The 101483-nt window shown below is 38.3% G+C and overlaps 10 protein-coding genes across 19 annotated transcripts; 6 read left to right on the forward strand and 4 right to left on the reverse strand.

Moving 5' to 3' along the window:
* Window positions 1–1349: 1349 nt before the first annotated feature.
* LOC118273501 (uncharacterized) lies at window positions 1350–4670 on the forward strand. Its single transcript, XM_050701718.1, has 5 exons — window positions 1350–1606; window positions 1693–1969; window positions 2306–3417; window positions 3492–3678; window positions 3897–4670. The coding sequence occupies exons 1-5, from the start codon at window positions 1512–1514 to the stop codon at window positions 4272–4274; spliced, it is 2049 nt and encodes a 682-aa protein (XP_050557675.1). The 5' UTR covers window positions 1350–1511; the 3' UTR covers window positions 4275–4670.
* Window positions 4671–6502: 1832 nt separating this feature from the next.
* Window positions 6503–8330, reverse strand: LOC118273504 (dTTP/UTP pyrophosphatase). Its single transcript, XM_035590497.2, has 4 exons — window positions 8086–8330; window positions 7701–7942; window positions 7414–7560; window positions 6503–6994 (listed from the first exon to the last, which is right to left on the reverse strand). Exons 1-4 carry the CDS (start codon window positions 8173–8175, stop codon window positions 6853–6855), a joined length of 621 nt encoding a protein of 206 aa, XP_035446390.2. The 5' UTR covers window positions 8176–8330; the 3' UTR covers window positions 6503–6852.
* A 378-nt stretch (window positions 8331–8708) lies between these two features.
* On the forward strand, window positions 8709–13762 carry LOC118273648 (sentrin-specific protease 1). Of its 2 annotated transcripts, none has more exons than XM_035590729.2 (7): window positions 8709–8912; window positions 9116–9213; window positions 9417–9661; window positions 9760–10877; window positions 11116–11302; window positions 11387–11611; window positions 11735–13762. In XM_035590729.2, the coding sequence occupies exons 1-7, from the start codon at window positions 8827–8829 to the stop codon at window positions 11894–11896; spliced, it is 2121 nt and encodes a 706-aa protein (XP_035446622.2). In that variant the 5' UTR covers window positions 8709–8826; the 3' UTR covers window positions 11897–13762. The 2 variants fall into 2 exon arrangements, with proteins under 2 accessions (XP_035446622.2, XP_035446624.2); XM_035590731.2 differs by lacking the exon at window positions 8709–8912 and adding an exon at window positions 8935–9043.
* On the reverse strand, window positions 13754–20804 carry LOC118273645 (uncharacterized). 4 transcript variants are annotated; one of them, XM_035590727.2, is made up of 17 exons: window positions 20676–20804; window positions 19591–19755; window positions 19374–19511; window positions 19038–19170; window positions 18550–18676; window positions 18142–18267; window positions 17275–17406; window positions 17062–17196; window positions 16827–16891; window positions 16613–16756; window positions 16013–16149; window positions 15618–15795; window positions 15185–15422; window positions 14783–14885; window positions 14553–14692; window positions 14256–14433; window positions 13754–13998 (listed from the first exon to the last, which is right to left on the reverse strand). In XM_035590727.2, exons 3-17 carry the CDS (start codon window positions 19506–19508, stop codon window positions 13873–13875), a joined length of 2097 nt encoding a protein of 698 aa, XP_035446620.1. In that variant the 5' UTR covers window positions 19509–19511; window positions 19591–19755; window positions 20676–20804; the 3' UTR covers window positions 13754–13872. The 4 variants fall into 4 exon arrangements, with proteins under 4 accessions (XP_035446620.1, XP_035446619.1, XP_035446617.2 ...); XM_035590726.2 differs by having other exon boundaries at window positions 19591–19737; window positions 20676–20796; XM_035590724.2 differs by lacking the exon at window positions 20676–20804 and adding an exon at window positions 19912–20086 and having other exon boundaries at window positions 19591–19737.
* Window positions 20805–21146: 342 nt separating this feature from the next.
* On the forward strand, window positions 21147–62833 carry LOC118273647 (long-chain-fatty-acid--CoA ligase 4). Of its 4 annotated transcripts, none has more exons than XM_050701512.1 (13): window positions 21147–21275; window positions 41119–41157; window positions 55189–55324; window positions 56419–56634; window positions 57481–57658; window positions 57954–58205; window positions 58465–58683; window positions 59620–59735; window positions 59941–60084; window positions 60288–60566; window positions 60727–60880; window positions 61007–61282; window positions 61392–62833. In XM_050701512.1, the coding sequence occupies exons 2-13, from the start codon at window positions 41135–41137 to the stop codon at window positions 61544–61546; spliced, it is 2148 nt and encodes a 715-aa protein (XP_050557469.1). In that variant the 5' UTR covers window positions 21147–21275; window positions 41119–41134; the 3' UTR covers window positions 61547–62833. The 4 variants fall into 4 exon arrangements, with proteins under 4 accessions (XP_050557469.1, XP_050557518.1, XP_035446621.2 ...); XM_050701561.1 differs by lacking the exon at window positions 21147–21275 and adding an exon at window positions 29870–30037; XM_035590728.2 differs by lacking the exon at window positions 21147–21275 and adding an exon at window positions 37306–37398.
* Window positions 62834–63460: 627 nt separating this feature from the next.
* Window positions 63461–68082, reverse strand: LOC118273716 (transcription elongation factor SPT5). The gene is made up of 6 exons (XM_035590816.2): window positions 67739–68082; window positions 67139–67217; window positions 66830–66961; window positions 64241–66742; window positions 63986–64156; window positions 63461–63863 (listed from the first exon to the last, which is right to left on the reverse strand). Exons 1-6 carry the CDS (start codon window positions 67942–67944, stop codon window positions 63729–63731), a joined length of 3225 nt encoding a protein of 1074 aa, XP_035446709.1. The 5' UTR covers window positions 67945–68082; the 3' UTR covers window positions 63461–63728.
* A 183-nt stretch (window positions 68083–68265) lies between these two features.
* Window positions 68266–82356, forward strand: LOC118273717 (cytoplasmic protein NCK1). Of its 3 annotated transcripts, none has more exons than XM_035590817.2 (7): window positions 68266–68775; window positions 72956–73149; window positions 76797–77048; window positions 77583–77670; window positions 77848–78050; window positions 78233–78398; window positions 78471–82356. In XM_035590817.2, exons 1-7 carry the CDS (start codon window positions 68671–68673, stop codon window positions 78681–78683), a joined length of 1221 nt encoding a protein of 406 aa, XP_035446710.1. In that variant the 5' UTR covers window positions 68266–68670; the 3' UTR covers window positions 78684–82356. The 3 variants fall into 3 exon arrangements, with proteins under 3 accessions (XP_035446710.1, XP_035446711.1, XP_035446712.1); XM_035590818.2 differs by having other exon boundaries at window positions 68268–68775; window positions 77860–78050; XM_035590819.2 differs by lacking the exons at window positions 68266–68775; window positions 72956–73149 and adding an exon at window positions 76091–76720.
* A 309-nt stretch (window positions 82357–82665) lies between these two features.
* On the forward strand, window positions 82666–83749 carry LOC126912243 (uncharacterized). Its single transcript, XM_050703563.1, has 4 exons — window positions 82666–82888; window positions 83010–83206; window positions 83424–83553; window positions 83631–83749. Exons 1-4 carry the CDS (start codon window positions 82817–82819, stop codon window positions 83694–83696), a joined length of 465 nt encoding a protein of 154 aa, XP_050559520.1. The 5' UTR covers window positions 82666–82816; the 3' UTR covers window positions 83697–83749.
* Window positions 83732–87634, reverse strand: LOC126912176 (importin subunit alpha-4). Its single transcript, XM_050703063.1, has 6 exons — window positions 87337–87634; window positions 86542–87240; window positions 85500–85742; window positions 84695–84967; window positions 84400–84576; window positions 83732–84309 (listed from the first exon to the last, which is right to left on the reverse strand). Exons 1-6 carry the CDS (start codon window positions 87397–87399, stop codon window positions 84217–84219), a joined length of 1548 nt encoding a protein of 515 aa, XP_050559020.1. The 5' UTR covers window positions 87400–87634; the 3' UTR covers window positions 83732–84216.
* Window positions 87635–87807: 173 nt separating this feature from the next.
* Window positions 87808–93589, forward strand: LOC126912209 (uncharacterized). Its single transcript, XM_050703303.1, has 6 exons — window positions 87808–88006; window positions 88808–89002; window positions 90448–90519; window positions 91276–91432; window positions 92003–92227; window positions 92483–93589. The coding sequence occupies exons 1-6, from the start codon at window positions 87815–87817 to the stop codon at window positions 92611–92613; spliced, it is 972 nt and encodes a 323-aa protein (XP_050559260.1). The 5' UTR covers window positions 87808–87814; the 3' UTR covers window positions 92614–93589.
* Window positions 93590–101483: the final 7894 nt, after the last annotated feature.

Below are 101483 nucleotides of genomic sequence, written 5' to 3' on the forward strand. Positions count from 1 at the left end.
TTCATTCGTACCAGACCAGCTAATCAGAGGGCCGAAAGCCCTCTGAACCTTTTTATGTAAAATTGTATTGAAATATAACAAATAAATACATAAAAAGACCAGACCTGAGCGTTCGGCAAGTTGCTTTTACGTGCGCCTTAAAGACCCATCAAACCATGACAGATGGGACCCAGTAGCATTGATGTCCGATACGGAGCTATGAAAGATCTAACAGGATCCCGGATCTCCGGCCCAAAGAGTTTGCAAGAGTCTGACACTCCCTCTTATCATCCTCCTCATCTCAGTCTGGAGAATAGTCATTGGATGATTTTCCCCTCAAAAAATAAAGTAGGCAGATTGGTCTTGTCTAGGTATAATGTGTTTGAATGTACAAATCTTACAGTACCTACTTACATAAATAAATGACGTCCTGCTCTCTTTCTTACCTAATCAGGATGAGCAATCGCTGTCTGAGTAGACAACACATTGTTGTTGATTACTTTGTTCGCATTTTGTAACAACATCAACGATCGAGTGACGCGAAGGTGACACCTTCGATGATCGATCAGACAAACAATCGGTAATCATTGCTGAATGATTCATTGCTTACGCGTCATTAACTCGTAATAGGTAAATCGATACTCCCATTGTTTAGTATCGGATGCAATGATCATGATCAGCCATTAATGTCAGTCTAAGGGCCCCATAAATAAATGCCATAAATTCATGCCCTTGATATGAAAACCACAAAACTAATTAGTTGTTTAATTTTTTACGAACTTTCGTTTCTTCATCGTCTAAAACTTTCTAAGTTAAGGTATGATTAGTTTTCAGGACTCACTTATGTAGGTAAAAGCTTTCTGGTTCAGGTGGCAGATTTTGAGCATTTTAAAACGAATATTTAAATAATTTACACATGTAAATTGAAAAGAACATTATGTATATAGAAAACGCATAAATATTTTGTATAAAGTACTTGGCGCAGTTGTTGGGTGACTGGCTGCTGTGCAAGATGCAACATCTTGCAAGGGTTCGATTCCCAGGCCGGACAAAAACTAATATTGGCTTTTTCTGAGTAAATGGTAATTATTAGCTTGGAGTCAGGATCAAAGAATGAAGGAACAGAAATCTTGTGTTTACGCACCCACTTGAGCACTATACCTAATATCTCCTCGAAATCGATCGGGCGATTTCTTGCGTTTTCCACATTTCGAGTTTGCAACGCCATCTATCTGTTGCATGAGTAAATGTCAAAATTATGTCAATTTTTGGTGGCAGCACTGGAACATTGAATTCCGATTGCCATTCAAGAAAAAACCAATGAATTTGACATTTTGTTTTCAATAATGACATTGACAATGACAAATTAAACAAATTTTGACAAATTACAATACAAAAAAAAACAGATGTGATGTAAAGTTTATTATTAAAATAATATTGTGTTTTGCGAGATTAACTTGTTGTTATTTTACGTGTTTTGTTTATACCTGTAATAAATGTTACGGAATGAATAATTGCTTTGTATGTAAAGAATGAAATCACTTGGGGATATTAAAGGATTTGTTTGCAATCTTATGCGAATATCAGATGATACAGAACCACTAAGAAAACGTTTCAAATGCAACAGGTTTGATAAAAACACAACTATAGCATGCATGCTTCTAAGAAGTAAAGAATAACATCCAAATATATCTATAATATACCCTTTTTCAGGGTATATGATGATTTCTCATCTGATGATGAAATGCCGACTCTTAGATCCAAGTGGACCCTGAGATCTAGAACAATTAAACATCATTTATTAAACAAGGAAAAGAGGAAACCAATAAAAAGTTCCAACATGAAAGCATCAAATGTTCTTCAGATGTTGTCAGAAAACAAAGAATTGTCAGTTACGAGAACCCCTATAGCAGTGCAACCTGTGCTTGATGAGGAGATGGCAGGCTGTAGCCAAAGTTATAACTTAAATATAAGTATTAAACCAGCAGAAGTAAGTTCAAACCTTTTTCTGATCGACTTGTTATTAGGATTTCTTTCAAAAATAGATAATCTGCTTATCTTGCTTGGCGATTGCAATTATCACTCTGTTCTATTAACACCATTTACTGTGTCCTTCATTTTCATTGAAACAGTTCAATCTATTATATTGATGGAACAAATATTGTTAGTGCTCCTCCTAAAGATTGTTTGTGCAACTCATCATTCAACTTTCCCCACACTCCCATATAATTATTATCTGCTTGTTGTCATAGGCAAGTTCATCATTGTAGAATTAAAATAACTGCTGTGTGTATTGATGAGTTATTATTTTCACATAATATTTCAGACAGTTTCAAAGAAATCAATCGAAACATATGAAATTAATTCAGATGATGAAATTGATTCAAAAGTAAATAAGACAGAAAATATAAGTGATACAAAGATGGTATACGAGTCATCAATAAATCTAGAAGAAAGAGAAGAAAATGATAATCACTGTGTAGAAACTGAGAGTTTTGAAGAGTGGCTGAAGAAGTTGAAAGCCAAACACGAAGCCTTCATGGAAAGCTCACGAAAATCTATCAATGATATAATTCGGAAGTACTCTGTACCAAACATGTGTGCAGATGACAAAACTCCTGGCCATAGATCCAGTATCTATGAAAACTTGCGTTCAAAATCTGATCCCAAATATGATAGAACCGACTCAACCTCTAGTAATATGTCAATTGAACCAAATCCAACAATTGAAGATAATTCAAATCCTCTAAGTGAATCACCTGAAGAGTTAAATTCAGATAACACTGAACAAAATCAGGCTGGATCTTTCAAGACTGAAACTTTTGATGAATGGAAATCGAGATTAAACACCAAATTGAAATTAATATATAATATTAATTCGAAAATATCAGAAAGCACAGTGAGCGACACAATGAATAAGAATAATGAAGAAAATGTACTACAATCTCAAACACAATCCCAAACAAAACATAAACCAATGTCTGAAAAGTCTGAAATAAATGAGTCTAATGAAAATATTGTATTGCAAGAAAATAATGAACATAATCAAAATAGCTTAAACCAACCAAGCTGTTCAACAAACCAGTTGAAATTAGACTCTCAGTGCAAAAAAACTGTGCAAATGTCTACCATTGCATCCAAAGAGAAAGAGAATGATGAAGGAAATGAGGTGTGTTCATCTGCACCTGGCCTTATCTTACGGTCAAGCAAAAGATTAGAGACAGACCTAAGAATATTACAAAATTCTAAAGATACATTAATTGGTTCCAAATCGAAGAATGACCTGACTAAAACAATTCTTTCCTTGAATGCTGAAGAAAATCAGAAATCTTTGAACCTCCCAGATTTAACTTTAGAACAAAAGGAATTAATAAACACAGCTCTTAATTCACCACCAGACAAAGTACTTATAGAGAAATTCAAATTGAAGATTTACAAGTAGGTAAAGTCTGTTAGAAAAAATACTTAAAACCAGCATAAAAAAGTAATATTAATGCTCTTTTCTATTTCAGGGAAGATTTGGAAACTCTTTCAGAACGGAACTGGTTGAATGACAAAGTAATTGATTTCTACATGAACCTGATAATGGAGAGGAGTGAGGAACGGAACAACTTGCCGAAGGTGTACGCTATGAACACATCATTCTATCCTAAACTCATGATGAGTGGGCATGATGGACTTAAAAGGTGGACAAGAAAGGTGCTAAAATTTATCTGTAAAATATATATTTGCTATATTAAACGGTTTTATTTAGCTTGACCTATTTGTTTGTTTGGGTCTTTAGTTATTGGAATTTCTCCCCCTTCCTGACAACAGATCAATCTGAGTTTTGATACACACTCTTATTCTTGATATTTTTTATGTACTTAATTATTACTTGTTTCAGTATGATATGAAACAGCTATTGTATTTTACAGGTGGATATATTTGCGTACGACCTCCTCGTGATTCCAGTACATTTGACGAACCACTGGTGCGTCAGCTTCATAAACTTCCGAACGCGGAAAATTGAGTACCTGGACAGTCGCGGGAGAAACAAAGAGAACTGTTTGATTGCGCTGTTGCAGTATCTGAAGGATGAACATCAAGATAAAAAGGGGGAGCCTTTTAATGATAGTGGCTGGGAGAGAGAGTGCCTCAAAGTAAGTTTACAGTTGGGATTACAAACATCAGCGGTCAATACTAATGCATATCCAATGCCGCCGCAACGGTCGTCGCTTCTCAGTCCATTTTCCGTCATTATTTTTCGTTGTCTTATTTACAAGCAAATAAGGTTGAATTTAAATTGTCCCTGATTTTATCTCTTGGCTCTAAAGCCATTTATTCACATAGGATAGTAGGCAGAAATGCACATAATTATTAAAAATCTAACACCAACTGTTGGGGTGTGCCGTGGCTGGTTCAACGAAGAAGGCAGTAAAACTCGAGTGGACTGTATTTATAACTGTATTACGAATAAAAAGGGCTGTAGCAAAGGTATTACTGGTACAAAGGTGTCGCGTCTACGGAACGAAATAATAAGAAAAAGGGTTTAGGATGCGCGAGCGCGGATGATCGTCTGGGCAGTTAACAGCTGACTGGCGGGTGGCGGGCGCGCGGTGAGCCGGGCGGGCGGCCGTCGCCCCTTTCCCCGCTCCTCTCGTTCACTCCCGCCAGCGCGCGGCGATGTTGAAGACGGTGGTCTCAACATACTCCCCCCGTTGAAGGATCTTCAACTGCAGTGACTGGAAGAGGGCAGATGGTATTAAAGGCTCGCCGAATGACACCCTTACGTGTGCGGATGTCGGCGACTCTAGTGATTCCATCCCTGCCAGGTAGGACGTGGACGATTCGACCTAGTAACCACAGCAGAGGAGGTGACCCCTTATCCTTGATTACGACAAGTGTCCCTTCCTTAAGTTCCCCGGAAGAACGGCGCCACTTGGTTTTCTCTTGAAGCCACAAAACGTATTCGTGGGAAAACCGGTGCCAAAAGTGCTGCTTCAGGTATTCAATGCGACGGAACCGCTGCAAATTGGTGATGTTCTCGTTCTGGATCTGTGGATGTGGCAACATAATGAGTGATCGTCCAATGAGGAAGTGGGCCGGAGTAAGAGGGACGAGGTCTGTTGGATCGTTGGACAAGGGAGTTAAGGGTCTCGAGTTTAGGATGGCTTCAACTTGTATCAGGCATGTGGCCATCTCTTCGAAGGTTAAATTTGTTAAACCCAAGATACGTCTAAGGTGATGCTTGGTGGATTTGACTGCCGATTCCCACAACCCACCTATATGCGGTGTGTATGCAGGTATAAAGGAAAAGTTGATACCTGGGTCGATATCATTGAAATCTAGGTTTTGCGATAGAAGATTAGCCAGTTCATTGAATGCGCCAACGAATGTAGTGCCATTATCTGAAAAAACGTTACGAGGTTTCCCCCTGCGAGCAATAAACCGATTCATAGCAGCCAAGAAAGCGTCTTTCGTGAGGTCAGACACCAGCTCGAGGTGAACAGCTCTTGTTGCTAAACACACAAACACACATATAAAACACTTAATGAGTCTGCAGCCCCTACCCTTGCGATCAGCTATCATGATAGGACCGGCATAGTCCACCCCTGTATCTAAGAAAGGGAACTCTAAATGCACACGCTGCTCTGGAAGGTTACCCATGATAGGTTGAACAGTCATAGCCTTGATCCTACAGCATTTTACACATTGCTGTGAAACCTTTTGGCTAGGTTTCTACCGCCTATAGGATAGTATCGGTGGCGAATCGTGGCAAGTAGAAGTTGCGGTCCAGCATGCAAAAGGCGCAGGTGATACATGTTAAATATTAAAATGCAAATTATATGTGAACTTGATAAAAGAATTGGATGTTTTACGTTAAAATCATAGAATGAATTAGCCAATCGCCCCCCTACTCGAATCAAACCATTTGATTTATCTAGGAATGGAGACAATGACAATAATTTATTTTTAGAAGGTAGTTGTTTATCGGAAATTAATAACTTGTATTCCTCAGGAAAGGAATCCTGTTGACTATGTCTAAGTAAGAAATGTAATGACATAGTCAACTCAGTGTTAGAAAGTGAGCCACACCTTGTAGAGTTTTTTCTACATTTATTTATGAAGCGCATGAGATATGCAATGATAAATGAAGGAATAATTTGGAACGATCTCACGATTTTTGTTGCAAACCACTGATGATGATTGTGACGTGGAGTTTTTCAAGTATCCTCAAGACACGACGACAATTTATAGTTGTATGCTTGATATCGATGAAGATCTTCCTGTCCCGCAGTCCTGAGAGTTCTTCTCCTGGATCAGTCTTCGAATCTGGGCACCAATCAACAAGGACGGTACTTTGTTCCCGTGTGATTGGAGACGTCCCTAACGACGAAAGCTTCAAGAAATCCAAGCAAGCAGATAATCTCAGGTGAAGACGACTTGAACCCACTGTACAGCTCCTTTGTTCTTCGATCTTGTTTCTTCGTAAGACGGTAGAAGGACCATATGTTGGGGAATGTGGTGGTTAAAAATGAAATTAATAAATCAAACATTTAATAGAGAACAATAATTGATCTGTACATAAGTAATAATTAATCAACAGAAAATGAATTAACTTACAAAATGTAATCTAATTTGTCATTGATTAACATTATACCACAAAGCTTTTAGATATAAGCATTATTTAAAAAGTATTTATCAAATAAATACAAATATTCGTTTAAAAAAAATACAATCTCTTTGGTTGTTTTATTTTTCCCATTTTAACTTACAATATAATTTCACTTCACATATTGTACTATTTGTCTCATTTATCACTTAAAAAAACATGGAATTGATAACTATCTTCAAACTAAACTAAATTGCACTAATATTTACAATGCAACATCATAGTTGATGTTTAAACATGTCATAGAGAACGGAGCAAAGCCTATAGAGTGGTAGACCGACCACAGTGAAGTAATCACCTTCCACCCGCTCCACAAATGTGCCTCCAACACCTTGGATGCCATAGCCTCCTGCCTTGTCCCTAGAAGGATAACCACAGATTATGTGCTTAGTGCCGATTTCACTCCAAAATCTCTAGACTAAGAATGATTCTTGACATTAGTTCTATAAAGCTTCTGTCAAAAATTAAAATTGATCTAAAGAGTGGAACTTCACTAGGGCACTTGAAGCAATATAAATTAATATTTCACCTACCATCGCTTTTAAGATGCCAATTGAAAAGATTTGGATGGTGTAAATTCAGAGGTAGTCTATAAAAGCTTCTGTAGAATATAAAATTGATCTAAAGAGTGGAACTTCACTAGGACACTCAAAGCAATATAAATTAATATTTCACCTTATTTTTAAGGAATTGAAAATATTTGGATGGTGGAAATTCAGAGATAGTCTATAATAATGTAGAATCTACACTATCTACTGTAGATACTAAACAAAACTTACATGGGTTCTCCAGTTGCTATGTAACCTCTGATTTGCTGCTCGTCCAGTTTACCAAAGAAAACATCAGTTTTCTCAGTGAACTTCACAATTTTATCTGAAGCTTTGATCACAACTCCTGTGTACACAGTGTGGCCTCTGCCTGATAAACTGAAAATTAAATACATTTTAGATTAGTTTCATTCAAATGGACATCGTCTTTTCTGCTTCTAGAGGTTCCTATATTATAATGATTCTTATTCTAATTAATTCTAACTGAAGATCTAAATAGAAAAAATAGTTTTAATTACCGAGATAACATCTCGAATGCTTCTGTCTCTGAAGTAGGTTTGCCAAACATTTCAGCCCCCAAAGTGACCATAGTATCAGCCCCTATGACTACATCCGGTTTGTTACCCTCTGCGGTTAACCTTGTCTCAACTTCTAAAACTTTCTGCAATGCTGTTTCTTCAACAAATTCACCAAAACTTTTAAATGCTTTTGGGTCAAGATTTTCTTCGAACAATGATGGGCACAAACCAACTTTGAGGCCCTGAAAATGTTAAGAGTTATTACCTTTTTATGGTTTTTCTAATAATGTTCGGCTCTAATGAAAGTGCTGTCTCTTTCATTATGAAAATATTTATATTTATTATAATTCAATATACATTAATTCTTTGCCTCTTCTTTACTTACAATATTTTCGACAAGTTCTTTTCGTCTAGGGGAACCACTCGCTAATATTATATTTTTTTGTTTCAAAATATGCATTATTGGTTGCAACATTTTTATTTATTAAACACGTTTAGTTGTAGAAAATATAAAGTATAGTCCAATTCAGTGTCATAAAATAATAACAAATTAGATTTTTAATAAAAATATGTAAAGGTAAACAAATACACGTTTTCTTGGCATACCAAACGTACCAAAACTTTGACTTTGAAGTTTAACTGTCAAAGTGACTAGTAGTAGTGCTGTATGAGTCATCAATAGTGCGTAGTTTTTTGTATCAGTATATCAGTATCAGACTTGCCGGCCAGTGTGCAGTACATGTCACAGCTCAGTTGAGACGTTAATTTTATTTCAATTAGTATTATCTATTAGTATTGCACCAAATCACGGGATTAAATCATCTATAACTCGCAGTAGTCGCATAAATTGTGTAATTTCATAAATATTCACAATTATTTGATATTTTTGAAAAAAGATGCAAATGTGACGTTTTGAAAAAAATACCACGTCGATTGACAATCGACTAAAATTACCACAAACAACATACTAGCTCTTTGCAACTGGTGGGTTACCCTATTGTTGTAATAGAAAAAGTTTTTGTCTATGGTGTTGCACAGTTGTCTTGTATTGAGGTTGTGTAGCGTTTTTTGGCATTTTAGTTAGAAAGGCGACGAAAATAGGTGATGGAAACATAATTTATTGAAAATGAAGTCCGTAGTGGCTTATGTTCGTAGTCTTCTGGGTTGGTGTGATGAAAATCCACCGATAAGAACAAGCTTCAAACGAGACAGGTATGACATGACATTACATGTTTACAACATTCGTTATGGCGGTAAAGTCGATGTAAAATAATTCCCATTACTGTGAAGAAATACTGCAAAATGTTTAGAGTATCGCTAAAAGCGGCATCTAAGTTTTGGAAGTGGGTCATTACGTTTTTGAATGTACGAATAACTATGCGAATCCAAAGTTAACACGTTTTGTTGGTTTACAGGGCCGATGATGAATTGTCGTCGGACGATGAGCTACCGGCCCTCAAGAGACTCAAGCAACTGAATAGAACCAATTTCCCAGACATCATGGCTTCGAATGGTATTTATTTACACTTGTTACAATTAAAGACATGTTTGGTAAATAGAAGACTAACCTAATAAGCATTTCCCACAAACACATACACTGTGTTTTGTTGCACTAACAAAAACAGGACTGTATTATGATACTGTGCTTATCAGATATTTGTATCATAAAGTTTTCACCTACAAATGAGTTCTAATATCCTATAACCACTTTTTTAGATGATTGGGAGAAGCAGGAAAACCAAAATAAAAATGTTAGGTATGTACCAATACAGATAGATGGCCACCCTAGTACATCCACACCCAATGAGTCACTCAATAAGAACAGAGTGAGAACTGTGCCTATCCAGTTGGTGGGCTTGTCAGAGAATGGGCCGGCCACTCCGTCGAGAAAACCTAGGAAACATACACCTGTAAGGCCTGTGATACATGCATTAATAGATGACGAAAATGATGATACAGATGTAAGTATAATATTATTGTTTATAAAGGAAACATTTATTTTTCCTGGCTATTTTCTTTTGTAATATTTTAATTTATCTATAATTTCTTTGCATTTTAGGTGACTTGGGTAGAATCAAAAGCAGAGAACCCTCCCAAAAAGCCTACAAAAGTGTACATTGACTTAGATGACGAGGATGATCATCATGACAATAATCAGCAAGAGGATGATGTTATCTTTGTTAAGAAAGTGTCAACCCCGCCACCATCTAGACCGTACAAATACTTCCTCAGTAAAAGTGGCCTTGATACTACTGATGGATCTGTAGAGGATCCAGTGTTTTACAAGTTAAGTCGAAAACCAACAGAACGGAGCATGATGAATATGTCACCAAAAACATTTACAAAATTCAAAGCACCTCCTGGCATTACTAAGTCTTACAAAAAGGCTCCAACTCCCCTACCAAGGTGGATGCTACCTTCAAAACCAACTACATCGAATCTCTCATCATTTTCTAGAAATAGATTTTTAGGTCTCAATGGTAACTCTAGGTCAACAATTTCAGAAGTATTCAATCTAAATGAAAAGAAAAATTATCAAGAACTTATTAGGAGAGTTGCAGCATCAATGAAACCAATGGCAACAGGAAAACCAATTGATATTGTGAATCTAGCTGATGAAGCTGCTTCCTTCAGGCTAACACAGAAATCACAAAGAAATGCTCTCAATGAAATTAAATTGGTAGAAAAAGGATTAGCTGCTGAAAGAGACAATGATGCATCAAAGGAATATGATCCCATCACAGTGGCGTCCATAAACTCATCCGATTCAGAAGTAGAAGTAGTTCCATCAGAGTCATCCACTACATCCTCTCAGAGGATTGAACCCATCAACACATTAAAAGACTCATATAGAGACAAGGCCATTACTGGAGGAGATTGGCTTTTAAAATTAGAATCAAAATATAAGAAAAAGAGACAAGAGACACAGGCAAAGCTAAAAGATGCAACTCGGGAGTCTGATATCATATCAAAAGTAAATAGTGAACAAAGTATTGCTCACCTGGAGCATAAACTGAAGTATGAGCTGAGTATACCTGAGAGTCTGTTTGAGGAGCCACAGCCCACTGTAGAGCTGCCTGCTCTGACTCCAGAACAAGAAAAATTAGTGAACAGAGCACTGGGACCAGGACCTCCTGGACAGATGCTTGTAGAGAAATTCAATTTGAGAATACACAGGTAAGAAGTCTATCAATTACAAAAAAATAATGAAATTGATTTGGCAAATTCTCATCTCATTCTGGTATTATATGTCTTTATTAATATAAGAATTGAGTTTTGGAACAAGCACCTAGCTTCACTGACGGACACACTAACAGTATTTCTTTATTTTTTTCTTATATGGTTTAATTGGAATAGTTGTGGATTATTCTGCATTAATTTTACACCTTTTATAAATTAATTACAACCATTTCAGGCGGGACCTGCAAACTCTAACGGGTCTTAACTGGCTGAATGATGAAGTTATAAACTTCTACATGAACCTGCTAATGCAGAGAAGCGAGGAAAGGAAAGACTTGCCGAAGGTCTATGCTACCAACACATTCTTCTATCCTAAGCTCATGCAGAGTGGACAGGCTGGTCTTAGGAGGTGGACGAGAAAGGTAAGCAGCACATTTTATTATTTAACCATTTGTTTATTATGCCTTACCATGACTGTAAATAACTCCTAAATGACAATGTTTTAGGTGGATATATTTGCGCATGACCTCATAGTGGTTCCCGTGCACTTGGGCGTGCATTGGTGCCTCAGTATCGTAGACTTCCGCGCGAAGAAAATCAACTACCTTGACAGTATGGGCGGCCGCAACCAGGCCTGCCTGGACGCACTGTTGCAGTATCTCAGAGATGAACATCAAGACAAGAAAGGAGCGCCGTTCGATGACAGTGGCTGGAAAACAGAATGCCTCAAAGTAAATCTAAAATTCCCTTTTCTTACTATTAGAATATTTTTTATTGACATTGTAGCATGGCGATGGTACAATTTGTATTTGACTCCTGATAAATTGACTTATGGATTCCCACTTTTTTCACAGGACATTCCACAGCAGATGAATGGCAGCGACTGCGGCATGTTCGCGTGCACTTTCGCGGAGTTCTCGTCCCGCAACGCGCCGTACACGTTCACGCAGGCACACATGCCCTACCTGCGCCGCAAGGCCGCGCTCGAGATACTCACCGGGAAACTACTGCTCTAGACCAGTGTCCTCAGTGTATCTCCTTGTTAGTGATCTATTTATTTTATTCGCGAATTGTGTGATTCCTATATTTTACGTAACTGTACTGTACTTACTGTTCTTAGTGCTTTAACAGTGTTTCCTTGTGAAAAGTGTTATATTAAGTTGAATGTATGGTGATCTCTAGAAGAAACCATTGTGACTGCACTGTATATAATTCATTTTGTTTATGATGTTTTGCAATTGTATTCCTCCTTGCGAATGTTCTTAAGTGTTTTGGCAAAATAATCTAAAACATTATTAATTTGTAAATAGTTTTATTCAATTTTGATGTTCCACAATGAATATTAAAGAATGTTGAACAAATGTAAATAAAAAACATTTATGAATATTTTACTATGTGGACTATGTATTGATATAATAACCCCATTACATAATGGGGTTCTTATCGTTAACCATAACTCATTCTGAAGCAATGAAGAGTTACGGGAGTATAGTCTGTAATAAGTAGAGAATACACATTAACGATATTTTCAAGACATCGCCAATTTAAATTAATGGATTTTTTATAATACCTAAGAAAGTACGAGAAGATTATTAGAAATTAAATGTAAAATAAATAAATCACTAACAAAAATAAATTTTAACTAAAACAAATGGACATATTGTCAGTTTTAAGTCTGAGATGATTGTTTATAATATATTAAGTAAGTTAAATGCTGGTTATATTTAAAATCTGAATTTATTTGTATAATTTCATCAGTAGAATCTTCAAGTTTTTGTGGGTAATGTGTGTTGGTTATCAAATTCATTACTTGTCGGGTAACCCATTACAAAAGCAATGTGTTTGACCAAGTCTTCAAGTCAAGGCAATGTATGGGCGATGTTAATGTCTTTAAGAATACTTTTGCGGACCTTATAAAGATTCGAAAAACTAAGTAAAGTAACTCTTTATGTACATATAAATATCTTCCATTCCCTTGTAAGTATAAGAATCAAAAATATTAATTACTTAAGTCTTTTAAAACTGACTTAGTAAGATCGTCATTGCAACTTTGTTCAATATAAAACATGCACTTATTTTTGGGTACTGTTGAAAATAGGATCAGGATTGGTTTTGCGCAATTGCGCTGGGTTCAATTTAGAACATTGAATATATTGAACTTGGTTTTATTATTACCCTAAAACAGTATCTAAAAATCAGTTAACTGAGTTCTCTCACCAGTCATGAGACTACAATGTTCTCATTGCTCCTTATGTTAATTTACAAGTTCCCATGACAGACAGACTGGCACAAAGGGTAATCTTATTAATGCTTTGTGATATAAAAGTATATTTTCTATGTATGTGATGAGTACATGCACATTATGTGGATTGTAGATATAATTAAGGTATGTGTGTATTGCAAGTATGGACGGAATTATTAATTTAAATGTATTTTGTATTTAAAGAACGATGCTAATGACTGTCTGGGATTGTATTTGTAATTAATTAGACACTGCAGTAGACCTCGGCTCCGTATGACGTCATTCTAAAGAGATATGACGCCACAGTTATATGAAACCCATATAAATAGTTATAGTTTATGACAAATAAATCGTCATTCCTATTTACTTATCTTTCTAGAAGAAATAAATCGCATGTTTTCTTTACTAATTTCTAAGTCCCAAATAATTTATGTGTAAGTATAATTGAAAGGATGTTTGTCTGTTTGTCATGGTAACAATTTAGTCTTAGCGTTAAGTATCTGTCTGTATTATAAAAGTATAGTTAAGTTAAACTAACTTAATTCATAATAATTATAAATTAGACATTTTGTTTCGCCTGCAAAAGGCTCTCGGAAGTTTTCTAAGTGATGGAATAATAAATAAAAGAAAATTGAAATCATTTTGTATTTTAATTGAATTTTACAAACTGGACGAAACTATACTGGCACAATTTTGTCTTTGAACGGAATGAAAGTAAACTTACTCGTGTGATGTAGTCCCTGGTGTAGTTCAGTCAGTGTTGACTCGCATGAGCCTCAGTTTCCCGCCTTCGAGCAAGGCCACGCCAGAGTCGTTGGTACCACCGCAGTAGTGGAATGATGAGAACACTGACACCAGGCGACCGCGAAGCTGACACTGGAAAAATAAATGAGTTCTAATTGGAATGGAAAAGAAATGAGGGCCGAATTTAAATGTGAATGGACGGAAAGTTATTGAACGACCAATGATACGATGGAAAGCTTGTGTGAGGTATGATAAAAACAAGATTGTGATGAGGAGTCTTATAAAGGGAGAAAATAAAGGAAAGAGAAGATATAGGCCAAGTAACTTAGGTTTAAGAGCAGGTTAAAGGAGAAGACCATTAGATAGACTTCAGTACTTTGAAGAGTTACCATAAACCCATTCTGATGCAGCTCGTGAGCCCGCACGACGTGTGAGAGCTGGTTGGCGACGAGGAACCGATCCAGCGCGGTCTGGTCGAACACGTGGCCTGTACCACGCTTCGTGTTGGCGGCGAACCCTTCGTTCGAAGACAACTCCAGTTGCAGGGTCGCTGTTATTTTGTTTGGCCTGGACATATCAAACATTTACTTCAAACAAACCAAAGGAACTTTGGTCCAAATAGAAAATTAAGTTCCTATGGGAGAGTATGAAGAAATAAACTATGGTTTTTCTAGTTGCATACTCACTTAATAGGATCGTTCCACAGTAACTCCCAAGCAATAGAGCTCTGCTCAGCAGGTTTCGTTAGAGGCACTGGTACCTTGTCGATTGCAGTTATGAGAGGACACACCCATGGAGGAGGGATGCCTCCGTGACAGCAAAACACCTGCCCAGATACAATATGGTTAGTTGTAGGTAACCTAAGCTATTGCAAAGTTAATCTTAACGATATTGTTAAGCTCTGTGAATGGATTACTTTGTCGTCAATAACAGCTGCCAGCGGTAGCACGTCGAATACGTTGTTTATAGCATTCCATACTTTCAGCCCTTCGTTTTCGCCATACTTGACCAGGCACTCACTGCAACAGTGGAAGAGAAATGAGTACCTGACCTACAGAATACTTATAACTAGAGAAAAATGCAGGCAATAGACATGTTATCTATTAGTAATTAGTAATATTATAAAGCTGAAGAGTTTGTTTGTTTGTTTGTTTGAACGCACTAATCTCCGGAACTACTGGTCCGATTTGAATAATTCTTTTTGTGTTGAATAGTGCATTTATCGAGGAAGGCTATAGGCTATAAAACATCACGCTATGACCAAAAGGAGTCAAGCAGAGCGGGTGAAACCGCGCGGAAGTAGCTAGTTAATAATAACTTGTAGAAGGTGAACATCTTCTGTATGTCGCGTGTCTCGTGGTTCCCGCGCACCATGAGCACGGCGTCGGGGCGCTGCAGCTTGGCGGCCAGCAGGTAGGCCATGAGCTCGGTGCCGTGCGAGCCGCGGTCCACGTAGTCGCCCAGGAACAGCAGCCGCGCCGCCGCCAGCGCCGGGCCCGACGGCCACAGCGCCGCCTCCATCGTCAGCAGCGCGCTCAGGTTGCCGTGCAGGTCTCCTGCATCGCAAGTAACAATATTTAGGTACTATGCTTTAGTCCAAAGATGATGAAAGGCCCCTCTCCCCAAACCTACAATCCCTAAAAAATCGACAACACACTTTTATAGGTGTCCATGGGCGGCGATTGCTTACCATCAGGCGACTCGTCTGTTCTTTTATCCTCCTATCCCATAAAAAAACAAGAAAAAGTCACCGACTGCATAGACAGGCGAGGACAGACGCAGTAGCCTCGGCTCGTTAGCACAAATAGGTTTAACAGCTTCAGCCAGGCGCAGCAGGAGTGAGCCGAGCGCCGCCTCCTCTGCCGGCGTGGTCCACGCCCACGCCGGCTTCACCATGTTCACGGAACTGCCGCCGGATGGCCGCCGATTCTGGAAAATGCTTCCCATCTATTTTACACTGGTTTTAGTACTTTGGTAGCAACTACATACTACTGTTATCTGACATCACTGAATTACTCAATGTGATCTTTGTAACATAATACTATAGACTAATAAGAGAAACTTCAGGAAGCCCGTTCTTACGTTTTTTTAGCTTTAATCACATTCATTTATCTGATATGGTATGGTACATTGTTAGTATACTAACATGCGGCCTTTCAACATTAGTAGCGAAGTAGTGGACAGCGGCCAGGGCCTCCACAGGCGCACAACTGGGCCCGAGCACGTCGAACGAGTGCACCGCGTTCACCATCAGGTGCGCGGTCGACGGGCTCACTGCATCCTCTGTGTTCCAGGAGGAAATGTGCACTTTACACCTTACACCACCACATACTTAAACTTGATAATGTAAGGTACCTAATATTATTACCTAACTAGGAAATAATTACGTTCGTGAATTACAACACCAACTTTTTTTTAAATAAACCTTGCTCCACTTTGGCTTTTCTCCTGTGTCGTGGGGGAGTTCACAAACATAGGTACAAATTCACATACACATAGACACAAAACAACATCGGGGATTGAATACAGTTAAGCCAGTAAGTTTGCTACGCATATGGAACTCCTCTGATGTGTGGAGTGTCCACGAGCGGCGTTAACGCTTACCATCAGGGGTTGGTGATTCGTTCGCTCCACAGAAATATTAATACAAACTTCACTCGTTTGCAAGGGTCATAAAACATCAGGATAGCTTAGGTAGAGATGGGTATGATGAAGTGACGATGATTATGACCATTTCGTGACTTGCCGTCAAAGTTATTGAGCTCCAGCAGTTCGTTGGGCGGGCGGCGGCGCATGCGCACGGTGTACACGGCCACGCTGTAGTCGGGGCGCGCGGCGCGGCGCGCGGACCCCGCGCCGGCCGAGCACGAGCCCTGCTGGGCCAGCGCAGCTACACACAACACATACCATCAGACACTGACGTACAAGAGTCGAGGAACGGGTCTACTCAACTTTTTTACCTGTTCCCGGTTGAAACTTCATTGTAGTCGAGGTTGAAGGTTGTGACGCTTCATGTTCACGTTCTCTGAAAAGTTACACACTGATATTGTTGTGTTCAGCTATTACCTATGCCATCTTATTGGAATTACCATAACCTAGAACTAACTCAACAAAGATAACAATGTGTAGGTAGGTATCTACATAAGTAAAATTATCATATATCTATCTAGTGTGTGTGGCATAGAATTTACTAACTGCAAGTCCACAATGTAAGCGGAGATACTCCTGGGTGCCCGCAGCAGTGAACTGGTTCCTCTCAGGCGGAGCTCACCAACTCCTCTAAGAAACTCGGCTAGAGGTAGCTGGGAGTTTGGCTGCATTCCCAGTTGTCTGGCGATCATGAAATATATCCAGTCATTGGCTTTGAACTGTACTTACAAAAGAGACATACTTCAATTTCGATCAAACCTTAGACAGACATCAGCATCTCTCGCGACGCTGAGAGCATCGATGGGTAGTTGTCTCGCTGCGCGGGCGGCAGCCACCAGCTCCTTGAACTCCACATACTCCAGCTTTAGGTCACGGTTACTATCGAAGAACCTAAATGGAAAATACATTAATTATTATTATACATACATTTCGGAGAGTGTGCGGGGGAATTGCACAACTTGATTTCCTCTAGTCCCTTCCATCATCGAACCACAAGACAATCGGCGAGGCACCGCTTCATGGTAGATATTCCACCCACTCGCACGAAGCGCTTCGCTTCAAGCTTCCTTGTGCGAACTGCTAGGGAGTGGAACTCCTTGCCGGAGTCTGTGTTTCCTGATGGGTATAACCTGGGTGTCTTCAAAGCCCGAGTGAATAGGTTGCTTATGAGCAGACGTGCTCCACCGTAGGCCGCATCATCACTTACCATCAGGTGAGATAGCGGCCAAACGTCGACCCATTAAATGTAAAAAAAAAAACTTATGTGATGAGAGAAAGGAAGATCATAAATAGGTTACTTAAATAGTACTTAGGAATAGATTCATATCCATATTCATTTATTTGCTTTCCACAATGTATGTACAGAGATGTTCTTAAATGTAAAAGTAACAATTATGGACCCAGTTTGGGCACAGCAATTTTAAAGATATAAAATTCAGGCTTAATAATTATTATATAATTTTATATTATTATAGTTTATCTTAGTTTAAAAATGCTTAAATAATTATAATTATTGAGATCTTAAAATTATACTTTGTAGGTGATTACTTATGAGTGTGTGTGTGTGTGTGTGTGTGTGGTATTTGTGTGGGCGTAGATATAGGGTTACTCGCCACGCCACGTTACCTGAATATGTATCTGCACCTTATTTCAGCTGGTATGCCTGTGTGCTGAGTGGCTGGCTCCAAGGCAGCTGCCCACAGCATCAGCTCTAAAAATGATAGTCCTCCACGCCCAGTCACATCTGCCGCTCTAGTAACATTGAAACTTATAACCAGATTTAAAGAGATCATGAATTTTGTGAACTGCTCGAGTAAGTAGCTCAATGTGAAAAACGGACGTAGCCTTGTAGGCTATTGCTCTACCATTGTCTCATTTAGCCATAAAATACACTTCCTCACATCAATCCGCCAAAATAAAAAAATAAAATAAAAAAATACGGTCGAATTGAGAACCTCCTCCTTTTTTTGAAGTCGGTTAATAACGATGAATAAAGGAAAGTAATTTGATTGAAATGAACAGAAGAAACTGTACCTGAACAGATTTTGACACTGAGTCCTCTGCCAACCAAGATCGATCATAAACTGGCTGAAGATGTTAACGCTCATGTAGATAGCTGGGTACACCATCAGCACGAACTCGCGGTACATTCTAATTTGATCTATAAACGTGTAAGTTATGAAGTACCTACATACAAATCGACGTAAAGGGAAAGGGAGAAGATGTAAGAAACATTTAATAATAAGTTTCTGAAACAGATAACCAGGTTTTTCGTCTTATGTAGTATGTACCTATCCGAAACTCTGAATATGTTGCTTTACCTGAAGTCGAAGGGGGCTTTTTTATGTCGCGAGCGCGATTCACAACACTCAGATAAGCGGGAGTAACTTTGTGATTCACACAAATACCTAGTTGTTGCGTGGAAACTGAACATTGAACCCGTCACACGATGTGTAGCAGTTAATGCAGTCAATATTGATTCTGTATATTAATAGTCCTACATAAAATATGAAATAATTAACCTTCTCGGGTGTAGCCGGCAGTTTGTAGCAGCTGCAGGTTAGGGGAGGCCATGGCCACTGCGCCACCAGCCACGTCTTGTCCAATCACTATATTCTCCTCACATATTTCAATCAATGAGCCAGATTCTACCTCCTGTAATAAGTAGCTGAATAATCACATTGTAATTTGTAAACAGAAACTTAAAAAAGGAGGTGTAAGTACGTAATGTCCTCTCCTGGCCGTTTGTATTAGAAGTTCAGTAGGAATCACAAGTCCAAACTCTGTACTGAGACCCTTAACAACTTGCTGCTATAAATATCTACACCATACAAATAAGAAAAGTAGTTAATTTGTACCGAATCTTTATCAGAATCTTTCAGCTCGCCGTTAGTCATGAGAGCGAAGGCAATAACTTCTGGACTGCGAAGGTTGGAGTGGGCCTTCTGGCGCTCCAGCTCTGACATGTTGAGCCATTGCAGCCGATTCCGCATGCCCTGGATTAATGATACTAGTCAAATTATCTCCTCAGCACGTGAGTATCAAGCTTTTTATCTCTCCCTGATATGTACTCACAGCTTTATATTTAAGCCTCTTCTTCACGTCTGCTTTGATGGCCACTTTGTAGACCGCATGGTACACGCAGTTGAGTGAATGGTTCGGCAGCCAGATCTTGTAAACCCGCAGAGGATGGCAGTTGGTACCAGCGTCTATGCCGAATAACTATGGCAGAAGTTTCTACTGTAAATTATTGGGCAAAATCAGAATATTTTAGTAATATTTGGAACAGTAAGTCTAGTAGTATAGCTTCCGAGACTTAACCACACTGGAGAATGAGCGATGGATGCGGACAGTGATTCAAACCAGAAGAATCAAAGTGGCCTACTTCGTTGGTACCTCAAAATTAATCTTATGAGCGGTCATCTTCCAGCAGTTCTTCTCGCATTTGCTGGAGGGCAGCCATGTTTCACCGCTCGACTCCTTCGTGAACAAATAACATCGCTCGCTGGGACAATACACAAGAAGGGACACCACATCACACAGATCTTTGTAATTCTTGAACATTTTTGGTAGGTAAACAATTTATTTTTATCACCAAAAATGACAATGGACCAAAGAGTATAATAAGGAAGAGGCAGAATATAGGCAGCGGACTGTGGTTGTAGCATTCCAACCTCTATGATCCCAACTCTCCAACCCCTACCTACAAAGATAAAATAGGGATTTGATCCTGTGGCCTTAATCATTTGGTCACTGTTTACAAACTGTATACAATCTGTTACATGTAGGTAGGTATAGGTAATTCAATCTAATTTAAAAAAAGCCCGCCAAGTAAGGTGATTGATGTATACCTTCACTTCATAGAAATGTAAAAATATGAACCAACAATTAACCAACATCGGTAACGTAGTTACAGCGAACAAGTGCATTAATTTACAAGTAAATAAACATCTCAATACTCGTTAACAGTCTCCGCTAAACATATGTTCTGCATGATCATGTGGTGTATAAAGTCAAGAGATGTCACTAGCGTCGCAAATGAGCAACATTGAAGTGCGAAAAGATTTTTCCTATCTAGACACCTATGCTACATTATCCTACTTTGTATGTTTATAAAAAGACGTAAGGTTAATATTTTACTAGTATTACAATTTTAGTACCTCGTTACAACGGTATTAAACAGTATATTCATCTATATCTTTCATTGTCAAGTTTTATTGATTAGTTTCTGCCCCGGTTCAGTACTAGACAGTACTATAGATCTCTATGGCGGTATATAATGGTGACGTAGTGATCACGCCACCTTCTTCATGCCTATTCTAGCTCTATGATTGGTCGCAATGTGTAATCCCCCACCCCAAACAAAAATACGACACATTCAACACGTTTAGTGCTTCCAACCATTATCGATACAAAACTCGATGTCTAAATCGATTGAACATTGGCTCATTTATTTATTTAAAAACCTTTTTAGTACATATAATCCCGAAATTAATTATCTCACATAATCTATATCACATAAAATCTAATCCTACGTGATATTATGTCACTAAATCACTTTGAAAGATCCTTTCTTTAATGTTTAATCATTTCAAATCGATTGTATCGAACTAATGTCAAACTGTGAAAAGAAGGACAGCACTAACTAGTTCGGATTTGCTGGACGTTAGGAATCCCGCTAGTGTTTACCTCGAATTTATTTGAATATTTGGTGATAATTTACAAGTGTATTTTACACAGTGGACCTGTGAGGACGCTAGGTAAGTGTTTTACTTCAGTATTTAGTAATGAATGACTTACATATTTCACAGGCCAACTGTAAAAATATAACCTAAAATAAAATTCTGTGCGAGAGTTCTTCTCTGAATTTCTCTGATTTAATGAACCCGAAGTGAAAAAGAAATCAGCAGATATCTGAATACATGTATTTTAAATTATATTGTGATGTGGTGTTGATATTTCGCCCTAGTTTTGTCATAAAAATACCCACGTATGTTGAATTAAGGTGGAGGGTTTCTACATCACGTTACTTTCGTAATTATAATGTAACAGTCGACGTCCGACAGAGACACGTAAATTAATAAAAAACGTGTATAATTACAACCCTTCCATATGGGCTTTAAGAATAATTGTTTTGATTTAGAAATCTTCTAAAATATATGTAACAAAATCTTGTGACTGCATTTAGTGTTATTATTTATTTATAATTTTATCGAGACCAAACAATAGATAAGATTAGTACCAGGTGATTTTTATACTGTAGTAACTGATAATAGTTATTTAGAATTGTGGGTAATATTGATGAAGTTGTTCTAATAAAGCTGTAGGATTACTTTGGATTATAGAGACCATAATCAATGAAGTTACAGATTTTAATTGTACCTACTTTAAAATATAATGATGGATAATAGGATAATATCATTCAATTAATATTGACTACAGTAATGCAGTTTTATGAGTATAACAAAAGTATTCATATGGTTGGAGCATTTATTTACCTGAAACACAGGACTACCTAGTTTAGGCAAATTACCCCTGTAATATGTGTGTTTATTTTAAGGAAGATGCTATATTTAAGTACATTGTGACTAAGTTTTTGGAAATAAACTATTTATTTATTTACCTACTGCGCTATTGCCACTGCTGCAGTACTGGCACAGTCGGAAGCACATATTCTTGCTAGTCCGCAGACTACTTCCAATGCATGCAGATGCTACTACAGTCCTTCCTTTCCCACACTATTGTTAAATATTCAAATAGGTAACTATATTACCAGTCATTAATTTTCTTTGTTTAATTATTTATTTAAATGACCGTGTAAGACACATAATTTTACATAGATTAACCTGATAATCTTTGATAAGTAGTAGTAGTAAATTAATATAATTATACATTACTCACTAGGAAAAAATTTATTGAATTTATGTCATCATAATTTTATTTTATCGAGTGTTGTAATCAGTATTATGTACTTTACTAGGATATAATTTAAATATATTTTTGCCTATCTCACTGTCACAGTGAACAAGCAAATATTTCGAAGTGCTTAGTGATATTGACCATGATTTGTCATAAAGGTTTCACTTTTTTATATCTGAGATATCTTATCAGTTTGGACTGATTTCCTTCAATATTTACCTAAATGTTTGTTTAAGGATTGGCTGGGTTATTTGGTTATAGATTATACTGTGCTGGTCATTGCATTTCAGGTATTTTTAGATAGGTACATTTTTATCTCTGTTGTAGTTATTGTCTTAATATAATTTGGTAACACTACATACCAATTAAGTAAAGGATCCATATTATGGTGCAGTAGCTTTCAATATTTGCTTAAGAAAGATTTAATTGGAGTGTCGGGCTATCTGATTACAAACCCTTGTACGTAATTAGGTACAGCCTTGGTGTGTATTTATATGTCGCAATTTTTTTCGCATTAAAGATACAAACATACAATTAACATTTATAATAACTAGGTACCTATAAATGATAATACGCATAATTTTCGATAACGAGTTGTTACTTCAGGCCACATAATGTAAAGTTGCGTGTTCGCACGGCGGGGTCACGCAAGGCCGTGGACTTCGCGCTTCCCTCTCAAGTCCCCCAAATTGAGAACATGGGTCGTCACACGCGCACGTGTCGCCTGCCGCGATCGCCTGATCGCACCTGGGCCCGTGTAGGGGAAATATACGCACTATTATGCGTGTTTATTTATGGTTTATCCTGACTAGACTATGGATTGAAATTTTCTTCGTGTCTCAAATTGAGAGTAGCTTCTATTCTTAGCGTTCTTTTCAGCATTGTAACTTATTGAAAGACTTCTGAAATAGAGCAATAAGTAAGTAGGTTTCTAGTTCAAATACCTACATTCATAATTTAGTTCTTTAGTTTTCACACTTAAATTAATCGCAAACCACTCGCTTTGTCGTACATAAAGATTGCTTTTGGCAACTGGTCTTCGAAAACAAAAAACTAGTCGAAGTTAGACTTTGATTTTGTTTTGTAGCAATCAGCAGAAAAAACTGTTTATAATAATTACTGGCATTAACATCCTTCAAGGATATTTAGGTGCAATATTTATAAAGAAACTTCCTTGCAATAATGTGAACTTCTCAATTTATTATTACGTTAAAGAGTGTCCGTCTTGTTTTTCTTCTTCGGAAACTGTCATAGTACTTACTACACCTTATAATGGATGGTATTGGTCCGATATTTAAAATCAATTTCTCAATACGAGCAAAGTGAAAGACCCATAATTTAGTGAAAGCATTTTAATCTAAATCAAGTCGCGAAAACTTCATCTATCTTCCAAGTGCATAGTACCAAAATTATGTTTTAAAAGCGTATCGAAATAGTTTAAGTCCAATTTCATCCAAGATACGTCTTAAAGGCGAGTATAACAGTGTTCTACAATCCTACGGTTGACTGAAGAAGACAGTGTCCCTGTTCATATTGTTTGTGGTGCAGTAACTTGGACTCGAGTAAATACCAACCCGTTCGTTCCGCTTGACAAGCCAACTAAATCACCGCAGTAACCAGACGAAAGTGAATATACTCCGTGTAACAAGTTTTATAAGGCCAAGCATTTACAATATTAAGTTTTGTACAAGAATTCCTTTGTCAGTTTGCTCACTTATTTGTGCAAAATGTTTAAATTTTGATAACCTTTCGTTGTCTGCCAATGACAAATAACTGCAAATATTGTTTTACATTTTAAATGCATCGACCTCCCGCAACTTTCACAAACAGCTCTAGTTTTCTTTCGATGAGAATAAGGTATACTAATCCACCATATTACGTGTGTGTTCTGCCCATCCTAACCTATGGCGCTCAAACTTGGTCTTTGACACAACATCAGAAGTCTAAACTCAGGAGTTGCCAGCGGGCCATGGAGCGCAGTATATTAGGAGTTCGATGGTCGGATAGACTAAGAAACACCACGCTGCGCTCCATGACTAAAATCATCGATGTTGGTCATAAAGCCGCCAGCTTGAAGTGGAATTGGGCTGGTCACGTCTGCCGCATGTCGGACGAGCGGTGGGCAAAACTCACTACTGAGTGGAGCCCGCTCAACGTCCACAGACGTCGCGGCAGGCCCAGAAGGAGATGGCGGGACGAACTTAACAGCTATGACAAGGATTGGCCGCAAAAAGCTTTAAACAGAGAGGAGTGGAAAGAAGGTAGGGAGGCCTTTGCCCTGCAGTGGGACGATCATGGCTGAAATCTAAATCTAAATCTAATCCACCATAGCCGTGGACTGATTGAACAAATTATTCTAAATGGAATGCTTTATGGACCTGTCACTTCGCTTCGGTGCATGTTTGTTACATTTTTCTGATTGATAACTCTCATTATACACATTTGCACTTGTCTGTAGATAAATGTATCTTGAAATTTTTACAAACAGCAGTCAAGCAGTCCTTCGATAATGTCCCAAGGTCGGTAACTCATCGGACGAGATGTTTTTGTCCTAAGACCCTTCCACGATCTATACAAAACACGCTTGCGATCCGCATTATCTTTGACCCACTTGTCTTTAGATATACGCCCGCAGACATGTCTGTAGGTAAAACCACTTTACCTATACAGTTTTGTGTCATGTGCGTGTCGATTCTCATTGTATGATGTGACAACACCTGGACAAACGTTTCGATTCTGTGACAGGCGTGATTGAGTCGTAAAATTATGGTTTCAAACAGTTTTTGACGGTTTAACACCCCAATTATTATTTCACAAAAAATACACTGGATCCTCTTCCCGATCCCATTCACACAATTTATCTATGGGTCCTGCCCCCAATGATAACACCCATTTCCAAAGTCCAGAGTTCCAGACATCTCATCATGGTTATCAGCAACTTGTCACCACTTATCTCCTGTCTCCTCTACCGGCAGCTCTTCCAATGATCACACTGATGTCTTCCGCATTTGACCTTCAATGGTTATCTCACACAGTCTAAAGTTCGTTATTATAGACATAATTATCAGATTATTTATTACAAGGAAATAACAGTAAAGTGTGATTTTTATGGGTTTGACGTTTTCTGTTGCTTGACAATATTGCTTACGGATTCATAGTCAAGTTATACTTAATTACCTACATACTACATAAATGTGTAGAATGGCTATTTACATTGACTGATAATAATACTTATATTCACAATATTAATCCTAAAGCAAGCGAGAAATGTAAACCAGTTGTTGCAGTTAATAAATAACACGATTCGTGCAGACTGCAGACGACTCCACCTCAAAAGGCATAAATTCATGATAAAGCACGTCTGATGTCTAGAAGATAATATGAGATTACAAGATTATTCATTTGGACCTATTTTGTTCTCTTTACTATCAGATGAATCAGACTTTGTTCTCAATTCTTCCATTGATCTATTATTTGATTTCATACAAATTGGACCTGTATCAAGTTACAAAAACTTATTATTTATTCAGTTATCACCCTACCTAGGAGTCGCCTTCTCGGCCTTCAATTTTCTCCGTGATTCTGAGAACTGCGCCGTGTCCTTTGTCAGATCTCTATTACTATTTTATTCACACTAAGTCGGATAAATACTACCTAGACGATTAAGACAGCTACTCAATTAACGCAACCAGTAATTAAGATTATATCTCGTAATTACGTTTGCTTCAGACAAATCTATTTGCCAGAAGAGTTGTAAAGTTACTGACACTTTGTTCTAATCAGTCATTTTTCACAGCTTTTTGTTATTTGATACTGGCATTCTGGCATTGATAGTTTCTGTTTATTTAGTAATTCCATCATAATTGTATAGTTGAAACAGCAGACGGCTGTTAAGGAAAAAACTGCACCTGAGACGACAAGCGCATGTCTAGAATACAGCTATATCCTTTTAGTTAGGTGTTTCAGCGCGCGTCGTGCCACAAGCCTCAAAGTGTGTCAAGGGTTGAAAGTTCATAGGGACACGCGTGAATAACGAACCACACTTTGGACTGGGCACTGACTGAATGCTACATGACCGTTGACACCTCGCCGTATCCGTCCATGTTTACTGACACACATAGATTATAATATCGAGGTAACAATCCTTGGAGTTTGTACTGTGGAACTGCATTATCAAATGCCATATTGTTTTTGTTGATCAGAGTAGATGTTATCTCGAGTGATTGATTTGTTTTCAGATGGTGGATATTTATGATAAAAGGTATATATTTGAACTGATACGTTTAGTCGTTACATTTATAGATCGCCATAGACGCAATGCGTACATCACCACACACTACGAAATACTGTTACTATGCCAAACGATAAACGATAGGGCAATATCCTGTCCCCTAACTTTTCAACCCCAATTATGGCGTATTACTTCGGCCTTCAAAACTTTAACTATCAGCCGGATGCCTACATGGAGTGTCCGTCACAAATATTATCTTATGAGGGATGTAAACGAGAGAACAATCCTCCCATATTTGATTGCATTGGAAGTAACGCCCGTCCCGTCTATTCTCGTCCGGGAATATGGACTTCGCCCCCAGAATCGAGCCCGATCATTATCCCATCGTCCCGTCTGCGCGAGAGTTGCTTTCCGGCGAGTACCATCCGTTTGTAGGGCGACCACATGAAGGGTTCGTACTGAGATAATAACACAAAGATGCAGAGCAATGGGGGAGCTTAACAAATAATATCTGGTAACCTTCAATATCAGATAATCTGAGAATAACAGAAGCAAAGGTATTTAATACATTTATAGAAGATGTTGTTGTCATAATTAATTAACCCAACGCACAGTTCAGCGCGCACGTACCGAACTTTGACCGCGGGCTTGTTATGTAATTGACATTCCTAAACCACAACCATTCATACTGTATTTTATGATTGTTTCCTCGTATCGTGTATTTTCCGAACCAACAACTCTTGCATTGTCGGTTTTTAATTGTAATGCTACGCGATTGCCCGAGAAGAGCTACTCGTGTCATGATATTGTTTTAAATCATGTGGTTTAATTAGTGTTTCGTATGTATTATGTAGGTTTCCATAAGTTTTGGCTTTAGATGCTTAGTCTACAAGCTATATAGTATACATATTTCTACATATTGTCTTGACTTGTATATAAAAAAATAACTACTTTGTCAGCTACTTCGATAAACTACAAAGATCACACCTTTGTTGTCTCCAGCCGCAGTTCAATAAACGTTAAATCTTTATTCTTTATCTGACACGTTTTATTTTAAAACATATTTTTTCTTGTTGTTTATGCATTATCATTGGCTGTCATCTGAACTGTGCGAATCGTTCACCCGAAATGAATGATTCAATTTGGTCTCTGGATAATTATGGTGGTTTCTCTTCGAATGCTGTAAAAGAACCTACTTATAGGTAACGTGGAAGCGATTCCTAGATGGACTTGCGTCATTCATTCATTAATCGGGAATTGCACTTCCTTGTTTTAGACCTTTGTATTGTACAGTCATTCATTATACAGTGATTTATTATTAATAGGTTACGACTAGGTCGAACTTTAATCACTAGTTAAACCTACCTACTGTAAATTTTCTTTACGATGCCTAAATGAAATACTTTACAATTTAACAAAGACTCTGTTCCTTCATATAAAAGACGTATTTGCGACACGTTTCCGAATGAGATACCACACAAATAATATGTTACAAGAATGCGTCACAAAAAAAAACAGTAGGTTCACGGTAATCAGTGAGAGCAAAGTCCGCAATAATCTAGAAGCAACAAAGAACCATGGTCACAGCACTCGGAGCGTGCTTAGGTCATTCCGCCGCACGTTTTGCCCATTGTCTCACGTGTGTAGGAGTCTTTATAACACAACAAATAACTTGTCATCTTATATCCTCTCCACCATTACCTCAGCTCTTATATCATCGAGTTAAAGTCCATTTTGGTTTGACACCTTCCGCAGGATGTCCCGATTTGTTGTTAAGGCATTCTATTCGTAGTTACACAGTAATGACAAACAATCGGTTTCTATTAAGCTCATTATCATAATTTGTTGCTCTGTTTAATTATTGAGATATTAAAGTAATTCTTTTGGTACCAAACAGAAATCTGTTAATATTTTATATTTATAAATATAAAAGCTTTTCCCAAAACTGCTTCGTAATTTCATCCAATATTGGTCGTATTCAGTAAACACTGAAATCCAATAACGATACATTTAATTTCTATTAATATAGCATCCATCTTGTGCCTGGGGCTGTTCCACGAATACTTACACCCTCACACTGACGTCATCAAGTGAATACTTGATATCTGCGTTATCGAGATACTCTTATTGGGCCTGACTCATACCAGAATTAGTCGTCTACGGTTATTTTGGGCTGACGAAGTCTATAGAGATCAATCACCAGCTGACTTGGCAATATTTAAATATTCATTTTCTTCAAGAGGCACTACATCTACGGCACACCACTCACGATTACTAGTCGGATGGTAATGAAGTTAAACAGCATCTAAATTCTAATTTCTGTCTCAAAAAAGATGAATTTTTATCCTATCTTGGTACGGCGACGACTAGCGACCTTCCCCAACACCCTACATCAACAATCGGAGTTTGATTAATAGGAGCGAGTTTGACGGCCGGCCGAGTGCAGGTGCACCGAGCTATGGAGATATTTGTTTTCACGTCTCTGGCGGGCCGCGGGCGGGACTACCAGGATTTTTTGCGATATCGAAACGCTGTCGACTTGTTTATGAGTGCGGTGGAAACTGCACAACTCAATGGTCGCCAGTGTTTACTTAATGTAGCCAAATATGTAACTTTTATTGACAATTTGTTTTGTAAAGCTATCCATTACCATCTTCAAGGATTTGTCAAATTGTGTTGCCTCATCTAAACACATGATGATGTGAAGTCTCATGCCACAATTTACTCTGTAATGGAGCTACTTGCTACATAATTCTTAACTTGTAATCACGAGAAAATATCAGCCCATCATTATGTGAAGTAAATTACGAATAATGAGACTGTGCGTTGTTTCCTAATGCGACTTATTGTTTTCGCTTAAAATGATGTGTTGAAGCAGTTCAAGGCGATGCAAATCAGCATAAATGACAGGTTCTTAAACCTATTTTAAAACACGCAATATTTGTATGCGTAAAAGAAATCGAGTGAATTAGGAAGCTAGGATGATGCGTCATCAATCAGAGACACGTGAGAATCGGCCGATCACGCCACTGCGTCTACCACACTCTTTTATTTCGTTTGTGAGTTTTGTGACACATGCACAAGTCGGATCTGACTGGTCGTTTCTTTCACAGTAAATTCGTAGTTTACGTTTGTGTGAGACACAAGATGAGTTCGCCACACGTGGTACAGGCCCTTCACCGGTTCCACGTCACTGCTGCTTTTCGAGTTTCGACTCAGTTTCCGAACGCGCACCGCGCCGGCCGGACACACCGTGCGTTTGCCTAACGTTGCTAAAAAAAGTTATTTAAAAATCTCCTTTTGTATCGTGTGGCTGTGATAGTAATAGTGAATATTGTATAAGTTTTAAGTAACCTGCTACTAGTTAAACCGGTAAGTTAGTTTTTTGAAAGCATTTATTACAAGATTTACCACGTGAAGTACAAAGTTTAACCGCGTTATAGACAGTTATAATTACCCCGTGTTAGGGGTTCTTAGAAGTAACATAAGCACTGCCTTAGAATAAGTAAACAATATCATACATTATCGTGTGTTTACAAGTCTATATTTATAATTGTGGACGTGCTACGTGTTTGTAGATAGCGATCTTTTCGCACTGACTTTTATTTGCAATTGAATAAGAGTTGACAAAGAACTGGCGATTGGTTTTACTTTTCCTCGTAAGCCTTCGTGAAGTACTTTCACATTTTGAAGTGTATTTGCTTATACAATCATATTTGCTATTTGAGGGTAGATGAATAAAAACATAATTGTTTTAGTAGTGAAAGGTAGCTTTCAACGAGTAGCGAATTGAAGAAACCGGGCAAATTAGTTCATAGAAACCGATAATGTCTGCTTCATTTTCATAATCTTAGTATTATTATATTTTCGTATTTGCTGTTTTCTAGTTTTACTTATAATATTTTGCAGTCGTAGCAATGACCGTGTCCGTATCAGAGTCAATGATTACATCAACATCATCGACTGGTGTTTATTTAGACAAAGGCGGTAACGCTTCCGAGGTCGATAGCTTGCTAAAATTAGACGAGACAGTCATATGGGGTTCAGTTTACGATAAATAACAGCAACCATGGTTTTCTAATAATAAACTTCACCTGCTCGGTATTCTTATCATGGAGTAAATATTTTGTATTTTGTTACGTCATGGTATTGTTATGGGGAGGTCCATTAATATGCAGTACTGTATGCGCAAATCTGTTAGTAAATATACATATTTTTTGCCATTTTTTGTTAGTATTGTCAATGTGTTTATCAAATAAAATTCGGTCTACCTCGATGTTAGGCATTATTTTTTTCCTGTTCCTTCGGGATTTTCCTATAAGACCAATTTGTATCCAAAGATTCCCAGTATGATAAATACATTAGTCAATTTCTTTGAAAGCAGATTGACGCTAAGTGAATGTGGTTTTCCAATATCTTGAATTGTGATGCTGTGTCTTGCAGTTTTTCCAGATGATTAAAATTTTGCGTCTGCTTAAGTAAAAAAAAGTCTAGATAGGTACTATTTTGCGGCTTATAGAGTAATGATAACCCGTGGTCTTTAAACCTAAACGTTATTATCCAATAAAAAAGTTAAAAATAACTTTAATTTCGGAAGTCGGTGTTTCTCGGTATTATTTGTTTGTTACACCGACTTCCGAAATTAAAGTTATTTTTAACTTTTTTAGTGAAGTCGGTTTATTTTTTTGTAAAAAGTATTTTATTTCACACTTTTTAGTTGCGATAAAATTCTCTATCTCAATAACTACTTTATTTATTTGTATTGTCACAGTCACTTAATTAACTTTATTGTGATTTCTACATAGAAATCACATGAAGAAATGGCCAATGGAACTTCATACTATGTGAGTATGAAGTTCCATTGGCCATTTCTGGTCTTCTTCAACAGTTCCACCTCTTCAAAGGTTACTTTTTGACAGTAAATGCTTCAATTCTAGATGAATATACCAAAATCACTATATAGTTCCCTATAATATTTGAGGAGTTCCCTCGATTTCTCTAAGATCCCATCATCAGATCCTAACTTGGTGACAATGGGACCACCTCAGAACTATCTTCTTTCGAACAAAAAAGAATTTTGAAAATCCGTCGACAATTGACGGAGTATTCGATGAACAAACATACAAAAAAAAAAAAAAACATACAAACAGTCGAACATAGTACCTCCTCCTTTTTGTGAAGTCGGTAAAAATAGATTATTGTGTAACTTTCAATGTAAAATAGTTTCCATACACATGAAAAACGGTTACTGTAACAGTAAACCTACAAATTCGAACTTGACCAAGTTTTAATTAAACTGTCACAATGCCACTATTGTTTGGTGTTTCTGTGATGTACGTACCGTACGTGAATATTATGTATTGTTTAAAAACGTTCGAGTCAATGACCATTACGTATTTAATTCACATAATATAGTTAATATGAATTGTAAATATCTGTTTACTCACAGAATTAGAAGGCACCTTTTTGTTTTCTCATTCATCTCCTTATTATGTCTTCGAATTTTCAAGGTTATCAAACGCTTGTAAATTTCCCCTAACATAAACAGTTTGAGGGATCGAAGGCAATAAGTGTTGATTTCGCTTGAAATTTCACCCTCTCCCCTTCAATGAGGGGAACCTTGACATTGAATGCATGGCCTTGGGTGGGTACCAACGTAACTTAGTATCCCCTTACAACATTCAGCCGGGAGGTACAAATACCAGTCTAAGAGCAATATTGTGATTGTATACCTAAGTATCTAAGTACTCGTGTACTTGTGTACTTGTCCTACTTTCCTCGAAGCGAGTCCTTTGCAGATTCGTACAAACATTCGCTAACTAATGAGCCTCGCCTCGTGTCCTCCCTTCTTTGTGATCATTGATAGTATTAATGTTTACCATCATTTTCCCCTATTTGAGTGATGACATACTTCATAGAAATAATTCTTGGAAATGAAATAATATTGATATAATGAATCCTGTATCAGTAGTATTCATTTATTCATATTTATCTTAAGTTATCGTATATTTTGATTTTTGATGTGGACCAAGGTTAAAATGTCTAACATCATCTAATCTAATGTACTTATTATACCTACCTGTAATATAATGTTATCTGTCTCTTTGTGTAAGCATTGCATGCTGCACGGTGGCTCGTAATGCTACCTAATTACAGTTCATGACGATTGTAGAAGACAATTCATGCGTGACAATCTGATGAACAACGAAGCTGCCATATTTTCTAAGATTAAATTAAAATGGTCATGCTAAACAATGCACAGTCGATTAATCTCAGTGATGAGGGAATTGATAAGATATCGCGAAAAATATAATAATTGTTACATTTCCATTTCTCCCATTATTGTAACTGCCACCTGCTTCGGTTTATCTGCGTCGGTTTTAAAGTTTGTTCGGAAATGGGAACCTTTTCAAAAGCTTACGTCTCGAATTCTGAACGGTTTTGCATACGAAAACCCTCTCACGTCTTTGGCAGAGCGTTTTAATATCGAAAGGGATGTTTCTGTGGGCCCTTATGTTAGGGTACCTTCGTTCGTATTGCCTACGTAGGGAGGTGACATGCTGTATGTATGAAGGTACATAGTTATTACTTACCATGTGGTTTGATCTGTCTGTTATGAAACAAATACGTGACTGTAACAAAGTGGTGTGATTGTGTGTGACGTCACACTTTATTAAAAAGAGTATCCAGTTATTTTTTATTTGTTAATTATGAAGATTTTTTACAATCATACTAAACAAGTTTTTGCACGTATTGTTCCGTTGTTTTTCAACAGTCGAGCGCTACTCATGTTCAACATGACGGGATTGATGATTTAATTTAATTGCATGCAGTATTGATAAACCGTGTTGAGTAGTATTCATAAAAATGTCAATGAGATAACTAGACTGAAATGTGAGATGGTAATTATGACATTAGTATGATCGAAACAGTTTAAAACAAACATCTAGGTACCTACTGATAAAGATACGGTATGTTATAACAAGCAAGTTTAGGTACCAGGCGATAAGGAATCACGAGGTGGTAAAACAGGCAGACATTCTGACAACTAACCGAATATGTAAAATTGCTAAAGGCAGAAATCTCATAAAATTTGATGTTACCTGTACTCGTATTGACATTTCTAGTAATGCCGCCGTCTATATGTTCTTTCTCTGTCTACACCTGTGTTTTATGCGGAAACACAGCTGTGGTGTTGTCATCACTGAGCAGTGAACACGCCATTTCGCTAACGAATGCGTAGAGTTCGTTGATCCTATCTTGCTTTGTCTTCGAGCCACAAGGCTTCATATTCTCGGCTACATTTTTGTTATTAAGTTGTAACTAGTAAGAAAAATATACAGGTGTATAGTAGTCTTATGAGAATATAGTCACGCGGCAATCGGCACACATGTGGCCGAGAAACCCTAACACGTTATCTAACTATTGCGTGTATGATCTGTAGACAGCGTATGTATGTAACTATGTACCACGTTTTCTCTTTACTTACCCATTTTCCTTATAAAACGATTAGAAATTATACCACACTGGTTAAAATGTTAACCATAAATTCACTTTGTTTGTTCATGACAGCTTACATCTAAATAAACGTTGAACAGTCCAAAAAGACCACTTACATCTTCATTATGGTCGTATTCTCGCAGATGGTCGGACGCTTGTACAAATAAAACAAAGTAAAATATTCCTTATACTGAATATTAACAAAGATCGTTTTATTTTATCCCCGGCTACTGTTCCTGGTAATATTTGTGTGATACTTAGAACTAACGGTGGCGCTGCCATCGCTAACGGCGTCCATTGTGTCTGTTTTATTTGACTGCCTTAGATCTTTGTGACAAGGTTACAAGGAAATACTTTACCTTCTCAGATCACTAAACAAAGACCTAATATACTTAGTTTCGCGTATTTTCCTTGTAAATGTAGCCAATTACCTTGAATTAGCAAAACATAAATTATTTAAGTAGTCTTCATGATATTTATTTGTTGTGCTTGCAGTGTTAAGTTCATCTCCAAAGTTACGTTTCAACTCTGGCCCATGTCTGCGGCTTCTATGCAGCACTTCTACAATGTCATGATATCTAAAAATAACTTGCCGAAGTCCATGTTCTTCGCTGTGGAATAATAAAGTAACCTTTCGAGCTATTGAACTCTCCAATAAGGTTATCGGTTCGTCCGTTTGTAGGTGTAGAGAGACGGTATCGAGTTGTTAACCCAGTGATAACCTGATAACCCACGAATCAAGATACAGGCGCCGTAAGGACATTCGGACGCAGCACCGTGGCACCCTGGTCGCCTAGCGGATGCCGATAGCGATACATCGATTAATAAACATGTTTTGTACACTTTACTGCATAATGTTATCAGTAAGTACTGATTATGTTAGTCTGAAGGAAACGCCGTCTGTTGGCTCTTATCGAAAAATAGTTATTAATATTGTGTACCAGTTTTTATCTTTATTGAAGTTTTTAACTTTTCATCATTTGCAGCACGTTTACCATATTATTTTTCTCTTTTATTGCCATACGATACAGTAGACATCACGTTTGGAATAAAATCTATCAACATAAGATAAAGAATACAGTAAGTAAATTACTGAAAATAGTTGTGTTAGCGCCATTTTTGCGCACCGCTGACCGTAGCACCGCGCACAACATGGCAGCTCAACTGCTCAACGCAGCGAAGAAGTTATGAATTTCTATGCAGCAACAGTAAGTTGGGTAACACGGTCAGTTGCACTCGCTCGGCCCCGATGTTAAACCTCGGCTACTTATTGCGAATTCTATTTCAATTCGTATTGATAACCAGGGCGGGCTTTGGATTTATTCGTGGAACTATAATTATATTCGCAATATTTCCTCCATCAATTGGTTCGACTTTACTGTCTATTAATGGATTTTCTTACTACTCTACTAATCACTGGCCAGTTGTTCTATTACTTCTATAAAGCTAAATAATTATTTTTGTACACTAGTGATTAATATTATCAGCAAATTCTAGAGCATTTCTTTTCTATTAACGACACGTGGTGTGGTGACTGTGGTGTACCGTGACGCGACAGTTGTTGGTAAACATAATTTCGGAAATAACTATCAGGATTTTTACTGCGCCATGAATACTTTTATGTTGGCCAGTAAACTAATAAATCGTATTTAATTGCTAACAATATGGTCTAAAGGTTACTTGTTCGACCTTGACAATGACGCCGAGTGATCCAATCATTGTGTTTGGTACTGTAGGTGTACGCAAAAAATGCAATCATGGCCATACAAATATTTTATGTACTACAAACAAGTTTTAAATGTTAGACGAAGATTTTGATCAAAATTATTGGCAATGAAATGATTATTTATTTATAAGAATGCGTCGTACACTTTTAAAAAAGAAATAGAAAAATGTTAGAAGTTTCCACGGCATTTGTTCAACTAGATACAGAGCTATTAAAATCTGTGCTGATATGATAACGGCACTCCTCGTGTTTATCTTATCAGCATTCAACCAAAATCTTCCAAACGACATTTAAAGTCCAATAAATCATATTAACGTAAATTGTATCCTGTTTGTTTGTCCGTTACAAAAGTCGAAGTCCAAAATATTTTTGCACTCAAGGAAGCAACACCTACGCGCAAATAAAAGAACTTAACATGAATATTAGGAAATGACTCACACCCATATTAGACAGACAACAAAAGCCAAGTTCAATGGCATTCCCTCATTATGGTAATTGACTTGACATTTTAACACGTATTTGTATTCTAACTTAATCTTCTTCTATACATTTGTTTTGTGTGTAATTGATGACTGTTTGATTGTTAGCAGTTTTCTAAATTATGTCAGCATGATCGATCGCAGAACCTAATTTTCGCAAATTGGGAAACGATACTGCTTCAATAATTTTCACATTAACTCTTGGCGTAATTCTTTCTGTTGCCTATTCCGCGAAAATATCTCATTGCACACTATTACTTACTACATCAACACTAAAAACACAGCCAGTACCGAGTGATCTCAACTCCATCTCACAAGTTATTGTAATCGCTTCGATAACAATCGGGAGCGTACAATATGTACTACGAGTACGTCCATTCATCGCGTGAATACGTTGTTGTGTCGTTGAAATGGTCACTCGGGCTTTAGTCCCCAATCCCTGATGCGGTCCAAAGTCCATGTTGTTATTTTGTATCAATTTGTCATGATGTCACTAGTGAATCTGGTGCTGTGTTACAATTGATCGAGTGGACTTCGCACCACATTGTGAGCCTTGCACGCGTCCTATCTAAGCTGGGTTTACAATGAGTTGCACAAATAAAATCACTGTTTTTATAAACTGAAAACCTTGGTCGTATATTATTATCATATCTCGAATGATTATTTTTAAATTCTTTTATCGATTTACTGCACTCAATTCCATGAGTCAAATTACAAAAATATTGTAACGGATGCAATGCAAGTATTGATTTAACCGCTGCCTTGCTTTCATAACAGTTCGCTAATATTTTATTGTTGAGCATCGAATATTCGACAATCGTAGTTGAGACAAGGTGCATTTAAGACGTACCTACATTTGGATTTATCCTGTAGTTCTGCACTGGGGTTTATTTGAGAGCGGTCGTGTGGTGGTCCATCACGTGCCCGGCTTTATTCCCAAGTCGTGTGCGGTCGTGATAGCCCGTGCCATCGAGCTGTCTGTGTGTTTATTTACTATACTCGTCTGGCACATTGTAGTGCGAAATGACGTAAGTTTCCGATTGTTTCCTTTTACGTATTTATACTTCCCATAACTTGATTTACGGCACAACCTCTTTGTTTTCTCCGAATGATTAGTACGGAACAACAGGAGCATTTTCGGTTCGTGAAATTCCTTGTTTATGTAAATGTACTGAAGCCTCTGCATTTTTCGCGTTTCAAGAGAGGATTTATTTAGAAGCAGGTAGATGTTACGTGTAATTTATGAGAAACAACAATCGTCTTAAGTTAATGTGCCTTACTTAGTGTTCATTAGAATTAATTGTTTGTATACACAGTGGGACGCGGCCATAATGAAGATAAGTTGTAGGAATTAATTGTTAAATGTTAATTAAAAGACGCGACTGCCTGTCAGCTTTGCCCGGAATTTGTTGATGCGACAGAAGTTCGTACCTTTGCATTTGTGTGTTCATAATTAATGTGCTATAGGAACCACTCCTACCGCGTAACCAGGTATTGATTTAAAAACAAATAAGTTATTTCTGTAGAAAATTCCAAATTGATATAATCTTCGAAAATATTTTATTTGCACTATAATTTTATTGATTCTGTCGTAAACATAGATATCGAGGCTCCTGTGATTCCTTCGCAAATATAAAATGAATCAGGTTGGCAACAACTGATAATAATATTGTTTTCTTACCTTATCAACCAAAACAAATGTCTCGTTGACCTTGAAATATTTTCTTCAAAAGGTCATTTTTATAAATGCACCTAAGGAATGCGCTACATTGAATGTAATGAATAAATGTCAATTAGGCGATAGGTACACGGCGCGGAATTTAATTGGAATATTACTTACGGGTCCGTCTCAGTGTGTTGTGAAATTAATTGGACTAATCGAGCTACTTAGTCTGTCTCGACTTCTGGGGGCAGTGACGTCACGCTCTGAAGCAGGCAAGTAGGTACCTAGTAGCTACCTACACAGTATTCCTGAAGAACATGAATATAGCATAAAATGTGTTGGAATAAATAAGACCAGACTTAAAACTTTCTTACTGGTGGACGTCCTTACAGATTCGCATTTGTAATAAACCAAGTGTCCTTTTTTAATATAACTTAGTAAGGCTTCAGGCTTTATTTTTCATTCGGATAAATGAAAAATTTCCCGTAATTTGTTAAGTGCTCTCTGCAACCTTTTGCCGCCGCCCCACCAGTATTATCCCTGGCTCCTGTTTCGACCTCAATTTGTTCCACTTTTACTTCGTCAACACACTGTGTAACGTACATTGGTAATTTTTGATCCAAAGTCTACTAAGTTATTATAGGTAATAATTAATCAAGTTCAATTAATCACAGTGTTTTCCTGATATCAGAATCAGCTGCGCTTTGTACCATTCCGTACTTGTCTACACGATACTTTGCCTCATGTGGTTTCCCAATACATCTGAGTCATATGTATTTATTTTAATATTTTTCCTCTAATATTTCCGATAAGGGATTAATACATGCACTTGCACACGTATAATAATTATGCTATGTTGTCCCTGTGCTAAGTCAATATGGACACAAGGAAACTTTGGAGCCAAAAATGCAACTGACAGAAAAGTTAATTTTGTAGTTCGTTGCGTGGTGGGTTTAACCCTTAGTTAATATTTTTTATATATTTTTAATGGACATGCTAAATATAATCTTTGTCTGTTGCCCTCATCTCAAGTCATTTATGGCTCTTTTTCTATATTCCACCATCAGTCCTCAACACAACCCTTTTTCTTTCACATCTATCTCACTTTTAATGTTTCGGCAGGTCCGTACATCCTTACATCCGTACATTTAAGTCGCTGTAACATACTTAATAATGTCATTATGTATAATTGTAGGCATTATGAAAAAACACGTCGATCATTTACAGTATTTTCCCCGAGCACGTGCCTAAATGAGGTCGGAGTCCATGATTGTAATTACACAAACGTTGCGGTCAGTGTATCAAGGGCAGCCTAATTGTTACACACATTCGTTTCGGTTTATCTCTTGTTCAGTTAATGCTTTTTGTTGACTAATAACGGATTAAGATTGTAGTGGGTTATCGCGATTTAGGCACTAGATTATACTACTTGCCTATTTCTTCAGTCTTGGCTCCGTAAAGGGACTATGTCCGATAAGAGTTAAGCTATCTTTCTTATCCACTGTTGCGAAGTGTTCTTGTACTAATTAATTTACTTTCTTTGTTGCTAACTGCGATATTGGTATTATCATTTGTGCATTGCACTTTGCTCTATCGTCCAGCTATCAAAAGAGAGGATCTTACATTCCCACAGTCTTATTGATCAACAACGCGGTCAAGTTCATGTTTTCATTCATTGTTTTATGGACACTTGACACTGGCATTTGAATGCTTTCGATCAGTTTCTCATGCTCTGGTTTGTGCTGAATCAATAAATATGATCGTTACGAAATATGTAATTGTGGTTAGACGAAATCAAGTCATCTGAAATTCTTATTCAGACCAGTCAAAATTTTAACACGAGTCTATGAATATTGTTCAAGTTATATTTGTGGTGCTACATTTTGTCTGACTCATCGATTAAAGTTAGCCTAATTGGTCATTATGTAAAACTGTTGATCAAGAACTGTGTTCGTATGACGGTGCGTCTGGGAACAAATGGCTGATCTCATCAGTTCCATGCTTGACCTGCATAGTGTTTGTTTGACCACGGCACATCTAGCTCGCGGGGGCTTGTCGCTGACGTACATACAACCATTGTTTACACTAAAATGCACCTTGTTTATTGTGAATTTCGATTCATAATTGAATCTCTATTTTAGGATTCAAGAGTTCTAGACTAATTTTATGCTTCGTTACCTAATCGTTACGGTGCTTTATTATTACGCGCTACTTGTTCTATTTTACAATAGATTTATTTGGTTTGAATTAATTGATTTAGCAATTAATATTTAATTGACTTAATCTAGATTCGTATCCGTCTTATCAAAGATGATTTCACCTAAATAAATATTTCGAATGTAGGTAAGTAAAATTACATTGACTGCGCCCTTCGTGTTCGTAAATTGCTACACATTTAATGATTAGGTATCAAAATCACGCAAATTTTCACAGTAGTACATGTTTATTCTTATCAAATTGTTCTAGCAAAAAATTTAATCTCTCAACAATTTCATGTAATTGAATCATATCTCCTAGCATAGACAGGAAAGTAATTAATTACTCTATAATCGATGACTCGTCATTTTTACTGATTATGTGTTTTTATTGTGAAATAATGATGACAATTTCTTTGATTGTTCGAGAACGTTCGTATTACCGAAATGTTAGACCAGAGCAAAACTCGCCATTATCGATAAACAACATCAGTTTTAGCTTCCAATTTCTCCGCTATCGTTTTACTGCATCCACTGTTTCTAATCAATAAGAATCTTCCAGAATAAAGCAATCAGTGGTATTTTATCCAATCCATACTTCAAGAAACATAATCTTTTGCGCTGGAAAATATCACACCGCATAACATCAGCAAAAATATGTACCTGTCTGAGACGAACATAGGGGTTAATATCAACATCGAGTATCAATACGCAATACGTGTTACTATCGATCGGGTTCTCCATAAAAGCTGCAGATTGCAACCATTCAGGAGCTATGAAAATCCGACGAACAAAATTGTCACTGCATTCACTAAACAAATTGAATGATTGTCTGTTTGTGATGTTGTGTCTATTGATTGATTTACTAATATTTTGCCTTATTGTTACAGGTTGAAACACACAGAAATGTTTATAGACGAGAATGAAACGTAAGTTTATTTTATTTAGTTTTATATTTGAATGGATACTATCCACTATTTACCATACTGGATATTGTAGTGTCTTACCTACCTTCGTGTCTTTTAAGTTTAATCACGTTTAATAGCCAATAAACGTAAGTCATGATTGTATTACTCTTCACGCGATTACTGTACGATTCAGCGTGCTGTGTGAAGGTCGGCTTATCAATTATATTTTATTGCTTAATGAGTACAGAAACAGTAGTCGTTAGATAATCTTTATATCTGTCACGAACATGGTATTTACTTGTAGCTTACACCTCCTTTAGAAGAACCTATTTGTTTTGCAAGTTATAAAGTTTTGCAATCATAATTTTAATCGACCGGTCTCTGAATTATTTTCCAAGATTCATATCGTCTTTTATATATTTTTTCTGCTAAGTAAACGTAAATCTAACGAAGAGAAAGCTCGATTTTTGCATAGCTAAACAAAATAAAATGGTTAGAATATGCAAAATTAAAATGGAGAACCGTGAAACTAAAAAACTAGGCTAGACGAACGTAACGTAATTGCCGCAGCAATTGACAACATCCGCACCGCAGTTTTCCTGGCGACGGAAATAAAAATCCATGGGAACTAATTCGATTTAAAACAACTTGATTTAAGAAAACTCCATTGATTTTTACACGAGATGGAAAGAAAATAGGTGTCCAAACCTGGATGGTACCGTAATGGCATCGACATTATGTTGTCAATTTACGACATCATATCTGGGTGTGAGCGCTCCCTGGTGGAAATGGTCCCACTAATTTACCGTTTGGGTCGCAATGGCCGAACGTTTGGTTATTATATAGACGTGATAATGATAACCCAGGAATCATTATTACACTTGGTCACATAAATTGGACATTAAGTATTATTTGCCGTGAGAGAGCTGGATGCTGTTGTCCAGTTACCTTTTCTCGTGACCCTTGAGAACCAATTCCATAATCGGTCTTCTCTACTCGGACGCAAAATGTCACAGTCGCGTAGCAAATGCTACAAGATCGAACTAATGGAGATTATTAATATACTCATTACAAAAGGTTTAAATCAAGCTAATTCTTTTAATTCTGCAACTGGAGCTGTAAATAAGATAACGAATCCTAATTTCTTTACATCTCCGTGGTAATCTTGCAACTTGCACTGGGATTTACAGTTTCTTAGATATGAACAGTGCTGGCTAGCTGCCAGAACACAGCAGACGTTTCACTGGATCCCACTTTTATTTTCGTTGTGAAGGTTTTTATGCACCCACATGTATTTCTGTCTGTTATTCAAACAAGTGTTACGTCTCATTTGACATTGAAATACTTTCTTTTTGATATGACGACCTCGGGTGATACGAAGTCCACTTTCCGCGGATCGTTTTGTTGTTTGATAACAAATGTGTCTATTGTCTAAAGCACAATGGGTGTGTGTGCTGATAAATGTGCCGGTGACCGGGTCATTGACCAGAGATAATCCCTGATAGCGAAGATACTTATGACAAGATATGTTTGTGCTGGTCACTGTGGAGCTGCAGTAGTACACGCAGTAGAAATCGGTCGCTGAAATATTATCACGCAACTTGAGTGGTGTATTGTTAGCGCAGTAGATTTAACTTCAAAATACTCTTGTCTGCTAAGGATTTACACCAACGATGCTAGAAAGATATACCTATTAACTGAATGAAGACAATTAGTCAAATGCAACACAAGAAAAGATATCGTGTTCCTAAATGATTACATGCTTCACTTAAAATTCACGCAAAACATATTTCGTTAAGTATATCGATAGCGGGTTATTACTTTCTCTTTGTTCATCGTATCGGCCGGATGGTCCCTTATACCGGAGGAAATTGCTAATATCTCTTTGTAAACATTTCCTTTGATACTTTGTCCTATAGTCCCGCCTCGTCAGCCAATATCATTTTAACTACAAGTCTAGAAATATCATTGTTACTCGAGCTCATTTCCCGAGGGCATTGGGTAAATAGGTTCCTGTATTGTCCATTTGAAAATAAACTGTTATTGTAGTGCCTAGTAGTTTGTTTCCAAGTTTCCATGTAGCGCTTCAATTCACGTGACCTTTGCATGCACGTGTCTGCACTTCCTAGTGCATCTACCTCATCACGCACCGACTGGTTCTAGGAACTCACAACAATTGAGTGTAGCATGTGAAATCTGTTTATAGATCTAGATTGACAGCCATGGTCGTGGTCTATCCACTCGGGCCCTTGTGACCCCAAGTGTAATGGATTGCCCGGATCCTACTTACGAAACCAATAATACTTCACGCAAACATTTCAACTACCGTAACTTGTTATTTGCTGATAGGGACGGAAATAATTTTGCTCTAATATTATTGCTAGCTTTTATTAACGGCGCCGCTTGTCGTATAGAAATATGAAAGCGTAGCAAAGTAATAAACCAATCGTTGAAACGGAGTTCTTCAGGGCTTCAAATATATCAAAAGCTTTATCAAAGATCCGAAAATACTATGTAGTTATGATAACGCTTTAATATTTTATGTTGCATTTAAAAATATACACTCTATTATTACATACTACATCCATTACATAAAGTTAATCATAATACAGGTGGAGTGCATTCGATACACGATACAGGACGATCGAGCGTCGAGCCACTAAAAGCATGTGCGGCCACAAATAGTGGGGCATTTGGGCATTACCGAACTTTACGAAATGTAATCACCGACCAAAATATTAGGACTTAATACATACGGGAAGTAATTAGCGTACAATCACGTGTTTTATAATATGTAATGAATCATTGTTATTGTAATGAAAAACATGCAAATCAGTTTCAGTGATTTGTTTAATCTGAAACGTATGAGTCAGTCTTGTCTCTGGACTTTAGTACTGTTGTGACTAGAGAATTAATTCAGGAACTTGACCACCGGTCCGATATGACAGGGTATTTTACTGTGACTGATGTGTTTACTACTAAAGATGACCAATGACATAAAGCAGTAGATACTGAAAATATGGAACAGAATCTATCTCAGTAACATCAAAGATCAGAAATAAATGCTAATAAAGTTTACTTAAGTAAACTAATTCCAAAGTTCAACAAGGATTATAAGTTGTTTCGTAATCCAAAAATAGCGCATTACAGTAGGTACAGGCTAGTCGACGTGCTAATCAGTATGATTACATAAACAGCCGGCCAGCAACTGTTGATCTTTGGTCAAGTGTCCACGGCTAGACACAGCTCGTCTTTACATCGACAAATACTGTCGTAACACATCCGTCTCACATTATTTCTATATCAGATAACTTATCAACCTTATTAATAGTATTGCTTGATAATACGTGCATATAAGGTTTATCATTCGTAATCCTGACTTAGTTGACCGCAGCGTGTCGTACTTGCATGTCCTAACCAGTGCTTAGTAAAATTGTGACAAAATGGGAATGCCTGAAAGTAGGAAGTGAGTAATTTTTACATTGGTCTTTTTAAAAGTGATGTGTGTTTCATTTCTGTTATTTGCTGTGTGTTATTATTCTTTTAATTTTTTTTCTGGATCTACCACGTGTATGGAAATTATTGTGGTGTAATTCTCAGTGTTTCCATCTCGGTAAAAATAGTTTCTGTAATTGGTATCGTCTATAAAACACATTCCGGAAATTAAAGCAGTAATATTCGTTTTGTTTTCATACTTTAAGTACACTACCGCTTTATCGGTGTCTATAAATTGGCAATGTTGCTCAAGTGTGTCTTAAGCCAAAATAAATTGCTGGTCTATAAAACTATGTAGTAACTGCCTCTATAAGGATATTTTTCGCAAACACCTTCGGAACTACTTTGGCTAACTGCAGGAAGGATACTAGTTCGACTGGTTTCAATACTACTTGATATAATAACTTGGACGATCCTTGCAGCCCTCGTCTCGGTATTTGTAGCACCGCACGCGCATCACTACTAACCTTCATACGATGGGAATTAACATATCTCGTTTATTCTGCAATAAAATTACACTGACCTTCTAAAGGGAATGTGCTAAACACATGGCCTACCTTCCTTTTCATGGAATTAGATTTTTTTTAAAGTTAATTAATTAAATGTTGCTTTTAAAGCATGCAGTGAGACGTGTCCACAAAAAGCCATGATTAAACTCCTAGATGTTTCTCAACAGAATTTGCGCAGATAGGCTTGATCCAAACTGGTTTTTGGCACTAACTCTTGCGCCGGTAACGTGACTGCGCAGTACACAAGTTATTCGCGAAGGACACCATTATCATTGATCACATTTTTCGGGTGTGTACTGTATTACTTTCATTGAAACACGTAAGCAGTTAATTAGATATTATATCGATTAGTGATAATTAACAGATTCCCTTTCGATAACTTAAGGGAGCCGGCCTATAGCGAGCCGTTGAACGTCGCGCTAGTGTTGTAATGTATCAGATTATTGCTATTATCAATCAGTTACTAAGTATTACTAAACATGTATGTTTCTCGGTCTATAAACCTTGCTACGGTAACGCACGTGACTCCAATATTTAGTTTCGTAACTGTTGTATCAACATCGATCGTTTACGAATTTGTACTTTACTCATAATCATATTGTTCATATGATTGCTTCGTTAAAATTCGATCAACGAACGTCTTTTGATCCTTTTACACGTTCTGTAATGTAAATGCAATTTGAATGTGATTGTAAAATCCAACTTGTTTTACCAACGTCTGTTCCTAATCTCGATTCAAAACTGAATTCAATTTTGCACCATTCTGGGAATAAAACTCGCAATCGGGCATCCGATTTTCAAATAGTTGGAATTCAGTAGTGCCGGTAGTTCCTTTGTAAGCAACTAGCGTGGTCTAGTGGGGATGTAACTGAGTTTGCGAGTTACCGGTAACAAAGACAAACAGGTTCGCATTTAGCGGTAACTTTCACCGCGGCTTGTTTCCGACCCGTCCTGTAACTCAACGTCACGCTATCATCCTTGTTCATTACGTTGCCTTTATAGCCATTATGCTGTATACCTTTTACCGTAATTTAAGTATGTTTGCTCTTTCTTTAATTTTGTATGGATCATGGAACTGGATTTATTGTTCCTGAATTCTTTATTCCTAAGTCAGCCCTCCTACGAACAATTTGCACAACACATATTTGTCTACAATAATTATACTTCTGTATTTGCATGATTTTGTTACGTTGCTACGCGACTGTGATTTCTGCTTTCTGTCAGTTACTGCGTGGGCAGTTAACGTTTTAGAAAGCCATAATTATAACAAAAACATGAGTTTATTTACCCACAATACCCTCAACTTATTGCTGCCGGAGTTAACCATAATAACAGCTGTAACAATCACAAGTTCTTGTTATGTTTTGCCTTTAATCCCGTAATAATATTAATTTTATAACTTCTAACCTAAGTAAATAATTTGTATAAAGTTGTTGACTTGCCCTTAATAGACATCCAGTTTGAGGTCAGACCCGCGTATACATACAGTCTACAGTTGTACATATAAAAATTGGTCGATATGCACATTCAGGTCGATTACGCCGCAGTCTCAATGTTTACGCCTCACTACACTTCTGTTTATCTGAAAGTTTTTCATTATAATTATGTTCAAAACAACTAATCCATATCTAGATAAAACTCTTATGGAGCTTTCCTTTTCGGATAACAAAATTCTTTAATGTAGCACTAAGTGCCAAAAGGCCACCACTAGCTGAAATGAAAATGCGACCAATGTTGTATCTACTGAAGCGATAAACTCTCCAACAGACAGCAGGCGGAAAAACAACAAACAGTGCAGGGTTAAACAAGAGACCTTGTGCTAGATAAGGGTTGAAAACAGTGAAGGATGACGTGCATTTAAAAAATAAATCTTAGATCTGATATGCACTGCACTTATGTTGCCTTTTTAATAATTATCTCATGTTTAATGGCTTTGCTTATTCAGTTATAAGTATAGCTAGAGGCAAGTATACTATGGGTCGAATATCGTTAGCAGTACAAATTGTTGCTGAAAGGTTTCGACCTCGCACAGCTATTGAAGGAAGTGTCGGTAACTCCGTACATTAGTCAATTAGCCTGTATCGACGTTTTGGCGTCAAGCAGGCTACGGTGCTCCACGCAGCGTAACAATGCCATTGTCTCATCGTGCACTACTATGTATAGTTTCTTTATTTATGCATGGAATGGACAGATGTGATCGACGAGCGAGACTTATTAAGTAATTATTGGATATTTAATTACTACTTTAATTCTCGATATTCGTTTAATTATTGTGACAGCGCTGCGCGGTTCGAAATGAATTTATGAGTCCTTTTTGTATACCGTATTCCACGGGCGTTGATGGGCGTATTCCGTACGGCGTATCAATATTAATTTCATGTATAATAGTATAGTGTACACCGATGTTGATAATGGATATTTTATATGGCCTCCAGTTGACAGAAACGAAGGAACGCGTACACGGTGCCTCACTAATCAATAGTCTGTTTAAATAAAATAAAAGCCTGTTTCACTGTCCCAAATACCGAAGAAAGGAGGTAATTAAATTAACGATAACCTTTGAACAGCCAAAGAATAAAAGTGTATGTAAAGAAAAATCCAATTTGTTAAAAAATAATTATGAAATATTATATTTGGAATTTAATTTGAGATCTTGTTACCAGCTTCAAAAGGACGTACCTTGCCGTCGAATGACCTAATTTCTAGTGTTTCTGCTTAGTATTACAGTACCGAGTTTGTTAAATTAATTTACAAATTATTATGGACATTCCTTAAACATGAAATTCTATGTGGCTATGAAAATAAACAGAGTATCTTTTTACATAATTATTTATGTTAATATAAAAATGTTGTACAAAGGGTTTGAGGGCAATGTTTTCTTTCGAATGAGTATTTTATATTATTCTTTTCGTTTGGTATTTTCTTTTCTGGCTTACTCATATATTTACATGTTTCTCTAGATCTAGAAAGATACAACAGAAAGGTCATATCAATATAACTTAGTCTGGAAACTTAATGCTTAAGAAGCAAAGAAACCTCTAATCTTCCATCTGTATTTAATGAAAATTCTTCACAAAATAAGCTAAATATTTACTTGAAACATTAGATATTTCTGTCTGTCGTCTGTCAAGTTGTCTTAAAGTTTTGTACCAACTATGTACTTAGTAAGAATTGTATTGTTGTGTTTTCTGAGGTTCAATTTACCTTTAAAACGTCTTGGTTTAGTGGAGGCTAGATTTTGATAGCTGTCTGACTTCTACGAGTACTTAAGAGTACTTATCAATATAAATAAGCAATGATAAATGATTTCAATAGCATTCTCTCTCTTTTCCGTTTGTTTACGATCCGATGGATAAAACAAACATTGCTGTGCATACCAAATATTTTGCGAATTTAGAAGGTCTAACCTATAAACAAACAAAAAAATGATTTTGCTAGTAAATTTGCTAACTGGGCATATACACTGAATACTTACATGGTAATGATTACCTGGCTATAAAGCCCGTTAACAACTGTGGCCTATGTTCTGGTCAGCCAAGACAAGCCAAATGGCGGAATATAGCTGTAATACCTGACATGCTTGCCAACCTTGCCAGTGCCAATATTAATGACTTTCCTTTGATCTCTGCTACTCAATTAGTGCAGTCATCCCTATTGAAGTATTGAAAGCTATCAGTGAACCTTTTTCTCAAGGAGTCTCAAGTTTAAAGAGGACTATACAATGTTTAGTATGCCGTGTACAACTAGACTGTTTACTCATGTATTGTAGTAATCCTTTGTCCAAATGTTTAACTTAAGAGTTCGTTCGTACACTTGACTAAACTTGAAAGATATACTACATTACATAGGTACTTTATATTATTTTGATAAATTTATCTCATAAAGTCTCTACGCTACTTATACTTGTTCAAGACTTCACGAAATAAACATGTGATTTGTAGTTTTAGAGTAATTATATTAATAGTACCTAATAGATTTCACTAGCTATATTTATTTTATCCGATAATTATTTATATGTATTTATAATCTACTTACATGATATGTGCCTATAAATCACTGAGTCACTAAATTAAAGTCGACAATGATGTATGTTTTTGAAAGTATTTACATTTCAATGCCATGTCGAAATGCTATTAATTGATAGGTTTAATCCACCTGAAATAAATCCATAATTATGTTATCAGTTATTAAAAGGTGAATGAATCTTTAGGAGTTTTTAAAAGGACACAAGGACATAAGTCTTGCTTTGTAAAATACAAAACAATTTAACGAGCTGGGATTGGGGCGACCTCTAGATAAACTGACATTGTCTGGCTTTGTAACTATTTGAACTCTGGTTAATGATATTATTTTAATAACTTAGCCCCTAAGTTGACCTGTTACCTCATAATAACAATAATTTGTCTTCTGTAATTTCATTAGGTTAACAGGTAAAAACTTAGTTGAAGTAATCAATTTGGTAATCACATTAAAATACTCGTGTATTTCATAAAACATTGGTTTATATCTAATTTATTTTTCTTTAGTTTATTCCGATAATATTTATTTTTCAATGACATTTCCTCGTAGCCCAAACAACAAACGAAAACAGGGAAAATTTACACCGAAATCGCTAAACCGAATTTGATGGAATTTAACATAGAGAGATAAATAGGACTGTACTGTAATAAAACAATTTTGGCACAATATAGCAAAGTAAGCAATATTTTTTGCAGAAAAGCCAATTATCGCGAAGTAGTGCGCGGACGCAGATTACAGTACCAAGGCGATCCAGTCAAGGTCCGAAGTCTACTTAGCTATCAGCAGCGATTATTTACTGCTGTATCTAATGACATGTTACTTTGTCAGGTTACTGCTTTGTTATTGCAAAGATTACAGGTAGGTTTGTGTTTAGTTTAAACTTTAACGTACACAAAATAAGGTGGTAAATAAGATGATAATGTTTATAATATGGTGTTCTCATCCAGTCAGTATTGTTAAATCATTATCGTTATTTTCCTGCCCTTAACCCGTCGTGAGCCGGAAACAGAGCCACGCGAGACGATTTTCTATTGTTGTCTTATATACGAAATACGAAAGGCTAAACCAAGTTGTTTGAGGTTCGAGCCATGAGGTTATCCTCCCTCTATTATGATATTTATGTCATGCTATTATATAAACTCCTTTTCCATTCTCCCTTCATTTGCTTTCTTCACTGATTTCAATTCAACAATCGATTTGTCATACAAGTTTAATATCTTCTCATCACATGCCTACATCATGTTGTTATTGAATGTTTACAAAACTAGAAACATTCTTCATTAATTAATATCGTTAATTATGCCTACACGTTACTAAGAATTGGTTGCAAAGTCCACTGCGATCAAGGGCGTGCGCTATCAAGTTACAGGAACAGCAAAATGTAGTATAATCCAGTCATTTGATATAAGACGTAATGGAGGACACGAATTTATTGTTTCCTTAGGAAGATAGGACGTTTCCAGCCACTTCTGTTTAGTATTTTATAGCCTGAAATAAAAGTTGGAAGAAATATTTTATAGCAACCGACAGTTGTGCCGCAGCAAAGATCGATGTCTTAATAATTTATAATAATAAAAATAGTTATTTGAACAACACATCACAGATGCTAGATTACTTAAGAGTACAATAATAAACTCAAATCTTTGATATAACATTGTTATATAAATACGAAATGAAAACTATAAATAAATCATTATTGTACAATGTACACGTTGCTATCTAATCGTTGGACGTTGTCCGTGAAGGTATTTAACACAGTGACACGGCATACAGCATGGAACACACATGACAATTGGCTGGACAGCTTGTGCGAAACTGTTGCAGATAACACCTACCGCATTGTAAACAATGTCACATTTATTTGATATAAGTTCGACTGCCAATCAAACTTGGAAAATGTTAGGAGAAAGAAAATGAGAAAAAAATATATTTTCCAGTAGTTACTTCTGAAACCATTAGTAATTAATACACCTATATAGTCGCGTCTTGTTTTTCATTTTGATATAATAAAACAACCTTAAAAGATACGTTTGTAAGAAAGACGTTGCTCAATAGGTGAAGTCGCAGAATTTAATTCTGTTGTAAGCGCACATTGCAAGAAAGTGAATCATTCATAACGGGCCCAACATATTGCACATGCAGCCTGTGAGCCAGCCATTCCTTGTAGGACCTGACAACCTCACGCTAGGGAATGTGCCTGTCTTACATCACTTGGTATAATCTAAACTAGAATCAATTACAATTTTGTTATCAATTATTAAATTCAGTACGTCAATCTTTTAATGCCTCAAACAAAGTCCAATTTCTTATCATTATCAAAAGTATTGCTCACTTTTAAGACTCTATAAATCACCGATAGCAATGATTTTAAGATACTTGATATTAATTGTTAACTATCGGTATTTTAAGGAAGGAGTATAGTAATATAATTTTAAACCGACGTAATAAAGTAAAGGTAACTAATGACCAATGTTAATCAACGTGGCGTTGTCACAAATTAACTATTTTTTATATAGTAAACACTCATTTATATTCGACGTATCTTTCTGTGATTGGTTGATGTATGACGTGGTGCGCTCGCGCCACCATGTTGCACGAGACCATTGAGTAATCACTAACGTGGATCCTTATCGCCTATCGTAGCAAACCACCTGAACATTTCATCATCCTATTTCCATTCCATAGATCTGGAGATAAATTTTGTTAACTTGTTAAACACTAATTAACGATGTTACGCGTGAGAACTATTAAAAGATCCCTTCATACCTCTGTCCTCCAAAGTGGAGATCTCATGACCTATAAAATCCAATATGATGTACATGAAAATGACCTCTGGTGTATGAATATGGAGCGAAGTGCTGCGATGTAGCGGTCTCCGCGACCACAAGTTTGTGGTTACGACGTCTACGATCCGAGTAGAGCAAAGTTAGTGTTAGCGATGAAAATGGTTTAGCGGCGACAGTATCGTAAGAAAATATTGTCAGTATACATATTTCATTCGAATAACATTACCACAGGAAACATAATTGGTCAAAACCCGTATTCTTTTAAAACTTCCCTAACCTTGTTCTTGAATTGAGCCCCTGTCTGCCCTTGATAACCAGTCTTGTAAGCATTCCAGAGCGTATACATAATGAGAGGACTCGAGCAGGTCTTATTAAAAGTCTTTGAAAAGTTCAGCGTATTATACTGCCTCCGCTGTAAGTCCCGCAGATGTCTGAAGAGTCCTTCAGGTGCTGTGTACTATAGAAAACAAGTTTTTATTTTATTGGTCTGTCTTACTTAGTAATCGGACTTTTTTAAAGGATTTTGTAAATTTATTTATTTATTACACTATGGAAGACTTACAGCTATATAAAAACTTATAGAATAAAGTCCTCACTTATGGAATAAAGCACATTATTTGTTTCTACTACTACTGCAAGGTCAGTCAGGTATTTAGGTATGTAACACAGATAAATCTTACCATATCGTTTTTAAGTGGTCAAGTTTTTATCAATATTAGCTCCAGTTTATCTTAGTGTGCTCTAAATGCCCGTGATGCAATCTCTGGGGCGCCATTCTACCGAATTGTTTGCTCTGGTGACCCATCCACGTAGAGGTAAAGACCGTAAAATTGATTAGCACACATCGACTGCAGGCGTCGTAGATGTCACATCTACATAGATATGACATTCAACGCTCAACCCGTTGTTATCGAATTCGATTATTGTTATTGTTCAAGTGGCTACTTTATTTTAAGATAAGATTGTCATTAAAGTGAGAAAAATCTGTTTGATAACGTATTTCGCTCGTACCGTATCACTAAGTGAAACCCCGTTTAAGTATCTGCTCCTCGGGGCTCGTTTACCTTCGAATGGTTGTTAGTTTCCAGAAAGTAATTAGGCTTGCAACAGGCATGCGCTTACATATTCAGTAGGTAGTGGGTCGGTGTGGGTGCACTGGGGGTGTAGGGGTGACGCATGCGCGGGGCGGGTCATGGCCAGCGACGCAGCGGCCCCAGTTGCATCCGCTGCATGACACTGACCTCGTATAGCTGAGAGGAAAGTTTGCGATTGTCTTATCTAATTGAATGCTTTGATTGCGTGGAAATGTATGTAGGTTACAATTTATTGAACTGTTTACACTTGGCTTGCTTTATTTTTGTTACTAACTTAGGTCGTTAGGGTCTAAAAGCTTTTCGTTAATTCCATACTATCTTGTTATTTAATGGGAAGCGCCTGTCCTTTAGTATTATATGTAAAAAATTTATAACGGTCTGGAATATAATTTCTCATAGAGAACAGCCTGTTCCCTCATTCCCTCCTACGCAATAAGTACACGAGTAGAGGTTTCAGTTACTACTCGTGTACTTAAGTATTTAACTCCCACACGTTCTAGGTATATAGTGTTAGGTTTTTTGCTCTATTCGACCTTTCCATTAGTGGTGCGTTTTGATCATGTTATTGTACTCGTATTTCAAAATGAAACGTAGAATATCATAACATTTTAAATAGGACTCGAACCGCCCGAAGATATTTATAAGATGGCTTTAGTACCTATTGTTTTTTCTACAAATTAAAACATTTTAATAACACGAACCATAGTAGTAGAACAAAAAGATGAGAACAATACAAGTCCATTTCGCAGATTGTCGTAAACCGGGCAGTGATCCAAACTTCAGACTGTTACTGCGAATTTCTTATTTAAATCAATAAAAATGCTGGTTTTGATGAAGTGCGCCAAGTCGCGCAGACATCGTGGAAACGCAATCCATTTAGAACACGATTCATAATAATTTTGATAAGCTTAAATGGAGTGACGCAGACTATTCAATGTTCTCTCTTGGGTGGCGTAAAGACTTTATACTTAAAAGGGTGTCTGTCCGTCTGTCTGCAGCCTCTATAAAAAGCGACGCTTGTTCCTTGCACATGTTGCTTTTTATGGTAAACGCCCGGCCACTTAGCACGACTGACCTTAAAATTACTCGCATTCATGCTCAAAAACAGATCTTCAACCTTAATTTAATGGAGTAAGGTTCTCACTTGCCGTTAATGTGGCTACTTTTTATTTTATCCTGCTAGCACTGTTGCATTTATTTTAAAGTGCGAGAATTAAACAATTATTTAGTAAGCCAAGCCTTTATTTGCAAACTCTAGCCTCAATTAGTGGTACTACTAGCATTTTCTTGTTAAATATTTCACGTTGACTTGTACAAAATCACTTAAGTGAAGTTTCTTCAAAACACATTCTATTTAGGAAGGTCATTTATGTTGCAGACGCTACAGTATGTTGCCAGAAATTTAATATAGTACAAGGTGAATGCGCTGGGAGTGGCTAATGTAATTTGGAAGGACGTCACTTGAATTTAAGATAACTTTTATAACTTATTTACTATAAAATCTTATTAGTATTCATTGTTAAACTAACTGAATTAAGGAAGTGACGTTAAAGGACTATTTTAAAAGATATCGGTAGGTAATAGATCAGCTGTTCAGTATTTCATTGAACATGACGAGAAGACAGTATGGAGTAGCTTGCGAATAAATAAGACCAAGGCAAACACTACCATTACGAACACGTGTACCTTGAGCCCGACTGATAAAGACATATATTTTTATTTAGCCGTAATGAGGGAATGGTTATTTATTGTTCTATGACAGTCACGTTTGAGGTTACAAAGGTTGACAGTAAACTTGACGTACTTAAAATCAATGTTTTGATGAGACATATGGCCTTTCGCCTATGTTGCAGTCTCGCAGGTAATATTTTTTTCTAAGATTCGCCATAAATAGTAGGGGTCTGGACCTGAGTGACGCAGCGTATACGTAACTTAAACAAAAAATGTCGGGACTATGACGCCGTAGCTACCCTTTTTTTCGGTCTAAGCGCTGTGCGTGGGGATGAAGGTATCGGTTTACTTTACGTGTTTGAATTGTTATTTGACCATTGGCTACGAGATTGCATAGTCGAATCAGGGAACGCGACAGGCTCTTTGTTCAGTATAAATAGAAACATAAATACTAATGATTGTGTCCCTTGTCCATAGGCCAGAGTCATGGTGGGTGTCAGCAGTGCTCAAAACCATTCGCGCAGTCGCGTTGGTCTTCGACATCCTCACCTTCCCAGTACACCTCATAGTCCAGAGGCCGTGGAGGAAACGAGCGCTTTCCAGACGAATCAAGGTAAGGACAATGTCATCTTTATGTTCCTCACAAGTTTTGCCATAACTGAGAACTTCACTGTGTTTGTTTTAACTTCCTAACATATACATGGTGAAATTTTAGTTCTCCAAAATTTTGTATAGCGACCGCGACCTTCGAGCGACCCCAAAAGTCTCGACATTTTGGTCTCGTGTTGTATTCATAATTGAACAAGCCAAGTTCAGGGTTGTGACAACTTCTAAGATTACGGCAGTCGCGCGATTATTTTATTATTCGAAACTCTAAACTTTGATTAAATTATGACAAGGATTTATTCGTTCATCTAAAGTTGAGGACACCAAATTGAGGAACTGAGAGTTTCGATCGTAGTAATGAAGTTATTGCAGCTTCAGTGATCAGGTGAGCTGTGCTCGGTGCTCTGTGCGATGTGCCATGTTATGTCACGCGAACCGCAGACATTGTCTAACAAACCCATTGTAGTTGTTATTTTCGTTTGACCTGTTTTCAAATTCCCCGACTCCCACGTCTGTTAGCGTTGATGGTCGCTCAAAATTGCATTTGCAAACGAAAATCCTTTTATCTGAACACGTAATGGTTTTGCGAAAATATTTCTGCCGCTGTTTATAATGTAAAGCAAGATGCTGCATATTCATATTTATAGTATCAAAGATCGTTTGCTTAATGACCACAAATTGTTGGAAATTCAATAGCTGGCTATTTATTTACGTTTGAATAAGACTGAACTATGCTCTATAGTAATAAATTACGCCTTAGCACTCAGCTCGTGCTGAAGCTGACCTTTTAGATTGATGGTGTATGTTTTATGAATACTCTAACCGGGTTTTGGCCAAATAACACCGAAACCGATAAAGCTTTTTATTTTACGACGAGCGATCGCGGCATATCGAGTAGCTAACTATTAAAGTTAGCAGAAAACATTTAAGAAAATCTTTAACGTAACACGCGTGATTAGGAACACAAACTTATCTTTTGTTGTCACACATTAGCTAATGCACACAAACCAGGTTAATTACCAACTAAAATTACATAAGCGGAGGCCTGACTTCTCTCATTCCTTTACATATGGTTGATTTTCCCTAATTTGTTTGTTCCAGGCCCGTATAATCCAGACCACACCGAACAGCATCACAGTGCGGTCAGTGTCGTCTCCGTGCGACCTGCACCTGCGCCTGGTCCGCGACGGCGTCACCTCCATGGAGAGCATGCTGAGGGCCGCGGCCGCGCGCTGGGCTGACCGTCCCTGTCTCGGCACACGCACCGTGCTCAGCGAGGAGGATGAGCCACAGCCGAACGGACGGGTCTTCAAGAAGGTACGACTACTTTCTATTCATCATCATATTAACAACATCAAGAAGTCTCTACATCTGAATATAAGTGCTTCCCTCAATAAATAAATATCTGGAAGATGCATTCATTCAATACATATCTGGAAGATAGATTTCAGTTTCATTAAATCAGCTAATCAATTTGCTGGATATAAATTTCTTAGTTCGCCGCAACACCCGATATCTTACTTTCTGTATGCAGAGTAAACGTAAACAAGATTCAATTTGTTTAATTTGTGATTGTCATAGAAGTTGTGACTTCGTATTGATATCAATGTCATATCTGCTAGGGAAAACAGCACAAGGATAAATATAGGTCAACCAACCATATCATTTGATGTGATTGATAGGTTTCCAATAAGTTTGCCATGGAGCGTGTGATGGTGCACAAATGGCCGATGACTCAACCACATAATGTCACCACCTGCTGGTTTCCCTTCGAAGCAATTACATAATCATAAAGCGCTGATTTACTGACTTTGTAGTTTAGGTTGAATTGCATTTTTCTTCGATTGAGTATTCAGGCCAATTTTGCTTTAAGTATAAAGTAGTTGGAGCGTAATTAGAATTAGAAGCATAATAGATATACAGGAAACAGAAGGAATTAGTAACTATGTAGTTGCTATTCGCAATTTCTGCTACGAAATCATCGTCCAATAATGTGTCGTTTGTGATCTGATGATGTGATCATATCCACTCCACTCCACTTTCCATTTTGCGTTTTTATCATTCCTAACACAGTGTACCAATCATTTCTTTAGCCACCCTCTTCCACATATACCAAGATAAGCCATAACCACAATAATAAGACTGATTGAATATTTGTTCCAGTTCAACATGGGCGAGTACGTGTGGCGTACGTACGTGGACGTGGAGAAGGAGGCGCGGCACTTCGGCGCCGGGCTGCGCGAGCTCGGCTGCCAGCCGCGCCAGAACATCGTCATGTTCGCCGAGACCCGCGCCGAGTGGATGCTCGCCGCGCACGGCTGCTTCAAGCAGAGCATTCCTGGTGAGACACTTATAACACGTACTTAAAAAACGCTGCAGTTTTTGATTTATTTCGTACTTTACACTTTCACTCTTGTTATGATTATGACAGTCGATCTCAATAAATATAGCGAAAACTTAAAATATTTTAAAGGGAGGACTAGATTACATTTTTTGTACATCAATTTCAAAGGACTGTCTCCAATCTAAATTAAATCTTTTATCAAATTGGAGATGGTTTACGGATTGTAGTTATGCATTATGTTCATGAAACCCTTGCAACATCGTTCACTAATCTTACCTCACAATGTTTCCAGTTGTAACGATCTACGCCACCCTGGGTGACGATGCGATAGCGCACGGTATCAACGAGACAGATGTATCCACTGTGATCACCACGTACGACCTGCTGCCCAAGTTCAAGAAGATCCTGGCCAAGACACCTAAGGTGGACACTATCATCTACATGGAAGACCAGCTGAAGAACATCGACAGGGACGGGTACAAGCCGGGCATCAAGATTATCGGGTACAAGGATGTTGTGGCGAAGGGAGTTTCTTCTAAAATTGGTGAGTTTATTGCTGTGCACAATACTGTTTTAATAGATTTCGTATGCTTTGGAGGTAAATCTGTTCTGTACAAATAGTACCTGGTGATCTATACTCCAAAACCACCTCTGTCTACCCTTTCAAGGATAAAAGGCGTGACGATACGACAACTATACTGCAAAATTGTAGTCGCCACTAATCTTAAAACTACCTACGTATTAGGTAAATTGATAACCCTGTGTACAAAATTCAACTAAACACAAATCTCTCCGTTCCACAGAACCGGTCCCCCCGTCCCCATCAGACACGGCCATCATCATGTACACGTCAGGGTCGACGGGAGTGCCGAAGGGAGTGATCCTGTCCCACCGCAACATGTTGGCCACGCTGAAGGCCTTCGCTGACGCCATGCCCATCTACGACGGAGACATCCTCATGGGATTCCTGCCACTCGCACACGTTTTTGAACTGCTCGCTGAGAACCTTTGCATGATTGGAGGTGAGGATACTACTATATCACTAACTTCTGTATAATGAAATGCTACTCAATTTTAAGTTACACTTAAATATCATGCTATCTCTGTCATTTACAAAGAATTTGTAGGGACAGAACTATTCTTAACCTTTCGTATGCCCGTATATAAGACAACAATAGAAAACACATTGTGTCTCGCGTGGATCCACGTTCCAAACATACGAAGGGTTAAGCGCGTCTTAAAATTGAGTAACGTTTGAGTATTTGACCATATGTATGGGAACCCTGCTATGCTAGTCACTACTTACACGATAGTATGCAATAACTATGTCTTACGCTTTCGCGCTGTAAGAACTTTATAATTCTGGATAAAGTAATTAATTTACACAAACAAAGCCACAACCAAACTATAGTTAACTGTAAAGACGAGTGAACTGATACTACTTGCATAAAAATATATTTACTGAGAAAGCATATAAATTGAAGCACATTCATTATCCATTAAGTACTATAATAAATGTCAAAGTGGTTTATCTTAACTGCATGACATAAACCCATAAACACTGTATTTATGACACGTTTATATCATGTTTGTGTCGGTCTTGTCATACTACGAGTATTGTTGTACAATGAAATACAATAAAATACTCTTCGACATAACAACTGCTTGCAGCTCATCGATTTGATCTAAAAAGGAAATAGGGTTTTTGTTCAGTCTTTTTTTTATATAGGATCTACTCTGAGACTAGCTAACTTTAGAATAGAGCGAGAGACAATAATATATTATTGTTTGATGTGCAAAACTTATTACTAATTAGGTATAACTTTGTTCCCTATCTGCCTTGCACTATCACACTTAAACTACGCACCAATGAAAGGAATAAATCGTAGTAAAGGATCAACATCAAAATGTTCTTGTAAATAACTATGTTGACTAAAAGTTAAACAAATGTGTTGCAGGTGTCCCCATCGGCTACTCGACTCCGCTCACCATGTTGGACACGTCCAGCAAGATCATGAAGGGCACCAAGGGAGACGCCACCATCCTGCAACCTACTTGCATCACTACTGTACCGGTAAGTTATCTGACACTTATTTAACGTGTAATTGTCAAGATACCAAGGTCCGAATGGGTATTAGTGTCATGTACTGGGTACAATTCTAATATTCATATTATTTACTAACGAAAACCTCAGCCATTATTACCATATTAATTCAGGAATCCAACTCTCGTGTCTTATTGAATTTATGACTTACGATGGTGTCTTTATTATTTTCCAGTTGATTATGGACCGCATCAGCAAGGGTATCACGGACAAAGTATCTCGCAGCGGAGAGTTCGCCAGTGCATTCTTCAAGTGGGCGTACACGTACAAGCAGACCTGGATGCGACGCGGATATGACACGCCTATTCTTAACAAATTGGTGAGTTGTCCTTTTGAAATGTTCAAGTTCAAAGTTATAAGTAAAACTATGTAAACTATGTACTCCATGCTATTGTCTGAGAATGTTTGATTATCGATAATTTTGGCTTGATAATTGGAATCAAGAGCACTGAAAAGATTTAAGTTTATTACTGACCGTGTGTTGTGTTTGGTAATTTATTAAATGAACCATTTGGTCCGCAGATGTTCTCCCGCATCCGTGGTCTCCTGGGCGGTCGCGTGCGTATGATGATATCTGGCGGCGCGCCCCTGTCCCCCGACACGCACGGCCAGGTGCGCATCTGCCTGTGCTGCGACGTGGTGGCCGGCTACGGGCTCACGGAGACCACGTCGTGCGCCACCGTCATGGACCCGCACGACCGCTCCACGGGCCGCGTCGGCGCGCCCACCTCCGGCACCGACATCACGCTGCTCGACTGGGACGAGGGCGGCTACCGCGTCGACAACAAGCCCTACCCACAGGTACTACTCGCTCGCTCTTTACTACTTACTGTCTTGGAATATCATGAAAACAAGTAGGCTAATGTATATTTTCAATATACACCAACATACCCTCGATCTCATTGAAATCACGACATCAAAATGAATGTTACAATAAATAAACAACAACTTGTAATTCCAGGGAGAGATCGTAATCGGAGGCGACTGTGTCGCGGAAGGTTACTACAAGAACCCGGAGAAGACCAAGGAAGAGTTCATTGATTCTGAGGGCAGACGCTGGTTCAAATCTGGAGACATCGGCGAACTACACCATGATGGATGCATTAAAATTATCGGTGAGTTACAACTAGTCACAACATTGTTTCTTCAGATCTCTGGTCATACATTCAATATGATCTCGTTATTTAATTACTTAACTACATAACTCAAAATATAACTCTTCTTTTTTTCTTTATCCGCAGACCGCAAGAAGGATCTGGTGAAACTGCAAGCTGGAGAATACGTGTCATTAGGCAAAGTTGAAGCTGAGTTGAAGACCTGTCCCATCGTGGAGAACATCTGTGTGTACGGAGACAGTTCCAAGTGCTACACCGTGTGCCTACTGGTGCCCCACCCGCAACACTTGGCCGAGCTGGCCGCCAGACACGGACTGCCCGATATGGACTTCGACCAACTCTGCCAGAACCCCACCGTCGAGAAGGCTGTCGTCAAGGAGCTCGCTGATCATGCCAGGAAATGTAAGTTATTCTTGTCATACATTTTTATTATGCCACCGTAATCCTGAATGATTTCTCGATTTGGAAAGTATATAAAATGGACATATTTTAATATGCATTTGTATTCCAGGCGGTTTGGAGAAATTCGAAGTACCTGCAGCGGTGAAACTGGTGACGGAAGTATGGTCCCCCGACATGGGCCTGGTGACGGCGGCGTTCAAGATCAAGCGGAAAGACATCCAGGAGCGGTACAAGGAGGACATCAAGCGCATGTACGCGTCGTGAGCGGCGAGCCGTGGCCAGGGCGGGCTGCGCTAGTTTAGTCTCGTTAAGTCGTGTACATATTTGTGTCTTACGTCTAAATATCGTAGTGTGTATTATTGTAATACTAAATTTTCGCTTGTGCGCCTGCGGACGGATGATCGTATCGTTTATGTATAAAAAGTAAGTACACCGTTTGACTGGTCAAACGCTTCTGATGAGATTCTTTGTGTAAATTTAAAATTATGTAGATCTGAAGTGGTGAGTGCGCTGTGCGTGATTGGAAAGTAAATTTTACGTCATTATTATAGAATTCCTCGGATATCGTGTAGATATTGGCCTAGCATCTCATGTGTAGATAGCTATTGTCCCTACCATGAAACTAGTACATTTGTTCCTACGTGTTTTTAAAAGACAAAATAAACGTTTCGTGGTCGGGACGAAACATCGCTAGACTAAGATAATTGTATTAGTACTTAGGGGGATCGGGGATAGTGTTTGCAATGTAATAATAATAATTTTGCAATAAATTCATTTTTGTTCATCTGTTTATTTGTATTATAATAATGAAGATGACTCATTTGAGAAATGAGTGTTCATGGCGAGCTCATTGTGTTGCATAATGTTAGCAGAATGATATGTTTTAATGTATTAATGTAATATGGTTATGTTGACATGATGCATTAGTACAAGCATAATAAAACATTCATGAATATTTCTAGTTTTACGCTAAGAAAACTTACACTTACTCTACGAATATCATGTAAACATTTTATCATTGTACGACTACATAATACGCTAAAGTTTTAGGTAGCAACAAAATGTGTGCGTGTCAACATAATTAGGTCGGATTATAAATTTGTTGATTAGTTTTTATTGTTTTGTAAATCATGGCTAAAGTTGTTTAGCGTCTCTGTAGCGCCGAGAGGAGTGAGGAGGGAGCTAGTCAATCTTACTAGACAATGTTACAGCATTTTAACCGTCGCCCGCATTTCGCTGAGCATTTACATTTACATACATTTTAATATAAACCTTTTAAAATAAATTTATTAATGTAATCAATGTTACCTGAACAAACGTAAAATTCCATTGATGTATTTAAATGTGAGACCTCGAGTTAAACTGTATGGTATCGTTATATTTTTCGATGTAATCATATTGTAATCATTGAAATGATCTTAATATTATCATCTGTGTACTGTTGTAGGTGTTTGCTCAGTTCACGTGACTGTAACTTTGTGTTGAAATTCTTAAGCATTGCAATGAAAACCAATTTTGTATTATTTATTGAATAAATGTTAATAAAATCAGTATTGCTTGTTGTTTCTTGATAACCTTTCTCCTTGTAATCTTTCGAAGAGGGTACCTCTTCTGTTTTGCTGATGTCATAAAAATGTTATATGATACATCCAGCACATAGGATGACATTGATGAACAGCCCATGGCCAAATTGGAAACTATAAATTGTTAAATCGATACTTTGAACAGCCCATGGCCAAATCACGAGCTATGGTCCACAGGTCCGCATCGTACGGCTCGCATCAAAGATTGACTGCGTCCTCTGTATCGGCAGCGTTCGTATTACTGATGTCCGATGATGTACTCTTGGATTTTTGGCATCGGCATTCTGTATGACGTCATCGGTACGCATGTAACCATTGCATGGACGCAGTTGTATGAGTTTCTATACAACACAAACTAAAATCCGTTGCGTGCGATGCGTACATTGCGGCATGAACGCGGACGCTTACCTTCAATCACCATAATATCTCTTAGTGAAACTTCAATTCAAATGCCAAATCACAACAATCAAGTGATCACAAAACAACTACGCATTTGTATATCTGCAGTATTTTTTTTTAGTTTTTAAGCCTACTACAAGAAAAGTTTTAAGCCTACTAGAAATTCGAAATAAAAGGTAAATTAAAAACAAGTGAATCTATTGCAGTTGTATAGTTTATTTTTATACTTCTGTAAATAACATAATAATCATTTTAACATAAACTTTTAAATATGTATAGATTAATAAAGTGAGTTACATGACGGTTCTCTATGCAAATATTAAACACTTCGGAAAATAGTCTGGAAGTTTAGGAGTATCTTTGCAAGCTTTATTTCATTGAATAGTTTTGTATGGTTACAACGAGTTTGTATGTCCTAAAGTTAATCTAATTTAGCTAAAGTTGTCAAATATATGTCTAGGAGTTTAGGCAGTGCTCATCTTGCAGAGATGTCGCAGCTGCATGATCTTGATGTCATCCGTACCGAACTTCACTACACCTTCTTGATTCTCTATAGAGATCAGTTGACCCACAGCCTCGCGATCTTCGCCCGCGATCACCTGTGAACAATAAAGTTAGTAGATTTCATTAGAGATTGAAAACTAGATAACCAATATTAAAAAAAATATGCGTGCTTGTGAATCTGCTCTCAATTTTTTTGAATAAACGGTTTTATACTGACCTTGACCCTATCCCCGGACTGCGGCACGACGGGCTCCAGCAGGTCGGCCAGCACGTTGACGACGCGGTCCTCCTGCGGCAGGTACAGCGCGCACATGCCCGCCGACAGCCCGCGGACCACGCCCGACTGACCCGCCAGCGCGTCGTCCTCCGCCGCCGCGCGGACCCGCACCTGCACCCACATGTACGGTTATACACACATCTACAAATACCATTCTATTTCTAATTACAAGAAAAAATATTCATATTACGTTACCTCAACTTCCGTAGTGTGCCAGTCGGGCGCTGCAGTATCAGCAGCTGCATACGGTGAGCGAGGCGAGTATCCGCCAGGGGACGGTGTCGCCGGGTAGCCGGCCGTGTACCCCGCGGGGGACGGGCTCGGCCGGTACGGGGAGTACGTGTGGTCGGACCCGTACATAGTGCCCGGCGTCTGCGGGGTGAAGGGTCCGGCCGCGTAGGCCGCGTCCCCGTCGTCCAGCGCGCCGTACTCGAAGTCTGGCGCGCGCGCCGGCGTGTTGGCGGCCGTGGGGTCCCAGGCGCCGTGCGCCGGCGTGCGCCCGCCCTCGTGCGAGGGAGTGGCCGACCCGTAGTGCGGGGTGCGGCCGCCCACGTCGTATATTGGGGTGGCGGAGCCGTGCATGGGGGTCTTGATGCCAGTGTCGCGGTACGTGGGGGTCTGCGCGCCCAGCGTGGGGGTGCGCGCGGGAGTTCGTGTGTAGAACGATGCCCCGCCGCGCGCCGCGCCCGCTCCGGCCCCCGCAATATGCGAGCGGTCCACGGAGATAGTCTGGCACGCCGAGTGGAGCTCTACGCGGGCCGTGCTGCCCGTAGCGTCCTTGACGATGCCGACGTTTCCTTTGTAAGGTCCGCCAGTGATCTTGATGGTCTGTCCGATGAGCTCTCGGTCTCGTGTGACGCCGCCGCCGCGCCCCCCGCGGCCGCGACCTCGCGGTGTCATACCGCCGCGGCCCGAAGGATGCATCGGCGACTGAATTCTTGGCGACATGAATCCCAACGATAGACCGGTGGACACATTAGAATTCTTGTTACCGCCCGCTAATTGTAAATGTCGCGTCTTACATACAAATATACCACCGTTATCAAGGTACATGCGAGACTGTAAAAACGCGAAATTCCTGTACAGATGTTTGATTTCACCATTGCGCCCAGCGTGTGGTCCATCGATAACTTTCACGATGTCGCGTTTCTGAATAGTATTTTGTTCAGAATCTAATGCCATGGTGAACCGGCTCTCGCGTCGTTTCTGTAAAGCTTGTGGCTTACATTCAATTACTTTGCCCTGCATTCCTAGTACATGGAAGTTTTCCTTTTCAAGACGAACTATCACACCAACAGTCTGTGGGTCTAGTTGGACCATATCACCCCATTGGAACTGCCCAAGGGAGTCCACACCAGTGGCCATGTCGGAACACAATTGTAAATCTCGTGGCAATACTTCGAGTTCATGCATAGTCAGATCTGACACAAGGACCACTCGATGTGGCTCCACGCGCACGATCAAACCCGTGTCACCCTCGTACCTTCCTGCTAACACCTTCACGTGGTCACCTTGCTTGAAATACTTCCGCAACTCATTCGGTTTGAACACCAGAGGATCCTTCAGTGCCTCGTGCTTGGGCATCACTGTTATCATAGACCCATCTATAGCGATAATCCTAGCTTGCAGGTTGGCCAAGTCACCAGAGCATACTTCTACATTGTCACCCATAGAAAATGAATGTAAGCTAGTTGGGTCATCTTTGGCTGGTGCTGCTAATTCTATGTCAATGCCCTCTGGTTGTTCTTCAAATCTTTCTAATTCAGTCAAGGTAGGCTTTACACCCTCAGCCAAAATGGCAGACATTGTGAAATTTTTGTACAAAAATCCTTTTCTAGAGTATCTGTTTCCTTCAAATATCAAGAAGTCACCATCAGAAGTAACTTCTCCACCGATAGCACGGATAGCTTCAGGGTCAAAAGGTTTCGCAGCTGGGCGTCTTTTCTTTTTCCTCTTAGCTGCCTCACTTTCACTTTGGACAGTTCTCAGAGCCCCTCGGAGCCTTGTATAATCTATTCTAGGTAATAATTTTAGATGCACTTGATTCTGCGCTAGGTCTACATAGTCCACTTGTGCAATATCATCTTTGTATAGACCTCTCTTGAGCCTCACCCATTGCTTTGGCTTCAAACCAGATTGTTCCTTAACTACTCGTAATACATCAGTCATTTCTTTAATAGGAACCATGTCCTGCTTCCAGATACCCATTCTCAATGTACCAACATTGTTTATAATGTTTTTCACATGTGTTTGTTTGTAAGCTTCAATGTAGATGTATCCTTTCACACCTTCTGGGGCCACAACAGATTTGATCTGGAATGGTTCTTCAGAAAACTGGTAGGCAATGAATTTTCTCATAAGAAGTAGAACAGTTGCCTTTTCTTCACCTATTCTGCACTTGACCATCCATAAGTTGGGGTCTTTTATCCCAGGTAAGAGAGTTTGTTGGGTGATTTCATCAGACATTTCCTCACCACCTTCTCCAAAATGTCTGAGTGCTGCTGATTCATCAGCATATTTGTTTCTTAGGTATTCTTCAATCTCTTCTTCTTTCTGTGAATCCCATAAATTGGTGCCTCGGCGTCTGCCCTCAATTTCTCGGGCTGTGGGACCAATTTCATCCACTTCATTTCCAACAATGCCCATTTCTTGTGCACCCTCTTCCCATTCATCATCTTCATCGACCTCATCATCCACCTGTAACCAGTAAAATAAAAAAAATGTGTAAGTTTAAGCCAATTAAGAAGAAATTGTAATTAAAAAATGTTGTTCTGAAAATGTTACCTCAGCCTCATCAATAATGAACCCTCCATAGCGGCTATCCTTCTTGCGCTTCTTTCTCAGTCTTTCTTCTTCCTCATCTTCTTCATATTCCTCAGAATCTACTAAGTCCTCACCCTCTGGCTCTTGTTCATCCTGTAATATAGAGAAATAAAACATATTTTTATAACCTTATACACAAATTAAATATATTTTGAGAGTAAACTACTTCTTAATGTGTTATAATTTATAATAAAACTTCTTAATGGTATTTAATAAGAAATTATTAATGAACATTGCTTAATGCCAAGAGGGCAATATGCCAAACTATACCTCAACTTCTTCATCACCAGATGCTTCTTTAGCCTCATCATCTCTGTTGCGACTGGCATCTGATCCAGCAGAATGGCTCCTGGAATAAGAATAATACTTATAAGGTTAACATGTCAAACACAATTTAGCTTTGAAACCATTTATCACATAGATTGACCTAAAAACTGAATCTTAACAGTTATAATTACTGAGGTGGAAAAATAGCATATGCCACAATCAGATCCAAGATTCATGGTATTTTTCATTGAGCAGATTCAAGATTCATGGTATTTATCATGGTGTTAAACTTGCGATCCAATTAGGAATTATGCAAACAAAATTAAAAGTTCTACAATTTCAACAACAATTTGGGTTACAAGTAACCACATTTCAGGTTATTTTCTGTGAACTGTAACTATGAGATTGAAAACCACCATTTGAACTGTTGGGGTACAACTTTTATGCAACCTATATACATTTATTTTAAGAAAAATGTTCTTTAGGATAAGCATGTGGTAATTTTTCGAGGCTTTTACCTAGTCCCAACTGTTGTCAAACTGACCTTATCAGTTGGCAAACACAACAAGTATGGTTATAGTACAACTAAGAAATGCAGCTTACCTCGAGCGAGATCGTGAATGTGACTTGGATCTGGAGCGAGATCTGGAAGGAGTCCTCGATATGCTGCGGCTGCCGGATCTTGATCGGGAGCCCGAGCGGGAGCGGACTGAACGATTCGACGCGGCACTGCGTCGCGAACGACGTGATGCTACACTGCCTGCTTCTGAACCACTTCCTGAGTAATTACTGCCTTCCGAATCAGACATTTTTACTTTTTATTGGGACTAAACTGAATGATTTTTAGCCATTCAAAATTATTTTAGCGAATTCACCATAAGTACGTACATACTACGTAGCAAAACGTCAATGACTGAAAATAAATTATTTTACTCTTTGGTCGTTGACGAGTGGTTTATTGTTGCCAGTAGTCTAAATAAATTAAATAATGTTTATGATACCACAGCAAAAAAAGTTGTCTATGAATTTATTCGTTTTTCAAATATGCATAATCGACTATTTAAATGTGAAGTAAAAGATTTGGATTCATCTCTATTATCATCTATGCTTTGACTGGTTTTCTAAAAAAATAAGTTTGTCTATTGATTCGTCGTTTGCCCCACCGACAAGTGAGACTTTTCACTAAATTAATCGTTAATTTAAGACAAACTGAGTGAAAATCCTACCAAAAATATAATAATTTATATAGAGTATTACATTATAGATTATTCTGATTGAATAATGAATATTTGGAAGACCTAAGTAGTGGAACAGAGCGAAGCTCCTTTGGTGTCTCATTGGCTTTCGGACTTTTCGCACGTCCTACAATAAACAATCATTAGGTTTTGTGGTGATACTGCATCGTGAATCGATCGGTTAGGTCTCATTTTGCGGAAGTGCAGTGAATGTGGTGCAGTGCAGTGGTCTCGGTGCTGGTCGCAATGTATCAGTGAAGGCGGCTGCGGTGACCGACCGGATCCGTAGCTGGGGGTGTCATGCTGGAGACGCGGTCGGCGCGCGCCGCAGACTCGGTGTGGGCGAACAAGCCGCTGCCGGCGCCGCACGCCATGGCCAACACGAGGCACGGGAAAAACGCACAGGTATACCTTCACTTTACACCCACTGCCGAACGTAACCATCAGCTGCACAACGATCCTAATTTGGCACTTCCTGTTTAGTGGTCTATTGAAAAAAGTGTACTGCCAAACCACTATTTTCAATGTAATGCACTGCTAGAGCTGCTATTCCTTCAACTAGGTTCACATAAAGTGCAATAACTTGATCATATAACTAGTTGTTAAGTAGAATGCAAATCTGACTGGCCCTGAGTGCCAGCAATTAGGCAACAGTTGTTACAAATTAATTGTTGTGGAATTTGATGAGCTCAAGTAGATAATTTAAAATTTTTTTGTTCATAGTTAGTCTGCTATGAATAATGCATTATTATTCATGTTCTAAACACTTTCACTATTTTTTAATCCATGTTTAGATAATGTGTAGAATTCATTTCGTGCATGTTGTTATTGGATGTAGGAACTAACTGAGAAATACTTCGGAGGATTAAATTGTATTGTAAGAATGTTATCTGAGTAAACAAAATGATAAAAAAGATTATTTTGGTCATTGTTTTGTATGAAATAAACAAGACACTCATTGCCATTGTATGTTAGTTTCTGAAGCAAGTTCCATCCCCTAAATATATCCCACATAACGCTACAATAAAAAGTACATCCTTCACAAACATAACCATTTATTAACTATGGAAATACAGATACAAATATTACTTCCATGGTCTATGAATCTTATAAGTAAAAAGAGAAACCCACCAAGTTCCAGATTCATTCAGGTGTAGCCTCTTATAAGAACTATATGTTCATAGATTAGTTTATAAACCTTTAAAATGTTTATATAAGTGCCTACCTTTGTATAGTATCTGCTGATGACATTTGTGTTTGTTATGTTTCTATTCCCATCCATTTGTCAATTGGTCTTGCCTAGAATTATTATTTATAACTTAAAGGAGTGTGGTTTTGGAATAAACAATGTAAGATTACATAGGTATTTGGTGCCTATTGGTGATAAAACAATATCATACTGAGTTTACTGCCAGTTAATGAGTAATCCCTAAGTAACTAGTTATTTATTAGTTCTATTGAATCATGCCTAATTAATATTAGTCAGCAGCCAATCTAGCTTGCTATTCAACTATTTTCATCTGTGTCTAACTAATCTTGAAATACTTCCACAGCACCATACAATAATAATCTAATAGTTAATTATAGTATTTGTTAGCCTATTTATTTTTACTCAATAAATATCATAAGATAATCTTCTTGAATCTTTTGGTAAGTGGTGGTATTGAGTAACTATAAAGTGTCATACTCCTCTGCCCACCCTTGATGTTATATAAGCAGGCACAATGTTATTGTGACAATGAAACATATGATCAATCACAATGAATGATATTGTTTTTAATTTCCTTATACAGTTATCCTACTTGAAACATAAATATTTTCAATGAATCAAACACCTGCAGGACTTATATTGTCTGCTAATTTATGCTGTTTGATAATGTTACTTTCTTCTGATTATGTAATGTTATCTAAAAATAAAATAAAACCATTCACTTCTCTTCACTTTCTTAAAAAAAACTTTCAAATTTTTATTTGAATATAGCTAATTAGTTTGTTATTCAGATCATGTAGTAATCATATTGTTATCAATAATTCATCAATCTAAGCTAGACTGTTGACCCAAAAACTAATAGATTAGACTGTAATCAGACATACTTCTGAACATGGCAAAGTTCAGCGAACTCTGTGGTTATGTCACATTGAAGCTTAATTACAATAATGTGATTAAGAACAACACGGACAAACATTTAATTATGCCTATATGTATGTGTCTTATGTGTAGTGTCACTCAACAATAAGTCATCTGAGGTTGTTTTGTGCAGGCTGCTCTACTTAACTCAATTTATCCTTTTTTTTTTTTTTTTTTTTTTGAGGGGGAAAATCATCCAATGACTTCTCCCGCCTTGGGTGAGGCGGGAGGGAGTGTCAGACTCTTACTGACTAAAAACCACCCCGTTCCTTCTCCTGCTTTGAGCCGGAGCCCCGGTAACCTTTTACGTTGTCCGCAGCTCCGGATCAGGCATCAGCCCTACTGGGCCCCATCTGTGGTGGTCTGGCTCTTTGAGGCGCGCGCGGAACGCGACGCGCCGTACGCACGGGTCTGGTTCTGGTCGGGCGGCGAGCTACCCTTGCTCGCCGTCCGCAGACCCGCACAACTCAATTTATCCTGGATTGTGGTTACTCACACTAGTTACTTATGTTGTATAGTCTATTGTTTTATTATGATACTTTACATACCACACTATTCTTTGGAATTCCTTGAAATAAACAAATGTATTAGGGTGCTTTTCCATCAGAGATGTGCTATGCTATGTTGCTGTGGATGCATTTGGCTTCCACCAATCATATTGGGGACTCAGCTATGTTTTATTATATGGAAAGATGTGTGTTATGAATGGCTCCATTGATAAATCACAAACTCGAGCTGTGCATCTTCCTCACACAGCTACTTGCTGCGGCACATCTTCGTAGAAGCAGATACATAACTTAGTATCAGTTGAAATGGTCACTTAGTCACACAGCTTAGCTATTACATCTTCATAGCATAGCTACATAACACATATCTGGTGTAAAAGCACCCTTAGGTATGTGTTGTCTGTTAGACAAGCTGTTGCCACTGGTGGTTATTCAACAATAATGTTTTTGTTGTCAAAAATATGTGATTATTTTTTGTGCTTACATATCTCAGAATATAGTGTAATTTGTTAACACCAACACATACATCAAAATGTATAATCTTTTTATATTGATAGAAGGTGACTAATGAACACTAAATACTATAATTAATGAATTGAATCCCTTTAGGGAATAGGTATGACATTGTGAACATGATGAAACCAAATTGTTCAAATGAATTAGGCCCTGGTTTGAACCCCGAGTCTACTTATATTATAAAATGCTAATAAGTTTTCCAATTACAATTACCATGAGTAGGCCAGAATATAGTATTTCTGTATTTTCTGTATTGTTCCATAGGTCGCAAAGCATGCTAAGGATAGCCATGTGACTGGAAATAGATCCAAGGCTATCGGGATAGGATCAATGGGTCTTGCGATTGATCTGTCTTTGGCTATGTTGGATTGTCGACCTACCAACTTTTGAGATGTATCGAATTGCACTTTTACAGCCGCGCGTGTTCTATTCAAACATTGGCCGCCCAATCGATTAGGACCCCTATAAAACGTTGACAAGATAGCTTGTACTTCATCACAAGACCCGATTTTACTACAACACATTGAAGTGACGTCAGTGTTTGCTAAATTCCAGAGCAACTATGAGCTAATCTGTTTAACATAAATACGCCCACATCATTTTTATCAGCGGCTTCATTACAGACAGATGGGCCTTTCCCTCTTTTGCACCTAGCTTGTAGTAGTCTAGGCTGAATTGAACTGTTTTATAGGTTTATTTTGGCAATTCTTACAGCACTAAATACCGATCAAGCGGAAAACCAATAATATAGGAGGATTAGCAACTCTTATAAATTTTATTGCGATTACGTTAAAATGTCGAGCAAACCATTCGAGTCTGGAATTGTGCACTGTCTGAACTTACATTAAGACTGCGAAATATATGCTTTATTATTGTAATGCATGTCTTCCCATCAAATTCGGGAGTTAAATGTTGTGTTATTATCGTCCAAATGTGCACCCCAAAAGTAAATATCTGATGGTCTTTGACTGAACGCCGACTGCAGTTCTCTGTCATTGTATACAGTATTACATCTTTTGTAAACGATTAACTATAGTTATAATCCCTCCCTTGCTTTTTACACCACGTTCAGTTAACCGCACGGAACGGTTCGACCTTGACAGTGTGTATCGTAACTACAGTTTTCGTAATTGTAATGTTACGACCGCCTGTACTGATATACTACCATTGATAACACAGGTACAGTTACCACAATTTACTAAAGCTTAACGGAATGGACAGAACAGACAGACAACAGTACAAAAACAGTATGTTCACGTCCTTACTGATACACTCACTCAATAACTAATGTTGTTTTTTTTTTAAATTGGCTCGAAACAGCAATTTACTGAGATTGATTCCGCTATTCGTTTTACCAAAATGTTTTAGTAGAATCAACAGTACCCCTGACAAGCTGACAATGGCAAGCCACTTAACCTCCTTCATCTCGTTCCAGGACGATGTTTGCTACGTGGTCGCTAAGTACGACTACGCGGCCCAGGGCGCTCAGGAGCTGGACCTACGTAAGAATGAGCGGTACCTGCTGCTCGACGACTCCAAGCACTGGTGGCGGGTGCAGAACGCGCGCAGCCAGTCGGGATACGTGCCCAGCAACTACGTCAAGAAGGAGAAACCTTCGCTCTTTGACAGGTGAGAGACTTGAAGGAGCGGCTTCAGATACTTTTTTTTTTTGAGGGGCTAAATCATCCAATTAAATGACTTTTCCCACCTTACTGACTAAAAACCACCCCGTTCCTACTCCTGCTTTTTGAGCCGGAGCCCCGGTAACCCGCTAAACAATCGCTAGACAGACACTGGCAATGATATATCCTTAATGCGGGTATGTCAATAAAGTCAATATAGGTACTGAACGAATTCCAACCAAAACCAAAAACTATATTCATGTATGTATGTTACATAAAAATATTATTGGAAATGCGGAAGTCTACATGTGTCATACATACATTTAAAAATTTGTTTTATATCAATAACGTAAAATCCGACTTTCTCAAGGTTTTGGTACAATACTACTGTTCCATTATAAAACTTGCTGAGTTCTGATGGTGTTCATCTCATTATCAGTTCGATTTGCATTGAGAAAGTTTTTAAACAATACTTAGGTACTTAGAAACAAAGCACGCATTTATGTATGCCATGGGGTCTATAGAAACTGCAAGTAACTACTTAGATCACGCCTAGTACATAATATGAAACTACCTAACCATCAAAGCAAAGATAGGCAGCCCGAAACGACAGTCTTATTTCATCGATACTGATTTAAAAATTACCGTTATCGTGTCCTAAAATATATCTGCAATATGTAAACATTGTCTGCACGAATTTTAGATAGTGGTGTTGACTATAATACATAAGTATGTAGTGAGTCAACAGGACTTTATGTAATCCATGGTCTTCTCCAGGTTCTGGCTCAGTATTTCAAAAATAATTATTATAATAGACAAACAGATACGACGTTGCGAACTTTCTAGTCGTTTGATTTAATTATATGTCTCTCGACATTGGATGTGGAAGTCACATTGGATCCGTGACTGATATAATGATGATGATGATAACTGTCATGTACTTTTGGCTTTAACTCTGAAAGTAGTAACAGACCTCTGACATATCTTCCTTAGCATCTAACTGAAGACAGACCCACTTGACCTCGTTCTTAGCACCACACTGTAAACGCACGGTCGCAAAATGATATGACCACGGCCCATTTGAAATGGGTCAATTACGAGCAACTTTTATGTGTTCAAATCAATTGGCAATTCAATTAAACGTTTAGATGGCGATCTCTAAGAAAAATCTGTGTACAATTGTACAATGATAGTTTCGCGTTAGAGAATGATCGAGATAGATAGTGACTTCATAACTAGTCTCTTGTTGTTTTTAAGTATGAATACTTTTTGGGCTTGCGGAGAGCCATCAGACCACCACAGATAGGGCCTAGTAAGGCTAATGCTGATACGGAGCTGCAGAAGACCTAATCGGTTGCCGGGCTCTGGTTTGAAGAGTAGGAGTAGGAATGGTATGTTTTTTGTCAGTAAGAGTGACACTGCTTTTCGCCCCAGCCAAGGCGGGAGAAGTCATTGCATGATTTTTGGGGAGTTGTAAATTACATACTTGGGTCATATAGGGTCAAACGTAGCTGCCGCAAAGTGGGAATAAGGTTCAATTATAATAAACATAATATGATCATGTTAGAAAATCTAATTCAAAAATAATTGTATAGTATAATGAAGCTGCAATTAATTGATGATTCATCTCTGGATTTCAATTCTTTATGAGTAATACAGTAAATCTTTGTACAGTTTGTGTAGGTATATTTGTTAAATATCAAATTATAATATGCATGCCTAAAACAAATATTCGTGATCTTGAGTTTATCTATGTATCACAAAGGTGACATTGATGCTATCAACTATTCAGTTTAGTGGCATCTAGCGAAATGCACAAATATTCAGCTGTGCATGTAGTGTGTTAAACACACATATCTCATGTCAAATAGCCAAGATATCAAATGCATATTTGTGAAAGGTTTACTTTACCAATATCTTCCTTAGAATTAATCTTGTATTGTAGTATTGGTAGCCTACATCATATTTTTTTATAGACGGACGTAAAACTGCTCAACGCGTCGTGTCGTGTCGTGTTATTATTTTTTGTACTTACAAGTTGATTGTATTAGTTGATAAAAGCCTTTTCGTAGGCACTAGGCCCTAGGCACATGGGTTTCTAATAATTAAATACTTTGGTCACTGCTTCAAATGTCAAGCAGACGGATCACCTGATGGTAAGCAATCGCCGCCGCCCATGGTCACCCGAAAGACCAGAAGCGTTACAAGTGCGTTGCCGGCCTTTTAGGGGTTAGGAATTTAAAAGTTGTTGGGGAATCGGGGCTTGGGTAGATTGGAAAGGGGAGTAATTGGGTCTCTGGTTACCTCACTTACACTACGAAACACAACGAAAGTATTTTTTCACGTTAGTTTTCTGAGAGGTCGTGGTATCACTCCGGTTCAGCCGGCCCATTCGGGCCGAAACATGGCTGTCTCACGCTTACGTTTTAGATAAACACTAGCTACTTCCGCGCGGTTTCGCCCGCACTGCTTGGCTGCTATAGGACATAGCGTGATGTATTATAGCCTATAGCCTTCCTTGATACATGTACTATTCAATACAAAAATAATTATTCAATTCGGACCAGTAGCGTTACAAATGCGTTGCCGGCCGGAGATTAGCGCGTTCAAAAAAACAAACAAACAAACTCTTCAGCTTTATAATATTAGTATAGATTTGTGACCACAATCAGTGCGGTTATGTTGTTTGTCCATTTAATTCCTGTTGTCAGGTACGGTCAATACGCTCATGTTATTGTTCTAAACATTACACATATGGTAACAGGATAATTTGCATTTGTGAAATATCCGCACAAATATTACCTTACCGGATATAAACTATTTGCATTTTCCGTATTGTCGTAATTTGAGCGAAAACACGTCGAAATATGTATTATTTGACTTAAGAATCCTTATTACAATCTCATTACTTATTTACTAGTGTTATAATTTAGATTTCGATATTTCTGGACCGTAAGGCAACCAGCCTCTTACTAAAACAGTGCTTTGTATTCGCAAATCTATAAAATACTGTTGTTTACCACATTCCAATGAAGATGTTCGTTATGCATGTAATTCAACATTTCGCATTTCAATGAAATAATAGTACGATTGGGTATAATTGCATATTGTGTTGTTAGACAATGGGAGAAACAAGAGAATTAAAATATATCAGAACAATGTAGGACGTATGAGGGACACAAGAGAATAAACGCCTTAGTTGTGTAGTCGGCTCCGTAGCAGCACACCCTTGGCTGCTGTGTAAATTAACGAAATGTGCATAAATTATTAAGACTAGTAAAAAGTGCTAGAATCTGCAGTAGAAATCTTCCAGTACCTAGTTATAAAACTCGGCAGAGCGTTAAGACGAGCAGACGCGACCAGAAATGTTATATAACTGTAGTGGAGACTGGAGTATTATAATTATCTAAACTGATATGGCCGGCCACCTGTGTAAACATCTAAAGATTCTATGCGATCTATAGTCCAGCTAGTCGCGGCGATGTTTCACAGATTGAGACAAGAACTACGGTGAAAATGAATCGTAACGTCATCATCGGCTTATTGCCCTCACTAGGACGACATTCAGCATATTTTCAGTAATTCTTTTCGAACCACTGCCATCCAGTTTGCGGATACCGGCACTGTACTTGACATAATGCTCGTGAATTACAGTATTAAGAAGAAGGTGAAGAAGGGGTCGGGCTCGAAGACGTTGCCGTCGAACAGTTCGCCGGTGCGCGGCGGCGGCGAGGCGGGCGGGCGGCGCGTGGAGCCGGCGGACGCGCTGGGCACCGCCGTCGTCAAGTACAACTACCAGGCGCAGCAGCCCGACGAGCTCTCGCTCACCAAGGGCACGCGCATACTCATCCTCGAGAAGAGCAACGATGGCTGGTGGCGGGGACAGTACCAGGCGCACACTGGATGGTATGTACTATCCGTTTTGCTTACATACTCACTCTTCAAAGTATAATTTTTCTTACGACAGGAACGAGGATCCTCTTAATCATTTAGATAGACTGAGAGAGAAACTGCACACGGACTTTATAGTAAATAAAATTTGATTTAGATATAGAAAAATTCGAGGATTGCAACTTGATTTTTCTCTATAGTCAAGGAAGAATTTAACGAAAATATCTCCTTAATGAGTCAATCATTTGAATCATTCATTTCCGATCATAACTCGGGGGGAAACCACACCAGTCACGGCAAAAGAAAGATTAAATTAGGAAGAACTTAGTATTTAGTATGCAAATATAATGCTAAATTAGATGAGTTTACACTACATTTTTTACCTTTTTCCATAGACATGTGAATCAGGATAAAACAATGTTATCAAATACTAATTAAGTATTCAGAATTCTGGACAAACTACTTTGGAATTAATTAATTAACTTGTTGACGTCATCAGTGTGTTGATTATAAGGCTGTGTAATCAGTAATATTGTGTATTCCTCGCAGGTTTCCGTCGAACTACACTAGCGAGGAGGGGGACAATGAGGACCCCGTGCATACGTACGCCATGGCGGAAAATGTGCTCGATATAGTGGTTAGTATGAATGAATACTTCTGTAGTAGTACCTAATACCTTGTATTATATTTTGTTCTTTGTCGGCTACATCTATTCTCTTGGAGAATGCAAATACCTACTTTTTTTTGTATCCTATATTGCTATGCTTGAAACAAGTCAGCGTAAGAGTGCGGCAGTGGAGAATAACGTGTTTAGCCGTCCCCGCAGGTGGCGCTGTACTCGTTCACGTCGAACAACGAGCAGGAGTTGTCGTTCGAGAAGGGAGACCGGCTCGAGATCATCGAGCGCCCGCCCTCCGACCCCGAGTGGTACCGCGCCCGGGACTCGCGCGGACATGTCGGCCTCGTGCCCAGGAACTATCTGCAGGAACTCGCTGACTACCTCACCACGCCATACAGGTGACACATATTACTTATTGCAACAGATACTGATATTCTTTGAAAGAGTTATTGCCCTTGAGAGCCATCTAACTACATTTTCAATTACCTCAACTTCTGTAAGCCAGGATTTAAATTAAAGGCTCTTCTCTAAGTTTTTATGTGTTTGTGATACAATGTAGTGATAATGTATCTGTACGCAGCGAGGGCGGGTCTGGCGGGTCTGGTGGGTCGGGCGGGCGGCCGGGGCCGGGCGCGGCCGCGGGGCGCGCCTGGTACTACGGCGCCATCACGCGCACGCACTGCGACGCACTACTCAACACGCACGGACACGACGGAGACTTCCTCATACGAGACTCGGAGACCAACGTAAGGATGCTTAGCTTATAAGTTATAATGAGTGTTTGTAAGACACCGAGTGATACGTGTATTACCCCGCAGGTGGGCGACTACTCGGTGTCGCTGAAGGCGCCGGGGCGCAACAAGCACTTCCGCGTGCACGTGGAGGGCAGCCTGTACTGCATCGGGCAGCGCAAGTTCCCGACGCTGGAGCAGCTGGTGGGCCACTACCAGCGCGCGCCCATCTACACCAACAAGGCGGGCGAGAAGCTCTACCTCGTGCGGCCGCTGCCCAAGGCCACGCAGCCCTGCTGAGCGGCCCGCGCCCCTCCCGTCATACGTTTTGTACGCCCGTGTCCACTATTTACTCGTTGAAACTAGTTCAGAGCTTCCGTGTATGCATTGTCAATTTTGTACGAAATTTTGTATCCAGGCTCCGCACGCTCGATCGGATCCGACCGCCGTTAGTGAGGGTTTTGCACGAAAGTAGTCGATTAATCGAGTCGAACGGATTCCACTGTCCGCATCACTCAATAGTACAACGTAGCCCCGAGGAATCTGTTCGCGACGAACGTATTGTACTGTGACGATGTAACTCAGCATTGAAGCGACGTCTAAACTTATTACTACAATAACAAAACCAAAAATTGGCTTCTTTATCTCTATTAGTGTTTAATAACAATTTATATCATATTATTTAGGTAAGTTCTATAGTGTAATTTTATAATGAGTTATAGTTAAACTGTGTTTTACGCATATTATAATCGATTGTGTCGCGTGCCACGTGTCCGAGGTCCGCGCGGATATATTGGTGGACGCTCCGGGGCATGTGATGTATAACTAAATATACACTGATGCATATGTTGTGATGTTTGGCTAAGTAAGATATAATGTAAGTCATGATCAGGGAAAATCGTGGAATGTGTCGGGCTGAGGAGTTATTGTAAGTGAGTGGGAATTTTGTAAGAATTTTATATCGCGCTTAACGTTTTGAGGACGGTGTTGCGGCCGACAGCCATTTGTTACTGTACGGGTTTGTATAGTAACACGTTATTGTCTCCCAACTACATTGTGAGATATCTAGAATTCAATTTCGTGATAAACAACTTTTTTTTTTAATAAATTTCCAAGTCTCGAGTCTTGCAAGGACTTCAAAAGTATTAAAACGACATTCCTTATTTTATAACATTAGCCCGGCTCCGCCTGTCTGCCGCAACAAGTCCGGTCGCGCGGCGGTCCGGAATATATCGGCCGCGCGGTCGCACCAACTGTATAAGTCTGACTAGTGGAATCGCGTAGTCAAATATATCAATCATAACAATATTCCTACGTTTTAGTCTTTACGACAACGAATTAGGTAACACTTGGTTGGTACCACGCCAATTTGAACTTAATCTTTCGAGTAACACATGACAAAATGCAATAAGACACATATTTATCTAACTGGAATATTAAGATGGTAAATGGTTTCAAGTGTAGTCTTGACTGAGTAATATAACTAAACAAAATCAGCTTTAATACGACAACGGGTAAGTTCAAACTGGTGTGGTGGGCATGGAATCTCAAAGGGTTGATTTCCACTGAGGTGACAATCGCTAGTCAATATTATACGCCGACATCACAATCAACTCTCACTCTTATGTTACAGTTTTATTTATTTTTATAAAACTTGGTGTGCGCAATCTGTCCGGGTGATGTGACTATGACATTGTGTGAATTAAACTCCAGTCACATATTGTATACATCTAATATTTGTATGTGATTAGTGTAAGTATAAATTTTTTATGCAAGTAGGAGCGTGTGAACTGTGGAACTATGGAGATGATAATGTGGCAGAAAAACGACGCATTATTGAATATGATGTGCATTACATACATCACACTGAGCATACGTCGCGCCATGCACGACATGCACGACACACAGTCCGTGCACGCTGCCAGTATGCAGTGGCCAGTACTGGCCGCTGATGTACCGGCGGGCGGCGACGTCTGCCACGTAATGCAGTGGACTGTAGCAACTGTAGATAATTATGTACTCTGATATTTCTCGGCGATAATTCTATTGTAGGTACGTGACTTGGAATTTGTTATAATTAAGTGGAATTAAGGGTTGTACGTTATGTATTATAAATTATTTAATTACCATCACCCCCACACGTTGCGCGCACGATTTGCAATTCGATCCACTTGTAAAAATAACAAAGGCAGCTTGATTGTTGTTTTATACAAATTAATAATTGTTTAATAATAATAATATATTAATTTCGTAATGTAGATACCAATATTTAAATTAAAATGCGAATCACATTCAACGATTATTTTTAAGTTGAACCTTGACATTCTGAGTTGTAGCTTCTGTACTGACTGTAGTGATGTACTGTCCAGTAACGTCGACGACACTCCACACGGAAAGTATTAACTAAATAGCTTTTACACAGGAACATTTATTTTTGTATGGACTTTTTTATTTTACACATTGACAGTTGATGATGCACCAAGTGTAGAGAATTTTGTATGCGAAAACTTAGCGATAAGGTTAGGTTACATGTAACACTGTATGATACGTGATTGAGGGTGTTTTCCTCCGCTGTCTATGGTTTCTACGCGTGTGTGAACGATTATTTGCATTTATATTAGTATAGTAACGCGTTACAAATACCATAAACATTACTAATCTGAGATTAATATTATAACCGATGACGTTTTAATGTAAAAGGGAACTGCTTTGTTTAATTCGTGATTAAAATTAATTACTAGTATAATATTAAACTTACTGGTCTCAGTTGCTAAATTCATGCTATTGCCAAATTAAGTTGAAGGAATACGGCCTTTTCACTTGATATTCTCTTTGGATAATTTGTATGGAAAACATCCTTGAGACGACGATGTCTCCCGACATTGACGATGCACTATTAATTAATTACATGTGATCATTTTGAGATATGACTACTGTCTACACTTTGTGTACAAGATAAGATTAGTTTTCATGTATCACATACTCTGTATCAAATTATATTTCTAGTTTAGAAAGTTGCTGCTATTTGTTTATGTTACAAAATCTTCTTCTTCTCACTCCAATAAGATGCTAACTAGTACAGTTTCTCTGTCGTACACAGACGGTGTTTGTGTCGAAAGTCATATCTCAAAACGCACTGATCGTAAGTTACTAGATCTTTTTGATGTATTTAATACGTTTTATACTCAATAATGTAATTAGAAATAAATGCGAGGCAAACTCAGTGTAGAGATGTATTATTAAAATCGCAAAACGTACCGCGACCGCAAGTTTTGAGTCATTTGTTTTTTTTTGATAAAAATATTGAAATTCATTGGCGCATTGACCTAATTCTATACACAATATGCACCTACTTAACGGACAAAAGTAATAACTGGTCTAAATTTTGTGAGGTCAAATTTCCTCCTCTAAAGTCTTCCTAGAATGTTGCAGCATTTATTGGATGCAAGCACAAAGTAGCGACAAGCACGGGATTTACATTTAAGATGGTCATATTGAATTGTTTCGAAAACTAGTGTCATGATTTGTATGTTAATTAAAATGTCTATTGACGGGCAAATGGTAAATGAATTGCGAATGAGAAAATATAGTGCACTAACTTTAACAAGCTTTATAAAATAAACATTGCCAAACTTAGGAAGGAATTAAAGCCGACTTTACATTCCTGAAGCTTTTTATAATAACACTTGCGACGATTAGCTTAAAATTTAAGTATTGGGTACTAAAGTACCGCCCTACCAGTTTCTCAAAAATTGACTAAATACATTACTGTATCTAACGTTTTAATAGTATCTAGGTATAGATTATAGAGTGATTCGGTTTTTTTATTTTTATATTGCTCAAAGTATATTATTTTATATTTGTATTTGCGAACTTGTGTTTGTAAGTTTTTGTGAATGTATATTATCCGATGTAACGAGCCAATGTAAGTGCAGTATGTAATGTTTAACAATAATTTATTTATTAATTTGCAGTCTGTTGTTTTATTTCACCAATATTTTATTTTCATTTTTCATTCCCTACAAATGAGTTTGTATACCAAACACACACTAATTTAGCGTTCAGGATTACAGTCGGTATATAGTACACACTAGCATCTGCCAGTGGTCCCTTGAGAGATAAAAAAATATCCTGTGTTATTCCACACCATAATTTACCCCTGTTTCAAATATCATCCCGATCCCGTAAGCCATTTTGAAGTGATTGAATAACAAACATACAAATTCACAAACATTCGACATAATATTAGTAAGATAAATGGTTTCCGCTAGTGTATGTAGTCCGTTGCGATCCTTAAAAACGTTGGCCCTGGTTACCGTATATAATGATCATCATAGTTACACAAACTATTGATCATACATTCCATTTAAAAATCAAAACAACTTCACGAGGTCGACTGTGGCTTGGTTCTTGTTAATTGACATAATCGTGAAATGTTATCGCGCAGAGATAAACTACTGATCCAACCGTGGGAGGATCGCAGATTCAAAGATCATCGTTCAAAAGTGAGTACAACTGATTAAAGTTCGACTTCGCATACCTAACATGAATAAACATCTACGTAAGTACATTAGCATAATTTGTTTTTATATTAGGACGGTACCATACTCGTTTTTTATATTCTAGGTAAGATCTGCGTTACCAGCTATAGATGATAGAGCTCCGGCAGCCAGGCCGCACGTAGTACTCAAATTAAAGAAGAATCAGCGAGAACTCGACAGAAAGAATAAGATACAGAGTGAGAACTTCAGCCTTCTACAGCGATTGAACGATATTATGAAAGTAAATCGACTCGACAACCATTGGACGAAACCATTGCCCAAGTACGTCACTCACTTGTTTCCAATTAATTATTGACACACTTGTTAATTTATTTAACATTCTTCAAAAACAATTACAATGACAAGTAATTTATTATAGAGCTAGTCCAGCGGTTGATCCGCTATCGGAAATCTCCATCATGAGCAACGAACGAGTGCTCAGCATTATACCAGATTTTTATTTTGATTGATGAAATAGGCTAATGTGAAATTATTTCAGTTTTCAGCAAAAGGTAGGCTTGTTCTATGACGCGGAGTCGTTGCAGAGTAAAGTAACAGCACGCTCCTTGCCCGAACCTTCCGAAGAGAGTTACACAAACGTCAAGTGTTACGCGTGCGAGATGAGGAAAGTATGTCTGTCTAGCTGTACTTGTATATTGGTAGAGAAAGTGTTTCTTCATCATTTCATATTGATATTTATTTACAGAAACAGTACGACTACGTGTATAAGCAGATCCATCGAGACTCCTTGCCTTCTATTTATTCAAACTAATATTAATATTGTAATATGTTTTTGCAATAAAACAATTATTATATTGGACAGAATTTATTGGTATATAGATACAATACAAATGGTCTGATTTCAACATAATTTCATACGGGACGCGGCTGGCCCGGTCCCGATACCAGAAACTGTAATTATTATTGTGTTTTGAGTTAAAATCGAAACATAAATACTATGTTATATCAAAAGCATCAATTAAATCGGTAAGCAGATTACACTAAACGCATACGTCGCGTACGCGGCACTTAACATTAAAGCTATCCACTTCGTGTCCATCGTCCATAACTCGGTACAATACGAAATCGAAAAACAAAGATGAAAAACTTCATACATCACAATAGAGCTGTATCACAAGGAAGCCGCAGCACCAACGTCACGTGTGAAGGTGCGCGACCTCGCCTACTGTACAACGAAACGCGGGGCGGAGGCCGGGCCAGGGGACGCGGCCGGAGCACGAGTCGCGCCGGCCGGAGGGGCGCGGGCCGCGGCCGGACTGCTGCGCCCGCCACTAGAAGCGGAAGCCCTCGTGCGGCCCGGCGGCCGCCGCGTCGAAGTGGAAGCCTGACTCTGCCGCCGTGGGGACCAACGTCGCATCCTCCTCCTGCAATAACACTCGGTTAACACAACATTCTCTACCCGACAAGTCATTTCAATAATTAATACTGTTTCTAATTAGATATAATTAACATACCTCTCCGGTGAAGTATTGTTCAATGATATCGTAGGCCATTTTGTAGATCTCCACTTTCTCGTGGCTCTGCAGAGCCTCAATCTTGTCGATACCGCCACATTCTTCGATCATGTTAGCGACTTGGTCAGCATTCTCTCCCGCCATCTTCAGCATGTTGCTTAAACCATCTAGCACAACCTGGAGAATACAAAAAACAATGTTTACAATAACTCTAAACAGAAATTGAATGTTTGCAAGTCAAGAACACTATTGTCCAATAGTGAAATTATCGAACTAAGAACTTAGTACAACTTACGTTAATAACTTGAGTATCTTTGCAGCTGAGCAATTTACAGAATGGCGGTATGACTCCACAGTTGATGAGGGCGGCAACCTGTTCCTTAGTCCCACTGATACTAAGGTTGGAGACTGCCCAGGCTGCCTCTTTCTGTGTCTGGAACTCTCCCTTGGTGAGGTTCTCCACAATCTTGGGCAGTAGGCCCGCGTCTATAACTGCTTGCACTTGCTGCTTGTTACCTGCTGTGATGTTTGATAAGAACCATACGGCTTCTTTGCAGATCTTCTCTTTCTGTAGTCAGAATTACAATTATAAAAATGATGATACAAATATAAATTTACACAAAAAATGTCCGGAAACTTGGTGTTAATGAGATGAGGACACCACATTAGTTAATGGGACAATCAAAATAAATTCCTAAGTTTAATTAGTAATTCATAAGAATTACAATCTGAAGGTCATCAGTTAAATGTCATCATTATCACAATATTCATTCACTCAAAAAGTCAATGTACTGTTACTCTAACATCAAATATTTAAATTTAATGTAAACAGATTTTATTCAGACAGGTTACTGGTTATTTCGCGCGAGTACAATAATAGACATTAATTGCCATCTTGGCTGCGTACCAGACGCGCGAACCACTCTGCTTATTTACACAAGAGTTGCATGTATGAAGAAAATAATATTATCTGACCAGAAAATGAATCGCATAGTGATAAGGGTGAGATAGTTTTAATATGAGAATTAAACAAGTTTTTTTTCAGCATCTGATTCAATTTATATGCTGTAAATAGTGATAAAAAATATGAATGTAATTACCTGGTGGGATAGTAAAGCAGGGAAGTGCGACAGTGCATCGCAGTTGAGGACTACTTGTGTCTGTTCATCCGTGCCAGTCACAATGTTGCCCACTGCTCTCAAAGCTGCCGTCTGGACTTTAACCTCTTTGTGTGACAGTAATGGGATAAGCTTGGGTACTATTCCCGATTCAATCACCATTTGGATCTGGTCGTTGCCACCATCTGTTAAATAGCTGATTGCCCAAACTGTGTCTACTAAAATCTAGAACAAAGCATATTGACATGTTATTCACTTGTAAAACCACTATAAATTATTAGTGACCACATATTGTGTCAGATTGTATTAATAGTATCACATTGTAAGACTACTACACAGTTCTAATTTCATAAATTATTACTTTAGTAACCAACCAAGAATGTGTTAGTGTTAGTGTGAAAGTAATATGGCATATATCATAGATGATAAATATCAAGATGCACTTTCAGATAATAAGTATGTAATATGCACCATTTAAAATACATTTAGGCAAGTGGTATTTATATTTAGTAGTAAAAATCTAAATAATTATAATATTATGATATTCAGGTAGTTGTAAAAAGTTAAGACAGGAGAGAATTAATACAGAATTTATCAATTTAGGTGCCACAGATAATTCTAAGAGATAAGTTTGTTTTTATCATTATTGTGGTCAGAGATAAAACCATTGAAATCAACAAAATACTTTAGTAAACTTGCCTTTGTTACATGTTAATTTAAGACAACTCATAATGGCTGCCACCACTGACTACAGACTTCATAATAGATCAATTAAATGGCTGGTTCACACATTGTGTTGTTTTATTTATTTCTTCTACTACTTTAGGAATTAAAATATTCTAGTTATTGATCAAACAATACCAGAAGTTTGACCCAATAATTCAGTTTATTGCTCAGTAGCAATGAACCGAGTTACTAGGTCAAAAATACCATGCAGCAGACATGGTATTTTTGTGGCTCTGTAGTTCAATGACCTGTATGACTTAGCTAGTTACTAAAATAAGATATAACAATATGTACTTACATTGTTGTCATTGTGGGTGATAAGGAAGTTGAGAGCAGGCAGAATTTCTTGGATAGTTTTGACAGGTGGTGGTGGGTCCTTACTCCTGCATAGGTTGACGATGACCCAGGTCACATTACGGAGAAATGAAATTTGGATATCAGGCTTGATGAAACTCAACAGTGGCTTAACTACTCCCATTTCAATGACAAAGTCTCGGAGCACTGGCCCATCTCCAATGATGTTACCTAGAGCCCAGACCGCTTGTTCACAAACATTCTCATGAGGAGACATGAGCAACTGAAGGAAGACAGGGACAGCACCAGCGTGGACAACTTTGTTTGTCTGGGCGGAGGTGCCTGATGCGATATTCGTTAAGGCCCAAGCGGTTTCGAACTGAAGTGAGGGATTGTCAGCCCTTGAAAGGCACTGGACAAGGATGGGGAGAATGCCAGTAGCAATCAGCTCATCAATGGGTGGGTTCTTGTCTGATGAGAGTAGCTTCCTGCACTGCTGCACGGCGGCCAGCTGCACGTCAGGGTTGTCTCCGTTCGCCGCATTCATTACCAGCTCCTTGAGGTCCGTGGAGGCAAGGGTCCTCTCGATCTCATCCTCGTCTGTAGAGTAGCTGATAGGTACATTACGACGTTTTTGTAGTGTTTCTTCTCGTTTATTTTTTCTCAGTTCTACTGTAACTTCGTTCCTCCGCCTGCGCATTTCCTAAAATCACATACGAAATCAAACGTCATTCCTTTGTCGAACTTTTTCGGTTTAAGATATCATCTTGGAGACATTGAACTACATTTTTATACTTACGTCGACATCTTTGCCAGTGTTCTTGAAAACATGCATGCGGTTCTTCACTTGATCAGTCGCCATTTTATTTTTGTGCTCGCAGTCTCGTTACAAACGTGGTAATTACACAATGAAACAAAGATTCAACATAAAATTATGATGAAGAAAACTAATCAAACATGTTTTAACGGCACTATAAGCGTTGCTGATTCATTAACCTCTTTTTAACACAGAATATTCTACAACACGAAACTAATCGTCCGTTTCCTCCTCGAATTTCTTTCTTTTTTTCGGTTGAACTGACCAAAGAGGAACTATAGATATAGACAATTTCATAGACCAATGTTGCAAACGTCAAACATCAGAATAAAATAACTTATAATCGAATCGATTATGAATCGCCTAAATAAAATTGATACAATATGTTGCCATTATGTAAAACTGTAAAAGGCAAGTAATTTTTTATTATTTGTAGTTGGTAACATTTTTCGAGTTATTGATGAATTTTCTTTCCTACGCACTTCCGCATTTGTTGCAGTCAAAACAGGAGTGTTTCTGTTTGTTGTTAAAATATAAATTTAAAAACAGTTCTTCGTATTGGATTAATAAATCTAGCAAGATGACTGTGTTGACCAAGCCGAGTCTTACTATTAAGAAAATCCCGTTAATAGAAGACAGCCATTGTGATGGGGTACGTATAATAAAAAATAATTATGATATTTAAAAATCGTACATTATTTTAATAAGTTTTTAAATGAAATAGCCAAAATATATTTAGCGAAACATAAGTTGGATGGATTTAATTATTTACCATAACAAAAAAAAAGAATGTTGATGTATGATTAGTTTTAATTTGTACAGTAAGTAAGTATACGCTGCAGATATGCGTACTACCGCCTTATTCCATAAAATGAATTAGCTGCTAACAGTTTGATACGTGTGACTTTGATGCATGTATTGATTTCTGTTCACTATGTATGGTTTTGTAGCTAAAAATATCACGATCAATATAATGAACATGCAGGTATCCGCAACGATACCGGTGTAGGTACGTTTGGCTGGCGGGCAGTTTTAAAGAATATTTAATCAAAGTAGTTTATAGTCCTAACTATGATTCGTCTCTTTTGACATCTTCGGGAAGAGTCGGACCTTTAATAAAAGTTGGTCAGGTTTTGGGTACAGAGGTCTAAAAAAGCGGCATCTTGATTTAAATATTATTTTTGGACTATCGCGCTGATCAGTACCTATTGTATTACTTCTACAATCATGACTAGAGATGCCCTAAATCACTAACTGACCTGGAAATGGTCGAATCGGTCAGTGGGTCATTTAAGGGGCGGATATTTCATGTCATCAATAAAAAGATGATGGATTTATTAAGTAAATAGACTGTTTATTAACTATCTCTAGGTATAAACAACATAGGTAAACATTTTATTTAGTAATGATAAATGAGTTCGGCATGTAACGAGATTATGCCCTAATTTCCCAGGAAATCATCGAGATGCAGCCGGCAGGGCCTCGCAAGCGTCACCATAGCTTGGGAGCTATCCTCTGCATGGGCATAACGGTGTTCCTCCTAGTTCTTATGGGAGTCATCACAGCTCTGCAGATTTACGAACAAGTTAACTCTGATGTGACCCAGCGTAACCGTATACAGGGCTTCTGCTCCATTCCTCTGAACGGGGTACGTATTTGTTTTATGTATGTATGTATGTATGTATGTGTATGTATTATATCTTTAGATAAACTAAGATCACAGGCACGAGCAGAAACAAACTAAATCACCGTAAAAAAACTTGTGGGCGTAACAATACTATTATGTACTTATATTGTAGAGGGCATTTATATGGTCAACAAGAACACTATTTCATTTCCACGCAGAAGTAGAATATTTATTGGTGAAATATTACAATTAAGGAATATCTAGAAACTAGGTCATAGCGGTGACCCTGCGCGGTGCGGCATACGTGGCTATTTGCGAGTTGTTCAATGTACAGCCAGACCCCTTTCATCTTAATAGAATAAGTTGAATGAGTTAGATCCTGATTTAGTCGCAGTTCAGTTAATACTCCGTGTAGCCACAGCATAGCTGTTTAGCTAAATCAGTATATCGTTTTGAGGCTTGCAATAATAATAACCATCAAAGCAAGAAATTCAATTGACAAACAACTGTCAGCAGTTGCAAATACTGACAATTATTGTTTTGCAGAACTCTGCAAACGATTGGTTTCGAATTCACTGTTAGGTAAATACGATAGCATAATGAACAAAATGGGAGGTCGTCCACAGTCACTGCGTGTTATATATCATACGCAGTCTAATTTGGTTATACCTAATTACCTGTGGGTACTGAAATTTTCCCCAAGTCGATACTGACTCCACAGTCAGTAGAAGTCATGAAATTATATATAGGTTAACAGGATACAAGATACGCAATGAAACGATTGAATATTTCCCTATCCATACTCGTATCGTATCGATTACATTGCAACAAATGTGACCGTCCTTGCAATCGTAAAAGGCCAGTGTAACATAATAACATTATATCAAACGCCGCTTGTCTGGGTATTATTGACCCGCCCGCGCCCACTTGACTCCGACCTCCAATAGACACCGTGCACCTCAATTAGACGAATAGATGTTCATTATTTTATTACTGTCAAACATTCTTATGTCACGCAATTTTTAATGTTCCAACCAAAACAAGTTATTTTAGGCCTTGGTTAACTTGGGATTAATTTGACAGTGATGAATTCACGTTTAACAGAACTGGATGGTATTTAGTATGGCGTGTTTACATTAGGTCGTTCGTAGCTCGGTCACCGAAGGCGGCGGCCGCATTCGGTTTAACAGAAACCGAATTAATACGGCCAAACCGAATACGGCCAAACGAATACCTGTTTATATTAGTTGGTGACCGAATACGGCCTGCAGCCGAATACGGTCTAACCGACTAATGTAAATGAGCCAGTAGGTAGCAATATTATGAAGTAATGAAATTGCTACGAAGTGTGCTTTGTACGTGCACATTCGGGATTCTAGGGTCTCTTGAAATAGATTCAGTTTTGACCTTTCAGATGTAGGTATAATTTTTTCAATTTGATGAAATGGTTCTTTTTTCTGTTTCAGGACATGGAAATGATGGAGTCCCACAGGATGCCACTTCACTGGAAGACTGCCAATCTTGGGACCACCATTCAAGTTAGTACCTACGTATTTTTGTTTCAGAACAGACTTATAAACATTGATGTCATCCATGAGCCCACTCATGTATTAATATTCAATTTTTCCTGTAGCAATGAGGAAAATTATTAGGTGTTATGTAGGCATGTTGGATTTCTGGAACGCTCCTAATTAATAATAAGTACCTATAATAAGCTGCAACAGTTACAAATAGGGATAAATAGGACACAAATATTATATTTTTATTTTTAGATACAATTTTATGTTATAGTCACTCATTACTTCGTAATTCCCAATCCCCAATTCACTAAACTCTTAATACAACGTCCAGCTTCAAATCTCAAAAGGCAACGCGCATCTTATACTCGCTTTTTTGACTTAGCGACTCAAAGTTGATCTTTGTCATTGATACGATTTCTTTCAATTTCTAGTCAGTTTCTCTTCAATAACTGCAATAACAATGTTGTAAAAAATAAGTAGTTGAATTCAACTTTACTTATGAGCATATTATATGCGTGGAGTAATCATGGTAACCCAATTCCCCCTTTCTCAATCCTCCCAATGCCCGATTCCCGAACAACAACCCTTAAATTCCTAACCCCCAAAAAGCCGGCAACGCACTTGAAACGCCTCTGGTGTTTCATGTGTCCATAGATGGCGGAAATTTCCTATCATCAGGTGATACGTCAGCTCGTTTACGGCGTGTTTCATAAAAAATGGTAACCTTAAGCATGTTAATTAATTAATATAAAAATATGAATAAAACTGATCCAGGTGGTGAGCGTGACGGAGGACGACGATCCGGACCACTTGATGGACATGCTGCGGGAGGTGTTCGACATCGACATCGAGCAGTCAGTCGAGAAGATATCCGTCTTCAACAACGGCCACCCCGTCAGCTTCCTGCATGACTTCGAGGCTAATATCACCGGTATGTAGTAAGAATACTTTTTGAATCAATATTTGACCCTTGCTAGTCTTTCCCATCTTTTGTTCTCGGTAATCAACTACTGTTAGCCACTTTGCGAATATACAGAATATACTTATAGCTGAATGGTACACGTCAAAAGTAAACTCTATTGTAAAATTAGTAAACCTCATGAGTCCTCATATAAGTTTTTTGTTCTTTTGTGGGGGAATTGCACAATTTGATTCCCCCTAGTGCTTTCCATCACCGAACCACAAGACAATCGGCGAAGCGTCACCGATTCATGGTAGATGTCCCACCCACTCGCACGAAGCCTTTCACTTGAAGCTTCCTTGTGCGAACTGCTAGGTGGTGGAATTCTTTGCCGGAGTCTGTTTTTCCTGATGGGTATAACCTGGGTGTCTTCAAGGCCCGAATGAATAGGTTGCTTATGGGCAGACGTGCTCTACCGTAGGCCGTATCATCACTTACCATCAGGTGAGATAGCGGCCAAACGTCGACCCAGTAAATGTAAAAAACAAAAGTTTTTCAGTGTGGATCACTAGTTCTGAATAAGTGTGCGTTGGTCCGCAGGTATCGTGGACTCGAACCGCTGCTTCATGATGGACATGGACCCGGGCGTGGTGGTGTCCCCGGGCGAGCTGGCGGCGGGGCTGGCGGCGGGCGCGGACTTCGACGTCAGCCGCGTGCGCACGCCGCTGCGCGCGCTGCTGCCGCCGCGCCCCGCGCCCCGACACCTCGCGCAGCTCTGCACCGACAAACCCATCTACCCGCTCACCAGGGATGTGGCTGTTGTCAGTCAGTATCGCACTACATATTCTTATACAATCCATATCGTCTTTTCTATTCTTCTCCCAATATTATTTCGCAACCTGTCAATCTGTCAAACTCCTTTACTATATTCTATTTTTTTTAACTTTTTGTGATACGTAATTTCTTTGGGATTTCATGAGCCTATTGTCAGACACAATCAATACTAAGTAATAATACTTAAAAAGAGTTTACATATTTTTTGTTGACTTTTTTCAAAATTTCGTCGTGTTTTGATTACAGTTCGCAAGCGGGCAGCTGATGCCCCCCCTCACGATTACATGCACTTTGCCGGCAACGGCGTGCAGGAGATAGAGATCAGTAACCTCGCCGAGCTCCTGCAGTACGAGCAGGACAACAAGCGCACTGACTAGGGACACGGGGGACCCTACGCTACACGGAGCATGTAGCTCGTGGAGCGACACCTGTTCTGTGTCACCTGTCACCCGTCACTTGTCATCTGTCACCTGTCACCTGTCATCAGTTCACGTTAGTACTCCATCTACTATCTACTCCACGCTAGAGAAATATTCACGTGGATGTAGAATTTACTTATATACAACTTTATATAATTAATTTGGTCAGTTTAATTTTAATTAGTTTTTTCTTATTTGAATATTGTAATGTAATAATATTTAGAAACAGTATTTTTAGTTTAATAATTTGTGATATTGTATTTCCCTTCTGAAAACTGAAACTGAAATGTTGCGCACATTGAGTGGAAAGGTTGTGTCCATCGGAATTTTAATATTTGACTGACGACAGAAAATAAGAGCAAACTTAAAGTTTTACTTCAAGATGGCTCTAATATGTATGCCGCTAGTCAAACACTGGCATTTATTAATTATCATGGAGAAAATTAAAAGGAAGGGAAAAGAAAATCTATTTAGTTTTTAATGAAAGCACATCATAAAGTGATATTTGACTTAAATAGAGTTCTTAGTAACTTTCGACACCTTGGTTTAGTCGATTTCAAAAGTTATATTATCATAGTTTTAATTTTAGTTAATTCTGATAAATATTTGATGCTGTTCAAGAATATTATATGTGTAAGGTTATAGATATAGGAACATTATACCTAATAAGAATAGAAATTATAATTGTGTAGGGCACGTCGTATCTTGCGATAAGCACAGATTAAATATACCTACATTTTACGTTAAGATCTCATGTTTTGGTTCCATTCCAAAGAAATATGTTTGTAAAACAATGTTACTGTTTTACTAGTTTCGTTATAATGATTGAAAATGTTATGCATTAAAGTATGAAATGTTTTATTTTATAGTTTTAAGTTTACTCCGCTTGTACTCATCTAGGTGATTTATGACAAAATAAAATGTTTAAAAATTATGTACCTATGGTTTTATTTTGCTCAGGAATCCTGTTTGACCCACTTCATTTCAAATTTTTGGCTCACCTCCTATAGCCTGGGATATATCATAGTCATCATAAAATTAGTTGGTTAAATGTTACATTTCCAGACACGTGTGGTGTAAATGGTACCTACACTTGAAATACATTTTTTCATGAAAATATTTCAAATTAGTCTGAGGGCCGAATTTTAGTAGAAAATCATCCTTTTTAGTTCTGTCAGCCCACGTAAGTAAAAGCAAACAATGTTTTAGTTCCTGGTACATAGGATAGATGGCACTAAACACAATTTATTTTAATTTAATCTTTCTAACAATTTGCTTTTTTGAGAACCACGCGACGCAATACTGCGCTTTCTGCTTTATTTAGATGTAGGTATGATATAGACAGGTATATATCTAACACCTAACAAACAAAAAAAGTCTGTAGGATTTTCTTCATAGACATACAATTCTTCAACACAAGAGTACTTTCCTCAATCAAATATAAATTATTTTCACATTCTAGTACAACTAAACATTAAATAATTTTACTCTCTATAATAAACTTTATAATATACATAATTTATAATTAAGAACGTCTATCGTCACACCTTTTTATCCCCGACTCCGTGTTACTACTGAGAAATTGTCGAAAAGACGAAAAAAGCCCAGTAATACCTACTTTGTCCGATCCGGGAATCGAACCCGTGACTTCTCGTCCGGCAGTCGCACTTGCGATCATTCGACCAACGAGGCAGATGAATTACAAACAAAAATTGTTGGTTTATTTATTATTTAAGTAATTTTCGGACAAAAATATAATAAACTTACCAACTCTTGATTTTGGGAATGAAATTGTAAAATTTTCTGAGTGGAGTACAACTAGTAAGTTGTAATCACTACTTATCTTCTCTTTTACTGAAGCACAATAATGCAACATTTAATAATTAATTATATAATCGTACGATCCTGAAGCCACAAACATTATATAGTAGGTATTTTTATCATTTGTTACTAAATACATCCACGTGGGTGCGCGCATCGAACAGCACTACAAATTGGCATAACCAGCCGCAAGACTGTGCCACGCTCCCGTATTAACATAAATCAGTACAGTAAATAGCAATACAATAAAGTCTCCGAACAATTGCAGCGGAGCATATATAAATATGTCAACAAAAGATTTACAAGCCATGTATTCCGTAATAAACTAGAACGAAATGCTATACAGAGTGGAGCCATTGTGCCGGGACAAAACTCTCAGAATGTAGGTAGGACGCGAGCTTTCTTCCATACTTCCATTTTTGAATTTTATAGGAACGCGAGCGCTCCGCACGCCGCGCGCCCCATTCTCGTGCATGCGCACGCCACTATTGTGCGCGACGTGAATGCCCATCCTTTGATGTCTCCACGAATTTCCCGATGTACAGTTTTTGTGCAAATTCTTTTGATCAATACACAACAACGTGCCTGTGTTTCCCTCGACTGACTGTACACCGCAGCCGTTACATTCCTACTTGCATTGTTATAACTAGGCAATGGGATACTTAATCTGGATTAATGACTTGTTTGTAAAGCTGTGTGATTGTGTCAATATCAATACCAGGCGTCAAGTATTGTGTTCGGCTCACAAGTCGCAGTATCGGCCGCGGCCGGCGCCGGGCGGAGAGCGCCGCGGGCTCGCATTAAGATATGCAAATGTTATTAGGAGACTACGCGCGCATTATCTTTTAACTGGCGCGGAGATACGGCGATGTTTCCCCGCTTATAAACAGCCATTGTATCGGAGATCCTTCAGATAATGCGGTCATTAACGTTCACCTGCAGGCTTGCTGCTAATAACTCTAATAACTACGTTATCTTCGATGCTCAGGGAGGACTGTCGATGGTGACAACACTGACGTTACGTCACTAAGTGCTGTGTTATGACTCCTTGTAACTTTTTCAGATGATTATGTTTATGAAAATGTACAACCTGGTCTTGTTTTTATAAAAATACAAAAATAGAAAAAGCAAAAAACACTATCCTTTCGTCATAACAAAAATGTGTGGACATTATCAATTTATACATCAATCTGAATCAAGTATGACATCTGACTTAGTGACAAAGTTATAGTAAAGTTATCGCGGTATTACAGTAGTGCAGCTGACCTAATTTATAGTTCGGACCTTCTTTGTCAAAGGGCAACCCAATCGAATTTAAGTTATGCAAATCCCGGAGTGGCCAGTCCCTTGCCCTTTTGACTAGTGGACAGAATCCTTAAAGTAAATTATGCAGCTCTCGATATAGAACAGTTTGAGGATAATTACTTTCTCGGAAGTTGTTTTCAGTGTTAATTTGGAATAGAATTCAAATACTTATTTATTATTCATCAGAGGCTCCATAATAATTATTTAATTCTCCTTTTGATTCTGATCCATTATTGACCAGGAGTCCGGGGTAACGTGTCCGGAAGTGACCGACAGTTGTGGCCCTCTCTGTATTCGATATCCACCATTGTTGCTGGCAATGTACTAAAGGCTACGGACATGCTACGCAGTTAGCTACGGCGTAGCTTGCTCATGCTACGATGATGCTACGCTTGTAGTAGATCATCCATTTTGCTATTCCTAAAAGATTATAATTAAGACTTATTGTTGAACCGTAATAGATTATAAGATTATTTATGTTCTTCTATAAAAGGTCGTATACATATCTCGCTACATAAATAAACCAGTTTTAAAGACAGGGAAAAACTATTCATGAAATCTTAGTTCAGCGAGCTTATTACATACACAGAGTGAGGGCGCGAATTCCGCGGTACATAATATGCAAACGGCTCGGTTTCGGTGGCGCGCCGGCACAACGGGCCGGAAGCGATAAACACAGGCACAATACGCACCGGACGGCCGCGGATCCGAGATATACGGACCGGACGGAGACTTTGTGTGGTGTTGTGTTATTGTGCACACATAGAATAAATAAGCAAGGAATAACTTGTTTCTTCTGAACAGCTCCATTGTGCACTGTGCTCGAAACTCTAAATACAGTTCGAGGAACCATGTTTCTGTTATTTATAGACTGATGAATAATTACTGATGAATATTGGAAGTAAGTGAATGTTTCATCAGTGAACATGATATAGAAGGTTATTATGTAAAACGAATCACCAACTCTTAATAAGCGCGAAGTTGAATATAAATAAGTTTGGCGCGGAGTTAGCACCTCCACCTGTCTTGCAAGACTTGTAAGGATATTACGGCACGTCCTCGGCGCGACAACATGTAGGGAAGCAGAGAAGGACTACTTGGATAGGGAATATATTGGTAGTATTAGCGTGCCCAGGCCTATGTCCAGCAGTGGACGTGAACAGGCTGATGATGATGATGATCGTGTCTGGACGTCCAGAGATTGTTACTATCCTTTTTCTCCTCTTCCGAAGTCATTTGAGACAGATACGACTATTAGGTATTCTTTGTCCGACTCTTCTGTCAGACATCTATTATTACTTCAATGTTACTTAAATTAAAAATGTTATTTCCTGGATGGCCCAAAGGTGAAAAGAGACAAAGGTCGTGTATACATATCACGCTTCGTGAAAAATATGTTGATTGGTTTGAGTTGTGGACAAAGAAAATGGGCTAGCTTTACAATAGTGTAAAGCAAAGCCCATTTTTGCTTTCCTCATACCGTGTATCTGTACAAAGTGCAATGTTTTTTGACGTGCAGTGCATGCAGTGGTATCTCTGAGCTTCTGTGCTTATCCCTAATACTGTGACACGATTATTGAGTGTCGGGAAGTGCTGCTCGTGTCAGCTAATGGAATGCGCTTGTGGCATATTTCGGTTAGTTTTACTTTGAAAACTGGTTTACCGAAGATTTAAGATTGGAAACTTCGGGATCCATCACCACTATATACAAACGCTGAAGTCTTATACACAATGAGAAAATAGTTTACATCCGATGTTGGTAATATCAATGAGATTACTCTAAAATGTTCTCAATATGTTAGAGCTGATCCATTATGTAACTAATGTATTGTCTCGATTGATATTCAACTTTTTGTAGAAACTTTCGATTCGATCCTTTTGATGATGGAAAATTCAAAGAGTACCAGTAGTAGTGTGTCCAATGAAAATTCCAGGAAAACTGGTTAGACAGTAGCTATTGTTGTTTTAGGACGTCTGACACTAAACAGTTTGTTGCTATGATGAGCGAGACGAGGAACGTGTTTAAAAGTGCGTACGCCACGCGCCGCGCCGCGTCAAAATGTTGCTCGGCGACAGAATATTATTTTAACCAGAAGCAAATAAGTGTTAACACAGTTTCGAACTTTAGGTTCGTGGGAATTAGTAGAGTAAATAAAGCACACGTTATTAGGAAGATATTTTTGTTTGTTTCCCTAATGTTATTCCCGTAGTATTCCCGGCGGCGCGCCGCGCGACATGGGACGCCACATTAGAGGCTCGAGACAGCGAAATATGAACTCGGTAAAATATTTAACTTTATATGTATTATGTCGTGTTGTGACTTTAATAAAGATGTAGCTTGAAGCCTCTTTTGTAACGTACGTTCGGTTGTCTGGCTTTCTTTACAATAATTTAAAACCTAATCTTTATATGCCGTGAAGAGAAGATTGGACTTGCAATAGGTACAATAAAATATCATTCTGAAATTGTCAATTTACATTCAGCAAGCTGAGAAGTACCATCATCTAAAAGAATCATCAAACGGTGATTCTTTTACTCTGTGTGAAAATAAGACTACTCTAAAATGGAAAATGATATTTTTATTATGATACGATCATAAATTTTCACATGTATTTAGAAGCAACATTTATGATTAATACTAAATTAAATTGCAGTTATACGAAAAATCAATAGATTCCATGTCAATAAATAGCCGTTTTAGTTGGATTCCTAATATATTGTTTGGTCGATGTTATTCTTCAATTCCCGCAGGTGTGTGTCACAAAACAACAATATTATACGGTCTTAATTAAACCCTTATCAGTGCTCAAACATTGCCAATAGGCCGTTCACACACGATCCAATGGAGGAGATACACGATGTGTGCCGAATGACTTGTTTTGTCTGCACGTTTGTGTCGTGCCGATATCATTTGCATATCTTAATCCGGTGGAGGTGGCGCCTGTCCCGGGGGCTTCGCCTTTATAATGCTAACTGACGGTGGATGTAATCAACCTGCTTGCTGGTACACAGCCAGGTGTTTCTAAAGCCAGCGTCGTACTGTGACTTCTTAAACGCCGCACTGGGCTCGATTTCTGAAACTGTTTCGTGAGCACTCCGTATATGTTATGACTTCTTTCTATCTAAACTGGGATAAGTATTGAGGAAGATGGGAATGTTACGGGGCTGTTTGTTTGTTTGTTCCATTCGCTTTGTTATAAAAGATATTGAGATTAAAGATTTAAAAAGTGCGGAAGTAATCCAAGTGCTATTTTGATTCCATTTTCTTTTGCCTCGCATTGTGTTGTGCAGAGCCCAGCTAATCTTGTATCTGTTTCTAAATCTACTTCACAAATATAGTCACGTGTTTCATTTCGTTTCGTTCTCCACAAACCGAGCAAAGTTTAAAATGCTCATTATTTTAAGCAACCGCTTTCTCAAGGAGCTCGGCGGTGGCATGTATACACACTCACAAGTCCTCTTTGAAGTCCCAAAGCTAATAAACACAATGTTTGACGCTCGTGTCATATGAGGCCGGCCAGACTTGAACTATTTTAATCTAACTTGCGGCCCACGGACCGTCTTTGTAAAATTCGCAACGAGTATTACCCTTGTTTAACGTTTCTTAATAAATAACCGCAAACTTTACATTACTGTCATGTACAACCTTAGCTTGAGGTAAATAGGGGCTATAATCGAATGTGTCAGTATAAAGGCCTGTGGTTTCTAAGACGTATCGTGCCATAGCAAAACTTCGCAGGATTTTCGTTATTGAATTTTGTTAGTGAGATGTAAGGTTAATGGCAGTGTTTGGGCATCGCGCCGACTAGTCACGTAGGGGTAGGCAGACCGGCTTATTCAATACTCGCTGACACTTTGCACCGCTCACGTACCACCGTTTAGGTAACTGAGAATTTTGGTTTACAAAGATATGTTTTGACGGTTTTTGACATTTCCAATCATGATATGCTTGATGTAGGATGTAGGTAAACATTTATGTTGCTTGTACAATAATATCTAAACCAGGATATTTGCATATACATTGAAAATGAATTCATATAAGTTGGGAATCAGCAACGTTGTGTTGCGATTGTATTTTTTCACACGTGTAGCGAACATACCTGAGTATATGTTTACCTTGTTGTTGTTGGTTTAAGATACTTTAAAAATGGATACTTTACATATAGCTACATTCAAATGTAATGTTTTTGTGTAGGGTACCGTGATGACGCCATAAAGGACAATGTGCTTTACGATGTCAAGCCGCGAACTTTGCCTATAAAGTGTGGAATTTGGGCGGGAGCCCCGCAATGGCGCTCCGTATGCATAATACAAATACATTCATGAATTATTCCCCAACATGGCGGGTGGAAACGTTATTGAATGTCATTCGTAGCCGTAAACGTGTGCTTTCCGAAATATCTAGTTCTGGCTGCAGGTGTCGCTGTATAAAAATATTGCCCCATAGTTTTGCTTTGGTTACGGGTTTTTTACGGAACGGTTTCTGCAAAGTAGTATGCTTTATGGTGATGGCATTCTTGCAGTGGAATATAGTTTTAAATGTCAATAATCGTAATTCTGAAATAACTTAATTTCCTGCATGGGCGAGGAGGCACTAGTGGCTTCACTGATGTAGCAGATATAGTTAGACGCCATTATAGCATCGATACTACTGATAGAAGTATAACAAACATTCAGACGTGTAAAATATAAAGTATTGCTCAGTATATTTTTATAATAACTATCGCGAGACATACTAAATGAACTAAAAATCACGGTTTACTCACGTAAATTAATTGAGAAAAGCTATACTAGTTTCGTTAGACGCGGCGTCGTCGCGCAGTCTACGCACGCTGCTCATGAAGAGTCTCCAATATTAACTCCAGTACAGTCTGTTCTGTGAGTGAAGTAAAGATAGTATTATACCAAGTGATACATATTGTAAGCTGAAACGAATCATCTCATCATTACCTACCGTAGGCGTACCGTATGTGCGCAGGTCGATAGCCTCAAAGCATCCATTTTCCCATTCCTCAAAGTAAGTTTGTAGTCTAATTAGATGCTGCAGTACAGCATTTCATATGCTAACGATGCAAACGTGGAGATCAAAGAGGAATATGAGGAACATAAGTTTTTCTTTACTGCGGGAGTTGTACCTACTCTCCTTTACATAGTTAAAACATAAATATTGCTCGAACAACCTGTAGGTAGCTAGGTAACACACGGATACGTATCAAGTTATACCAACCAGTACAAACTGACCGTCGAATGTACGGGAGGGTCATATAAAGCGAGACAATGATAAACTGGTTTTGTTCAGCTTGACGTGCAACCTCCACGTGTTTGAGCACACACAGTGCAGACAACTTCGTTTGAAAACTTCGAGGAATATCTAATGGATGTGCGCTATATTTTATAACTAGATTGCATATAACGTGATAGGTAGATATATTGAAGTCTTACGTTAATGAATGACTGACTGACTGACACACAACTGAAGTCTCACATGAATTGTATTGTGAATCTGATTTGAAAATAGTAACCTATGGAGTTTCTTGCTCGTTCTGCTCCATAGGAATCTACACTTTGGAACGAGCAAATAGCTTCACTAGAGGACTGACCGACAGACAGACGTTATTAATATTATTATATTTGCTTTGACGTTCAAAAGTGCCTTCCTGGTCTAATTGAAATAAATAATTTTGACTTTGACTTTGTCACTA

This window comes from Spodoptera frugiperda, chromosome 1, assembly GCF_023101765.2.
Source record: "Spodoptera frugiperda isolate SF20-4 chromosome 1, AGI-APGP_CSIRO_Sfru_2.0, whole genome shotgun sequence".
Classification (NCBI taxonomy): Eukaryota; Metazoa; Arthropoda; class Insecta; order Lepidoptera; family Noctuidae; genus Spodoptera; species Spodoptera frugiperda.

Bases quoted from the DNA above. Each gene is read 5' to 3' on its own strand.
- LOC118273501 (XM_050701718.1), top strand. From the start codon at position 1,512: ATGAAATCACTTGGGGATATTAAAGGATTTGTTTGCAATCTTATGCGA. The intron at 1,607-1,692 runs GTTTGATAAAAA...ACCCTTTTTCAG, and splicing joins AAACGTTTCAAATGCAACAG to GGTATATGATGATTTCTCAT. The intron at 3,679-3,896 runs GTGCTAAAATTT...TGTATTTTACAG, and splicing joins TTAAAAGGTGGACAAGAAAG to GTGGATATATTTGCGTACGA.
- LOC118273504 (XM_035590497.2), bottom strand. From the start codon at position 8,175: ATGTTGCAACCAATAATGCATATTTTGAAACAAAAAAATATAATATTA. The intron at 7,561-7,700 runs GTAATTAAAACT...TTTAATTTTCAG, and splicing joins GCATTCGAGATGTTATCTCG to TTTATCAGGCAGAGGCCACA. The intron at 6,995-7,413 runs GTAAGTTTTGTT...TTATCCTTCTAG, and splicing joins ATAGCAACTGGAGAACCCAT to GGACAAGGCAGGAGGCTATG.
- LOC118273648 (XM_035590729.2), top strand. From the start codon at position 8,827: ATGAAGTCCGTAGTGGCTTATGTTCGTAGTCTTCTGGGTTGGTGTGAT. The intron at 8,913-9,115 runs GTATGACATGAC...GTTGGTTTACAG, and splicing joins ACAAGCTTCAAACGAGACAG to GGCCGATGATGAATTGTCGT. The intron at 9,662-9,759 runs GTAAGTATAATA...TTTGCATTTTAG, and splicing joins ACGAAAATGATGATACAGAT to GTGACTTGGGTAGAATCAAA.
- LOC118273645 (XM_035590724.2), bottom strand. From the start codon at position 20,079: ATGTTCAAGAATTACAAAGATCTGTGTGATGTGGTGTCCCTTCTTGTG. The intron at 16,892-17,061 runs GTTAGTAAATTC...GTAACTTTTCAG, and splicing joins GCTTACATTGTGGACTTGCA to AGAACGTGAACATGAAGCGT. The intron at 14,886-15,184 runs GTTATTATTAAC...CCACTGTTGCAG, and splicing joins AAGATGTTCACCTTCTACAA to TGAGTGCCTGGTCAAGTATG.
- LOC118273647 (XM_035590728.2), top strand. The intron at 58,684-59,619 runs GTGAGGATACTA...AATGTGTTGCAG, and splicing joins GAACCTTTGCATGATTGGAG to GTGTCCCCATCGGCTACTCG. The intron at 59,736-59,940 runs GTAAGTTATCTG...ATTATTTTCCAG, and splicing joins CTTGCATCACTACTGTACCG to TTGATTATGGACCGCATCAG.
- LOC118273716 (XM_035590816.2), bottom strand. From the start codon at position 67,944: ATGTCTGATTCGGAAGGCAGTAATTACTCAGGAAGTGGTTCAGAAGCA. The intron at 66,962-67,138 runs GTATAGTTTGGC...TCTATATTACAG, and splicing joins CTGGTGATGAAGAAGTTGAG to GATGAACAAGAGCCAGAGGG. The intron at 64,157-64,240 runs GTAACGTAATAT...ATGTGGGTGCAG, and splicing joins GGCACACTACGGAAGTTGAG to GTGCGGGTCCGCGCGGCGGC.
- LOC118273717 (XM_035590817.2), top strand. From the start codon at position 68,671: ATGCTGGAGACGCGGTCGGCGCGCGCCGCAGACTCGGTGTGGGCGAAC. The intron at 73,150-76,796 runs GTGAGAGACTTG...CGTGAATTACAG, and splicing joins AAACCTTCGCTCTTTGACAG to TATTAAGAAGAAGGTGAAGA. The intron at 78,051-78,232 runs GTGACACATATT...ATCTGTACGCAG, and splicing joins TACCTCACCACGCCATACAG to CGAGGGCGGGTCTGGCGGGT.
- LOC126912243 (XM_050703563.1), top strand. From the start codon at position 82,817: ATGTTATCGCGCAGAGATAAACTACTGATCCAACCGTGGGAGGATCGC. The intron at 83,207-83,423 runs GTACGTCACTCA...AAATTATTTCAG, and splicing joins TGGACGAAACCATTGCCCAA to TTTTCAGCAAAAGGTAGGCT. The intron at 83,554-83,630 runs GTATGTCTGTCT...ATTTATTTACAG, and splicing joins ACGCGTGCGAGATGAGGAAA to AAACAGTACGACTACGTGTA.
- LOC126912176 (XM_050703063.1), bottom strand. From the start codon at position 87,399: ATGGCGACTGATCAAGTGAAGAACCGCATGCATGTTTTCAAGAACACT. The intron at 84,968-85,499 runs GTAATTACATTC...TTCTGACTACAG, and splicing joins CTGCTTTACTATCCCACCAG to AAAGAGAAGATCTGCAAAGA. The intron at 84,310-84,399 runs GTATGTTAATTA...GTGTTATTGCAG, and splicing joins AACAATACTTCACCGGAGAG to GAGGAGGATGCGACGTTGGT.
- LOC126912209 (XM_050703303.1), top strand. From the start codon at position 87,815: ATGAATTTTCTTTCCTACGCACTTCCGCATTTGTTGCAGTCAAAACAG. The intron at 88,007-88,807 runs GTACGTATAATA...CTAATTTCCCAG, and splicing joins AAGACAGCCATTGTGATGGG to GAAATCATCGAGATGCAGCC. The intron at 92,228-92,482 runs GTCAGTATCGCA...TTTTGATTACAG, and splicing joins CAGGGATGTGGCTGTTGTCA to TTCGCAAGCGGGCAGCTGAT.